The sequence below is a fragment of the Hippocampus guttulatus genome, chromosome 19, assembly GCF_054856545.1.
Source record: "Hippocampus guttulatus isolate MCC_2025c chromosome 19, RoL_Hgut_1.0, whole genome shotgun sequence".
Lineage (NCBI taxonomy): Eukaryota > Metazoa > Chordata > Actinopteri > Syngnathiformes > Syngnathidae > Hippocampus > Hippocampus guttulatus.
Window position 1 is genome coordinate 10,852,315 of NC_141279.1, and position 144,179 is coordinate 10,996,493.

At 44.6% G+C, this 144,179-nt stretch overlaps 2 protein-coding genes, 2 long non-coding RNA genes, 1 other non-coding gene and 1 pseudogene across 6 annotated transcripts; 3 read left to right on the forward strand and 3 right to left on the reverse strand.

Moving 5' to 3' along the window:
• Positions 1 to 14,799: 14,799 nt before the first annotated feature.
• LOC147190286 (uncharacterized) lies at positions 14,800 to 16,231 on the reverse strand. The gene is made up of 2 exons (XR_015104034.1): positions 15,478 to 16,231; positions 14,800 to 15,151 (listed from the first exon to the last, which is right to left on the reverse strand). It is a non-coding gene; the product is annotated as an uncharacterized LOC147190286 (long non-coding RNA).
• Positions 16,232 to 21,500: 5,269 nt separating this feature from the next.
• On the reverse strand, positions 21,501 to 21,573 carry trnaf-gaa (transfer RNA phenylalanine (anticodon GAA)). The gene has a single exon. It is a non-coding gene; the product is annotated as a tRNA-Phe (tRNA).
• Positions 21,574 to 27,194: 5,621 nt separating this feature from the next.
• LOC147190288 (uncharacterized) lies at positions 27,195 to 49,680 on the reverse strand. Of its 2 annotated transcripts, none has more exons than XM_086138417.1 (3): positions 49,254 to 49,680; positions 33,023 to 33,163; positions 27,195 to 32,130 (listed from the first exon to the last, which is right to left on the reverse strand). In XM_086138417.1, the coding sequence occupies exons 1-3, from the start codon at positions 49,414 to 49,416 to the stop codon at positions 30,791 to 30,793; spliced, it is 1,644 nt and encodes a 547-aa protein (XP_085994543.1). In that variant the 5' UTR covers positions 49,417 to 49,680; the 3' UTR covers positions 27,195 to 30,790. The 2 variants fall into 2 exon arrangements, with proteins under 2 accessions (XP_085994543.1, XP_085994542.1); XM_086138416.1 differs by having other exon boundaries at positions 32,978 to 33,163.
• Positions 40,329 to 41,543, forward strand: LOC147190289 (uncharacterized; annotated as a pseudogene).
• A 3,586-nt stretch (positions 49,681 to 53,266) lies between the features above and the next one.
• Positions 53,267 to 59,146, forward strand: LOC147190290 (uncharacterized). The gene is made up of 4 exons (XR_015104032.1): positions 53,267 to 53,580; positions 53,659 to 58,563; positions 58,642 to 58,741; positions 58,869 to 59,146. It is a non-coding gene; the product is annotated as an uncharacterized LOC147190290 (long non-coding RNA).
• A 13,080-nt stretch (positions 59,147 to 72,226) lies between these two features.
• On the forward strand, positions 72,227 to 97,652 carry LOC147190291 (uncharacterized). Its single transcript, XM_086138415.1, has 3 exons — positions 72,227 to 72,468; positions 72,560 to 72,691; positions 95,390 to 97,652. The coding sequence occupies exons 2-3, from the start codon at positions 72,661 to 72,663 to the stop codon at positions 97,279 to 97,281; spliced, it is 1,923 nt and encodes a 640-aa protein (XP_085994541.1). The 5' UTR covers positions 72,227 to 72,468; positions 72,560 to 72,660; the 3' UTR covers positions 97,282 to 97,652.
• Positions 97,653 to 144,179: the final 46,527 nt, after the last annotated feature.

Here is a 144,179-nt window from a genome sequence, read left to right on the forward strand (position 1 = left end):
ATTTTGCAATAGATCAGGAAACTGCTAACACCAAACAGAAGCATACCTGTTATCGGAAGGCCGATAATGTAGATGTCATCCACATCCTCAACGGACAGTGTTGATAGGCACACCATTCTCCGCTTCCTCCAAGGATCTAGGGTGTACCCAGCAGCAAAAGTCCCAGAGGGGCAAGTAGGCTCCCCACTGCCTGCTCTTCTCATCGAGAAAATTTTGTCGATGGCATCGAGAGACCAGCCAACCAATTCCATGTTTGTTTTTAGGATGAAAATACGACAGGAGGCTAGGAAAAGTCAGACAAAGACAGCACACGGACTGAGTGGCGAGCAGGGAAGGGCAGGGGTGGGGGTGGGGGGACAGTAGCAGAAAGCAAAAGCGTCCGCCTTCGTCGAGAGCCAAGCAAGAAGAGGAGCCAAGCACAGATCCCTGAGGAACTCCATGAGTGATCTTCAGTTGATTTAATTTTTTATTGTTGAATTGCACATACTGATATGTGTTTTCTAAATAACTTTCAATCCATTTATATGCTATGCCTCTAATGCCATATCTCTGTAATTTATTCAATAATATACTATGATCTATTGTATCAAAAGCTTTTTTTAGATCTAGAAAAATCCCAACATTAAATTCTTTGTTATCTGTAAAAGTGGCTATTGCTTCCACAAGCTCCATAACTGCCATTGAGGTGGTCCATTTATCTCTAAAGCCGTATTGATTTTCACTTAATAGCACATGTTTATGTATGAGGTTATCAAGTCTATATGAGAATAGTTTTTCCAATATTTTTGAGAATTGTGGTAACAGTGATATTGGTCTATAATTTGTAAATAAATGTCTTTCTCCACTTTTATAAATTGGAATGACTTTTGCAGTCTTCATTTTTGATGGAAATATACCAGCTTTGAATGACAGGTTGAATGAATGAATGAATGAATACTTTATTGTCATTGCACACTTGTTACAACGAGATTTTGCAGGATCCTCCACCCCAAGTGTATCGTGAAATATAAAAATATAAAGAAGTATATAAATACATTGCACTCCCCTAGACTTACACACAATCACATGCACACGTTTAAAAATTGATATTCAACGTTATGGAATGGATTTTTAAAAAATTGTGACACGAATATGTAAAATATTCACCACTAATTAAGGTACAGTCAAAGTTGTCTTACAAAATTATTTGAATCAGGCATTAACATGACAGTATGTGGACTATTTCGGACTAATTGAAAATACAGTCGGTGATATCATGAGGTATATAGTAAAATTGCACTCCTGTAGGCCTACACATTGACATGCACACGATTTGAAGAATTGAGATTCAACAGCCTGACTGCCCAGGGATAGAAGTGTTTCTGTGTCTGTTGGTCCAGCTGCCCGAGGGCAGGAGGTTGAAGAGGCACCTACCAGGGTGGGATGGATCAGTCAGGATTTTCTTTACCCTTTGTAGCCCCCTTGAGTTCACGATGTCATCCAGGGATGGCAGGGGGCAGCCGATGATTTTTTGTGCCGCCTTTATGACCCCTTGCCGTACAGCTGGCATACTACGCTGTGATGCCGTACGCCAATACGGGTATGATGGTGGCTGCTTTCAGGCATGACGGGCCAGGGAGGAGTTGAAAATCTGTGTTAGGATCCCTGTCAGTTGGTCCGCACAGGCCTTCAGCCCTTTCCCCTGTGGCCGGTCCTGTGGCTTTATGCGGGTTCACAGCTTTCAGGACTGCTCTCACCTCATGCTCCTTCAACTGTAGCGACTGCATGCTGGATTGATGTGTAGTCAGAGGGGCAGAGTGAGATCTCTTTGCGTAAAAGCGGGTGAAGAAGACGTTTAATTCCTCTGCTAGCGAGGCATCTACGCTTACTTCTGGTGGACTGCCCTTGTAATTTGTTATGTTTTAAAAGCCCCGCCATCCTTGCCTTGCATTTTTGTCCACCAGTTGTTGCTTTACCTTTCCTTAAAAGCTCCTTTTGGCTTGTTTGATACCTCTTTTCAGGTTTGCCCTGGCCACGGCATACAGAACCCGGTCTCCGGCCCTGAATGCAGAATCTCGGGCCCTGAGCAGCGTCTGCACTTCCCCCGTCATCCATGGTTTTATATTTTTGAACACTTTGATCTGTTTATCCACTGTGACATTGTCAGTGCAGGTCTTAATGTAAAATAAAACAGTCTCAGTGCATTCATTTAAGTCCAAGTGATCAAAAATAGTCCAGTCCGTATTTTCAAAACAGCCCTGGAGCTGGTTGAGTGCATCTACGGGCCAGGTTTTGACAGCTTTCCTGACTGGTTTGGTTCTTATTCTGATGGGTCTGTACGCTGGCACACTGAATAGTGAGATGTGATCAGACATTCCCAGATGAGGAAGGGGTATTGTCCTGTATGCACTCTTTAGGTTGGAATAGATCCTGTCCAGTGTGTTACTGCCCCTTGTGGAGCCCTTTATATATTGTGCAAACTTTGGGAAAACAGTTTTTAAACAAGTCTGATTAAAGTCCCCAACCACAATAATGGCACTCTCGGGGTACTGCATCTGCTGTCCGGATATTGTGTCGTGAAGTTTGGAAAGAGCTGTTTACGTTAGCAGTGGGGGGTATATACCAGTGTTGTGTCCAAGGACCGGCAACCCGAGGCCAAGGCCAAGGACTTGACTCCGAGGCCAAGGCCAAGGACCAAGGACTTGCCTCCGAGGCCAAGGCCAAGGACCAAGGACTGATTTTGAAACTGAGGCCTAGCCGAGTACATGTATAAAACAATGCTATCATACCACTTGGCAGGTCTTCATGATTTGCAACACCCCTCCATCATAACCCTTTCCACTCCCTAACGCTTGAATGAAGTGTTTTTATTCAAAGATTAGAACAGTCAGGGTACGTGTTATTTATACTGAGAAAAAAAAATAAAATCATATGGTATACATTTATGAATTAATGTTTTAGAGCAGTAGTTTCTTAATATGAAGTAAATCAACACTCAACAGGCATGACATGGCACGGAACATAAGTTGAGAAATGACTTTGCATAGAAGTCAATCACTGACTGCAGAAAAAGCGGTAATCTCTCAGTGAAAATTTTACAGTTTACCGGCAGCGAGTCCCAGGGACTCGCTGATCAGAAAAGTATGAGTGCCATTATGGATTGAGAGAGTCCCAAATTTCGAATTCTGAAAGGGTCTACTTATTCAATTGCATATGATAATAACACAAACAACAACATACGCATACTGTACATACAATGATAAACAAATGTTACAAAAATTTAAATAATTCAGGAGCAGGCCTGAGGATTTCGGAAATTCATGGTAACCGTTTTTCGGTTCCGTCGGATTACCCAATGGGAAACCACGATAACAAATGTTGGGTTTCGTAAACGTTCATCATGGGAACCCATTTTTCTATTTTGACTGATATTGATAATCAAGAATTCCGAAACTCAAAAGTATAATGTTTCAAGGGTCAATGTTTGAAAACGATGCATTAACAATGAACATTACATCAGCAGCTGTGTACTCCAGGTTTATTCCAAAAAATCATGAAAAAGTGTGATGGTGGCGTGCCAATCATTTATCTTTTGAATTGGATTTTTGTTTTTTGCTTTTCGTTGTATTTGGGTTTAGTTTCAAGCACAGCTCATGTTCACACAATGCACATTTTATCTTATTATTTTTAGAGGGTCACAGGAAATCATATGGAATGCTGCAATGGCCAACTCTCACCAGCAAAGGCTATCGTAAAGTGCTGGCCGTGCATGGACAAATAGGGATCTCGCATTTCAGAAAGCACAAGAGTGACACAACGTGGCATCAGCTCTGAGCAGCAAATGTCAATTCATTGTCAAATTTTTCCGTCCCAATAACCCCCCAAAAAAGTCAAAAGAGCCAAGATTTTTTTAAAACGTTCACATCAGACGGATTTTGAGGCGTGTCGATGCAAAAAAAAAAAAAGAAAGAAAAAAGAAAATTAAAAAGTGTGATGCGGACACGTTTGTTTGAATTCTAAATTGAAATATTTCGATTTTTTTTTTTTGCTTTCATGTGTATTTGGTATTAGATTCGATTGCAGCTCATGTTCACAGAACGGACATTTTATGTTGTTGCTTATTTTTAGAGAGTCATAAACAAAATAACATACTTGACTTCTTCGTTTACAGTTGACTGAATAGGGATGGTTGTTTTATTTGGGAGCAGAGAGATGTTGACTTAAATTCGTGGAGTTTATGATGCCACGGATAACGTGTCTCAATACGATTCAGTATTCGTTCGCGGAACGTCGCGCGACTGGAAGCCGACGTTTTCTGCCCTTTGCGTTCGAAACCATTGTGTGTCCACGGTGCCGCCCCCTCCCTTTTTTTGTGTCTTTTTCAGTGTGGCCTGGGCGCCTCTCGAATCAGTGCACCTGCCTCCCCTACACACGTGCGAGTCTTCATCTCATCTGCCACTTGCACCATAAAAGACAGCGTGAACAGCCACCCGTTGCCAGTTCGTCTGCGATCCTTCCTGCCGAACTAGCTGCTGCCATGCCGTTACGCTCCAGCATTTCTGCACTCCTCAACGTGATAATTTTGACTAGCTTTCAGTTGTTTACCCCTCGACCTGACCAACATTCTGGCAATAAAACCCCTCTTCGTTTTTGGTGTCTGTGTGTGGTTCTTGTGCTGATCTCTCACAAAACCTAACACTTTAATTCACATTCGACCCAAACTCCTCGTTTGGAGCGTCCCTCGCGCCGAAACGGTGCAGCATCGGCGGTGCCGTGGGCATGAACAACTCGGTACGACATTTCGCGCGGGTGGGCGTGAGATGTTCCTCCGCTTCACTGGTAACCCTGGATACTCTCCGCCGTACGGGTGCCGTGCTCCCCGAACCCGAAGCAATGAGGGACATTTTAGGGCGGTCGGGTTCGGGTAGGGCTCGGGCTCGGGCTCGGGCTCGGGCCGCCCGATCTTACCTCTGCTCCGGCGGGGCCAAGCGGGTGGCATACGTTCGGTCCCGGACCTTCGTGCTGTTTGATTACCAAGTTTTTCTTCCCTTTGATCGCACACCGCGACCCCCTGGTCCTCAAAGCGATTTCTGGCGGGGACGTCGGCAGCTCCTGTTCGAAACCAAGTTTTCTGGGTGTGATTTTTGTACATCATATAGCCACTGAGACCAATACACAACCAGTGGCCAAAAAAAACTTTACCAGTGTAGGCAACTTAATCTGACATGTCTGTCATTTTTTAGTGAGAATTTATTTTTTTCCAGAACAACACTCACAAAATTAGATATAGGTCTACATGACTTCCAACATTGTGATGTGCACTCACAGCAGCAATACCAGTTTTCGGCCTCTCAATTCATGCAAATTCTTCTCAAGACACTGCTCATGGTATCACCTTTCGCACTGGGTCTCGTCAAAAGGGGGACGGGGGGAGAGAACCCTAACATCGCAAGATTATATGTTAGGAAATTTCAATCAGGATAACTCTAAGTTGCTTTTAAAATTCAATTTTTTTTCTTACTTGAACCAACCCAATTTCAATGATGCATGCAAAGCATCATGAAGACAATGTCGATGCAAGATAAATTGTGTGTTCTTCCATTGTAAAAATCACTCGTTTTGTCAGAGGACATTTTCCAGGTGGTTTTGCCATTGAGAGCATGCCACAGTGCATGGCGAGAACAAATACTACAACATGACGGAATATCAGTGAACATTAAACTTAAAATTCACAGTGTGTAAATATGGGATTGAAATTTTATCTTGACATTTTATTTTCATCAGAGCAGTGAATAACACGAGATTTTTCATTGTGGTACAAATCATAAAAAATGATTTTCTAAAAGCTTTCAGATTCATCCCTGGTATCAACACTTCATTTTCATGAAGTAGTTTGAAACAAAATATTTCTTTGTCATCATTTCTGGATGCCACAATGAAATATTTTTTGCATGGGTGATCATCATCCAATAAACCTGCTGTGATCAGTATTTCTGAAGATTGTCTTGTTCTCTTATTTTCCATCGCCACATAATGTTCTAAAATTGATGCACGGAATGTCTGGGGAAGGCCTTCATCAGTTCCACTGCCATCTGAAAAAAATAGCTTGTTTGTCTTGTGGGAGTGACAAAACTGTTTCGGGCGAACAATTTGAAAACACAATTTGTACAAGGCTGCATAAAGCCGGACGATCGCTTGGTTGTGCGTTGAAGTTTTGGACCCTGAGTTGTCAACCTGCGCCACTTTCGGCCTGCCTGGCTTGGAGGAGCTCCGGAGGGGACAAACTGGCAGCATCGCTTCTATACCGGCCCGTCGTGGGCGTATTCGACGAGCTTTATTAGCCCGTTGCTTGATACCCGCGCCCCTCCCGGCTTCCCGCAAGATCCCCCTGATCAGAGCTGCATTGCGATCCGCTAGGAGCAGCCGCGCCCGGGCCGTGTTTTGCAGCGGGATTGTACGACATTTCGCGAGGATGGGCGTGAGCTTTTCACCCACTTCACTTGCAACCCGGGCCACGTTCGACCGACGGGTGCGGCGAAACTCCGGCGAGTGGCATATTTTAGTTCACAGAATGTCGCGCGGGTGTGCGTCGAAGTTTTCTGCCCTTCGTGTTAGTGTCCATTGTTTGTCCACGGTGTCGACCCTCACTTTCGATTTTGCGCCCGGGACCTAACCGATGCTGTCGCTTGGCCCCGCCAGAGCTGCGCCGTGCCTGGCGGGCCGGCAAAGGCGAGTGTTGCAAGCGAAGAGGTGGAAGACCTCGCGCACACCAACACGACCTGCCGGGACCAAAGCTACTGTCCGCTCGGCTCCGCCAGAGATGCACCTCGCTTTGAGAGACAGGGGGCGCGGCAAGATTACCCAAACATAAGCACGTGTTCTGAAAGCAGTAAATGCTTCTTGTTGGGGTATTTCTAGTGACTCTCCAGACTACGCTTGTTCCTAGTTTTCAACGCAATGCCTTGACCTCAGCCAAGCTAAATAGGCCAATGCATCATTACGATTACTCAAGACTAAGCACTCACTTGTGTTATGAAAGCTGTAAGTGCTTCTTGTTGGGGTAGTTTTGGTGATCCTCCAGACTACGCTTGTTCCTAGTTCTCGATGCAATGCCTTGACTTCAGCCAAGCTAAATAGGCCAATGCATCATTAAGAATATTCGAACCTAAGCACTCACTCGTGTTCAGAAAGCAGTAAGTGCTTCTTGTTGGGGTATTTCTGGTGACTCTCGAGACTATGCTTGTTCCTCGTTTTCAACGCAATGCCATGACCTCAACCAAGCTAAATTGGCCAATGCATCACTCAGATTACTCACACCTAAGCACTCACTTGTGTTCAGAAAGCTGTAAGTGCTTCTTGTTGGGGTAATTCTGGTGATCCTCCAGATTACGCTCGTTCCTAGTTTTTCAACGCAATGCCCTAACCTCAGCCAAGCTAAATAGGCCAATACATCATTAAGAATATTCGAACCTAAGCACTCACTCGTGTTCAGAACGCAGTAAGTGCTTCTTGTTGGGGTAGTTCTGGTGACTCTCGAGACTATGCTTGTTCCTCGTTTTCAACGCAATGCCCTGACCTCAGCCAAGCTAAATTGGCCAATGCATCACTCAAACCTGAGCCCTCACTTGTATTCTGAAAGCAGTAAGTGCTTCTTGTTTGGGTAGTTCTGGTGATCCTCCACACTATGCTTGTTCCTTGTTTTCAACGCAATGCCTTGAACTCAGCCAAGCTAAATAGGCCCATGCATCACGAAGATTACTCAAACTTAAGCACTCACTTGTGTTCAGAAAGCAGTAAGTGCTTTTTGTTGGGGTAATTCTGGTGATTCCATGCTGCATTTGCCTCATTTTATATTGCTGACACATTTGAAATATGTTCATTTCAATTACCTTAAATGGGAAGGCAAATGTTTTTCTTTTCAAATTGCGTCCTTTACTGTTGGTCTCGCTTGTGACGTTTTCAGCAGACAGCTGTTCCCGCTGATCAGGATCTCATGAATTGACAACCAATGTAGCCTATTCATTACAAGGGGGCGGGGGTTGCAATACATTCCTGTTGGCCAAATTACCCATTGAAAAAGTATTCATGAGGGTGGAGTTGAGCTTCAATTGCAAATATCTATTTAAAGTTGTTGTCACTGCATTTGCGCAACTTCTCCACCGTAAGAATAGGGAGGCCGTTTGCTAAGGTGAAAATGATCCATTCACAGGTAAGCAAAGTTCACAAAACTAAAGTCTTTCCCGACCAAGTCAGTTTCATTGACCCAACTTGAGCACTGGCTTGTATTTGACAATAGAAAGTGCGACTTGCTGGGGCAGTCAGACAGACAACATCAACCTGATATGTGAACATAGAGACGTTCTTGCTGTTCCCGAGATAAGCTAAATCAACAGACCGTCTTTTTAAACGTATCTCCGTTCATCAATTGTTTCTTCAATTCAATGTCCTGACCTCAACCGTGCGCAGTATGCTAATGTGTCAGCAAGATTACCCAAACATCAGCACAGACGTGTTCTGAAAGCAGTAAGTGCTTCTTGTTGGGGTAGTTCTGGTGACTCTCAAGTCTACGCTTGTTCCTAGTATTCAACGCAATGCCTTGACCTCAGCCAAGCTTAATAGGCCAATGCATCACGAAGATTACTCGAACCTTAGCACTCACTTGTGTTCAGAAATAAGTAAGTGCTTCTTGTTACGGTAGTTCTGGTGACTCTCGAGACTGTGCTTGCTCCTGGTTTTCAACGCAATTCCCTAACCTCAGCCAAGCTAAATAGGCCAATGCATCACTAAGATTACTCACACCTAAGCACTCACTTGTGTTCAGAAAGCTGTAAGTGCTTCTTGTTAGGGTAGTTCTGGTGACTCTCGAGACTATGCTTGTTCCTCGTTTTCAACGCAATGCCCTAACCTCAGCCAAGCTAAATTGGCCAATGCATCACTAAGATTACTCAAACCTAAGCACTCACTTGTATTCTGAAAGTAGGAAGTGCTTCTTGTTGGGGTAGTTTTGGTGATCCTCCAGACTACGCTTGTTCCTAGTTTTCAACGCAATGCCTTGACTTCAGCCAAGCTAAATAGGCCAATGCATCAGTAAGATTACTCAAACCTAAGCACTCACTAGTATTCTGAAAGCACTACGTTCTTCTTGTTGGGGTAGTTCTGGTGGCTCTCGAGACTATGCTTGTTCCTAATTTTAAAAGCAATGCCCTAACCTCAGCCAAGCTAAATAGGCCAATGCATCACTAAGATTACTCAAACCTACGCACTCACTTGTATTCTGAAAGCAGTAAGTGCTTCTTGTTGGGGTAGTTCTGGTGACTCTCGAGACTATGCTTGTTCCTAATTTTCAAAGCAATGCCCTAACCTCAGCCAAGCTAAATAGGCCAATGCATCACTAAGATTACTTAAATCTAAGCACTCACTTGTATTCTGAAAGCAGTAAGTGCTTCTTGTTGGGGTAGTTCTGGTGACTCTCGAGACTATGCTTGTTCCTGGTTTTCAACGCAATGCCCTAACCTAAGCCAAGCTAAATAGGCCAATGCATCACTAAGATTACTCAAACCTAAGCACTCACTTGTTTTCTGGTAGCGGTAAGTGCTTCTTGTTGGGGTAGTTCTGGTGACTCTCGAGACTGCGTGTTCCTCGTTTTCAACGCAATGCCCTAAGCTCAGCCAAGCTAAATTGGCCAATGCATCAGTAAGATTACTCAAACCTAGGCACTCACTAGTATTCTGAAAGCACTAAGTTCTTCTTGTTGGGGTAGTTCTGGTGATCTTCCTTGTTCCTAGTTTTCAACGCAATGCCTTGTCCTCAGCCAAGCTAAATAGGCCAATTCATCACGAAGATTACTCAAACCTAAGCATTCACTCGTGTTCAGAAAGCTGTAAGTGCTTCTTGTTGGGGTCGTTTTGGTGATCCTCCAGACTACGCTTGTTCCAAGTTTTCGACGCAATGCCTTGACTTCAGCCAAGCGAAGTAGGCCAATGCATCACTAAGATTACTCACACCTAAGCACTCACTTGTGTTCAGAAAGCTGTAAGTGCTTCTTGTTGCGGTAGTTCTGGTGATCCTCCAGATTACGCTCGTTCCTCGTTCCATGTTCAATAAACAAACAAACACACTTTGTGGTGCCCCTCCCCCTGCCCAAACACACACACCACCTGTCCCACCCCTGACAAAAATAAAAAATATCTGAGTATTTGTCAGTTTTGCTTGATTTGACAAAATAACTGGTCAATATTGTTTTAAAAACTTTCACAGAAGTAAGAGATAAATAATAATATTTAAGTCTTTATAAAACACAAAGAATGGCAACAAATACTCAAATAAATACAAATAAATAATAATAATAATAAATGCCTCTACGATTAACAGTGAATATAGTTTTGAACCATGGTACAAACATTTCAAAAATTAATTATGTTATCATGGAGGCCTGTATTTAAAACACAGGTATTTCAATACTCTACCTTGATTGGCAAGCTTTCAGATAGATTTTTTTTCTAAATTTCAGTTTCACCAATGGATGTCGTTCTTGGCCTATGAACCTCTGTGTGAAAATGTCGGCGTAGTCGTTGCATATAAAACAACTTTGTCTCGCAAAATTCAATTTCATTTTCAAAGCGTAAACAATGTGCAGGTCACAAATTTTAAACAACAGCATTTTGTGTTGTTTTTGGCAAGATTGTATAACCCAATTGCCACCATCATCTCAGTTTTCCCTCTTTTCCGCCCCCGAATCTTGATGCCTTTTCCAAGACATGTCCAGATATCCAAAAATAATCTGCCAAATTTGTGATTGAAGCATAATGGAACAAACTACGAGACAATGAAACAGAAGGGCCTGGGGGACACCAAAGTGAGACTGACAAGAGATCCGCGCAGGAGATTTTTTTTTCCACGTGAATAAGCCTATTTTTGTATTAGATCTATTTATTAACGTAATTTACAAACCTTGATTATAAATATTATACACTGTCATAATTATAATTCCTATTATTATGATTTTTTACGAGCTTGATTTTTTTTGTTGCTGACCTACACGCAGTGCGTGATCAGCGTATGCTGAGCACCGTGCCTGACCGTGTTGTTAGCCACTTGCACAAACGCGACCAGATGAAGTTCATTCACTGAAAAAAGATGGGTGGAAAATTGGTCGCAGTCGCGAGCTCTGGAAAGACAAGCTTTGCATGTAGGGGAGGATCTTAGATTAGCCTAGTTTTATTTGTTGAAAAAAATGCAAATTATCAATTCACCAGTCGATTACCTAAAATAAATAAATAAATCGAGAATACATAAAATAATTTTCCTACAAATGCATTTCAATGGCCATCTGTTAAACATGGAATTTTGCTATTCATGGGTCGGTCTTTTTTTTTTTTTTTTTTTTTTTGCCCAAATGGGTGTGATCTAACCACAAATCATTTGGCACCAGCAGTTGCGATCATTTGGAATGTTCCAAATTTTTCATCCCTAATCTGTGATGCGTCCCAGATGCGGATGCAGGTTTCAGTCTAGATGCAAGAAGTAACTTTTCTTTCTAAAAAGAAATAATTATTTAGTTGTACGACTACAATCAAAACTCATTCGCTCCCAAAGACATATTTGTATGTCTTTTCAGACTCCACACATTCAATCCCAGGCACTTTTTTTTTCAAGAGTTTAGGTAAAACATTTTTTTAAAAAGTCAGAAAATTGCAGGTACTGAATTTAAAATGGGACACATGGAAAAGAATCATCACAAGTGACATCAGTTACACCAGTGGTCAACCCCCAACCCCCGGCCCGTGGACCGGTACCAGTCCATTGTTCATTTGGTACCGGGCCACACAGAACGGACTTACATTACTGTCGTTCCGTTTGATTGATTTCGGAATCTCCAATGATGTTTTATTTTGAAAAGTTACCGGATTCTCCGTTACATCCGACTACAGCAGAGGTGTCAAACAGAAGGCCGGGGGCCAGATCTGGCCTGCCACATCATTTTATTTGGCTGGCGAAAGCAGTTCAAACGTCCACTTCCATGATCCTTTCTAAAACATCTGCCAAACCTTTTAATTCTCCTACGTATGTAATAAATAAGAGATCTATTCCAAGCATATTCTTTGTTACCAAACCCCTCATGATAGTCACTGAAACAATAATTGAATCAACCGTTATTCTTGACTTCTTTATATGGTTTCAGTCATAACGGCCCTCCAAGTGAATCGTAACTAAAATGTGGCCCATGCCAAAAATGAGTTTGACACCCCTGGTCTACAGTATGTCATTCTTGACGCAGGTGAAGGCGGCGCTTCTCTGTCACATGTCATTTTCGATGTACCCCTTGCTTGGTTGTAGCAAGGGGTACGTTGATAGGTCTGGTTGTACAGCCACATGTTCTCCATCACCAGCTCTACTCCATCAGCATCGTTCTTCTTCTCACTCAATTCCAGCCCCATGACGGACGCCAATCTGGACAGCAAGACGGGAATCTGCTGCAGCTGCTGACGAGCGTGATCAACACGATATGTCCACCAGGAAGCGTGGTCCACCAGGAAAATACTGTAGACACCAAACATGTTTTCATCAAGAGCTCATTAAAAACCAAAACGTTCCTGACAAACAATAAAAATAAAAAATAAAAAACGACAACAACAAGGAAATGGCCTGGACATAAACGATTTTGCCCCTAAAAAACAACAACACAATTTTAGGGATAGGACTACACAATCTTGAGGGGAAAAAAACAGGCATAGAAGATGCTGCCATATTGTTAAAAAAAATCATCTGCAAATTTGACCATGTTTGCCAATATTTGTTTCCCTTCTTGTACCCTCGGTTTTTTTTTAATATAATTTCAATCGTGATATGTAATGAATTGAAAATTGGTTTGAATGAAAATCACAACATAGACAGGTGGTGAACTTGTAAGAAACAGTGTGTTCTGTATTGGAGTTTTAGTCGTTTTTTAATTAGATTGAGGTTTTTTTTGTATCCAGGAATTTGTCGAGCACGAGATAAAAAAGAAAAGGTTGCAATAAGTATTCTGTGGTACAAACTCAACAAAATACAGACTTATACGCCGAAGCGATTTATGGGTGAAATTATTAACACGTTCTTATATCATTTCACGTTACTTTCACATTAAACCACAAGAGGCCGCTCTAGACCTGTGTTGATAAAACCACGATGAGTCTGACGTAAGCGACGTAGAAGAGGAAGCGCTGCCATCTTCTACTTCCGGAGTTGGTGGAGTTAATTTAAAGGAGGGGTGCCCAAACTTTTTGGACCGAAGATCGACTTTTCGATCAACCAACCTCCCGGAATCGCTCCTGACTGCACACGCGCACAGACAGACACACGCACGCACACACACACACGCATGCACACTATGATGAGAAACAGGAGGCATGTGATGCACTTTTGCAGCCTGCTCACATGTACCATTTTAAAGTGCTTCCCTGGGCCTTCTAGATTTCTATTCTTTGCCCGTGCCCTCAGTGAATTGTACACGAAGCAAACTCTGAATGAGAATCATGACGATAAAAGATAGCGCAACAGCTCTGATCACAAGCTACAATTGCAGACTGCTGAGCGCTAACAACCTCCGGTGACGTAGGTCGCGCCACCGTAGGTTACAGATTTACCTGCTTTATTTAATTTTTTAAATATTTTTTTGTGAAAATGAGACTGATACGATGATTAGGGTACAGTGTACACTAACATAAAAAATATATTACTAACATGTACAAAAACACACAAATGGTTGTTTTTTTTCCTCCTCTACACCACTCTGATCTACTTGGGGACCAGGCCTAGATCTACCGGTCGATCAGGATCGACGTAATGGGCACCCCTGCTTTAATGTGACACAGAGGATGAAGATTTCATTGGATTTAGTGATTTGGAGTGACATTGATGGTTTGGTGAACTTCTTAGCATGTTCTTTATGCTATAGTTATCTGAATAACTCTTGAATATGTTACTTGAACATACCAGGCACGTCGTTGCTTATGCGTCATGTAACGTTTGCATATCGTACACTTATTCAGCGTGGTGTTTTCTATTTTATTTTTATTTTAAATTGCCTTTCAAGATGGCATGTATGTTTTTGCTGTTGGATTTTATCAAATAAATTTCCCCCAAAAATGCGACTTATACTCACTCCAGTGCAACTTACATATGTTTTTTCCTTCTTAATTATGCATTTTTTGGCTGGTGCGATTTATAATCCGGAGCGTCGTATAATCTGAAAAATACGGTATCTGTTGATCATTTTGTTGATCAACTGATGAACCGTTTCATGCACCTGTAACCAGATAAGACGTCCACTGTGGTAACCGCTGTTAAAAAAGTTTTCATTTCCATCCCTTAAAAAAAAAGCGACATGATTTAAAATGGAAAATTTACCAATAACGACAAACAAATCCACTCTGAGAATTGATTTAAATTAACTGAATTTTTTAAAAAAAGAACATTGAAATGAAAACTAACCAAAATGAAAAAAAATCTATAATTATTTTAACGCTCATCTCACCGCATAGTAATTTGGGGCGTGGTGTACAGTATGTAAACTAACAAGACTTCTCGGCCATACCTAGTTTGCTGTGAAGCTTGCAGTCCAATTTGGCAGGAAACAACCACTTTGGAGTGCATATGTAGCCACCCTAGGTGCAGCTACTAGTGGCACCCTTCTATTAAGTTGTCAGTCAAGGGGAAGTGTGTCAATCTATCAAATCTATTTGAGTTAGGGTGCACTACTTAAGGTCACAGCGAGATTGGCAACAGCAGACTCTAGTTAGAGTCAAGGGGAAACCTCCAACAGGAAGAAGACACACTGACTGAGGTTTTTATAAAAAAAATATATTGGGTGAATATTTACAATAGGAGTAGATGGGAAACTGAACCAGAATGCATAAAGATGAACAAGGAAAAAAAACATACAGTAAGTTAAATTGTTATCAGTTCTTATCAATTGTTTTTTTGGTATCAGATCTGACCCATAAAAAAAACGACTGAGATCTCAGATTCAACAAAAAAAGAGGGAAATCCTTTCAACTGTCCTACCACCCTCCAGCGGACGGGTGGCTTTGAAGTCCAAGATGTCCTTCACCAACGTCCCACGTGGCATCCAATCTCCAGACTACGTAGTCCAATCTTCTGATGGTCTATGAGTCCCAAAAAAAAAAACAGCCTGCACAAAGTGCGCAAGGCATTCACTAAACGTGGCAATAATCGGCTAGGGAAAATAACGATTTTCTAAAATTGGCTCGAACGAAGGCCACAGCGCTATTCGCCGTGAGCACGTTAGCTTAGCTCGATGCTAATACACTTGCTATGGAGCGCACGTGTCGGTACAATGGTTTATCCCTTTTTCTTTCTTTTATAACGGCACAGTTATATCTTATATCAACAGAACAACAATCTCCATTTTCACCAACTTCATTCCTGACTGTTTTTTTATGTTACAAATCGAATGCTAGAAATGCTAATCGGACATATTCAACAAAAAACACTCACCAGGAACGTTATCTCTTCTAAACCCTTCTCTTGCCTTGAGAAGAAAAAAAAAGAAAGATTGCCACAGGATTTAACTTACTATCTTGTACAGGTAGAGGTTCAAGGACTAGTTTTCATTTATCGTTCTTTCGTTTCGACCCGCCTGGGAAAAGTGCGAGAATGTTTCTGTCTCTCTCGCTAACGGGTCCTCGCTCCGAGCGCTGCGGTGCGTTCATTGTCCCTCGGAAACAGCAGTATCACAAACAAATATCACCCTCCAGAACAAACAATAAAATAACAGCCTTATCAAGGCTGGGTTACACATAGTTCCAGGCTTGCCCTTGTCCATGCATTCACCAGTCTTTCCACCATCATCATAATTTTCTTGTATTTAAATGATTGCAAACACCTCCCCAGCATCATAAATCTCTCAGGAAAAGAAATGCTGGTATTACTGGAAAGTAAAAACAAAAACTTGAGACCTCCTATTTATTCGAACACGCAAACCAAATTCCACATTTCTTCCCTTTGAGCTGGTTTTTTTCCCCTTTGAGCTGTTGCCAGACGCCTACAGCGGTGCCGGTAATTATTGATTGGTGACGTTGCCACGTGTGGTCCAGCGAAAAAAATTGTCACTGACCTCATTGGTGAGTTCATGATGGAGGCTCCTCCAGTAGGTTTCCGGTATTCCCGACCCTTGCAATGCGTTGCGGTATGAAATTACGAATTTCTTAATTCTTCTTCTTCGTCCATTTGTAAGGATTCTCCTGCAATAGTTGACATTTTAGATCGATGGATTGTTTCCCTTTACGAAAATCCAGAAGTGGGTAGAATTAATTACCCTCATGGCTATAGCTAACAGATGATAGCGCGCTCAAGATACATGCCGACAGTGACACGAAGCAAGAAGGGACAAGCGTCAGCGAATCAAGGATGAGAACAAGGATCTCGGCTCATCGTGCTGCATACGCTTGTGTACAATGTTTTAGAGCTTTTATAAAAACGCTTGAAAACACACAAAACAAGTAAATAACCATAATAATAAATACAACAATAATAATAATACATTTTGTCATATATATATATATATATATATATATATATATATATATATATATATATATATATATATATATGGCGGCCCGGTAGTCCAGTGGTTAGCACGTCGGCTTCACAGTGCAGAGGTTAGATTCCAGCTCCGGCCTCCCTGTGTGGAGTTTGCATGTTCTCCCCGGGCCTGCGTGGGTTTCCTCCGGGTGCTCCGGTTTCCTCCCACATTCCAAAAACATGCATGGCAGGCTGATTGGACGCGCTAAATTGTCCCTAGGTGTGAGTGTGGGCGTGGATGGTTGTTCGTCTCTGTGTGCCCTGTGATTGGCTGGCAACTGATTCAGGGTGTCCCCCGCCTACTGCCCGAAGACGGCTGGGATAGGCTCCAGCACCCCCCGCGACCCTAGTGAGGATCAAGCGGTTCGGAAAATGGATGGATGGATGGATCTATCTATCTATCTATCTATCTATCTATCTATCTATCTATCTATATATATATATATATGTAGAGCGGCTGGATAGCTCAGTTGGTAAGGCATCAGTTTGGGAGACGGGGTTCGAATCCTGCTTGGGGCAAAAAAATGAGCACATACCACCATCCAGTGTGGATCCTTGGGCAAGACCCTTCACGCTAATGCCTACCTCATACAATGATGAGTGACAATAAAACGAATGACATGCCGGCTCAGACGTCGCCCGGCCAAACAAGGTCTGCGTCAGGTGATGGGGAGCCAGAGCACCCTGATGAAAAATGGGCTACTGGAACAAAGCGGAGATGGGCGAGATGCGATAACATGGCTCTGTTGGAATGCTACTACTCAAGCAACCCTAGTTAGAGGGGTTACATGCAGAGAATGTGGGCTAAACGGTTACTTCGAAACCCACAGTCACGGTTGACCACGAAACAACTAGTAGCTCAGTGTTCCAACATCCACAAACGGCAATCGCTGTCACAATTTGAGATTGGTGAGATACAACGCAGGTTCCATGGTGAAGGGCCCCAGGCTGCCAGATCAGAGAAGGAGGTCATACCAGAGATTGAGAGGCAAGCCCCAATGAATGCAGATGATGAGATTGGGAGGCCAGCCCCAATGAATGAAATGCTGAGCGAGGCAGCAACTGCCCTGAAAGCTAAGATCATGGCGAGAATGAAAGCTGGGCAACCTAGAAACCGATTACAACGGCTATGTGAAGTACCACCTGAAAGTCTCATGGAAAGTGTGAATGCAGCACTGAGAGCGATCCCTACCGTAACGATCACGGAAACCAATGAGCTGATATACGCTTCAGCATCAGTGATCCTAGAGATGCTTGGCTATAAGAGCAACCATGGGAGCCATGAGATACGTTACCCACCATGAAAAAGACGGTTGGAGGCTAAGATCAAGGCGGCTCGGAAAGATGTGAGTCAATTGACGGAGGCCCAGAGAGGTGTGATGAAAAGGCCGACACCCGAGAGGTACATCCAGATGACCATACCTGAAGCACTCGAAACTGCCAAACAAAGGCTCCAAGCCTTGTCCAGCCGCCTAAAGCGGTACACGAAAGAGAATGAGGCCAGACGAATAAACAGGCTGTTTGCAACACAACCTGCGAAAGTGTACGCTCAGTGGCAGGGTCCTAACAACAGAGCTAACCCACCAAGACTGGAAACTGAAAGGTACTGGAAAGGCATATGGGAGAAGGAGGTTGCACATAACAGCAGTGCACAATGTCTGGTGACCCTGAGAGAGGAGCACAGCAACCTCCCTGAACAGAATCCAGTTACCATAACAGTGGCAGACATACAGGAAAGAGTCTCAGATATGAAGAACTGGACAGCACCATGGTCCACACCTACTGGCTAAAGAAACACAGCACTCCGTGAGTGCCTAGCAGCACAAATGAACCAGCTGCTGAGGGATGGGACTCACCCAGGATGACTAACTGAAGGGCGAATGATCCTGATCAGGAAGGATCCCTCAAAGGGTGCAGCCCCATCCAGCTATCGGCCAATAACCTGTCTCTCCACGACATGGAAGCTCATGTCAGGCATCATTGCGGCTAAGATAAGTGGACACATGGATCAATACATGAGCGAAGCACAGAAGGGCATTGGTAGAGATACCAGAGGAGCCAAACATCAGCTCCTGGTTGATAGAACAGTCGCACAATAGTCCCACATACATGGATCACTGAATGTTTGGAGTTGTATAAGGTGAACAGGACCTTAAGAGCCTTCGTTGCGAACTCGATGAGAATGTGAAAAACCACACTTGAAGCCAATGGCAAGCCACTTACCCAAGTGTCCATCAAATGTGGCATATACCAAAGTGATGCACTCTCCCCACTGCTGTTCTGCATAGGACTGAACCCCCTAAGCTAAGTAATCGCCAAGACAGGCTATGGATACCGCCTCAGAAATGGAGCTACGATCAGTCACCTCCTCTACATGGATGACATAAAGCTGTATGCTAAGAGCGAAAGGGGCATCGACTCCCTGATCCACATAACCACGATCTATGGCAGCGACATCGGGATGTCATTCGGGCTTGAGAAATGTAGTCGGATGGTGACTAAGAGAGGAAAGGTAGTCTGTACTGAAGGGGTCTCACTCCCTGAAGGAACAATAGCAGACATTGAGGACAGCTACAAGTACCTCGGTATACCACAAGCCAATGGCAACCTCGAACTGGCAACAAGGAAAGCGGCTATGGCCAAATACCTCCAGCGAGTGAGGCAAGTCCTAAGAAGCCAGCTCATTGGCAAGAATAAGACCCGGGCAATAAACAGCAATGCCCCGCCAGTGATCAGATGCCCTGCAGGAATAATAAGGTGGCCAAAGGATGAGATTCAGACCACGGACGTTAAGACCCAAAAGCTCCTAACCATGCATGGAGGGTTCCATCCCAAATCCAGCACCCTGAGACTGTACGCAAGCCGAAAGGAAGGAGGCCGGGGACTAGTGAGTGTGAGAGCCACTGTCCAGGATGAAACATCCAAGCTCCATGAATACATCAAGGAGAAGGCTCCAACGGATGACGTACTCAGAGAATGTCTCAGACAATGGGGAACAGAGGATGAGGCGCTGGAAGAGGGACCATCATGGGAGGATAAGCCCCTACACGGGATGTACCACCGGACCATAACTGAAGTGGCTGATCTCAAGAAGTCCTATCAGTGGCTAGAGAGGGCTGGCCTGAAGGACAGCACAGAGGCACTCATCCTGGCTGCTCAGAAGCAGGCCCTGAGCACCTGAGCCATTGAGGCCCAGATATACCACACCAGACAAGACCCAAGGTGTAGGTTGTGCAAAGAGGCACCTGAGACGATCCAACACATAACTGCAGGGTGTAACTGCAGGGTGTAAGATGCTGGCAGGGAAAGCCGACATGGAACGCCATAACCAGGTGGCTGGCATAGTCTACCGAAACATCTGTGCGGAGTATGGACTGGAAACCCCAAGGTCAAAATGGGAAACACCTCCGAAGGTGGTGGAGAATGACAGAGCGAAGATCCTGTGGGACTTCCAGATCAAGACTGACAAGATGGTAATGGCGAACCAACCAGATATCGTGATCATAGATAAAGGGCAGCGGAAAGCTGTTGTAGTGGATGTAGCGGTCCCAAGTGATGGAAGCATCAGAAAGAAGGAACACGAGAAACGCGAGAAATACCAAGGGCTCAGAGAGGAGCTGGAGCGAGCCTGTAAAGTAAAGGTGACAGTCGTGCCTGTGGTGGTCGCAGCACTCGGGGCAATGACCCCCAAACTAGATGAGTGATTGCAACAGATCCCGGGAACAACATCGGACATCTCAGTCCAGAAATGTGCAGTGCTGGGAACAGCAAGGATACTGCGCAGAACCCTCAAGCTTCCTGGACTCTGGTAGAGGACCCGAGCTGAATGAGGGACGGACAGCACCTGAGGGGTGAGACGAGGATTTTTTGTTTTTACACATGAAACTCCTCTACAACGAAATAATGTTTGCAGCAAGAGATTTTTCACAACACGGGGTTTTTCACTGTAGCAAATTTGATCTCAGATGTAAACACACACACACACACACACACACACACACACACACACACACAAACATATGTGTACATGCACACACAATTGTATGTGTACTCTTTATTTTTATTTCAATAGTTCATAAGTATGAGCACACAATGTTTAAGTACTTTCATTGTGACCCTATTTGTCATTTCATGAAATTACTTCACACTTGGCCTTTAAGTATTCTCAATGCTCATTGACTGCCACACAGCATGAGATTAACCCCAAAACACAATTTTGTTGTAAAAATTTTATGTTAATGAAGGCCTTTTTACCAGTCAATCAATGAGATCTTTGCGGCCAGAGTCCCATTGTCGTCCAGTAATCACAACAAAAACAATTCCTGTGCCTCACATGCCGAAACACGGGAAGTTTAGATGTTCAGTCTAACGCTCTCCCAACTAAGCTATTTCAGCCTCATGTGGAGTTTCCTTAGGCCTTTTCACTAGTCTATTAATGGGATCTTATTGGCCAAAATCACAAAAGTGAGTCAAAGGACACATTGAAGTCCAGTAATTGCATGAAAGAAAAAGTTTCTGTGCTTTACATGCCGAAAACCAGGGGTGAACCAGAAACCTTAAGATCTTGAGATGGACGGTCTCCCAACTGAGCTATTTCAGCCTCTTGTGCGGCTTCTTCAGCCCTTTTCACCAGTCAATTAATGGTATCTTATCGGCCAAACTCACAACTGTGAGTCAATGGACACAGCGTCATACAGTAATCGCAACATAGAAATGAATTCTGTGCCTCACATGCCGAAACCCGGGTTTGAATCAGGGACCTTTAGATCTTCAGTCTAACGCTCTCCCAACTGAGCTATTTCAGCCTCTTGTGCAGCTTCTTCAGCCCGTTTCACCAGTCAATTAATGGTATCTTATCGGCCAAATACACAACAGTGAGTCAAAGGACACAGCGTCAAACAGTAATCGCAACAAAAAAATGAATTCTGTGCCTCACATGCCGAAACCCGGGTTTGAACCAGGGACCTTTAGATCTTCAGTCTCACGCTCTCCCAACTGAGCTATTTCGGCCTCTTGTGGAGCTTCTTCAGCCCTTTTCACCAGTCAATTAATGGGATCTTATCGGCCAAAATCACAACAGCAAGTCAGAGGACACATCGTGGTCCAGTAATCGCAACAAAGAAATGAATTCTGTGCCTTACATGCCGAAACCTGGAAAAAACTACAGAAATAGCAACTGAATTTAATGAGTATTTTGTCAACATTGGCAGTAACCTAGCAAAGCAAATTCCTGATCCAACAAACTTGTTTGAAATAGATCGATACTGTACGTAGAAAAAAACTCCTCCATGATGTTCCTCACTGCTGCAAAACAAGAAGTATCAAATATTGTAAGAACTTTTAAAAATAAGAAGTCAACTGATTGCTTTAATATTGATTTGACAATAATAAAACAGATTATAGAATTTGTAGTGTGACCTTTCACGCACATATGCAACCTGTCATTCAAAGCTGATATCTTTCCATCAAAAATGAAAATTGCTAAAGTTATTCCAATTTATAAAAGTGGAGAAAGACATCTGTTTACAAATTATAGACCAATATCACCACTACCACAATTTTCAAAAATATTAGAAAAACTACAGTATTTTCTCGCAGACTTGATAGCTTTTTACAAAAACATGCGCTGTTAAGTGAGAATCAATATGGCTTCAGGGAAAAACGGACCACCTCAATGGCAGTTATTGAGTTTGTGGAAGCAATAGCCACTAATATATACCACAAAGAATTTACTGTTGGGGTTTTCCTACATCTAAAAAAGCTTTTGACACAATAAATCACAGTATATTATTGAAAAAACTAGAAAGATATGGCATTAGAGGTGTACCTTATAAATGGATAAAAAGTTATTTAGAAAACAGATATCAGTACGTGCAGCTCAGCAATAAAAAAACAAATCAACTGAAAATCACTCATGGAGTTCCTCAAGGGTCAGTGCTTGGTCCAAAACTATTCATCTTATATGTAAATGATATCTGCAAGGTCTCAAAACAATTTAAATGTGTCCTATTTGCTGATGATTCAACTTTCTACTGTTCTGGAATAAATCTGAAACAGCTCCTGACAACCATAGAAAACGAATTAAACAAATTAAAAAACTGGTTTGACAGAAATAAATTGTCACTTAACCTGAAAAAATCGAAGTTAGTTGTTTTTGGCACAAGACCAATCAAACACCAAGCTAAAATTATGGTAAACTCAATTGAGATAGATTAGATTAATTAGATTAATTTCAAAATCAGTCCTTGGTCCTTGGCCTTGGCCTCGGAGGCAAGTCCTTGGTCCTTGGCCTTGGCCTCGGAAAATTTCTCAAGTCCTTGGCCTTGGCCTTGCCTTGGACAATTTTCCAAGTCCTTGGCCTTGGCCTCAGAGTCAAGTCCTCTGCCTTGGCCTCGGGTTGCCGGTCCTTGGACACAACACTGCCCCACAGAGATGTGTCCTCTCTCCACTGCTCTTCTCCCACTCCACAAACGATTGCACCTCAACAGCTGTCAAACTCATAAAGTTCACAGATGACACCACGGTCATCGGTCTCATCAAAGACGGCGACGAGTCTGCGTACCGACAACAAGTGGAGCAGCTGGAGCTCTGGTGCAACCGACACAACCTCGGGCTGAACATGCTCAAGACTGTAGAGATGATCGTGGACTTCAGGAAACATCTTTCACCACAGTTGCCCCTCACACTATCCAACTGCCCTGTGTCAACCGTCGAGACCTTCAAGTTCCTAGGAATCACAGTCTCCCAGAACATGAAGTGGGAAGTCAACACCATCTCCATCCTGAAAAGGGCCCAGCAGAGGATGTACTTCCTGAGGCTGCTGAGGAAGCATGGCCTGCCACAGGAGGTGCTACATCAGTTCTACATGTCATCGAATCAATCCTGTGTTCTTCCATCACGGTTTGGTTTAGGGCTGCCACAAAAAAGGACAAAATCCGACTTCAACGGACAGTTAGGACGGCGGAAAAAAATCATTGGCACCGCTCTACCCACTCTTGAGGACTTGCATACTGCAAGAATCAAGACAAGGGCACGGAAAATCCTCCTGCATCCCCCGCACCCTGCCCACCACCTTTTCCAGCTACTCCCCTCAGGCAGGTGCTACAGATCCATGCGCACCAAATCCCGCAGACACTTAAACAGCTTCTTCCCTCTAGCCATTAACTCCCTAAACAGTCACTGACGTAGTCACTCTTCTTGTACAACAAATACTGCTACTGGTCACTCTAAAATGGTTCAATGTTTTTCTGCACCAACTGTACAACTGTCATAATATTGTATTCTACCACTGGTCACTTTAGCTCTGCTTAATACTTTGCACATTGTCTCACAGTTGTCACTGGGTGGTACCAGCGCACGACGGTTCACTTACATTATGAAATGTCCTTCCATACCTATTTGTCATGTCCTTGTTTATGATGATACCAATGCAGCATGTTATACCGGAGACAAATTCCTTGTGTGTTCTACATACTTGGCCAATATAGATGATTCTGATTCTGATTCCGTCATACAGTAATCGCAACAAAGATATGAATTTTGTGCCTTACATGCCGAAACACAGGGTTGCATCAGTGACTTTGACATCTTTAGTCTAACCCTCTCCCAACTGAGCTATTTCAGCTTCGTTTGAGGTTTCCTCAGGCCTTTTCACCAATCAATTAATGGGATCTTATCGGCCAAAATCACGAGACACAGGACACATCGTCGTTCAAAAATCACAACAAAGAAATTAATTCAAGAAATTTCATCTGTGCTGCATATGCGACAATAAAATTGTACTTGATTTGACTTCTGTGCCTTACATGCCAAAACCCGGGGTTGAACCAGTGACCTTTAGATCTTCAGTCAAATGCTCTCCCAAATGAGCTATTTCAGCCTCTCATGGTTTTAAATAAGCACTTCTCACCAGTCAATTAATGGGATCTTATTGGCCAAAATAGCGAGTCACATGAGACATCGTAGTACAGTTGAGTAATCGCAACAAAGAAATGAATTCTGTGCCTTCCATTCTGAAAGTTTCATGCTCTGCCAAATGAGCTATTTTGGCCTCTTGTGTCTTTAACTCAGCCCTTTTCAACAGTCAATTCATGGGATCTTGTCGGCCAAAAAAGCGAGTCACAGGACACATTGTTGTACAGTCATTGCAACAAAGAAATGAATTTGGTGCCTTCCATGACAAAACCATGTTGAACCCGGGACCTTTAGATTTTCAGTCTAACGCTCTCCCAACTGAGTTATTTCGGCCTCATTTGAGGTTTGCTAAGGCCTTTTCACCCATCAATTAATGGGATCTTGTCAACCAAAATGACAACAGCAAGTCAAAGGACACATCATAGTACAGTAATTGCATTAAAGAAACAATTTCTGTGCCTTACATGCCAAAACCCAGGGGTTGCACCAGTGACCTTTAGATCTTGAGTGTAACGCTCTGCCAAATGAGCTATTTCAGCCTGTTGCTTGTTGGATGTAGGCCTTTTCACCAGTCAATTATTGGGAAGTTATCGGTAAAATGACGACAGTGACTCACAAGACACATCGTCGTGCAGTCATCATAACAACAAAATAATCTCTGTGCCTTACATGCCAAAATGCAGGGTTGAACCACAGACCTTAACAGCTTGAGTGTGACACTCTTCTCTCTGAGCTATTTCTGTCTGTTGGTGGGCAAAAGACACAGTTAAAAGTCCACAATGGACCCCTCACAGATCCCTGAGGATCCCGTAACTCTTACATGGAAGCTGAGCTTGCAGCGCCTCCTCTGAGTGAGCTGGGTAAGATACGCCAGTATGACAGAGAAAGTGGACGAAGAAGATGAGGAGTTCGATGAAGGATCCAACCATGCTTACGTGGAGAAGCTGATCCACAATCTGCTGAAGGAGACCAAAGACAAAAGCAAAGTGTGGATGTGTCGACCGGCAGGAGACCATATGGAACTGGCCTACAAAAAGGTTCTCACTCCATCATGGCGCACACTAGACTAGAAAGAGTGCTGTGATGCAAATGAATCAAAGGCACTCAACGAAAAATGATCATCAATAGACAAAGGACTTGTGTGGAGGAAACACACATAGGTGTGTGTTTAATACTGAAACCCAGGAGCAAACCAAGGACCCTGATGTCCTCAGTCTCATGCTTTCCCATGCTGATTTCCCAGCTGAGCCAGGTTCTGTGGTCACGGTGATGCTTCCCGTCATGTCCTGGCATTCTGACCCAATTAAAGGCTGGTGTGCACTGGTGTGTGTGTCGGTGGTTCACGACGACGGACGGCGGTGCAGGGCGAGAATCAGTACAGGGTCCAACATTGACGGTGGACCAATGGGCCTGGACCATGATGCATTGTGTTGGGCCACCCTGGGCATTCCAGATGTTGGCTTGGTAGGTCCAGTACAAATTTTATTCATAAATATGTTGAAACTGCAGAATTCTTGCTTTTAAACAAAATATTGTATGATCTGAAAATTGTTGTGGAGTTGTGAGCAGTTAGGTGAGGCAAGAAAACAGTGTCAAAAACAAATTGCCTTGTTTTTGACACGGCAACAAGGCAATTTGTTTTTGACACTGACCCTGAACTATTTCACAGTACCCAGGACTATTACTTACGGCCAGCTGGTAACACCAAGTTAAATGTGAATATTGTTAGGTTTATGCTGGTAATCTGACGCAAAGAATACAGCAGGAACAGGAAGACTCAGGAGGCAGACATGGTTGTCTTCCTTGCAAGAGAGAGTGCGCTAAAACATGTCTCGGTTCACAATCTCGGAGCAGCTCTCCATCTGGCTCTGCCATGTAAACCATGACAGGTTCTGGGGCAACTCTGAACAGACCGCGTTTGTCTCCCTGCATTTATTGAAAGGATGTCCCTGATACACGATCTTCTCATGGGTGTGGGGAGTATTTGCACAATTCACAACAGTTTCAGGAGAGGAGACTTTCAATGAGAACACTCAGTTCATTCCTGTGGTCTCAGGTGGCTCCAGCTGGAGTTCGGTGATCCGCGAACACAGCTGTGGATGTCCCTCACATGGTGTCCTGGGGTTGATGTTATCTCCTCACAAGCAATAGTTAATTTGATCAGAAGCCGCAAAACTGAACAAAAGGATGTTAACTTCAGAGCCAAAACAGGAGCCGGCTGAGCTCTCCCAGGCCGACAAGTCGCCCATAATAAACCTACCCTATTGCAAAGGAGGCAATTGCGAAGTCAAACTCTGGAACAAAGGTTTTGAAGTAATACTGGGAGTAAATATGGGACAACAGAATTATATTCAACAATAGGCTCCAGCACACCCGCGACCCTTGTGAGGATGAAGCAGATCAGAAAAAAGATGGTTGGAGGATGTTTTGTCATTCACAGTCTTCGTCTCCATTGGGATCCTCTCTTTTGAGTGAATTTGGGAACTTTTTTTTGCCGACTTCACGGCTCGGACATCCTGGCCCCAAGGGCGTTCAGGAATTCCATTCTGACCCTATTTGAGACATGTTACAATAATGGTCAAGATTTAAATACAGGCAACCTTCTGTTTTTGGGCTCCTATTTTTATATTTCACTCAAGGAAAATAGTGCCTCACCAATCATGAATCTCTCCGATATTGAGGTAGGGATATTGAAGAAGACGTGGCTGATCCAAGCCTTTTGAGCAAAGAAAACTTTATTCACCAGCAAATAACTCACAGTATCAAATTCATACGGCTCCATCACACATTTCATGACAAAATGGAAAATGTCCATTTTATTCAGGATCGCATCCAATAAAAGCCGATTAAACACGTATCACAACATGTGGGGTGCTAGAAAAAAGAAAACAAAACACGAAGAACGAAATCAACCAACCAAACCTCTGAAAATGAGTTAAAACAAATTACATTTAAAAAACACAACTCAGTGCCAAATATATATCAGAGCTGTCAAACGATTAAAATATTTAATCTAATTAAAAACGCAACTGTCATAATTAACTCAAATGAACTAAAAATCCATCGTCATTCCTCACGCATTTTTTATCATTTCTGAATTTCCTTTTGTATTTTTTTGTCCTATTTCCCCCCCCCCATTTTAATGCTCTCATCAACATGGAATCATGAATCCGTTTTCTATGTGCAAAATGCAAGTATTTACTGAAATAACAATTTCGATTTTCAATTTTACATGAACATCTCTCACACAATATTACTGTCCATCAACAACAGTGAAAAGAATATTTTGTCACACAACAGCTGCTTTAACAGCTCTTTTTATGGAATCAAAACAGAGCAATATAACATTATAAAGTGCACATCTAAGGTAAACTAGTACTCAGCCTATAGTGGAATTAAGACATGGTATACTTCGTTTTTCTTTGCTTTGAGTTCAAAGTTTGCTTTGAGTTCAAAGTTTGCTTTGAACACAGCAGTCAGGCTATGTTGATTCTGTTGGTCCTTCTTTCGCGCAAGTCTCTCTACGGTTTTGTGTAGACATCATTTCGGATAGCAACACTTGGTTCGATGACAACACTGGAGACGTTTGATTTTCAGTGTGTTCGCTAGGTCGCTACCACTGCACCGCTGAACTCTCGACGTGCCTCAGCGCACCGTCGCTGTCAGACAAACACAGAGAAGCTTCACCCCCATTATTTATATGGACACGGAACACGGTAACCTTCCAAACAAAATAGTACCAAACAAGTAACAATCGCGTCAGTGGCATACATCGAACTCAACAGAATGCATCCATCCATCCATCTTCTACCGCTTATCCGGGGCCGGGTTGCGGGGGCAACAGCTTTAGCAGGGAAGCCCAGACTTCCCTCTCCCTAGCTACTTCTTCCAGCTCTCCCCGGGGGATCCCGAGACGTTCCCAGGCCAGCTGGGTGACATAGTCTCTCCAGCGTGTCCTGGGTCTTCCTCTGGGTCTCCTCCCGGTGGGACATGCCCGGAACACCTCACCAGGGAGGCGTTCAGGAGGCATCCGAATCAGATGCCCAAGCCACCTCATCTGGCTCCTCTCGATGTGGAGGAGAAGGGGCTCGACTCTGAGCTCCTCCCGGATGACCGAGCTTCTCACCTTATCTCTAAGGGAGAGCCCGGACACCCTGCGGAGAAAACTCATTTCGGCCGCTTGTATCCGGGATCTCGTTCTTTCGGTCACGACCCATAGCTCGTGACCATAGATGAGGGTTGGAACGTAGATCAACCGGTAAATTGAGAGCTTCGCCCTTTGGCTCAGCTCCTTCACCACGACAGACCGATACAACGTCCGCATCACAGCAGACGCCGCACCGATCCGCCTGTCAATCTCTCGCTGCCTCCTGCCCCCACCTTTGGCTGCCGCCCAGCTCGCATTGCACCCTACCCCTTTGACCCCTCCCACGGGTGGTGAGACCATGAGAAGGGGGACCCACGTTGCCTCTTCGGGCTGAGTCCGGCCGGGCCCCATGGGTGCAGGCCCGGCCACCAGGCGCTCGCCAACGAGCCCCACCTCCAGGCCTGGCTCCAGAGGGGGGGCCCCGGTGACCCCCGTCCGGGCAAGGGAAACTGAGTGCCATTGATTTTATTTATCATAAGGGGTTTTATGAGTCGTGCTTTGTCTGGTCCCTCACCTAGGACCTGTTTGCCATGGGTGACCCTGCCAGGGGCATAAAGCCCCAGACAACTTAGCTCCTAGGATCATTAGGACACACAAACCCCTCCACCACGGTAAGGTGACGACTGACGGAGGGGTCAACAGAATGCCGGCATTGACACAGAATGCCTGCTCTTTATTCACCTGAGGCTCATCAACCAAAGGAGTGTTCACACGGCAACATTTGCTCCGGTGCTGCGCCAGTGGAGCGGTCACATGTGCAAATTTGCTCCGGGGTAGCCCCTGAAAACAGTAAAAGTTTTTAAAAGAACCAACACGACAGCTCATTTGTTTTCTGTCGTTTTGCTCGGCTGCAGAAACTGCCTTGTGACCGCAAGTGGAGCTGCACCGACGCTGCGCCGGTGCTAACACACTCAGCGGCTTTGTACATGTGACCACTCCATGTGACCGAGCGAAGATCCTGTGGGACTTCCAGACAAGATGGTAATGGCGAACCAACCAGATATCGTGATCGTAGATAAAGGGCAGAGGAAAGCCGTTGTAGTGGATGGAGCGGTCCCAAGTGATGGAAACATCAGAAAGAAGGAACACGAGAAACTCGAGAAATACCAAGGGCTCAGAGAGGAGCTGGAGAGAGCCCGGAAGGTAAAGGTGACAGTCGTGCCTGTGTTGGTCGGAGCACTCGGGGCAGTGACCCCCAAACTAGATGAGTGGTTGCAACAGATCCCGGGAACAACATCGGACATCTCAGTCCAGAAATGTGCAGTGCTGGGAACAGCAAGGATACTGCGCAGAGCCCTAAAGCTTCCTGGCCTCTGGGAGAGGACCCGAGCTGAATGGGGGACGGACACCACCCGAGGGGTGAGACGAGGATTTTGTATTTATATGTAATGAAGAATCCAAAAGTATTATAAAATTATTAACAATGCAATTTTACAAATTCTTTACAACAAGTAAAAAAAACAAAAAATAAAAAAAAAAACACTTCAATGCACTCAAGGAAAACTTCAGCATCTAAATAAGAAGGTAGATGTAATACGATTTGCTTGATGAAACCTGATTAGATGGGAGTGGATAATTTCATTGATAACTGTTGATCTCGTCGTCACACTTGTGATTCTTAATCTGAGACTCCCACGAGAATATTTGGCCACAGTATGAGCAGGAAAAATGTTTCTCACAATTGTGGGTTTCTGTGTGTCCTCTTCAGTGTGCCTTCTCACAGAATCTTTTGCCACAATGTGAACAGGCAACAGATTTGGTTTGGTTTGTTTATTGAACATAAAACATATACAGTAATAATTTGACAGAAAATAAGGTAGATAAAATAGTAAAAAGAAAGAAATCAGTCTTCATTCAACACAGTTATGTTCAAGGGAGTAGGAAGAAGTAAAAAACGTATCTAGTCCGACCCCGTTATGTGTTTATATCTAATAAATCATTTTTATATCAATCAAAAAAGAAAAAAAGTAAGAAGTCTCCATTAAGGCTCATACTTTACCCTTAACCGTGATATTTTTACAACTTTTGGTTTGTATCTGGATTATATACATCCACGCTGGCACTCTTGTTTCAATTTTCTCTTGTATTCATCATGGATATTTCAATACCTTTCTCTATTTATCAACTTAGTTCTGATTTATCATTATATTTAATGTTTAGAATTTATCATTTTACCTCTGATTGATGTAGGTTGTTTGTTCTCACCAGTGTGTGTTCTGGTGTGTTTTTTAAGTTTCTCTTGTCAGAGGATTTTTGGCCACAAACTGAGCAGCAAAAAGGTTTCTCACCAGCGTGGGTTCTTGTGTGGTTAATTTGGCTTCCCTTAAAAGAGAATCTTTGGCCACAGTATGAACAAGCAAAAGGTTTCTCACCAGTGTGTGTTCTGGAGTGTCTTTTAAAGTTTCTCTTGTCAGAGAATTTTTGGCCACAATGTGAACAGGCAAAAGGCTTCTCACCAGTGTGGGTTCTCGTGTGATTTTTTAAGTGTGCCTTCTGAGAGAATCTTTGGCCACAGTCTGAACAGGCAAAAGGTTTCTCACCAGTGTGTGTTTTGGTGTGTCTTTTTAAGATTCTCTTGTCAGAGAATTTTTGGCCACAATCCAAACAGTCAAAAGGTTTCTCACCAGTGTGGGTTCTTGTGTGTACTTTTAAGTTTCCCTTATGGGGGAATCTTTTACCACAAACTGAGCATGAATAGGGTTTCTCGCCAGAGTGTGTTCTGGTATGTATTTTTAAGGTTCCCGTCTTAGAGAATCTTTGGCCACAAACTAAGCAGGAAAAGGGTTTCTCACCAGTGTGTGTTTTCACATGTATTTTTAAGCTTCCCTTCCTAGAGAATCTTTGGCCACAAACTAAGCAGGCAAAAGGTTTCTCACCAGTGTGTGTTTTTGCGTGTATTTTTAAGTTTTCCTTCCTAGAGAATCTTTGGCCACAAACTAAGCAGGCAAAAGGATTCTCACCAGTGTGTGTTTTCGCGTGTATTTTTAAGCTTCCCTTCCTAGAGAATCTTTGGCCACAAACTAAGCAGGAAAATGGTTTCTCACCAGTGTGTGTTCTGGTGTGTCTTTTTAAGGTTCCCTTCTCAAAGAATCTTTGGCCACAAACTAAGCAGGCAAAAGGCTTCTCACCAGTGTGGATTCTCACATGTCTTTTCAAAGCACTCTGACAAGTAAACATCTTCCCACACTGACAACATTTCCAGGGTTTGTTGTCAGTGTGATAGGTCAGATCACCATTAGACTCTTCATCCTCATCATCATCTACATTTAATGATGTGTTTTCACCATCTTTCATGCAAGGGGAATCTGGCTCCTCCTCTCTTTTAATGTATGGGATCTGCTGTTCTTCCTCTTTGATCTCCTCTTTCTCTTTAATGTGAAAGGGCTCTGCATCCAGCCGCTCCTCCGCTCTTTTAATGTATGGGACCTGCTGTTCTTCCTCTTTCTCCTCTTCAATGTGAAAGGGCTCTGCATCCACCCGCTCAGGAAAAGCATCTTTGCTGATATCTGTAAGACACAAGAAGACAAAAACATCCATGGGATTCTAGTTTATAATTACAATGAAGGTTACTCAGAGAGCTAGATTAGTTCAGATTTCAACTCAAAATGTGACATGCCCAGCATCACATAGGATTTTGCTTTCTTTGATTATTTTTATCCATGGTGGTTTACAACCCCCCCCCCCCCAAATAAAAACACTTTTCAATGCACTCAAGGAAAAGAAAACTTCAGCATCTCAATAAGAAGGTCGATGAAATACAATTTGCCTGATGAAGCCTGATTAGATGGAAGCGGAAAATTTCATTGATAACTGTTTATCTCATCATCACACTTGTGATTCTTAATCTGAGACTCCCACGAGAATATTTGGCCACAATGTGAGCAGGAAAAATGTTTCTCACCATTGTGGGTTCCTGTGTGCCCTCTTAGGTGTGTCTTCTGACGGAATCTTTTGCCACATTCTGAACAGGCAAAAGGTTTCTCACCAGTGTGGGTTCTAGTGTGATTTTTTTTTTTTAGTTTCCCTTCTGAGAGAATCTTTGGCCACATTCTGAACAGGCAAAAGGTTTCTCACCAGTGTGTGTGTTCTGGTGTGTATTTTTAAGGTTCCCTTCCGAGAGAATCTTTGGCCACAAACTCAGCAGGAAAAAGGTTTCGCACCAGTGTGGGTGGGTTCTTTTGTGATCATGTAAATTTTCTTTACAATAGAATCTTTGGCCACAAACTAAGCAGGCAAAAGGCTTCTCGCCAGTGTGGATTCTCACATGTCTTTTCAAAGCACTCTGACAAGGAAACATCTTCCCACACTGACAACATTTCCAGGGTTTGTTGTCAGTGTGACACGTCAGCTCACCATCAGACTCTTCCTCCTCATCATCATTTGATGATGTGTTCTCACCATCTTTCGTGCAAGGGTAATCTGGCTCCTCCTCTCTTTTAATGTATCGGACCTGCTGTTCTTCCTCTTTGTTCTCCTCTTCTTCTTTCATGTGAAAGGGCTCTGCATCCAGCCACTCAGGACAAGCATCTTCGCTGATATCTGCAAGACACAAGAAGACAAAAACACCCATGGAATTCTGGTTTATAATTACAATGAAGGTTACTCAGAGAGCTAGATTAGTTCAGATTACAACTCAAAATGTGACATGACCAGCATCACATATTTGTGATGGATTTTGCTTTCTTTGATGATTTTTATCCATAGTGGTGGTTTATTAATTTTTTTTATCCTTGGGTATTTGTGAAAAAGACTTGCACAGAGCGTGACATTGCACATTTTTGAGTGGTGGCTAAATCCAGAGCGCAAATTCTACTGCGTGATTTTTACTTTTCGTGGGGCGAAAGTGATTACGATACATTGATCCCTCGCTATTTCGCGCTTCATTTATCGCAGCTTCCGTACATCACATTTAAAAAAAATTTCCAAAGTATTGTATTCAGAAAAAAATGCCAAACAATTCAGAGGTTTTGTACATGCCTGTACTATTAGGCAATGGGCACTGCCTCAAGGCGCATGATTGGTTTCCAGTGTGATGTCGACCAATGACAGCACGAGTGGATTTATCCTGTGAGCTGATTGGCTGCGTATCTTCGCAGCCTCGCCCAGCATGACGAGACACTTGAGAAGCCTTGTGTGTGTCACGTCATGCTGTTGATTCTCTGGCATACTGCCTCTTCTGTTTGCTTCATGCGCAGTGGGCAGAGAGAGAAAGAGCGAGAGAGTGTGAGAAAGAGGGGTGGAGAGAGAGAGAGAGAGAGAGAGAGAGAGAGAGAGAGAGAGAGACAGTGCGACCAGTGCGCTTAGAGCAGGGGTGGGCAAACTACGGCCCGCGGGCCGGATCCGGCCCGTTGGTCTTTTTAATCCGGCCCGCCGTAGATTGGTGCACAATTAAGGTTTGATTGCATTCATTTCGTTTGGACTTGTAATGACAGGTATTTCAACACCAGGTGGCGCAGTTACTTCAAGTTGCAGAGCACAGGGAGGGAGGGGAAGTCGAAGAAAGAGGGAGAGAGTAATGACCATGGAAGGGAAAGTGATATGTATCTGATTAAACGAAGCAGGTAACAAAGTACGAAACATTCAGGAGACGCCTGGAGTCGGAAAGACTCAAATCTACGAGACTTTGAAAAACAAGGAAGCGATTCTTACTCAGTCCGATTCTGGCAATTTCCATGCTCAGAGTGAATTGCTTGTGGTTCGAGTAAATGAACATTTCCTAGAATGGTTTGATTGTTATCATGTTAAAAACTTTCCGCAAACTGGACCACTAATAAGAGTCGGAGAGCAGTCAAATGTGTAGAGCGTGAACAACAGGGGGCTCAGTACACATCCTTGAGGAGAACCGGTGCTGAGTGTGATGGTGGAGGAGAATGTTACATTATTACTGGCATACAAAGACATTGTGTTATCTTCTTTATTTTCTATTTCTATTTCTAACTTTTGGCCCGGCCCTCCACAATATTTTCTGCTTTTCATTTGGCCCCCCCGGGAAAATAATTGCCCACCCCTGGCTTAGAGGGAACATTGGTTCTGTTGCATCTCCGGTAAACGTAAATCTTTTTTGAAAGATACCTTTCATTGTATTGCCTCGAATCGGACAATTTGCTTGTCTCGAAGCGTAAGGCAATTTCCTCACTACTGCTGCTTCCTACCGGTATGGAAGAGTACTACATGGTTACTCTTCAAGGCGATCGACCGCACAGGCATACATCCATCCATCCATTTTCCGAACTGCTTAATCCTCACTAGGGTCGCGGGGGGTGCTGGAGCCTATCCCAGCTGTCTTCGGGCAGTAGGCGGGGGACACCCTGTACCGGTTGCCAGCCAATCGCAGGGCACACAGAGACGAACAACCATGCACACTCACACTTCGGGACAATTTAGTGTGCTTAATCAGCCTGCCACGCATGTTTTTGGAACGTGGGAGGAAACCGGAGTACCCGGAGAAAACCCACGCAGGCCCGGGGAGAACATGCAAACTCCACTCAGGGAGGCCGCAGCTGGAATTGAACATCTGCACTGTGAAGTCGACGTGCTCATCACTGGACTACCGGGCCATCGGCATACATACAGTATTGGATAATTTCCCACGGCACACCTGACAATTGCCACGGCACAGAGTTTGAAAAACACTGAATTAGACATTCATAATAAAGACCCAATGAGGAGAGGACACACTGGATTCTGGTCCCAATCACTCAAAGGGGGAAACGAGGAGAAGCGTGAGGTTTCAGTTCTCTGTACGTCACCCCAATGATCTCCCCATTCGCCCTCTAATTTACTTCTCAATGGGAATCTAATACAGGGGTGCGTCCAACCTAAAGGGTGAGGGCTGTTGAAAACACACTGAACTTGTTAGACTATGGGTGTGTATGTGAGTGAAAATTAGGTTCATGTGTGCAATCATGACAAAAACACCAAGTTGCAGCTGGCGTTGGCAGCTCCATCCACGACCGACCTTGCTCTTGTTTTGTCGAAATACTTCTCTTTCCAACCACTTTCTTGGAAAGGTGGTTACGTCACTCATCTATAACACAGTGCATTTAGAATTCTTCATTGTAAATGTGAACATATCTTTATTAAAAGCATAATTACTGTATGTCTTTATTAAAAGCATAAGTGTTCTTCATTGCAGGCATAATCAATTTATAATTGCAGGCATCAGCGTTCTTCATTGCAGGCATAATCAATTTATTATTAATAATATGCAAATGTATGATAACTAAAAACAATCAACCGAACACCGAGCAAAACCTCCTTCATGGGTTTTCACATCGCGGCAAGGGCCTGGTCCCCATGAAGATATCCTTTTTTTTTTTTGCCCCACACAGGGGAAATTTACAGTCTCCAGTAGCAAAATTGGGGGGTAGAAAGAAGAAAAACAAAGTGTTTGCACGCACAAAAATAAATGTCTCAAGATAAGTGAAATATAAATATAGATATTGATATGTAAATAGTCAATATAAATATCGATATATAAAAGCATTAATGCAACTGGTATAAGGTGGCTGTGCAATTTACAATTGTTACTGGTTTTCACATATTGTATTTTTTTTCCGCAGCCTGAAAGCAGTCACAGGTGTAACAATTAATTTATTAAATGTAAATAAAATTAATTAAATTAAAGTAAAAGTAGTTAAATTAAAAAAGTAATTAATTAACCGCGAGAAGTGGGTTATAACAATGCCTATATACACACACACAAAGGTGTTTGTTCTGGACAATCCGTGACAAGCACAGAAGTCCAATCACAAAACAAAAGTCCAATCACAAAACCTCCCAATCACGGTTTCCAATTCCAGGTCTCACTGTCATTGCCCACGTGAGCATTGAAGTCCCCCAACAGAACAAGTGAGTCCCCAGCAGGAGTACTCTCCAGCACGTCCTCCAAAGACTCCAAAAAAGGTGAGTACGCTGAATTGCTGTTGGGTGCGTACACACAAACAACAGTCAGGACCCCCCTGCCCACACCCAAAGGTCGGAGGGAGCAGTGGCGGTCCTGGGGGGCCGGGGGGGGGGCCAACGGGGGCCAGTGCCCCTGTAGCACTGATTCTGGCCCCCCCTCCGAGCGTAGATTACGCAGTCGTGCGAGTCGCCGACGCGAAAGGTGGAACCAAAGTGCGTTAACATTCTAGTCGGACCCTTTAGTGCGCTGCGCCACTTAAAAATGAGCGGGAAAATGAGAAGCAGTCCGCAGAGAAGGAAATTACCATGACACGAGTGCTATGTGTGTGTGTGTGTGCGCGTGTTTGTGTGTGCGAGTGTGTGTGTGTAACTTTTTTTGGTCTCCCTTTTTATTTGAATTTTTATTTAACAGGATCAATATATAAGCCATTGCCTTTTAAAATTTGGATAATTAGATGCATGTAAAACATCTAGCTTCAGTGAATAAAAACAACATTTCAATTTTTCTGCAGTTGGGGCCAATCTAGGAAAAAGTCATACAATTTCAAGTTAAAAAATTATCATTTAGGGGTTTTTTGGGGCGTTTTTAACACAGTGATGGGTCATTTTGACCCGAGGACAACAGGAGGGTTAAGGGGGATTTCTACAGAGCTCTGGACACCATCCTGCAAAAAGCACCGGCGACGGAAAAGCTCATCGTCATGGGAGATTTCAGTGCTTAGGGTGGGCACGGAACAGCTGGTATGGAGTAAAGTTAGTGGCCAGCCTGGAGTAGGAAAAATGAACAACAACGGCCTTCGGCTCCTCTCCCTCTGTGCAGAACATCAGTTGGTCAACACTAACACCATTTTCCAAATGAAGAACAGGTTTAAGACCACCTGACAGCAACCCCGCTCCAAACACTGGCATCTCCTGGACTATGTGATTGTCCGTCAAAAGCACATACGTGATGTCCTCAAGACCCGTGTCATGCGCGGAGCTGAGTGTTGGACTGACCACCTCATGGTCAGATCCAAACTGCTCATGAGCATTCGACAGCTCCCAACAAAAGGCTCAACTGTGCAGCATTGAACAACCCCACCACCAAAGCCAACCCTCGGCGACTCCTTGCTGAAAACCTTGGCAAGATCCTGGAGGAATCAGGTGACTGGCCAGCTCTGCACCAGGCTATCCAGAGTACAGCCTTGGAGGTGCTAGGCCAGTCAAGGAGACGCCACCAGGATTGGTTTGACTGCAACTTAACCGAGATAATTACACTTCTGAAAGCAAAGGATGAGGCCCATAAAGCTCTTCTGTCCTGCCCTACATCTCTCACCCGTAAAGCCACCTTTACTGCAGTTCGAACAGTGACCCAGCGAGCACTCCGTATCATGAAGGACCCCTGATGGGTGCAGAAGGCAAATGAGATCCAAAACCTGGCAGACTGTAACAACACCCAGGGCTTCTACAATGCCATCAAAGCACTGTATGGTCCCAAGAAGCGGGCAATTGCTCCAGTCCGATCGGCTCTGCACTCCTCAAGGACCACCATGAGATCCTTGCCCGTTGGGCAAACCACTTTGAAAATCTTCTCAACCACACCAACCCTGTCAACCCGCACATTCTGGACAATCTTCCAGACCTGCCAACAATCATGAGCCTCGACACCCCAGCATCTTATACTGAAACCCAGCAAGCCATTGCGGGCCTCAAGAAAAGCAAAAGCGCTGGACCTGATGGCATCCCCGCAGAGGTTTTCAAACACAAAGGTCATCTACTCACGCGCCGACTGCACCTCCTGATTCAAAACATCTGGGAACATGGGACCGTCTCGCAGGATTGGAAGGATGCTAACATCGTTATTTATAAGCAGAAAGGGGACCTCAGTGTAGCTACTGGAAGACTAGATCCACCATTGACATAATCTTTGTTTTAAGACAGCTAATGGAGAAAAGCAGAGAGCATCACAAGGACCTGTACATAGCCTTCATCGATCTCAGCTAAGCCTTTGACACCATCAACCGTGAGTTGCTCTGGAAACACCTCTCCAAACTTGGGGTGCCACCCAAGTTTCTCTGCATCCTCCATGCAGCTGCATGAGCGCTTCAAGGTGAACGTTGGGGTGAAGCAGGGCTGTATCTTGGCTCCAGTGCTTTTTAACATCCTCCTCTCTGCCATCACATGCCTCTTCCACCATGGCATGGGACATGATGACGGTGTCCATATGTCCTTGACGGAAGCCTCTTCAACATCAGACGGCTCCAGGCTCACACAAAGACAAAAATCTGTCAGATCTGTGAGCATCAGTATGCTGATGACTGCATTATACTAGCTCACAGCTCAAACTCTATGCAGCACACCCTGGACACCATTTCCAGTCTGTACAAATCCTTTGGTCTTCAGATCAACATTAAAAAAAACTGAGGTCATGTTCCAACTCGCTACCCCAACTTCCACATCCCCCAGCTTTCACATTCATGGCACTTCACTAAACGTAGTGGACCATTTCACCAACCTTGGCTCCACTTTGTCCTCAAACTGCTCCCTTGACACTGAAGTCCACACCCGTATCAATAAAGCATCATCATCCTTTGGTCGCCTACGCAGCAGGGTCTTCGAAAACCGAAACCTGAAGATCTGTACCAAGATTGCCGTGTACAATGCAGTATGTCTCTCCACTCTGCTCTACGGGTCAGAGTCATGGACCCCACACCGCCAGCACATTACTACCCTGGAAGGCTTCCACATCCACTGCCTGCAAAAGATCCTTGGCCTGTCCTGGGAGGATCGAGTTCCCCATATAGACATCCTGAAAAGCACCAATTCCATCTGCATGAAAGCGGCCGTGGCGAAGAAACATCTTCGGTGGATCGGACACACCATTCGCATGCCCGACAACCGCCTGCCCCGCCAGGTCCTCTAGAGCCAACTGAGAGGTCCAAAGCATTCTGCTGGGGGGCAAAAGTGGCGCCTCAAGGATTACAGCATGGACCTCCTAAAGCGAGCCAACATCAACCCCACGCAGTTTGAAACACTTGCACTCAACAGACCAACCTGGCAAATCACTTGTGCCACTGCAGTCTCTCAAATACACCAAACTAACCAAGTCAGACAAACCGAGAGACGCACTCAATGACACCAGCGGGCAGCTGGTATCCCCCTGGTATCCGGTTTCCCTTGCTCCATCTGTGGTCGAGTCTGCGGCTCAAGGATCGGTCTCTATGCCCACGAGAAGTGGCACCTTACCCATCCTCCCCTCCCTTGGAGCAAGCGTCATCATTAGACATGATGGACAGCTATATGTGTGTGTGTGTGTGTAAAAAAACACCTTGTGACACACACACACACACACACACACACACACACACACACACACACACACACACACACACACACACACACACACATGTGTGTGCATCATACCGGATCGGTCGAGGCCCGGGTTAACATCGGCATTGTTGATCTACAGGGTGCCGGTGGAAAATGGACTACTATTGGTCGAAGAAGGACAGGAGGAAGGTGTGTCCGTAGGAAAAGAGAGAAGTGGAACTCCAAGAGTCTAGAATTGAGAGTAGGGATTTTGAATGTTAGAACTATGACAGGAAAAGGAAGAGGGTTGGTTGACATGATGCAAAGGAGGAAGATACACATATTGTGTGTCCAGGAGACCAGGTGGAAAGGTAGCAAGGCTAGAAGCTTAGGCTCAGGGTTCAAATTGTTCTATCAAGGTGTAGACAGGAAGAGAAATGGAGTTGGGGTTCTCTTGAAGGAGGAGTTTATGAGAAATGTCCGAGAAGTAAAGAGCGTGTCAGATAGAGTGATGAGTCTGAAGCTAGAAATTGAAGGTGTGATGTTCAATGCTGTTCGTGGGTATGTCCCACAGGTATGATGCGAGTTGGAGGAGAAGGTGAAATTTGATTGTAGAACATCGCAAGAAGTGAAATAATTGTGATTGGTGCAGACTTCAACGGACATGTTGGCGCAGGAAACAGAGATGATGAGGAGGTGATGGGAGGGTTTGGACTCCAGACGAGGAACGCAGAAGGACAGATGGTGGTGGACTTTGCGAAGAGGATAGAAATGGCTATTGTGAATGCTTTCTTTCAGAAGAGGCAGGAACATAGGGTGACCAATAAGAGTGGAGGCAGGAGTACACAGGTCTACTACATTTTGTGTAGACGGTGCAATCTAAAGGAAATCGGAGACTGCAAAGTAGTGGGGTAGGTGAGAGTGTAGCCAGACAGCAGAGGTTGGTGGTGTGTAGGCTGACTCTTGCGTTGATGAAGAGAGCAAAAGCAGAGCAGAGGACTAAATGGTGGAAGGCTGAAAAAGGAAGAGTGTCGCATGGCTTTTAGGAATGAATTGAGATGAGCACTGGGCGGTCAGTAGGTGCTTCCAGATGACTGCACATGTGATCAGGGAGACAAGTAGGAAAGTACTTGGTGTATCATCTGGAAAACTTGCTGTTGGAACGAGGAGGTGCAGGAATGTATACAGAGAAAGAGGTTAGCTAACAAGTGGGACACTGAAAGGACTGAAGAGAGGAGACATGAGTACAGGGAGATGCAGCGCATGGTGAAAGTGGAGGTGGCGAAGGCCAAACAAGAGGCCTACGATGACTTGTATGCCAGGCTGGACAGCAAGGAGGGAGAGACTGATCTTTACAGGTTGGCGAGACAGAGAGACAGATGGTAAGGACGTGCAGCAGGTTAGGATGATTTAGGATAGAGATGGAAATGTATTGATAGGTGCCAGTAGTGTGATGGGAAGATGGAAAGAGTACTTTGAAGAGTTGATGTATGAGGAAAATGAGAAAGAACAAAGAGTAAAAGGGGTAACTGTTGTGGACCAGGAAGTAGCAAAGATTAGCAAGGATGAAGTGAGGACGGCATTGAAGAGGATGAAGAGTGGAAAGGCAATCTGGCCTGATGATTTACCAATGGTGGTATGGAAGTGTCTAGGAGTGGTGGCAGTGGTGTTCCTGACTGGGTTGTTCAACAAGATCTTAGACGGCGAGATGCCTGAGGAATGGTGAAGTGTGCTGGTGCCCATTTTTAAGAACAAGGGAGATGTGCAGAGTTGTAGTAACGACAGAGGAATAAAGTTGATGAGTCATACAATGAAACTATGGGAAAGAGTAGTTAAAGGTAGACTGAGAGCAGAAGTGAGCATTTGTGACAGGAGTATGGTTTCATGCCAAAAAGAAAAAGAAAAAGTACAACAGATGCAGTATTCGCTTTCAGGATGTTGATAGAGAAGTACAGAGGGAACTGCATTGTGCGTTTGTAGATCTCGAGAAAGCATATGACAGGGTGCCTAGCGAAGAACTGTGGGATTGTATGAGGAAGTCTGGGGTGACAGAAGTACGTTAGAGAGGTGGAGGACATGATGACTGTAAGACAGTGGTGAGGTGTGCTTGTGCTTCCGGTGTGACAGAGGAATTCAAGGTGGAGTTGGAACTTCACCAGGGGTTAGCCCTGAGCCACTTCTTATTCGCGATGGTGATGGAACAGGTGGAGCAGAAACTGGAGAGGTGGAGTTTTTTTCAGGTGTGATATGCGATAGAAGAGTTTCAGCTAAGATGAGAGGAAGGGTGTATCAAACTGTGGTGAGACCAGCCATGCCGTTTGGACTGGAGACAGTGCCACTGAAGAAAAGACAGGAGGAAGAGCTGGAGAGCAGAGAGATGTTGAGGTTCTCTTTGGGAGTGACCAGATTGGACAGGATCAGGAATGAGTACATCAAAGGGACAACTCATGTGAGAGGTTTTGGAGAGAAAGTCAAAGAGGCCATACTGAGATGGTTTGGACATGTCCAGAGGAGAGAGAGTGAATATATTGGGATATGGATGCCGAGTCTTGAACTGCCAGGCAGGAGGCTGAGAGGAAGACCAAGGAGGAGGTTTATGGATGTTGTGAAAGAGGACATGAAGGTAGCTGGTGTGAGAGAAGAGGATGCACAAAACAGGGTTAGATGGAGGCAATGATTGGCAACCCTGGAGTGTCGGCCCCTTCCCGACCCACGCCTCCTCCCGGAGATAAGGGGCACGCGGAGGCGTCTCGCCTTCTCCCGGGGGTCAGCAGAGGGTAGGAGGGCCGACACTGAAGTTTCTTCATTGAGCCGCAGACCAGGGGACGCACCAGATGTTTCTCTGAGTTTGAGGCTGGAGTTGATCAAAAACTAAGTACAAACTTAGTCAAGAGTCCAAGTTGCAGGCTGGTCACAAGCGAGTTTTATTCAATCAAAACCCGGAGAGGGATAGATGTGCACATCAGAGCTCTGAATTCTCCAGAGACAAGACACAGGTTTTATAGAGCTTGGTGGGGCCAACACCTTCCATTTCATTGGCTGATACCAAAGAACGCCCTTCACTCTTTATCAATTCTAATGGTATCATGATGCGTTGTGTAATTCTGATTGGCTGTGACATTCTTTGTCAGCTAGATTTTAATGGTATCTATAAGCGGCTTCATATCTTGGTTCTGATTTATGATGGTATCACAATGGGCTTTGTTGTTAAAATATAATAGAGGCCTCTACTGGGCCGTTGTGTGATTGCATGTGAGTGTAGATTTAACTGCATCCCCGAAGGTTTGGCGACCTGATGATATTTATTGCAAAGCAGACAGCAGTCATCATGTGTATGTACTTTGCCCCGCACAAGCATTTTGCTTGTCTAATTATCGACATTTTTGCTCATCTAAGCGAAACAGACAGCAGTCATTTCGTGTATGTACTTTGCTCCTTCCTGTTCCAAGGTGACTATTGCCGAGCATGTTCATTGCTTTCCCTGAGAACCATATGCCTGTCCTCTACTTGTTACGTTACGATATATTAGGTTATATATTTATCCATAAAACAGACACCACAACCCCTGAAGGGAAAAGCCGAAAGGAAAAAAGAATAAGAGCGCACGTTGACACACACGGCCCTCTTTTGTTCCACAAAGGTCTTCCTCGTACTCTGCTGTCCTTCTTGCGCACATTTTCACACGAAAATTAGAAAAACGCTTACGATCTCTGTGGAGCGATGTGTTGAGCACAAGCGCCTCTATGTTAGCGGCAAGCCGGCTTAGTTAAGCACTGCGGTCAGACCAGCCTCCAATCGCAAAGTTGAAGTTAAGACAGCCGCCACAGCTATTTTTAATCCTGAGCATTACGGTTATCTGTTTCCAGCGAGCGGCGTTGGCCACCTTCAAAATCAAAGCTCTCCAACAAATGCATGCACGTCAGTGGTTTAGTTAGTTAGTTAGTTCCGCCCGCTCCTATTTGGAACATTGGGCGACGAGCCTCCTCCATTTGTTCCGGTCACTGGCGACCTTTCTTGCTCCATGCCAGCTGACACCCATCTCACTGAGGTCTTCTTTGGCAGTCTGTCGCCACGTCTTCTTTGGCCTACCTCTCTTCCTCTTTCCACCCTCTGGCATCCAGTCCATGGCCACACTTGCCGGTCTCTCTCTTGGCAGCCGGAGTACGTGGCCGATCATTTTCCTTCTCCTTTCAGAGACAATGTCTGACAGTTCAGCCACTCCTGCCCTCTTCATCACCTCCTCGTTGGTGATGTGGTCTCTCCATGAGATCCTCAGGATGGATCTCAGGCAACGCCGATGAAAGACATCTAACTTGTTGGTAATGTTGGCTGTCTTCATCCATGTCTCACAGGCGTAAATCGCTGTTGGGATAACCACTGACATATAGAGGCGTAGCTTGGTGGTCGTAGTGATGGCTTTCGATGACCAGATGTTGCGGAGGCGTTGGAACACTCCCGCAGCTTTACCAAGTCTACTGTTGACGTCTTTCTCCACACCACCTGTATTTGAGATGTTACTCCCAAGATATGTGAAGCTGTCAATGTACTCTATGTCATGTTGGTGTAGAGTGAGTGGTTGAAGGTGTTGGTGCTGTCCGACGGCCATGGCCTTTGTCTTTTCCTGGCTAATTCGTAAACCGACCTTAACTCCGTGCTCATGCAGATTGTCGGTCAACTCCTGGAGTGCGGGCTGGGTGTGACTTAACAGAGCCAAATCATCTGCAAATTCCAGGTCAGCTAGTCTGCTCCCTCCCCACTTGATACCAACTTCTTCCCCTGTGATGGACTTCCTCATCACAAAGTCAATTATGATGATGAAGAGTAGGGGTGACAGAATGCAACCCTGTCTTACACCAGTGACAATGTCAAAATCATCAGTTGTGCCACTGTTGGTTTTGACACAACAGGTTGAGTTGTGGTACAATGACCTGAAGATGTTGATGTACTTGAGGGGTACACCATACAGCTGGACGATCTGCCACAGTGACTCCCGGTGGATGCTGTCGAAGGCTTTCTTGAAATCGATATAGTTGATCATGAGTGGTGTCTGAAGTTCTTGGCACTGCTCTATGATGTTTCGAAGGGTAAAGATCTGTTCGGCGCAAGACCTTCCCTTCCTGAAACCGGCTTGCTCTTCCCTCAAGATGTTATCCACTTCATCTTTAAGGCGATGTAGCAGGACACTGCAGAATACCTTGCTGGGGATTGACAGCAGTGTAATGCCCCGCCATTTATTGCAGTCTGCGAGGTTTCCCTTCTTAGGAAGCGTGACAATGACCCCACGTCTCCAGTCGGCAGGAACCTCTTCAGCATGCCAAATCAGGTTGAACAGGTGGGTAAGGCTCTCCACAACAGCGTCTTGGCCGTGTTTCAACATCTCGGCAGCTACCTCATCGAGTCCCGGTGCCTTGTTGTTCTTAAGGCCCTTGATTGCTCTGGCAACCTCAGTCTCGGATATCTCTTTCGATGTAATATTTAGAGCTGGAGCTGGTGTCTCTTGATCGAAATTGAAGAGCACGGGAGGCATTGGTTGGTTGAGAACCTCCCTGAAGTGTTCCAGCCATCTTGCTTCTTGCTCCTCGTCGCATAGAAGTGTCCTGCCATCCTTGCTCCTGATTGGCACGCTAGAGCTGCTCCTGGAGTTGGTTAGCTCCCGCACGATCTTGTATAGGGTCGTCGTGTTGTTGTTCTCGGCTCCTTCCTGTGCCTCTCTTGCTTTCTCTTCTAGCCACTGTCTTTTATCCTTCCTGCAACTCTTCTTCACTGCCCTGTCCAAGCGCCTGTACTCCTCGTCTTCCATCCTCCAGCTCCGGAGCCTCCTCTTTTGTTCTCTTTTTATCTTGGCCACTTTCCTTTCATCAATCAACTTCCAGGTGTTGTCTGTTATCCATCTCTCTTTGTTGGTACCCCTCTTTCTGCCGATAACTGCTTCTGCAGTTTCAGCAATGGCACAAGAGAACATACTCCACTGCGTCAGTGGTTTGGATTTAAAATAATGCAACAAAATAATTTCTTAGCTGTCAGACAACCATTAGTTCACCCAGGGAGTATGAAAACTCTCAGAAGAGCACCGAGAAGCGTTCTGAAGTTTAGATGGAAAAAAGGTCAATGTTAACTTAACATCAATGACAAAATTTTCACCTGATTTATAAAAAATAAAACAAATCATTAAAAAATACATTTTGGTTATCCCGCAACCAGATCAAGTCGAAGGCACACTGGGCCACCCCAGGTATCCAACCAGACTACTGTCATCAAGATCTGATTTTCCATTTCGAAATAAAAGGCTTCTGAAATTACGTATAGACCTTTTTGCCTGATTTCAAAAAAATAATTTAAAAAATGAATTTTAGTGATCGCGCCACCAGACCAGGTCTAACGCATACTGGGCCACCCCAGGTAGACAACCAGACTACTGTCATAAAGATTTGATTTTCCCTTTGGTTCTTAACAGAACCCAACCAGTTCATATGCACATTCACCGAACCCTTCATTGGTGAAAAATAAAACGTTTTTTTTTTTTTTTTTACAAATTCAAGACATAAAAGACATTAATTAAAAAGAGAAAAAACATCTACATAAAATTTCAATATATAAGAATACGTTTTTTGAATTGTGCACTAAATTTCTCCATTGTGAGACAAATAAAGGTTTTCTTGTCTTATCTTAAACCCTGGAGAAGCCACAGGGTCAAATTTGGCCCCTATAAATTCTGATACTCAAATGCTACCCTTAAATCCCAAAGGGTCAAATTCGGCCCGAATCCTAAATTAGGAATATAGCATTGAATATTTTGGTGTTCAGTGAACATACAGCAGTCATTAAATGTATAATTCGTCATTTTCCAAAGAAGAAAAGTTAACATTGAATTTATTTGTTATCTCAACTTTGGAAGGCTTCTTGGTGCGATTCAGGACAATTTTTCATTCTCCCTGTGTTAACTCATCGTTGCTTGACCGCAGAGAAATTATTTTGTTACATTATAGTAAATCCAAACCACTGATGTGCATGCATCAGTTGGAAGGCTTTTATTTTGAATGTGGCCAACGCTGCTCGACGGCCCCACATTACCGTAATGCAGAATGCAAAGTATTAACAATCGCTGTGGCGGCTGGCTGGACCTCAATTTTGCGACTGGAGGCTGGCCTGACCGCATTACGCAGAGGTGCTTCCGAACATAAGGGGTGTTCACACGGCACACATTTGCTCCGGCGCTGCACCGATGTATTTTCTTGCGATATAGTTTACACCGGAGCAAATTTTGTGGAGGGTTCACACGTACAAAGCCGCTGAGCGTGTCAGCACCGGCACAGCGTCGGTGCAGCTCCACTTGCGTTCACACGGCAGTTTCTGCAGCGGAGCAAAACGACAGAAAACAAATGAGCTGTCGTGTTGGTTCTTTTTAAAATGTATACACAACTCAAGCGACTACTGCACAGGCACGTCCTTCTCCTTCTCGGTCTCCGTGCCTTCTGCTCGAGAGTGACCGCCCCCGAAAACGTAAATCAACGATGACTTCAATGACACTCAGAAAAGCAAACATGTAAAGCGCCAAACAGAAAATCAAGAGAGGAAATCACAAAATAAATTCTATGGGGGGCGGGGGGTTGTGAACACACAACAAAGGAACAAACTACACAAAACACCCCGAGAGAGTCCAGTCTCCTACAAAAGGAAAGATGACGTTTGGGGACTATTCCCCCCACAGCCCCGTTCTAGTTGAGATGGTATAACCCAAGAGGTGCTTGCTGCCGTTACCAGCCAAGTCTTGTGTCTTTATTAAACAAACACATGACGGAAGTCCGACAGAGCACGAAAGCAACGCATTCTCGCCGTACGTAATCAACTCTTCACGAGCATTTGCTCTAGAGCAAATTTTTAAACCACCTCCCTGAGGTGGATCAAATTTGCTCCGGTGTAAGATGTTTTCCGGGGCTATGCCGGAGCTAATTTGCACGTGTGAACGCTCTACCGGACCAAATCTTGCCGTGTGAACACCCCTGTAATGGCACTCACACCGGAGTTGCTGAGCTTTTGACAAAATCGCTGTGGACCAGATTTCCTGAAACGCATGGAGCAAGAACGTTTTCGTGTATTCTGACATTGCCCGTGACTGTTTTTCACTCTTTTGTGTTTGCAAGCATGCTGAAGCTATAGCTAGCACAAGTTTGCGTGGAATTCCGGTATAAAATACGAAGTACTTTTAGCATGATCACGCAGGTAGTTTATCTGTTGTCGGCATCTTCGCCTGGGGCGGTCCTTCTGGAATGGTGAGTCAGTCATTCAAAATTGTGTTGCGGGCAACTGGCTGGTAAATCAAAAGGAGTCCTTGATTGACAACTGTGCTGAACAACGCTAGCCAAGAACAACCCTTTGGCGCGGCTTTTACATTAATGGCCAAAAGACGTTTTTCCGTACACAGGTACAGTAATCCCTCGCTTGAATGTGGTTCACCTTCCGCGGCTTCGCTGTTTCACGGATTTTTTGTGTGCAGTTTTTAAATGCTTTTTTTTAAACAGTGAATTGTGTTCTGCATCCTGATTGGCTAAGGGACTGACCAATGTGAACAGTCTCTGCACCTCGTCTCTGGACAGCTTGCCAAATTTGCCTTCGCAAATTTTTGGTCTTTGGATTCATTGTATCAGTGGCGGATGCTGCTCTGTCAAGGAGGGGAAGCTCAATTTCGGCCGACATCATAAAATGTGTCCGTTCATTTGTACGTGACTTCTACTCTCTGTTCCTTTTCAAAAAAATTGAAAAGGATGCCTTCACCATAAGATCGGTGATTAGCTCAGTTCGCTGTCAGTCAAAAAGAGATTCAGCCTCAGACAGATCATCCAATCATCATGCAGAAAAGCTGAGCTTCCGCCCACTGTCCATAGACTCCCAGAGACACCGAGCGTCCAACGGGCGGGAAAAAACCAGCATTTATCCAATGACTCGTCTTGTTTCAATGCATTGGGACAACCTACACTGAACTCTCGACACCCAGCGTCCACACACTTTCAAGCACAGTGAAGCTGCGGGAACGAATGAGAAGAGAGTCGCATCGTAACCAGTAATAAGAAGCTGATTCCGAACAAAAGTTGTGCGCGGTTTTGCGCATGTCCACACAATTGTACGTACACACATATATTTGATCACTAACTTTTTGACATTTTAGGGGAAGCTGAGCTTCCCTTGCAGTCTTAGAGAAATCACCTCTGCATTGTATACATCAGGGGTGGCCAACCAGTCAGAGACGAAGAGACATTTTTTTTACTGTGTTACTGCAAAGAGCCACATCATGCCCTTCCTCCCGCACGCGCGCGCGCGCGCGCGCACACACACACACACACACACACACACACACACACACACACACTGCGGACAAGAAAGCATACGAAGGCTGTTCAGAAAGAGTACGAAACAAGTGAGACGAACAGCGTGACCCAACCTAATCTGTGAAGAACAATTCTTGGCTGCATCCTGCGAATGGCGTCCAGTAGTTGACGTTGTCCCTTGTGGTCCTCTTTTTCTTTACAAAGTTCCTCCTCGTATTCTGATGTCCTTCTTGTGCACATGGTGCGAAAATTGCAACAACTTTTTACGCTTACCATCTCCGTGCACCTATGTTTTGAGCACGAGCGGCTCTTTGTTAGCGGCTAGCAAGCTAACCGAAGCTAAAGTAGGCCGAGAAACACCAATGTCCACCGAGACGACTTGAATCGGACACGAAGCTTCAACGAAAGATGTTTTAGTCCAGCGAGATGATTGTGGACGCCCCGAGTGGAGGTTTGAGCACGTTGAAGACAAATTCAGGAGAATTTTGTCAAGGGTTGTCTGTCCCTCAACGCCACCAATTGTTAATACTCTGCATGACGGAAATCTGCCGACAGCGAGCCCCGTTGACTACCTTCAAAATAAAAGCTTGCAAACCGCCAGCGGTTTGGATTTAAAATAATGTTGGAAAATAATATCTTGGCGGTAAGGCAACGACGAGTTCACCCAGACAGAATGAAAACCACCAAGAAGACCAGGTCTGAGGCAGGGGTAGATTCGTAGATCTGGTTCCTCAAGAGCCACAATATTTGTTATTATGACTAGTAGTCGTCGTGGTTGTCATGTTCCTGTTCTGGGTCTGGCCAGCAGGTGGCAGACTGAGTGAACTTGCTGGCTGCACACCTGCTACCAATCTGTCAATTATGGAACTGTGTATTTAAGCACCCGCAATCTGTCTTCTGGTTGTGGGAGTGTTGTTTATGCCTTGCTATTTCCATGCCCATAGACTATTTCTGGCTTTAGATCTTGTCGTGTTTCGCTTTCGAACTCTCGGTACCAATGGTTTTGTAAGTATTGGATTTTATTTTGTGATTTGGCTTTCGCTTGCGTGTAGTTTGATACATTGTTCTTTGTTTGTCTTCGCGGTCCTTATTTTCCCCCCTTGCCTTTTATGCAAGCGCTTTTTGTTCGTTTTTTGTGCCCTCTGGTCCTTGTTTTGACCAGCGCTTTATGTTATCCCTTAGTCGTGGCGATTTTTGAATTAAAAACATATTTTTGCAACGGAGACCTTGTTGACGTCTACACTTTGGGGTCCCAAAACTCAATTCGGCTTGTCCGAGACGTAACAGTGGTCAAGGTATGATTATTATTTAAACCAGAATTCAACAGCAATTTCTGATTTTCATTCATTTTTTGGACTACTTTTCTTTTTTTTTTTTTTCGACACCTGTAGCTCGTGTGTGGAATTCAGGATAGAAATGGATCATGACAGAACAGGTCACGGTATCGTCTTCAGGTGATAACGTTGTTTCCCTCTCCTGGTCAGTAGGAGGAATGCTGTCGGTGACAACTTCCGGGAATCGAAAAAGAAAACGTTATTTCCATTTGTGTCTTGTGCCAAATTCTATTTTCGTTTAAAGAATGTGTATCAACCTGTTTTTAGACTTTCTTCTTCGTTCCAGTCAAAAATATCGAATATCGAGCTGTATTTCAATGTTGGTGTTTCCAAATTAAAAGAGGTGAAATTACGGCTTGTTTTCTACTTTAAAAAAATACATTGTTTTCTTTGTCTTCCGGAAACGAAATAAAACCCCGTCAAATGTCACAAGATGAAAAAGCCCACGTGAGGTGAATTTTTCGACAAGAGTAAGGCTGGTTTTGAAACCCGTACACTCGGTTTACAAATCCTTGACTGTCAGCTTGTTATATTCTTAATTATCATTTTTTTGTTTGAGCATCATACTATTTCATGTTAAGATTATCAAAATTGCATTATTGTTTAATATTTTTCCTCTTTCAATAAAACTGCATTCAAAGCATCCTTTTGCCGTTCGTAAATTAGAGCCATCCATTAAAAAAAAAACGACGAACCCCTGAGCTTACAACTGAATCTCCTCGGTTAGTCGTGACCAGATACTCGATCGTTTTTTTACAGTATTTGAGGCGAAGGAGGAGTGCATTGCTGACTGCAAAATGACAGCATTTTCATGAAGTTTTACATTTAAACTTGCTTTTTTAAGACAAAATATATATATTCTTGATTTCGGCGTGCATTTATCTTCACAACTGGTTTATTTGAAATTTTATTGTTTCCATCGGTATTTGGTCTTGGTTTCTCGTGCTGCTTGTGTTCACACGGTGGTCTCGATATGTTATTGCTGAAGTGGCGGACCCTCAGGGCCAGCAAGGCCTTCTCTGCTGGCCTAAACATCCATCCATCCATTTTCCGAACCGCTTGATCCTCACTAGGGTCGCGGGGGGTGCTGGAGCCCAGCTTCCTTCGGGCAGTAGGCGGGGGACACCCGGAATTGGTTGCCAGCCAATCGCAGGGCACACAGAGACAAACAACCATGAGCGCTCACACTCACACCTAGGGACAATTCAGTGTTCAATCATCCTGCCACGCATGTTTTTGGAATGTGGGAGGAAACCGGAGGACCCGGAGAAAACCCACGCAGGCCCGGGGAGAACATGGAAACTCCACACAGGGATGCCGGAGCTGGAATCGAACCTGGTGCCCCTGCACTGTGAAGTCGACGTGCTAACCACTGGACTACCGGGCCGCCCTACATAAATTTAATTCATGTTATTTTATTTTCATAAATATGTCAACAGAATTATTCTTTAGGTCATATTATTTCCACTTAGCCGAGTGTTATTTAAAATAACATTGAAAGCCACTCGATGAATAACGTATTTATTATGGTAGAGTTTTTAACCAATCATATTTCAGCTAGCTTGTGTTGCCAAGTAAATTAAACTTGCTCGGGCCTTCAGATTAAACAGAGCAGGCCCCTGTGCGCTGTAAATGAATGGGCACAGTCAGGTTGCAATAGCCAATCAGATCACGAGTCTGCGCACCGGGGCCAGCGAGAAGGGCTTACGTCGAGACTGGCCTGGTTGCAGAACTACTTTCCACACAATTTTCAAGACGGACCTTCCGCGAAAAGCTGGATATTGTGCGAAGATGTCGCCCAACTCCTGCGCTAGCTAGCCTGTCCCAGCAAGGAAAAGGGTTTGTCCGTCATTTTCAGACGAGCAATTATGAACGGTACCCGTGGCTCACAGCCCCTGAGAAACGCTGCAAATTGTACTGCTGGGAATGCCTATTGCTTGCCACGGACCGATTTTGTGTTTGGAGCCACACTGGATTTAAGTTGATTTTCCAAGACAGCAAGGAAACATCAGAGCACGGCTGGGCACTTACAAACTACGGTGCGTTTAAAAACGTTTGGGGACACTCACTATGTGCAGCTCAGCGAACAGACACTACATTGGTTAGTAAATGAATTTTATTTTACATTTCTTCTTGTCATTTTATTTCGTTAGTATTAAATTAATGGTAATGAAATAAAATGACAAAGATACAAAAATGTGTCAAATAAATCTGCTCACCTGCAATTTATAATGCCGCATTGCAGTCACCTTCGTGCACTAAAGTTCGTTAAATCTCAGCTGCTCAACATCGTCAGTTATTTGCTGTTGTATAGCCTATTCTCAAAATGCAAATGATCTGTTAACTTGATTTTCAAAGAATAGTTTGTTTTGTTATTGTTTGGTTGGTGTCTGATATGAAACTTCGACATTGTGCAATTTATTGGACAGACTTGTTTAAGATCACACAGCGTAATTTGGGTGGCATTTTATATCGTATTTTTAAATCATCTTTTTATTTGATGACAATATTTATTATTTGACAATATCTATAAATTTAGTTTCTTGCTCTTAATTGTGAATGCATACTTGATGGTTTTAAATGCTCCTGAAATGAAGTGCTGCTTGACGAGCCTATACTGTATTGTTGTCATGTATGTGACGTCACTGAAGGTCTAAGGTTGAAATGCACGGCCCGCCACTGAGTACCAGTAAACTAATTTACTGCACTGGATTTTTAAAAAAAGCCACTTTAGCATTATGCAGTTTTTAGATTTCATTCTCCATTTTCTTCACATACCACTTGTAACTGGCGCCAAGACTGAGTTGTTGGTTGCCATGACAACGAAAATACAATTTATTTTAGGCTTGTTGTTTTGCAAAGTATTTTGTATTTCTATGTGAACTTTCATATATGTTTTTTCTTTGAATCCTCTGAATAGGTAATTTGGAATGTTTTGTTAAGAATCACTTCCGGGTCACGTGCCGTGGATAGCGAGGAATGAGAGAAAGATCGAGAAGATAACTGGAGAGAGAGAGAGAGAAAGAGAGAGACAGAACTACGATACCGTGTGGTCTATGTGACTTACTGTAATTTGATCTACTTTCGGTTTACCAAGGTGCACACGGTATGTCATTTTGTGTTTATTTATTTAATGTCCTGTTCAAGATATTTAATTTTGATTGTTGTTTGAAATATGTTTTAGTTTTCACGGTGTTCCACGAGTAAACGTTTTTGGACATCAGTACGAGGCGTCATCCTTGACCGGGGTAGATACAGTGAAAACGTGTCCTCATCCATCCTTCTGGAGGCTTCGGCGCGCAGGTGCTTCCCCCCACGGCAAGCTATCGGCTTCGGCGCACATCACGTAGCAAGCTACGAGCTACATCGAGCGTCGTCGCACTCGACCCGCGTGCCACGCAGCTATCCACGAGCTACTTCGAACGTCGTCGCACTCAACCCGCAGCAAGCTACAGGCCTCGGCATGCAGCGTCGCTCCTCAACCGGCAGTAAGGCAAGATTACAACGCGCGACGTTGCTTCTCATTCTGTAGCAACTAAAGTTTTCGGTGGACATTAACCAGAGTTGGCAAAGGCCTATACAGCTTCCAGTAGCTCACAATGTAGATGGATAGAACATATGCGAAGATTATCATAAATGAGAACTAATGAATGTGAGTTCTTGAATGTGTGAAAATATCTGTTGAATGTTTGACAAGCGCATCATTGTTATTATTGCTCTGTAAAACTCAGGTTCTGAAGTTTGAAAGCTCCAAAAATGTCTCAAAATAGCGACAGTCAGTGTGATAAGATGCAAGAGCATGAAAATGTGGAAAAGGAGGCTGAGGCAAAAATAAGAAAATCCTCTCGTTTAAGACATTTGACACCTAAAATGCAGGAACTAAAAGAGAAAGAGTTCATTCAAAAGGAAGGCAAGTTGAATGTAACTTATGAGAAATGGAAAAGTCATGTTAGAGAAACCCGAAGAAAGTTAAAACAATGGTGCCCTGAGCAAGACATGTACGACATGATGGATGAAGTTGAGAAGCTTGAGGGTGAGATAAAAGAAATATACGACAGTGTCCGAAGCCAGACAACACCAAGTCAAGAATTACGCCGAAAAGTTGATGCATGTGTAGCGGCAACAGCAGACTTACTGCAAGTAATGAGAATCCGTCTAACAGAAGATGAAGATGATTTTGATGCTGTGGCAGAAAACGCAAAATTACACATGCTGCTAGATAATGAATATGCCAGGTCCATATATGGTTCCACCGCCTCCATAGTTACAGCACCCAGTGCCAAGCCTTCCGGGCACCCGTCCGAATCACCAATCATTTCGGTTAAGCGGGCCGAAATGGCTGCTCTTCTGGCTGCGAAGGAAGCTGAGATTAACATGGAAGAGGCTATTGAAGCTCAACGTCAGCAGTTGAAAAAACTTGAAAATCAGAGAGACATGGAAGTAATTAAGGCACAGTTAGGTGTATATGAGGAAGAGGAAATTAAGGAAAGGAATGGGACAAGCAGCCCCGTACACACCAAAGAGAATGTTGCATTTCCTTCTTCTCACCATGCCCCACGTCACGAACAGCAAACTGTACAAAATGAGACAACCTTGGTTCAGACATTACAGAAATTATTAGCACTCGGTCGCCTTCCAAACCCAGAGCCTACTGTATTCTCAGGTGATCCTCTAAACTTTATAGAGTGGAGTACAAGCTTCAAAGCTCTGATAGAGAGGCGACTCAAACCCTGCAGATAGATTGTTTTATTTACAAAGGTACATAGCAGGGGAGGCAAAATCTTCTCTTGAAGGCAGTTTTTATAGAAGAGATGAAGAAGCCTATCAGCAAGCATGGGATCGACTCAACACCAGATATGGTAATTCCTTCATTGTGCAGAGGGCTTTCAGAGGAAAACTCAACTGATGGCCAAAGATTGGTGGGAAGGAATATATTAAATTGAGAGAATTCAGCGATTTCCTCCAAACTTGTAGTAATGCTATGCCTCACATAAAGGGTCTGCAAGTTTTGAATGACTGTGAGGAGAACCAGAAAATGCTGGTGAAATTACCAGATTGGGTGACATCCAGGTGGAACCGTCATGTCACAGAGCAGCTAGATGAAGGTAAAGACTATCCAAGTTTCCATAACTTTGCGTCATTTATATCAAAAGAGGCACGCATAGCTTGCAGTCCAGTGTCGTCTCTATACGCCTTAAGACAAGCTACCGAGATGACAGTAAAGGGAGGTAGGCACCCAAAAGCAAACACATTTGCTACAAAGGTGAGGATCCCAGATTCGCAAATCTCTACAGCCGATCAAGACCCCAATGAAAACAATTTACGAGATGCCGAAAATCCAGGCATATGTATATGCTGTGGAGGAGAACACTCTCTACATAAATGTAAGAGGCTTATGGAAATGAGTTTAGAGGAAAAAAGAAAATACATCTATGAAAACAAGCTATGTTTTGCATGCTTGAGAACAGGTCACAATTCTAAGGAATGTAAAAATAGAGCCATGTGTGGAGTATGCCGAAAGAGTCATCCAACCGCATTACATGAAGATCGTTCTCCAACGGAGACAGCCTCAGCACAAAACACCACGGAAGAAAGTACTTGCTCACTATCTTGTTGCGTCAATGGAAGTGATGGTAGGAGTACATCAATGATTGTGCCCGTCTGGATCTCAGCACCTAATGCAACTGATACGGAGGTCCTAGCATATGCGCTCTTGGACACACAAAGCAACCACACGTTTGTCGATCAAGAATTATGTGCAAAGCTTAAGGTAGACATGGACCCAGTTAAACTGAAACTCTCCACGATGATGGGAAAAGACTCAGTGATAAAGAGCGAAAGAGTTTGTGGACTTAAAGTAAGAGGATTTTCCTCAAATATTTCCATTGACCTACCTCCAGCCTACACAAGAGACTTCATTCCCTTTGACCGCAAACATATTCCTACCCGCAAAACAGCCACTTCATGGAAACATCTGGTTGATATAACCCAAGAGATACACCCACCGATGGATTGTAGTGTTGGACTATTGATCGGTTATGACTGCTCCAGAGCCTTGATTCCAAGAGAGGTCATTACTGGAGGTGACTATGAGCCTTATGCTGTCAGAACTGATCTCGGCTGGAGTATTGTAGGAAGAGCAGCACAATGTGTAAATGCAGGAGATGTGACAAGTCTTTGTCTTCGAGTATCTGTCAAAGAGTTACCACCCAAAACACCATCAGCCATCATTGAAGTTCTGAAGTCTGATCCTGCAGACATGAAAGCAGGGAAAATAAGTATAACTCAAGATGACATTCTCTTTCAGCAAGTCTTAAAAGGAGGCCTCCAACAAAATGAGCGCGGCCATTGTTAAATGCCTGTTCCTTTCAAAGCACAACCTCACCTCCCAGACAACAAAGTGCTGGCTTTGGCACGACAGAAACGATTTAAAAGAAAGCTGGACAGAGATGACAAGTTCAGAAGTGACTGTCTGAAGTTTATGGAGAGTGCTTTGAAAGATGATGATGCAGAGAACGTAGACTCCAACTCGAAATTCGTAGAATACCGGAAGGAGGTGCACTTATTTGGAGTGTCAACTTCCCTTGGCTGTGCCAACGATGCCATAGAATGTCTTGCCATCCATAATGAGAAACAGTTCCCCAATGCAGCTAGTTTCATGAATAAGAATTTCTGTGTTGATGACAGACTCATAAGCGTGGAGTCAGTTGCGGAGGTGAAAGATCTTACGAAAGAAGCCCAACCTCCGTGTGCAAAAGGAAACATACAGTTCCACAAATTCCTTTCCAACAATCTAGAAATGCTCAATTCAATCGATGTAGCAGAATGTGCTGAGGACGCAAAGAATGATGATGTCAGGCCTGATGACTTACCAGTGCAAAGAGCGCATGAAAAAAGTTGGAAGATCAAAGGTGACAGTTTCTCCATCAAGAACAAAAGGCCCCCGACACGAAGAGAGACTCTTTCCGTTGTAGCCTCTTCGTACGACCCTCTTGGTTTTCTAGCCCCATTCATCTTTGATGGAAAGTGGATACGACAAGAGATGCGTGAGGGTGGTACAGGATGGGACAATCCACTACCTATGGACTTGAAGTTAAGGTGGGAGACTTGGCGAAAGGATTTGGAGAACCTCGATAAAAGTGAGAGTCCAAGATGTTTTATACCAGACACGATTGGCAAAGCGAGAGTGGTTCTAGAGTATATTAAAAATGAAGCCAAGCGATTCCATGTTTTCGTCGCAAGTCGGACCCAGAGAATTCAAGAAAATAGTGATGCAAATCAGTAGCACTACATTGACACAGAAAACGAAACAAAACAAAATAAACTGAGTCTTCAAGCAAATTTGAAATTCAAGACCCTCCGTTATGACTGTCAAGATGAAGACAGACAAGTGAGAAAAGTAACTTTACATAGGAGAACGAAAGTTAGGAAGAAAGGGAGAAGTTAGGAAGAAGGTAGAGAGCCTCAATAAGCCTTCCGTCGTTCAAAGAGCCGTACAGAAGTTAGTGGTTCTAGTTAAAGGTAACTAGGGAGAAAGCATCAGATGCTGATCAGACATATTTCTAAGTTAAGGTGTCAAATATTCAATCTAGAATAGGCCAATTTTTTAGAATATGTAAATTCCATTGTTTGTTTGAATGACATTAAATTTGTCTCGTTTCTTAAAGACACATCAGAACAAGGGTGAAATTACTGTTGATTATTTTCAAGGGTGTAAAGTAATTTTTCATTTACAAATGTTACTCCAACAGTAATTTGGTGGGAGTGTAACTGGCACCAAGACTGAGTTGTTGGTTGCCATGACAATGAAAATACAATTTATTTTAGGCTTGTTGTTTTGCAAAGTATTTTGTATTTCTATGTGAACTTTCATATATGTTTTTTCTTTGAATCCTCTGAATAGGTTATTTGGAATGTTTTGTTAAGAATCACTTCCGGGTCACGTGCCGTGGATAGTGAGGAATGAGAGAAAGATCGAGAAGACAACTGGAGAGAGAGAGAGAGAAAGAGAGAGACAGAACTACGATACCGTGTGGTCTATGTGATTTACTGTAATTTGATCTACTTTCGGTTTACCAAGGTGCACACGGTATGTCATTTTGTGTTTATTTATTTAATGTCCTGTTCAAGATATCTAATTTTGATTGTTGTTTGAAATATGTTTTAGTTTTCACGGTGTTCCACGAGTAAACGTTTTTGGACATCAGTACGAGGCGTCATCCTTGACCGGGGTAGATACACCACTAGAGGGAAAACACGCACCAGCAGTGAGACTCATACCACACATTTTGGCAGTCCCTGTTTGACACATCAATTGGGTCTTTGATAAGTTCCCACCTGTTCTAAAATTGAGTCTCTGTAACATGCTAATTTACATCACAAATGCTTCCTAAGCCAGCCAAAGCGGGGGGCGGACTCCTCATGCGTGTGGTGTGGGCCCGCGTGATCCTGGACGAGGGGCACAACATTAAGAACCACAAGGGGGAAGCGGTCCGTGGCCGCTTGCCAGCTGAGGACGGCCGCCCGCTGGGCCGTGACCGGCCTGCCCATCCAGAACAACCTGATGGACATGTACTCTCTGCTCAAGTAAGAATCACCTTCATTATTACCTTCTCCAAACACATTATCAAGACCCTCCAAAATGGTCACGTTTCATCCGGGTGCGAACAAGACTGTGCATTCAGCAGCAAACCTGGCAAGTCTCACTTACCATGTTTTATCCGGTATATATCGCAAGAAAAATGAAATGCAATATCTGGATTGGATTGGCTCAGTAATTCATATTATATTTTGTTTACATAGGACAGCAAGCTTTAATCCGGATCGAATCAAATTTTTTCAAGAATTTGAATTTTTAACAGATAATTCACATGAGAGAGAGAGCCAGAGACAGTCAAAGCAAGAGACAATCAAACATCCTCGGTGGTACCAGGGTTGTTCAAATATCGGATCAGATCTTAAATGCACAATTTGGATCAAATCTGGATTCAACTTGGCTCAGTCTATTTTATATTTTGTTCACATTGGACAAGATTTGACAATCTAATCTAATCTAATTTGAACAAAATTTGCTCTTTTTTTTCTTGATCCAAAGCCAATGTCAAGAAATGTGATCCAGCTAGGGTCTGGTGTTATTTCTGGGCTGCCGGACTTACTTGTCGTCGGCAGACTCGGGACGCGTAATGTTTCCAAATAAAGTTTGCAAGCATCCATTTTGAATATCATTTTTTTTCTCGCAAAGCGTTAGTTTGTCGTTACTTCGAATATGGCAGTGGTGCCAAACTCATTTCACAAGTGGGCCGGGCCATTAAAGTTATACCATACTCTGCTAAAAATAACCAAAATAATAGGTCTTTCCTTTGTTTTTGTCTCAAGAGCACAAGAACATGAGGAAAATGTTGAAAGTTAATGAACATATCTTTTGCAAAACATTTCATGAAGCACCGTGGATTTCATGAGACAAATGTGCAATTTACTTTCATCATTCACATCTCTGCATTGCAACTAATCGCAGTGATTGTACAAAGGCACAAAACTAACAATTGGGAGTGAAAAATAGAGTTACGCATTTTAAGATGAAACGAGATTTATAAAGAAAGGAATTTTTAAAACATTTACACATGTGCATATAAAATCTAAACGTCATCCCTGCCTACACCTTACAAACTAAGGAGAGTGCTATTAAATGTGAAAAGAAGTATTCACACGTCCTTGTCCTGCTGTGTTGGGTCCGTCTCAGCTCTTTGTCTTCTCTGCTGTTGTCTTCTTCTCTGAACAAAACAATATTGTCTTCTACTCTGATCAAAACAGTCTGTCGCCTAGCGGATACCCCACAAATTGCACCTTATTAAAAATATCAATTCCGTGTCTTTTATGCAGTTTTTTTCACTTTTAAATGATCCCGCAGGCCTGATCGAACCTCCTTGGGGCCCGATTCTGGCCCGCGGGCCGTATTTTTGACACCCCTGGTATATGGGCTAAAACCAATGTCTTACTTGATGTGATCGGTCGCTATATCAGCAAATTCAGAATCACAATCAATCCGTGTTCGCCTTCCTAAATCCCTTTCTCGCGAATGCCGAATGTTATGGAGACTCGTGACGAAGCTAAAGTCTGTCAAATAGATGCGGATCTGAGAAACAAGTTTCGATGGGACTGGTTGGATAGAAAGCTGACGGTGTCCCCAGGAAGAACCAGTAAAGAGGAACCACTGTCTGTGCGTGTGCTGGATTTGTGTTGGATAAAAAGAGAGTGAAAAAGACGGAGAGGACCAACAAGCTTTTAGCTCTTGCTAAAAAGCTTAAAAATGAAGAGAAAATAAACATTCTACATCATGAAACTGTACTTAGTTGTATGGACTGTAAATAGACATCCACTTTATAGGATAAAATGCATTCATAAACCAGGGGTGGGCAATTATTTTCCCGGGGGGGGGCCAAATAAGAAGCAGAAAATATTGTGGAGGGCCGGGCCAAAAGTTAGAAATAGGACTATTTGCTACAAAATGAGACGAGTAAGAGACCTTGTGGCTTTTCTTTCACTCACTGTCTCTAACTTTACCTTGTCTCGATCACCACACATGACAGCATTGCTCAGCTGATGTCGCACAACGAACTTTTGAAGCCAGCCTCGGGACGCTTAGAAGTCTTTGATGCTCATGGTTAGCGCTATGGAACTCGCCTCCTCTCTTATTAGCGGTCCAGTTTGCGAAACGTTTTTAACATGATAACAATTAAACCATTCTAGGAAATGTTCATTTACTCGAGCCACAAGCAATTCACTCTGAGCATGGAAATTGCCAGAATCTGTCACGTTCCGTATTTAAACCCAACCCAGGCCACATATTAAGCTTTGAACTACGACAACAGCTAAGCTAGCCTAGCCGAATGTAATGATGGTCAGCAGACAAGGTTTACGTTTTATGTGACTTTTAAGAACAACGTGGCAGAGTCATCAAACATGCGGTGTACTCACTCGCAGTCACTTTCTGGAACTCCCCCTTATAGGCGGGACCTCTCAATCAACTGGAGTATGACATACAGTACAAACGTTCATAAAGCACTTCTCATATAATAATAGTCTGTGCAGTTCACGTGTCAATCACGTGATGTAATGAAGCAGCACATGCACCGACACGTGGATTGCTCTGTGAGCCTGACGCATGCGTCAACGCATCGGTGTCCTGGACCCATCACTAATTGCCACTTCCACGCTCGTTGACCTGTTGTTTGCTATCGTTCTCGTTGTGTTTCTCGTTCTAGTTTCTCGGTACTATTTTCTCTGCTCGGCAGACCTTTATTTTACACATTGGATTTTTCTCGCCTGTTTTCCGATACATTGTTTTTCTTTCGCATACTTGGTTCTTGCCTTTTGGATGCAAGCGTTTTTTGTTAGCCATTCTTATTGTAAATATTAAACTATTTTGTTTTTCACAGATATTTTGTTGACATCTGCGATTATTGGGATCCAAAACCTGCTTTGGCTCGCAGGCAAACGTGACAATATCTTCACATAAACAAAATCACAGGAGCTGACCAAGGGTGTGGTGACAGCAGTTTATTCCCTTTATGCTGACAGCAAAATGGGAAAAAGTAATGGATGATGTAAAACAAATACTCACTCAGAGATTCAAAATGAAGGACTTGGGGACATTGAAACATTTCCTAGGAATCGATTTTGAACAAATAGATGGACAAATTAAAATGTCACAGGAAAGATATGTGAAAAAGATTCTAGAAAGGTTTGAAATGCAAAACTGTAAACCAAGACAGACCCCTTGTGAACCAAAACTAGAATACACTGTGTCACGGTTTTGTTTTCGGTCTGGCCAGCAGGTGGCATGAGCGGACTTCTGTGCACACCTGCTGTCGATCTGTGATTAGTAGACTCAGTATTTAAGGACTCCTGTTGTTGGAGTATTGTTTATTGCATTGCTGTTTCTCTGCTCATTGACTAGTTGTTCTCTCCTTATCGGTGCGATTTGTACATTCAACTTTATTTTTTCCTACGGAGACCTTGTTTTCGTCTACGCTTTAGGATCCACCCTAAACTCGGTTTGTCCGAGACATAACAGAATACTCCGACCATATGGATCCTGTAGACATGAACAAGATCATGACCGCCTTGACCAGCCAGGGGCAACTAGTGGGCCAGCAAAGACAAGAGCTCGCGGAGCTCCGGGAGGCAGTCACCGTCCTGGCTCAGCGGCTTGAAATTTTGAGTTCCCGGATGGAACAAACGAGCCACCGAGAAACGCCACCCTCAAGATCCCCTACGGTTACAACCGAGACACCATCTTCCCCGATCGTAGGGCGAGAGCCTAATTTCCCTCACCCCTCTCGTTATGGTGGGGAACCGGGACTCTGCAAAGAATTTTTGTACCAATGCTCTCTATTATTCGACCAGCAACCTTCTGCTTACGAGAAGGATAGCACCAAGGTGGCTCATTATGAGGCTGTTGACTGGTCAGGTGGCGTCTTGGGCAGTGGAAATAAGCAATGCTCAACCCGGGCTTCGGTCTTCCTTCCCTGAGTTTGTTGCCGAGTTTCGTCGCGTGTTTCAACATCCGGTTATGGGAAGGGAGGCCGAAGGACGGCTTTTAGGTATTCGGCAAGGAAGACAATCCGTTGCCGAATATTCCATCTCATTTCGTATTCTGGCCGCCCGTAGCGGTTACGGGGACCGCGCCCCGTGTGGTTTGTTTTGCCGCGGGTTGAGTGTAGCTTTGAAGGACGAACTGGCTACCCGCGATGATAGCACCAACTTGGAGGAAGTCATTAATCTGGCCCTTGTCATGGACAACCGCATGCGGGAGCGCGAGCGGGAACGCGGGCGTGGACGAACGGGGAAATACCCGTTTTCAGTCCCGACGTGCGGGTAGTCGGCCGGCTGACCACGAGTCCTGGCGACCGTCCGGACCCGAGCGTCATCCTTGTTCCGGCCCAGCCGACGCAGAGGGGGAGCCCATGCAGCTGGGAGGCGGACGCTTGGGACCAGAGGAGAGAGAGCATCGGATTCGGGACCGGGCCTGCTTCTACTGCGGTCAACCCGGACATCGTGTTGCCGACTGTTCCGTGACACCGGCCCGCCCGTCCAGGCGCTCCGAGAACTGTGAGTTTGCACCCGGTATTGAGTCGCGGGAGTCGAGACGGGAGGGGTCCCGTCCGGGACATCCTAATAGACTGGAGCTGGACGGAACTCTCTATGGTCCCTCACGGGCCATTACGATTCGGGCATTGGTGGACTCAGGGGCGGACAATTGTTTTTTAGACCCCAGGTTGGCTAAGGAACTGGGTTGCCCGGTGGAGGAATTAAAAGAAATAAAGCGGGTTCACGATCTGGACGGGTGGCTCTTGGCGGAAGTGAGAGAAATCACCGGGCCAGTAAGACTAAGATTATCGAACAATCACATTGAATACCGAAAGTTCTATCTAATGCGGTCTCGATCCGTACCCTTAGTTTTGGGGTTGCCGTGGCTGATTTCCTGGGAACGTCCCGCGATCGAGAATTGGAGCTCGTTCTGCTATACCCACTGTTTGCACTCGGCGGCGGAAAATAGAGGGCCGACCCGTAGCGAGCCACCAGAAGTCATTTGTTTGGATAATGTTCCGAGTATTTACCACGATATGCACAAGTATTTAGTAAAGACCGTGCTCAGTCCTTGCCGCCTCACCGGCCCTATGACTGCGCAATTGACTTGATTGATAAACCCCCCCCCCCCCCTCCCGAATTCCCGACTATATCAGGTTTCACAGCCGGAACAAGAGGCTCTGAGGGAATACATCGACAGCTCACTCTCGGCTGGCCTCATTCGGCCGTCTAAATCCCCATTGGGAGCCGGGTTCTTTTTTATCGAAAAGAAAGACAAGTCGTTGCGCCCTTGTGTCGATTATCGGGGCCTTAATGAAATGAAATCACCATCAAAAACAAATACCCACTCCCATTGTTAGATTCGGCGTTCGCCCCCCTCCAATCTGCCACCATATTTTCCAAACTCGATTTACAAAGTGCGTACCATCTGGTCCGTATTCGGGAGGGGGATGAATGGAAGACGGCATTCAAGACGCCGTTGGGGCACTTTGAGTATTTGGTCATGCCATTTGGGTTAACCAACGCGCCCGCGGTGTTTCAGAGTCTCATCAATGACGTGTTAAGAGATTTTCTGAACATATTTTGTTTTGTCTATTTGGATGACATATTGATTTTTTCCCAGACTCTTGAAGAACACCGACACCATGTCAGGCTGGTTTTGCAGCGCCTGTTAGAGAACCGGTTATTCGTCAAGGCGGAGAAGTGTGAGTTTCACGTCGAGTCCATTCCGTTCCTAGGTTTTGTCATCGAGAAGGGTCGGCTGAGAGCTGACGTTGCCAAGGTTAAGGCAGTAGTAGACTGGCCCACACAATCCACTAGAAAACAGCTCCAACGTTTCTTGGGTTTCGCAAATTTTTATCGCCGTTTCATCCGTAACTACAGCCATAGAGCCCTGCCTTTGACCCGGTTAACCTCTTTCAAGGTCCCCTTTAGGTGGGACACCGACAACGCGTTTTTAGAATTGAAAAAGGCCTTCACGAACCCTCCGGTTTTGCAACATCCTAACCCATCCTTTCCTTTCATTGTAGAGGTGGACGCTTCGGAATCAGGGGTCGGGGCGGTATTATCGCAGCGATCCCCAGTCGACCAAAAACTCCACCCTGGCGCCTTCTTCTCTCGTCGTCTCAGTCCAGCCGAAGCCAACTACGACGTAGGAAACCGGGAACTGCTAGCAGTCGTTTTGGCACTACAAGAATGGCGACATTGGCTTGAGGGGACTGAAGAGCCCTTCACTGTGTACACCGATCACAAGAACCGAGCATACATCCGCTCTGCCAAGAGACTAAACTCACGCCAAGCAAGGTGGGCGCTCCTCCTTACTCGTTTCAACTTCACACTTACCTACTGCCCTGGCTCCAAGAACATTCGACCCGATGCTCTCTCCCGTATCCATGACCCCGCGGAAAGGAGCAGCGAACCACAGTGTATTCTTCCCGATCATTGTATTTTGGGGGCCCTGAGGTGGGCAATCGAATGTAGGGTCCAGGAGGCCCAGAACGGAATCCAAATCCCTGCTGGCTGTCCTGCAGGGAGGCTTTTTGTACCCCCACCTCTGCGCGCGGAGGTGTTACAGTGGGGGCACACATCTAAGGTGGCGTGCCATCCCGGGGTGAACCGGACCTTGGAGCTTGTCTCTCAGCGGTTTTGGTGGCCGGAGCTACGGAAAGATACGCTGGACTATATCAAGGCCTGCTCCACCTGCGCTTGCAGTAAGGCATCCCACCAACCACCGGCGGGGTTGCTGCAGCCATTACCTGTTCCGTCTCGACCATGGTCCCACATTTCCATGGATTTTGTCACAGGCCTGCCTCCTTCCCGGGGGAAGTCAGTCGTTCTCACCGTGGTCGATCGCTTCTCTAAATCTGTTCATTTTGTTGCCCTATCCAAGCTGCCCTCTGCCCTGGAGACCGCCGACCTTCTCGTCAAACACGTCTTCCGTCTTCATGGGATTCCGGTAGACACCGTGTCGGACCGGGGTCCTCAATTCGTTTCCAGAGTGTGGAAACGTTTCTGTCATGCCATGGGGGCCACTGCTAGTCTGTCCTCTGGTTACCACCCACAGTCCAACGGCCAAACTGAATGCACGAATCAAGACTTGGAGGCAGCCCTGCGCTGCGTTTGTCTCCTTCGCCCCTCCTCGTGGTCGACTCACCTGCCTTGGGTGGAGTACGCCCACAACACCCTCGTCTCATCGGCAACCGGTCGGTCTCCGTTCATGTCTGCTTATGGTTATCAACCTCCTCTATTTCCTTCCCAGGAGGGTCAGGTGGAACTCCCGTCCATTCAGCTCCACTTGCGACGGGCCCATCGCGTATGGAGGGAGACCAGAGCTGCGCTATCACGCACTGCAACGAGGAACCGGCAGATCGCTGACCGCCGCCGGCGCCCAGCACCGAGCTATCAGGTGGGGCAGAAGGTGTGGCTGTCGACTAAGGATCTGCGAATGGCTGGTACTTCTCACAAGTTGGGGCCTCGCTTCACGGGACCATTCGTGGTGGAATCGGTCATCAGCCCCGTCTCCGTCAAGCTCCGACTGCCGCCCACCATGAAGGTTCACCCCGTCTTCCACGTTTCCCTGTTGAAGCCAGTGGCCACCAGTCCCCTGGCTCCTCCTCCCACGTCGCCTCCTCCTCCACGGATTGTCGACGGCGACCCGGTGTACACAGTGCGAGAGATTTTGGACTCTCGGCGCAGGGGTAAGGGGTTCCAATATTTGGTCGACTGGGAGGGCTACGGCCCGGAGGATCGGCAGTGGATTCCCCGCTCCTGGATCTTGGACCCGTCCCTGCTCCGTGCTCTCCACGCTGCGCACCCATCGAAGCTGGGTGGTCCGCCGGGAGGCGTCCGTTGAGGGGGGGTACTGTCACGGTTTTGTTTTCGGTCTGGCCAGCAGGTGGCATGAGCGGACTTCTGTGCACACCTGCTGCCGATCTGTGATTAGTAGACTCAGTATTTAAGGACTCCTCCACTGTGCACCTGTTGTCGGAGTATTGTTTATTGCATTGCTGTTTCTCTGCTCATTGACTAGTTGGCTTTAGACCTCGTCGTGTTTTCGCTTTGTATTCTCGGTACCCATGGTATAGTAAGTACTGGTTTTGTTTTGTGATTTGTCTTTCTTGCGTGTATTTGTGATACATTGTTTTTTGTTTGTATTTGCGGTCTTTATTTTTCTCCCTTGCCTTTTGTGCAAGCGCTTTTTGTTATTCGTTTTATTTGCCCTCTGGTCCTTATTGTTGAGCAGCGCTTTATGTTCTCTCCTTATTGGTGCGATGTGTACATTAAACTTTATTTTTTCCTACGGAGACCTTGTTTTCGTCTACGCTTTAGGATGCACCCTAAACTCTGTTTGTCCGAGACATAACACACTGAAAATGCAGAAAAGCTAAAACAGCCGAGACAGTACAGGGAAGCAGTGGGAAGTTTCATATACTTATCTACATGTACAAGACCTGAAATCAATTATGTTGTCAGCAAACTATCTCAGCATTTCAGTGAACCAACTGTGGAGCATTGGAATACAGTAAAACACGTATTCAGATATTTGAAAGAACAACAAAACCAGCGACAAAACAAGGGTTGAGGGAATTTGCGATGCGGATCTTTGGAGGATGTTGAAATGTGAATGTGCTGTGTTATGCAATTTGGTTGTTTTGCCCAGTGAGCTAACAGCGTTGGGGGTGTTGGAGATTCATGTTATGTGTAGCGCTCTTGCTCACTGCATTTGTTGTGGAGAGGCATGCCGAATGTACATATGAACAAAACCTCCGCTTTCAGTTAGCAGACGCTATGCTCATGGCCACGGTTCGTGTTAATAATTATAATACATTTTATTTATAAGCACCTTTCTGGACAACCAAGGACACTTTACAATAACAAAAAACACAAAACAATACGGGTTGAGCAGCGGCAGCCAAAACGCGCCTGCGTTCACTCAACCCAGAAGTCAGAAAGAAACCACAAGGGAGGGAGAGGGGAGAAAAAAAACCACGCTCGAACTATCCTCATTTTGAGGATAATTTGAGTTAGGCAAAAAACTCCTGCACAAGCATATGACAGTTACAACAGGTCACAAGACATAAACAATGAAGACGGTGAAACAAGGGAATGTATGAAGGAGGGGGTGATGGTCGGGGACTAGCTTCCGTGCATACTTTCATCAGGGGAAGGTCGAGATAGCAGATGTTGTTTTGGTCGCAGGCTGCCCAAGAATTTAAGACAGCCTTGAGTCCGTGGCTTATGTCTCTTGAGTGGCATCGATCAGCCAAATCCGTGATTTCAGTCAATATTTGAGCACAGATTCCAGTTTCTCCAAATTCTTGACCATCTTGGAGAGACGCTCCAAAACCGCAACAGTTTGTGGTTGAGCACAGTCTGAGTCTGAGTGTTGGACATCCGCACTATGCCATCCTTAGACCGGTAGCCTCTTCACTTCCAATAGAGCCGCTCCCATCGGTTGTGTTACACCGTACTGCCAAGTTGTTTTGGCAATAGAATAAATATGCCTGAACTGATCATCTAAACGTGTCTTATTATTACACGAGTTTACCGGCCATTCGTCGTGATTCGCACCTCCTTAACAGAACACATAGAAGCGCCCGACTCATGTCCGCACTCGCCGTCTGCATGAACGCTGACTTGTCGCTGAGGGGGTGGGGGGGGGGACGTTCTGAAGCAGTGACATCGCACACGCACAATGAAAGTCGTGCATTGCTCTGAGATTGACGCCCTGCGTTGCAGCACCGCACTGTGGTTCGTCATTATCTTGATTTGAATCCAACCAATTGACATAGAATAAAGTAAATACGTATTTAATCAGTACAACATTGTTGAACGCAATTTTATTGACATTTGTGTGGAATAAATAAACTGAATTTAAAAGTAACATTTGAGTCCACACCGTTTAATTGAAGAACTCAAGCTGAAATAACTGCTTTGGAATACAATAAAACAAAATCACCGCACATTTAAGGTTAACTCAACAAACAAAACTGTTAATTTCACCCAAATAAAACAGCCGTCCATCCATCCATTTCCGATTCGCTTTTTCTCACAAGGGCCACATTTTTTATTACTTTTTTTGAAACAAGCGCAAAGGTAAAAATTCTGATTTTAGAGGCCTTTTATTTTGAAATACAATACAAAACAATACATGCTGATTCATATAGCGCTTTCACATCAGTGGCAGCTGTAACAAAGCGCTTAACAAAACAGTTAACATCAAGTAAAATAATAAACACAACACACAACATAAAACAGGGACAGTCGTGCAGTCCTAACCACTTTTCTGTCACACGCTTTGTTGTTTGAAGCAGCTTGAGATGAAAGAGGAGAGAATCAAAGTGTCCTTTAACCAGTGGATCAGAGACGTCATGCTCAAAATGTGCACACGTCGGCTACAAGCTAAGTTTCAAAGTCAACAAGAAGCTTTAGCATCCATTGACGAAAAAAGAGATTGGTTCACTTCTCCTGTCCCATGGAAATCCATTTCAATTCCAAGCGGCGACTCTCGGTTCCAAATACGCATCGGCGCTCTGCGCCGACGCTCCTCATCCTCAACTTCAGCAGCCATCCATCCATCCGCACCAACGCAGACTGTCCAACAGCGCCGACATCTCCACTGAACAAAACGGGGTTGTGAAAAATGCTGCCCATTACAGGCGCAAAAAACACATGCGCCCCAGGTCTGTTCAGCACCGACAGTCAATGGCGCCGACATTCCTCCCAATCAAAATCTGCGCTGGTACAGGCGTGCTGCCGAGAAGGTGCAACCACCAAGCACAGATACTTCACCTTTGACGAATGTCGTGGCCAAAAAACGCTGAAAACAGTCCATATCCGGTCCACACGATGAAACAACAAACAACATGTGACAAAACAAAATGACAAAAAACAAACAAAAAAGCAAGGCTCTTGAAGAGCACTTGCCAAAGGCTGCCTACTCGGGCGCCATCTTGGAAAAAAAAAAGTAACATCAGATCATCATGAAAGTACTGTACTGGGTGACATAGTGTGCCCTAAATGTGGTCTGGCTGCGGGAAAACAAAATTAATTAATTCGTCAATTTGTTTATTTATTTTGAATGAGGTGACATTTTAGTGATTGATGGAGAGTTCACATTGACTTTATTTTCTGTTTCAACGTTAGAACACTTCTTGGTGCTATTCTGAGAGAGCTTTCATACTCTCATGGTGAACTCATCGTTACCTGAAGAAATGATTTTAAACATTTTTATTTTACAAGACTGTATATATTAAAACTCGCCAAATCGTGTAGCCACCCTAGGTGCAGCTACTAGTGGCACCCTTCTATTAAGTTGTCAAGGGAAAGTGTGTCAATTTATCAAATCTATTTGAGTTAGGGTGCACTACTTCAGGTCACAGTGAGATTGGCAACAGCAGACACTAGTTAGAGTCAAGGGGAAACCTCCAACAGGAAGAAAACACACTGACTGAGTTTTTTACAAAAAATATATATTGAGTAAATATTTACAATAGGAGTAGATGGGAAACTGAACTAAATACCGTACACTCCTCTGAACCAGAATACAAAAAGATGAACAAGGAAAAAAAAACATACCGTATTTTCACGACCATTCTGCACACCGTATGGTTGGGCGCAGTCTCATTAATGGGTGCTATTTCTGTATTTTACACATAGACAAAACGCACTGTATTATTGGGCGCAATTTTAAAGTGGTAAAACATACGCCAGCTTAAACATGCGCGCACGCTAAAAACACGTTAGCTTGAAGCATACGGTAGCATGCCAAGACATACAGATACAAGCTAAAAACACGTTTTTAAAAAGGCAACGGAAGCAAAACTGAGTTCCGTTGTATTTTATTTAGCCATCGTACAATGTACTCACGTTTTTCGATCAATCATCACCCCCAGAAATCCATCAAAGTCCTCATCCTCTGTATCAGAATTGAACAATTGTGCAAGTACCGGCAATCCATCAAAAACGCCGTGTTCCCTCTCGTTGTCAGTCACTCTCATTGCCACGTGGCTCCACAGAAATGATGCCGGCTTTGCCAAAAACTCGAACAACAGTGCAAGCAGACACGTTCGTCCAAGCAGCCACAATCCATTCGCAAATTGTGGCGTAACTCGCCCGGCGCTGCCTCTCACTCTTTGTAAAGTTGTGTTTGCCATCGATCATTCATTGTTCCCATGCCGTTCGCAACTTTACTTTGAACGCCCGGTTGATGCCGATGTCCAGCGGTTGGAGTTCTTTAGTCAAGCCTCCGGGAATAACGGCAAGCTCAGAGTTCATTTGCTTGACTTGGTTTTTCACCGCTGCTGTGAGATGGGCACGCATGCCAAAAGCATAACCGATGGCTTGAAGTTTGAACTGAGCTTTGTAGGCGTGTCTCTTTGTAGAATTTATTTTCGGGGGTTCTTAGAAACCAAAACCGAAGTTGTTTTGCAACAATGCACATAGCCACACTCTATACAGGTGTTGGTACCTGCTTGTAGCGTCCCTTTAGCGTCCACTTACACGCCCACCCTTCACTCATTGGCGGACTTCTTCCCCACATGCCTGTCACTCACGTCTGCCTTTTCTCTCTTTCTCTTTTTCTCTCTCTCTCTCTCTCTCTCTCTCTCTCTCTCTCTCTCTCTCTCTCCATATATGTATATATACACGCCCACCCTTCACTGATTGGCCGACTTCTTTGCCGCATGCCTGTCCACAGTCACTTCCGCCTTTTCTCTATATAAACAGCGTGTGGGCTGTCAGTCAAGGTTTGGAACTCAGCGCATACACAAGACGCTCTGCATCATAAGGCGTCCTGTCCATTTTGGAGAGAATTTAAGACTTTTAATGGCGCCTTATAGTCGTGAAAATACTGTAAGTTAAATTGTTATCAGTTCTTATCCGTTGTTTTTGGTATCAGATCTGACAAATGAAAAAAACGACTGAGATCTCAGATTCAAAAAAAAATGCTGGTTTCGTCAGAAAAAATAAGGAAATCCTATCAACTGTCCTACCACCCTCCAGGGGACGGGTGGCTTTGAAGTCCAAGATTTAAAACGACTTTCAAGCTCATAAACGGACTGGTTTCTTCATATCAAAACTACAGTATTTGAAATCCAAACCACTCACGTGCATGCATAAATTTTGCGTCTTTTATTTTGAAGGTGGTCAACGGTGCTCTCTGTTGGCAGCTTTCCGTGTTGCAGAGTGTTCACAATCGCTGTCTTGTCCGCAGTCCAGGATTGGTGAGCGAGGAGGGATCGACACTCTTGACTAAATTCTCCTGAATTTGTTGTTAACATGTTCAAACCTCCACTCGGGGCGTCCACCGTCATCTCGCTGGACCAAAACATCTTTCGTTGAAGCTTCGTGTCCGATTAAAGTCGTCTCGGTGTTCGTTGGTGTATCTCGGCCTACTTTAGCTTCGGTTAGCTTGCTCGCCGCAAACAAAGAGGCGCTCGTGCTCAACACATCACTCTGCAGAGATCGTAAACGTAAAATTGTTGTTGTAATTTCAGTGTGAACAGTGTGCGCAAGGACATCAGAATACGAGGAGGAACTTTGTGGAGAAAAGGAGGACCACAAGGGACAACGTCAACTGCTGGACGCCATTCGCAGGATGCAGCGAAGAGTTGTTCTTCACAGATTAGGTTGGGTCACAACGTTCGTTTCACTTGTCTCATACTCTTTTTAAAAGCCTTCAAATGCTGTCTTTCTTGTACGCAGTGAGTGTGTGTGCGTATATATGTATGTGCATATATATATATATTAGAGCTGTCAAACGATTAAAATATTGAATCTAATTAAAAATGCAACTGTCATAATTAACTCAAATGAACTAAAGAATTAATCGTGATCACTCACGCATTATTTATCGTTTCTGAATTTCCTTTTATATTTTTTTGTCCTATTTTTCTCCATTTTAATGCTCTCATCAACACAGAATCATGAATCAGTTTTTTTATGTGCAAAATGCAAATATTTACTGAAATAATTTCAATTTTCAATTTTACATGAACATTTTTCACTTGGAGCAGTTATTCACACATAATCTCTCACACAATATTACTGTCCATCAACAACAGTGAAAAAAATATTTTCTCACACGACAGCTGCTTTAACAGCTCTTTTTATGGAATCAAAACAGAGCAATATAACATAAAGTGCACATCTAAGGTAAACTAGTACTCAGTCTTTAGTGGATTGAAGCCATGGTTGCATCCTTCGTTTTTGTCAAGTTTGCTTTGAACACAGCAGTCAGGCTATGTTGATTCTGTTGGTCCTTCTTGCGCGCAAGTCTCTCTACGGTTTTGTGTAGACATCATTTCGGATGACTACACTTGGTTCGATGACAATACTGGAGACGTTTTATTTTCAGTGTGGTCGCTACCACTGCACCGCTAAACTCTCGACGTGCATCAGCGCACAGTCGCTGTCAGACGAACACAGAGAAGCTCCACCCGCTTTATTTATATGGACACAGAACACTGTAACCTTCCACACAAAATAGTTCCAAACAAGTAGCAATCGCGTCAGTGGCATACATCGAACTCAACGTAATGCCTGCTCTTTATTCACCAGAGGCTCATCAACCTAGTCTCTTATTTCTCTCCCAAAATAGTGTCTTCTCCCGCTTGGTGTACCTTACTTAGCCTTCTCCACTACGTACAATTTCTGTACACAGCTTGTAATGGAGGCTCTCGCTGGCAATCCGTAGTGGAGTTGTTAGATGCAATGCGAATGATTTCAGCTTGAGTCGAGCTGTGGACAATGTTGACAGCTTGCATGCAGTAGCCATACATTTAGCTATGGCTTCAGCAAATTTGTTCTTTTTTGTCTTATCCATTTTCTTCGCTTTGAAATGATCCATTGCTGTCTGTCTGAGACGAGGGGGCGGAGTACTCACGTCAGCTGTGTGCTTGGCCATTAAGTGGTATTTCAGACTCGACGTGCTATGATGATAGCTCAGTTTACGACTGCAAAACATCAATCTGGCAACTTTTTAAAAGTAAACTTTCCATTCATAAACTCTTGAAGTATCCGTTTTCGGTGCCTCGCGCTGCCGTGAAACAAACGTGCGTGGACCTGTGCGCGCTTGTAGTTTTGTTTCTGGTTTATTTCTAGAGAAACGTAACATCCACTGTGACGTGTGCTGCGTTAATCTCGTGAGAAAAATTTTTATCCCGTTAAAATTCATTTAAATTAATGCCAACAAAAACGCACTAAACTATATATACCATATTTTCACGACCATTCGACGCACCGTATGGTTGGGCGCAGTCTCATTAATGGGTGCTATTTCTGTATTTTACACATAGACAAAACACACTGTATTATTGGGCGCAATTTTAAAGTGGTAAAACATACGCCAGCTTAAACATACGGCATGCATGCGCGCACGCTAAAAACACGTTAGCTTGAAGCATACGGTAGCATGCCAAGACATACAGATACAAGCTAAAAACACGTTTTTAAAAAGGCAACGGAAGCAAAACTGATTTCCGTTGTATTTTATTTAGCCATCGTACAATGTACTCACGTTTTTCGATCAATCATCACCCCCAGAAATCCATCAAAGTCCTCATCCTCTGTATCAGAATTGAACAATTGTGCAAGTACCGGCAATCCATCAAAAACGCCGTGTTCCCTCTCGTTGTCAGTCACTCTCATTGCCATGTGGCTCCACAGAAATGATGCCGGCTTTGCCAAAAACTCGAACAACAGTGCAAGCAGACACGTTCGTCCAAGCAGCCACAATCCATTCGCAAATTGTGGCGTAACTCGCCCGGCGCTGCCTCTCACTCTTTGTAAAGTTGTGTTTGCCATCGATCATTCATTGTTCCCATGCCGTTCGCAACTTTACTTTGAACGCCCGGTTGATGCCGATGTCCAGCGGTTGGAGTTCTTTAGTCAAGCCTCTGGGAATAACGGCAAGCTCAGAGTTCATTTGCTTGACTTGGTTTTTCACCGCTGCTGTGAGATGGGCACGCATGCCAAAAGCATAACCGATGGCTTGAAGTTTGAACTGAGCTTTGTAGGCGTGTCTCTTTGTAGAATTTATTTTCGGGGGTTCTTAGAAACCAAAACCGAAGTTGTTTTGCAACAATGCACATAGCCACACTCTATACAGGTGTTGGTACCTGCTTGTAGCGTCCCTTTAGCGTCCACTTACACGCCCACCCTTCACTCATTGGCGGACTTCTTCCCCGCATGCCTGTCGTCACTCACGTCTCCCTTTTCTCTCTCTTTCTCTCCATATATGTATATACACACGCCCACCCTTCACTGATTGGCCGACTTCTTTGCCGCATGCCTGTCCACAGTCACTTCCGCCTTTTCTCTATATAAACAGCGTGTCGGCTGTCAGTCAGGTTTTGGAACTCAGCGCATAGACAAGACGCTCCGCATCATAAGGCGTCCTGTCCATTTTGGAGAAAATTTTAGACTTTTAATGGCGCCTTATAGTCGTGAAAATACGGTGTGTGTGTATATATATATATATATATATATATACACACACACACACACACACTGTATATCCATCCATCCATCCGTTTTCCGATCCGCTTTATCCTCACAAGGGTGCCAGCTGTCTTCGGGCAGTAGGCGGGGGCACACCCTGAACTGGTTCCCAACCAATCGCAGGGCACTCAAAGATGAACCACCATTCGCGTTCACGGTCACACCTTGGGACAATTTTGAGCAGGGGTCGGGAAACTTTTTGACTGAGAGCCATGAAAGCAAAATATTTAGAAATGTATTTCAGTGAGAGCCATATAATATAGTGTATTTTAAAAATGAATTCAACATAATGCCCGTATAATAAGCCTCTGAATGTATTCTTTGAAATAGTTTTGTTATAATAATCACAATTAATAGAAATGGTTTTCTGTTCCTCACTATTGCTCAAGATACTCCAAAGCTAATGGACTTGTAGTCACCTTGCCGGCGGGTCCATATGCGGAGTTGCTGCTGGCCAGCTTGCATCCTGCTCAGTAGCTTGCACGCTTCCTTTCTGCTGTCTCCCGCAGTGTGTTTTGATTCGAATGTAGCATGGTGTCATAGTGCCGCGCGACATCCGACTGTTTCATCGATGGTATTTTGTCATCGCAAATTAGACACAGCGCAGAACCTGTTCTCTTCACAAAAGTGAATCCTTTGGTCCATTCGTCCTGAAGTGGACCATACTCGTCATCTTTTTTTTTCCTTTTCACCAACTGCTTTGTTGAAGGGTTAGCTTTGAGCGAATGACCATGGCAGACTGATTCAAAAGGGGGCGTTTACCTGTTGACCCAGCAATGGCCAACGTAGTTTCAACAGTATCATCCAATTAAAATTGCTTGTGCAGCCCTAAACAGGACATAAGCAGTGAAAAATCTATGGATGGATTAAACAAGTGAAAATATTTTGTTTTATCTGCAAGCCAGATGCAATCATCCAAAGAGCCGCACCTGGCTGGCGAGCCATAGGTTCCTAACCCCAGATTTTTTTCGCATCGGTGTCCAAGTCGTACTTGATTTTCCCAACCACCTGTAGCACTGCATTCCCCTGAATTTGTATTAAATCCACGAATACAGGACATGTGGTACTGTGTTTCTAGATAAAAACACCTTGTGTGAAATCTTCGTGTCCAGTTACAGTTGTATCGGTACTCGTCAGGACTTCTCGGCCGAGTTTAGTCTGCTCTTAGCTTCCTCGCCTCGAATCGAGAATTGTGAATCGCTTGCTGGGATCAAAAACAGGTTTAAAAGTCAAGTTTAAAAAAAACACGCCCGCCCTTCACTCATTGGCGGACTTCTTCGCCGCATGCCTGTCCTCACTCACGTCCGCCTTTTCTCTCTCTCTCTCTCTCTCTCTCTCTCTCTCTCTCTCTCTCTCTCTCTCTCTCTCTCTCTCTCTCTCTCCATATATGTACAGTATATATACACGCCCACCCTTCACCGATTGGCCGACTTCTTTGCCCCATGGCTGTCCACACTCACTTCCGCCTTTTCTCTATATAAACAGCGTGTCGGCTGTCAGTCAGGTTTTGGAACTTAGCGCATACACTAGACGCTCCGCATTATAAGGCGTCCTGTCCATTTTGGAGAAAATTTAAGACTTTTAATGGCGCCTTAGAGTCGTGAAAATACGGTACTTTTGTACTCTGTTCCCCCATCTGACCTCATACGCTTCACATATTTTATAGGGGGTTACATCTGCAAGAAACTTCTCCGTCGCTTGTACCATGTCACTTTTCTTCTTTAGAAAATAAACAGACATTGCACCCGAGTAATCATCGGTGAATGATACTGCATATTTGTGACCATCAATAGATTCAGTGTTCATAGGACCAGCAAGGTCGGTGTGCACCAGCTCTAGGGGAGCCTTAGCTCTGGTATCAGGGTTCCTGTTCCTACTCTGAGTGAACTTTCCCTGAATACACACCTCACACTCTTGTTCAGGTTTACATGCTTTACCCTTAATCTGCATGCCATCAACCACATTCTGCAATTTAAGGATATCATCAAAATTGCAGTGGCCTAATATCTCGTGCCATTTCTGAATGTCGTGTCATGTATTACATTTGTCATTAGGCTCACTCTCAGTATGCAAATAATACAACTTGCCCTACACATGAACATCATATTTTGTACTTCCTTTAGTAATCAATTTGTCTTTGCCTTCTTTAAATACAACTGTAGCTCCGCTGGTGGTTGCCTTCTTCACGGAGACAATATCTTGGGGATATGAAGGAATGTAGAGAGCATCCCTCAGTGTCGCTTTGTGTCTCAGTCCTTTGCTTTCTATCAGAGAAACCTCAGTATTCCCTCTCCTCTGTGCGACCCCGCTGCATCACGTGCCGTCCGCCAGCTCCACACTGTGTTTGTCCGGCCTGAACGTGCTGTCGAAATCCTTAAAAATGGTCACGTTTGTGATGATGTGAGAAGTGGCCCCTGTGTCCACCATCAGCCCTCTCTCCCGGATGCCGGCGTCCAACCGCTCTCTGCACCCGGTGTCGCTGTTTCTCATCTTGAACACGTTGTCGGTGTCACCATCTTCTGAAACTTTACTGGCGTCATCTCGTCTGTTCTTATTGTCCTTGTCCCTGCGCCTACATGTGTCGTCCTTGTGTGTGTCACTTTTACAACGACTGCACCAAGTTTTCTGTCGACATTCTTTTGCTCTGTGGCCTTTGATTCCACACTTGAAACAAATCATATCGGTGTCATCCTTGATCCATTCACAGGTGTTGGTCTTTGTGGGTCGCCGCCCATTTCGACCCTGGGCCTGTGTCTTCATCACACCGTCACCTGACTCTGTGTTTAATTTCTCAGTTGCTTCATAACTTCGTAGTTTAATCTTGAAATCTGCAAACTTGATTTGGTCATCTGAATGTGCCACATGTATTGCGAATGGTTTAAAATTCTCTGGTAGTCCTTTTAAAACCATGGCAACAAGTAGTCCATCTCCCATACTCTCGCCTGCTTTACGCAGTGCTGTGATGGCGGTTTCAGCTCTGATAATGTAATCTGTAACACTTTCATCGTTCCCTTTTGAAGCGACGTGAGCGTGGTGTACAGATTTATTATCCGTGGTGTTCCTTTCCCGGCATAATACTCTCTTAATATCTTCAGAGACTTTCTTCCATCATCAGGCGCATCTCTCATAATTAGTGAGAGGCTTTTGTCATCTAACATTTGTATTAATTCAGCATAAGCATTGGCATTTTTCTGTACATCAGTCACTCTTCGGGGCTTGTCACCGGCTCTCCTAGCACAGTCTTCTTCAGTCCCAATAAATGAAAATGTCCGAGCATTTTTGTTTCCCATATATCGTACTTAGCTTCATCTCCATCGAATGCCAGTCGGAGTGGCCTGCTTGCTGCTCCTCGTTCTCGATCCATTTTGCTGTAGCGTTACTCCGCTCTTTTAGCCGGTTAGCGATAGCCACGTTAGCTCACCGCTCCTCTACAGTTGGACCCACTGGCTTCTCTTTTATCTCCCAAACATCAGCTGCGTCTCCTGGGCCCATAACCTGTTGAGGTGTGTGCTTCGTTCGGGATGTATTTGGGAGAATAACGACGAGAGATGAATTTACTTGTTTAACTCAAACACGTAACATGTTTTATTTGCCGTCTGCACAGAGAGCAGCCGCTTCTCATCGCCACTGAACAGGGAGAAGGAAAATTTCGCGCCGAGTACAGACCGGATATGGCGTAGTGTCTTGGGTTGCCAGATCCGTTCAAAATAAAGAACACATCACATCATTACAGAAATGAGGATACAAGATGTCGTTTCTTAACAAAATTCAATAAGATCGTGTTTCACGTCGTTCAACCCTGTTATCAATCGAGGACTCCCGTTTGATTGACCAGCCAGTTGTCTGCGACACAATTTTGGTGACTAAACATTACAGAAGGACTGCCCTAGGCGAAGATGCCGACAACAGATAAACTACCTGCTTGATCATGCTAAAAGTACTTCCTACTTTATTCTGAGTTTCCCGCTAACTTGAGTTAGCTATAGCTGAAGCAGGCTTGCTAACACGAAAGAGTGAAAAACGATCACGAGCAATGACTAAATACACAAACATGTTCTGGATCCATTGGGATGTGGAAGTCTTCTGGTACACGGCGATTTTGTAAATAGCTCAGCAACTCCGGGGTGAGTGCCATTACGTTCGGAAGCACCTCTGCGGACTGCGCCTCCACTCGCAAATTTGAAGTCCAGCCAGCCACCACTGCGATTGTTAATACTCTACATTACGGTAATGTGGGGCATGGAGCGACATTGGCCACATTCAAAATAAAAGCCTTCCTACTGATGCATGCACGTTTTTCTTTTGGGTTTAAAAGAATGTAACTAAATAATTTCTTGGCGGTCAACCAACGATGAGTTCACCCAGGGAGAATGAAATCTGCCAGAATAGCACCAAGAAGCGTTCCAAAGTTGAGATAAAAAAATAAAGTCATTGTTAACTCTACTCCAGTCGTTAAAAAAAACTAATTTTAGTTATCCCACAACCAGACCAAGTCTGAGGCAATCCCAAGTATCCAACCACAGTACTTTCATTCAGATCTGATGCCCCATTTCAAAATAAAAGGCCTCGGATATCAGCAATTTTAATGTTTTAGCCTGATTTAAAAACTGAGTTTTAGTTATCCCGCAACCCCACCAGATCTATGGCACAATGAGATACCCCAGGTATCTAATAAGACTACTTTCATTATTATTATCCTCTCTGGTTTAGAGATGATAAAAACTGATGTTGTGAGATAACAAAATTGATTTTGGCGTTTCGTGTGCCCAAGACCTTGTGTGGTTCCAGAATACAGTATCTAAAATTCTTTTTTTAATAACATTTTTTTGAAATCAGGCAAAAAGGTCAAAATGTCAGATTTTATTGCAGTGGTTCTGAACCTGGGTTTGATCAAACCCAAGGGGTTTGGTGAATCGGTCTCGGGGGTTTGATGGAGCCTCTGCCATGGAGTTATGGCATAAAACTAAAAGGCGCACTCTACAATGCGTCCACTAGATGGTGCTACGCTCCTTCCATTCAACTCGAGAGGCGTTCATGACTGCCTCTGAAAAATGTAAATGAACTATTACTGTACTTAATTGAAAATAATGCATCAAAACAGAAAATCAAGCGAGGAAATCACAAATTAAATTCTATATCCCCCCTACAGAACTTATTTTGTGATTTTCTCGCTTGATTTTCTTCGTGGTTTCATTGAATAAGAATTAATTTACGTTTTTCTTAGGTGGCCATGAACGCCTCTCGAGTGGAACGGAAGAAAGCACGGAGACGCACAAAGACGTACAGTACCTGTACTTGCTGAGACTGTGAAAACCATTGATAAAGTCTGCGTTTAAAAAAATAATAAAACCACAACCACAGCTCTCCTTTTTTCAACAAATACAGGTGAGTCTTTGTCTGTCTCTGTGCCTTCTTGTATTCCGTTTAACAGGAGAGGCGTTCATGACCGCCTCCAAAAAACGCATTGGCATTTCCTTTATTGTAGCTCCACCAGTACGACCAGAGAAGATAAGAAAACTTTTAATAGTCTCACAATGGAGAAATTCCCACTTCACAGCAGCAAAGTTATGAGAGGAAGAAGTAGAAAAACAAAATAGGAGCTGCTGGAAAGGCAGCCACTCTCACGGCGCCATCTTGAATTCAAAATAACACAACAAGATGTCAGTTGTAGTTATTTATTCCTTTGTTGTGAATTCACAAATGATGAAATCACAATATAAATTCCTTCGGGGGGGGGGCTGTAGAATTTATTTTGTGATATCCTCACTTGCTTTTCAGTTTTGATGTATTATTTTCAATTTTTGTCATTTCATTGAAGTAATCGTTTGTTTACGTTTTTCGGAGGCGGTCTTGAACATATCTAGAGTCGAATGGAGAGATTCTCGAGTCTTATTCGCACGGAGACGGACAAAGCCGTACCTGTATTTGTTGAGACTGTTTTAAAAAATTAACAACACAGCTCTCCTTTTTTCGAAGCTGCAACACAAATTTATTTAATAAAGCAGCGACACAGTTCACTGAACCAACAGCAAGTTATAACATTGGAAGCATAAGGTGCTTGGTGAGCTTTTAAGAAAATGGGAGACTTTTTGGTGCGCCCTACAGTGAGGAAAATACGGTGTGTGTGTGTGTGTGTGTATATATATATATATATATATATATATATATATAAATCCTCGTCTCAACCCTTGGGTGGTGTCCGTCCTCCATTGAGCTTAGGTCCTCTACCAGAGGCCAGGAAGCTTGAGGGTTCTGCGCAGTATCCTTGCTGTTCCCAGCACTGCGCTTTTCTGGACTGAGATGCCCAATGTTGTTCCCGGGATCTGTTGCAACCACTCATCTAGTTTGGGGGTCACTGCCCCGAGTGCTCCGACCACCACAGGCACGACTGTCACCTTTACCTTCCAGGCTCTCTCCAGCTCCTCTCTGAGCCCTTGGTATTTCTCGAGTTTCTCGTGTTCCTTCTTTCTGATGTTTCCATCACTTGGGACCGCTCCATCCACGACAACAGCTTTCCTCTGCCCTTTATCTATGATCATGATATCTGGTTGGCTCGCTATTACCATCTTGTCAGTCTGGATCTGGAAGTCCTACAGGATCTTCGCTCTGTCATTCTCCACCACCTTCGGAGGTGTTTCCCATTTTGACCTTGGGGTTTCCAGTCCCTACTCCGCACAGATGTTTCGGTAGACTATGCCAGCCACCTGGTTATGGCGTTCCATGTCGGCTTTCCCTGCCAGCATCTTACACCCTGCAGTTATGTGTTGGATCGTCTCAGGTGCCTCCTTGCTCAACCTACACGTTGGGTCTTGTCTGGTGTGGTACTGTATATCTGGGCCTCAATGGCTCTGGTGCTCAGGGCCTGCTCCTGAGCAGCCAGGATGAGTGCCTCGGTGCTGTCCTTCAAGCCAGCCCTCTCGAGCCACTGATAGGACTTCTTGAGATCAGCCACTTCAGTTATGGTCCGGTGGTACATCCCGTGTCGGGGCTTGTCCTCCCATGATGGTCCCTCTTCCAGCACCTCATCCTCTGTTCCCCATTGCCTGAGACATTCTTTGAGTACGTCATCCGTTGGAGCCTTCTCCTTGATGTATTCATGGAGCTTGGATGTTTCATCCTAGAGTCTAGGTGGGCAAACTACGGCCCGCGGGCCGAATCCAGCCCGCCGAAGGTTTATCCACAATTAAGGTTCGATGTGAATGATTGCATTCATTTCAATTGGACTTGTAATGACAGGCATTGACGAAGTTGCAGAACACGGGGGGGGGGGATCTTTTCGTCCACCTAGTACCTCTGTATCACTCTACTTCTACTGGTCTGATCACAACCCATCTGCAGCAATGCACAGGCTAAAGTAGGTCATCAACAACACGTTTGTCATTTAAAAAAAGTATATTAATACAGTACTTTCATGCTTTTGTTCTGTTGATGTTTGATATGGACTGTCAACAAATGCAGTTCTTTTTTTTAATGTACCATAGTTCGTGCTGACCTGGCCCTTCTGTCAAATTTTTTGGCCCCCGAGCCAAAAAGTTTGCCCACCCCTGTCCTAGACAGTGGCTCTCACACTCATTCGTCCCCGGCCTCCTTCCTTTCGGCTTGCGTACAGTCTCAGGGTGCTGGATTTGGGATGGAACCCTCCATGCATGGTTAGGAGCTTTTGGGTCTTAACGTCCGTGGTCAGAATCTCTTCCTTTGGCCACCTTATTATTCCTGCAGGGTATCTGATCACTGGCAGGGCATAGCTGTTTATTGCCCGGGTCTTATTCTTGCCATTGAGCTGGCTTCTTAGGACTTGCCTCACTCGCTGGAGGTATTTGGCCGTAGCCGCTTTCCTTGTTGCCAGTTCGAGGTTGCCATTGGCTTGTGGTATACCGAGGTACTTGTAGCTGTCCTCAATGTCTGCTATTGTTCCTTCAGGGAGTGAGACCCCTTCAGTGCGGACTACCTTTCCTCTCTTAGTCACCATCCGACTACATTTCTCAAGCCCGAATGACATCCCGATGTCGCTGCCAAAGATCGTGGTTATGTGGATCAGGGAGTCGATGCCCCTTTCGCTCTTAGCATACAGCTTTATGTCATCCATGTAGAGGAGGTGACTGACCGTAGCTCCATTTCTGAGGCGGTATCCATAGCCTGTCTTGGTGATTACTTGGCTTAGGGGGTTCAGTCCGATGCAGAACAGCAGTGGGGAGAGTGCATCACCTTGGTATATGCCACATTTGATGGACACTTGGGTAAGTGGCTTCAAGTGTGGTTTTCCACATCCTCATTGAGTTCGCAACGAAGGCTCTTAGGGTCCTGTTCATCTTATACAACTCTGTGCATTCATGTGTGTGGCATCGAGTCATAGGCTTTCTTGTAATCAATCCAGGCTGTGCACAGGTTGGTATGTCGGGACCTGCAGTCTTGTGCAACTGTTCTGTCAACCAGGAGCTGATGTTTGGCTCTTCTGGTATCTCTACCAATGCCCTTCTGTGCTTCGCTCATGTATTGATCCATGTGTCCACTTATCTTAGCCGCAATGATGCCTGACATGAGCTTCCATGTTGTGGAGAGACAGGTTATTGGCCGATAGTTGGATGGGATCCTTCATGATCAGGATCGTACGCCCTTCGGTTAGCCATCCTGGGTGAGTCCCATCCCTCAGCAGCTGGTTCATTTGTGCTGCTTGGCGCTCATGGAGTGCTGTGAGTTTCTTTCACTTACACGTCGTTGTTTCAGATCTGATGATAGAAAAAGGCGAAGTGAAAACGTGTCTTCTTTCGTGTCTTTCCGTCGCATCGGGTGGGCGTTGCGTGTATTTAAGCTGGCCGCGGCCTTCCGTCTCCATCCGAGTTACGGCTCGTGGAGTAAGTTCCCATAACATGTAATATCGTAGTCAAAATTTTCATGCATAGGTTTTTATTCCGGGTGAAGGAAATTCCTTTTCATAGTATTCCAGGGATGGGAATGTTTACTGTACTTTTTATCAAACACAAAATGTGTTTGCCTTGAAATGCTGGTGGCATTTTATTTATAAGACTCTTATTAACACGTTAAATTGTGTGTGCATTGGCATCTGGTGATATATATCTGTGTATGTTGTGGAGGGAGGAGAAGGGTCCTCCTTTTGTGTTGTAAATTTGATGTTTTAATTCGCTTTTTCAGTTGCACTTTTATGTTTGGAAAGTGCTATCCAAATTCACTTTGATTGATTGATCTGGCTCTTCTAATAGCCTTCGTTCTAAATCTAAACCATAATTCTAAGATAAGATAACCTTTATTTGTCCCACACTGGGTAAATTTGCAGTCTGCAGCAGCAAAATTAGGTGGGGGGGGGGGGAACAAAATGTTTCAGAAAAGAACTGTACGCAGTTCAATATAAGTGTTATATAAAATATAGCATTAGCAATATATTTGTAAAATAAATGTAATAAATTAGCAATAGCATAGAAAACACTGCGTAAGGTGGCTGTGCTATTTACAGTGGTTACAGGTTTCCACGTATGTTTATTCAGCAGCCTGACAGCAGTCGGTAGGAATCAGCGGCGGTATCTCTCCTTCTTGCAGCACGGGTGTAACAGTCTCTGGCTGAAGGAGCTACGCAGTGCTGTCAGAGCGGGCTGGAGGGTGTGGGAGGGACTGCCCATCATAGCTTTTAGCTTAGCGAGCATCCTCCTGTTGCCCACCTCCTCCACAGTGTCCAGGGAGCAGCCCAGGACAGAACTGGCTCTCCTGATCAGTTCAGTTTGCTGAGTAGGAAGAGTCGTCTTCTCTCTCGCTGACTTTTTAAAAAATAAATATCACTGTGATGTTGCTTCCCAAACAACAGTGCGCTGAGGCGTTTCGAGGCCGTGAATAGTTTTGGCCACGAGAGACTGTGTTTTGCAAAAAAACAGAAGTCACCTCATCACAACACGTACTGTACTCTTACAGTGGCAATTCAAAGAACTCCTTCCTGTCTCTGTCTATGATCCACCCATCATTATTCTTTTTTGTCTCTCTGCTTCTCTCTCCTAAAAGTGCCGCGCTAGATTCTTAAGGACGTACTGCTGCTGTGGATAATGGCCCAATTTTCAAGCCGTCAAAATGACGGACGGCCTTAAATTTTTCCCATCAACTTAAAAAAAAAATCCGTCAATGATGGAAAATTGTCGGTTAATGTACCCTCTGCAGAAATAGAAATATAAAAGATGGAACTGTTTATACAGTCTTATTTAACTTTGATTTCGTTACAAAAGACAGGCTTTAATTTGTTCTCATGAATCACCCCTCCTCACGAGTCCTCACAAATAAAACGAAAATGAAATTTCGGGTTTGCTTCGGGCTTGGGCCTGCAAATCAAGTTAATTGGTCGGGCTCGGGCCGGGTCGGGCTGGATTCTTTTGGGCCCGATCTTACGTCTAGATGAGCCCCCTGACATCATAGAAGAGGAGGAGGAGGTTATCTGCAAGGTGGCCATTACTGGTGTCCTCCTGAAGAGTGCAAATGAGGCGGACAGAGAGGTGTCGGAAACCACCAGCAAGAACCAAAAGCAGATGGCCTCTGAGCTCCACTGTCAGATCGTGAAAACATGCGCGCGCGCACACACACACACACTGATGACAATATTAAAAAAAGACATGGCAAGGCACAGAGAACTAGTGATGGGCGTCATGAAGCATGTTGACACAATGACACACTCTGTTGATACTGTGTCGCTGACCACTGACACCTGCTGGACTTTCAAAATCTCTGAAGGCAACTATTGGGGGAAGAGTGGCCTCCTCTTCCCCGTGTATTCGTTGAATTTCGGACGAGGTGAATGTTGGTTCTTCAAATAAAGGCTGTTTCACAGTTTCATCGATTCAAAGCTTTTAATGACAGAATATTCCGGGGACCCGCGGTTACAGACAATGGCTGCGATGATCACGAGTACGAAGCAGGAAGAGAATCACATCATTTTTTATATCATCAGAAGGGCGTTACCGGGACGCAAGGTGTGAGATCACAACTTTCGTTTCTCCTAAACCGATTCTCAGCTTGGCGCATTCCAAAGTTTGTGCGTCTTCAGCAGGGAGTATTCCAATTCGAGGTGAGGATTGTTACAAGTACGGCAAGATGCACTGCGGGCATGGGAAAGTTATAAAGCATGGCTAAATATGTGCAGAGTACAGACTAAATATGAACAGAATACAGACTTCACAACCCACTTGACATACTGAACTGACTGATTTGAAAATGAAGAGTATACAACATCATTCACACCTATGCATTCATATTGTATTATTCAATATGTTTGAATAATGTGAAAATTATGTAAATGAGGATGCTTGTGGGCTTTGTCTTCACAAATTTTTACTCAGAAAAAAAATTGCTCCAGTGTTTTGAATTTCAGTCTGTTTTCTTGCATGCTATTTCCCCTGCTGTGGATCGCATGTGTATCGCATCTGCTGTTGCACTTCTTCGCAGTCTCCCTACCTCATCATCCAAATGTTACCACAGGTCATCTAAAAAAACCAAACCTAACAACATTGGCATTTTGAACAGTTTCCAAAAAAACTAACTAACAATGGTGAGTAACATGCCAGATGTAGTTGCAGAGGTGCTTTTGTTGGTATATGATATTTCTGTATGGCAAATTCGACATTTCACCTGCAATAAAATATGTGAATAGTGAACTCAGAGTTACCTTGAAATTCATTTCAATTTCAATTAGGATGGAATAAGACATGTCCAAAATCCGAGAGGCACTTGGTGAGACAAGGAGATTTGAAGAAATACTTGATTCTCCAAAAGGAGATCAAAATGGCTGTACACGGCGGACAATTTGCGTTCCTCCGGGAGCTGCTCCATAATACGCGCGGACTGTAGCAATGCCACTCGAGTGAAGCGCGCCTCAGCAGTCGATAGTCAGCTGCTCTCTGCTGTGCGCGGGTGAGCGCGAGGACATACTCACCTGGTTCAACCAATCAGCGCCGACGCAAACTACGTCACATATCAAAGAAGCTTTGAACCACGACAACAGCTAAGCTAGCCTAGCCGACACGACGCTCGAAGTCAGACGGACACGTTTTTCTGATAAACCTGTATGTTTTCCTTTTTGCCCAAATATATGCAGTATTTTTGTTCGAGCGAGGGTGAGGTCTGGCTTGCTTTGGCAGGCGGCATCGCATCGCTCGATGCACTTCCTTAGAAACACAGTTTGGCGGGCTGGACTGAGTCGACGCAGTTCATGTATTGGTCACGTGATCGTCTTGAAGTAGAACGTGCACTGAAGCAGGGATTGCTCTGTGAGCGCGACCCGTGCGTCGACGCATCCGTGTTGCGGAAGCCATCACTACAAGACGGCCATCATTGCTTTATTGGACTGTAACATCAATATCTCAAGCTTCGGGGCTGAGTTGAGCTTACTTCGCTCAACTTACTTGGCCTCACTTGCTAGCCGCTGCGTTGCAAAACAGATCACGTGTGAATGTAGTGTTGTAATTTTCCCCTAAAAATGTGCACAACAAGAGGAAGGGTGGAGTACGAGGAGCAACTTTGTAGGGCAAAAGAGGACAGCGGGGCTGTTTTCAACAAGTCTTGATCTCGATTTGGCTCACGCAGAGCAGGTTTGGTCATTACTAGTTCTTTAGTAGGTCTTTCACGACCTACTTTTCTTCCTTTCATTATTAACCATTTTACGCGACGTCTCTGATACATTGGTGAAAGGACGCGTTGATTCTTTCCTCTTTCATCTCAACCTGCTTTAAACAAAGCGTGTGAGGGAAAAGTGGTTAGGATTGCACAACTGTCCGTGTTTTATGTGTTGTCTATTATCTTACTTTATGTTAACTGTTTTGTTAAGCGCTTCGTTACAGTTGCAGCTGTTGTGAAAGTGCTATAAAAATCAGCATGTATTGTATTCTGTCAAAAGCATTTAAGAGAGCCAAACGGACTTTTTATTTCTTTTCTCCCAGTTGTCTTTCCTGAACTTGAGGACTGCGTTCTTACTTTTTGGAAACTATTTTATTTTTTTCTGGGAAGGGGCGTCGATTCGACGGACATGTCAGCTAGCTCCCATTGGGTGCTCTTTTCCTCATGGTTCTTGAAGCCATCATTTATCTATTTGCATGTTTAGCTTAAACTACCATATTTTCACGACTATAAGGCGCCATTTAAAGTCTTAAATTTTCTCCAAAATGGACAGGACGCCTTATAATGCGAAGCGTCTATCGTATGAGCTGAGTTTCAAAGCATGACTGAGAGCGCTTCTGGCCGACACGCTGTTTATACAGAGAACAGGCGGAGTGAGTGAGACAGGCATGCGGAAGTCCGCCAATGACTGAAGGGTGGCCGTGTAAGAGGACACTAAAGGCACGTCCCTAGCAGGTACCAGTCGCCAATGAGTGAAGGGTGGGCGTGTAAGAGGACACTAAAGGCACGCCCCTAGCAGGTACCAGTCGCCAATGAGTGAAGGGTGGGCGTGTAAGAGGACACTAAAGGCACGCCCCTAGCAGGTACCAGTCGCCAATGAGTGAAGGGTAGGCATGTAAGAGGACTCTAAAGGCACGCCCCTAGCAGGTACCAGTCGCCAATGAGTGAAGGGTGGGCGTGTAAGAGGACACTAAAGTCACGCCCCTAGCAGGTACCAGTCGCCAATGAGTGAAGGGTGGGCATGTAAGAGGAAGTGGTACAGACCTAGTATTGATTTAACAATCCCGGTCGGGATCGTTCTGATTTGTTTCGTTGCGCTGGAGTAAACTATTTTAATTAACTATTCATTTTTCGAGATGGATCACGCGGCCCGTTGTGAGCGAGCACAAAACCTTTGATTAATCTACGAAGGTTGAATGGTGATATGAATTAAATCATAAAAACAACTGCGGTGGACGATATAATGAATTTTGACACATTTATTAATATGACAATTATTGTGAAACATGCATTCATCAACCATTGTAACCGCAAGACGCGGAATACTATTGCGGAATACAAGAAAAACATTGTTTAAATTATATTTTTTGACTTAATATCAAATGAGAATTATGTAACAACACAGTGATTATAATGAGAATAAAAGGAGAGTAAGGTAAAAAAGATTACAAATGAATACGAGTAAAAATGATAAGAATGAAAATGAATAAATGAAATAAGCACCTGTCTATCATCATTGAGGGAGTCAAGATTGATCAGGTCTTAAACGCCCCGTGATTTTACTTATTAATTTTTATCATAATATTTTAGTTCCATTTCTATACATCCTATTTTCACATTATCCGGACAACAATTTTGGTTGAGAGACATTTAATACATACGGTTGGCTCGTTTCTTCCGACACGCAAGAGTAGTATATTCTCTATGTCTCCTTACAGACACAACGGCTAACTAAGGGTAGTTGGAATAAAATAGAGTGTACGAGAAAAGCCACTCCAAGACCTGTATTCAAGTTCTGCCAGTTGATTGTAATATTGAATTTCTCGATCAGGAGTCATCTTGGTAATCCTATTTCCGTCTGGTCCCGGAAATTGTTGGTCCGGGGGGGGATCAGGGCTTTGCCCTGACTCGTCCACCCGCGCGCCACCGGACTGCGGTTTTTATAGCCCTGAATAGGCTCCTGTGGTTATGTCAACCTACAGCTGGTCCGGTTTCTGCAAATTATGTTTTTTCTGTTCACAGCTGTTTTTCCCTTCAAAGGGTGAGGCGGCTTCTTTCACTTTCTCGCTGATCAGATTTCAATTTCCACTGCTGTGCAGTCAGGTGTCCTATCACACCCTCACAGCTCTTCTATTTGAATTCGATACTTTCCGGTTTATCTTTTTTTTTTTCATTTCGTTTGTTTATTGAACATAAAACATATACAGTAATAATTTGACGGAAGGTAAGTTAAGTAAAACAGTAAAAAGGAAAGAGAAATCAGTCATCATTCAATAGTTATTTTGTTCAAGAGAGTAGGAAGAAGTAAAGAAATCTTTCGCGCTTTAACCCGTAATCTTCCCTCAAATCAATGATAGACATCGTGCACATACTTGAATTAAAATCACATGTCAAAATCACATCTATGCATCTTAAAAAGGATATCATGTTTACACAATTCATATTGATTCATTATCTCCCATGCAATCAACAGGTTTTTGTTCTTCAAAATCAGAATCAGAATCATCTTTATTGGCCAAGTATGTAGAACACACAAGGAATTTGTCTCCGGTACAACACGCTGCATTAGTATCATCGTAAACAACAAAATCATTGAACTATTTTAGAGTAACCAGTAGTTTTGTAGTACCATTTTGTAGTACAAGAAGAGTGACTACGTCAGTGGCTGTTTAAGGAGTTAATGGCTAGAGGGAAGAAGCTGTTTAAGTGTCTACTGGTGCGCATGGATCTGTAGCGTCTGCCTGAGGGGAGTAGCTGGAAAAGGTGGTGGGCAGGGTGCGGGGGATCCAGGAGGATTTTCCGTGCCCTTGTCTTGATTCTTGCAGTGTGCAAGTCCTTAAGAGTGGGTAGGGCGGTGCCAACGATTTTTTCCGCCGTCCTAACTGTCCGTTGAAGTCGGATTTTGTCCTTTTTTGTGGCGGCCCCAAACCAAACCGTGATGGAAGAACACAGGATTGATTCGATGACTGCCGTGTAGAACTGTCGTAGCACCTCCTGTGGCAGGCTATGCCTCCTCAGCAGCCTCAGGAAGTACATCCTCTGCCGGGCCCTTTTCAGGATGGAGATTGTCATGTTCCATTTGTAGTTAGATTCGAGGGGACGTTAATTTTGGCAAAACAAACCGGAAGTACCTAGTGCAGTGAAGACCTCACGGTTTCGTGCTAGCTGTTGTCATCGTTTCTCGTTTTCTTCTTAAGTATATGCCTTGGAAAGCATCGTCTGTAAGTTGAACCCTGTTTAGACTGCACTTTCATGATGTCTACCAAACCGTTGCTTCAGTTCTAGCTTTGGAATTAAGAACGATTTTCCGTCCGTTTTTGCTATGCTACATTAGCGCTTGGGCTATCCATATTAGCATATGGGCTACTGCATGCTAGTTGCGGCTATTTTCAATGCTAACCGCGCATATTTTGGTTATTTCTGTTCCAAGCTTATATTGCGTGTTGACAAGTTAACCTTACAATGTACAGTGATGACACAGAGACATTTAATTTGAACGGTGTGAAATATTCCCCTTTTTGTGTTTCTATTTCTCTGTACAGTTTTACAAAAAAGGAAAAACCTAAGGAAAAAGAAACTAAAGCTCCATCTCAACATTGTGGATCCTTGGTCTTTTTTCGTTGTTCGCTATCTGTCTATTTGTTCACGTCTCGGACACGGGCAAGTAGGACAGAATAGAGATGGTGTTGACTTCCCACTTCATGTCCTGGGAGACTGTGATTCCCAGGAACTTGAAGGTCTCGGCGGTTGACACAGGGCAGTTGGATGGTGTGAGGGGCAACTGTGGAGAAGAATGTTTCCTGAAGTCCACGATCATCTCTACAGTCTTGAGCGTGTTCAGCCCGAGGTTGTGACGGCTGCACCAGAGCTCCAGCTGCTCCACTTGTTGGCGGTACGCAGACTCATCGCCGTCTTTGATGAGACCGATGACCGGTGGTGACGGTTTGACAGCTGGATCTGTTGAGGTGCAATCGTTTGTGTAGAGAGAGAAGAGCAGTGGAGAGAGGACACATCCCTGTGGGGCTCCAGTGCTGGTGGTGCGTATTGTTGATGTTGTTGCTCCCAGTCTCACCTGTTGTGTCCGTCCCGTCAGGAAGCTGAGGATCCACTGGCAGATCGTAGGGGACACACCGAGGTGGAGAAGTTTGGGGGTGAGGAGTTCCGGGATGATGGTGTTGAACGCAGAGCTGAAATCCACAAACAGAATCCTTGCGTAGGTTCCTGTGCTGTCGAGGTGCTCGAGGATGTAGTGCAGACCTATGTTGACTGTGTCTTCCACAGACCTGTTTGCCCGGTAGGCAAACTGGAGAGGGTCCAGCAGGGGTCCGGTGACGTTCTTTAGGTGGTTCAGCACAAGGCGTTCAAAGGACTTCATGACCACAGACGTCAGGGCGACAGGCCTATAATCGTTCAGTTCCGATGTTGCCGATTTCTTGGGAACTGGGATGATGGTAGACTGTTTGAAGCAGGATGGGACCTCACACAGCTCCAGGGATCTGTTGAAGATTTGTGTGAAGATCGGAGCCAGCTGGTCAGCGCAGACTTTCAGGCAGGAGGGGGACACTTTGTTGGGCCCCGCAGCTTTCTTGATCTTCTGCTGCTTGAAGAGCCATCTCACGTCCTGTTCATGGATCTGTAGTGGAGAAAAAGAGGGTGGGTAGGTTGAGTGGTTTCTGGTAGAGGTGTGTGTGTGTGGGAAATGGGGGTGTCCTTTTCAAATCGGCAGAAAAACATGTTTAGTTCCTTAGCAAGCCCCTTATTGTTCACTGTTGGGGGGGGGGGGGGTGGCATTCTATAGTTAGTGATTGCTTTCAGGCCATTCCATACAGATGCAGAGTCGTTAGCAGAGAACTGGTTTTTCAGCCTCTCTGCATAGCTTCTCTTAGCGATGTTAATTTCCTTTGTCAATTGGTTTCGGGCGTGTTTGTACAGTGCCCGATCTCCACTTCTAAATGCGGCCTCTTTCACTTTCCTGAGTTGCCTGAGTTTGGGAGTAAACCATGGCTTGTTATTGTTGAAGGAGCGGAAGGACTTCGTTGGTACACACATGTCCTCACAGAAACTGATGTATGATGTTACAGTGTCTGTGTATTCATCCAGTGTGCCCGTTGAAGTTTCAAAGACGCCCCAATCAGTGCAGTCTAAGCATTCTTGTAGAGCTAGCTTTGCTTCATCTGTCCATTTTTTCACAGTCTTAACAACCGGTTTAACACATTTGAGTTTCTGTCTGTATGTAGGTATTAAGTGGATTAAATTGTGGTCAGAAAGACCCAATGCTGCACGGGCGACCGATCGGTATGAATTTTTGATTGTTGTGTAGCAGTGGTCTAGAATGTTGCCTTCTCTGGTGAAACAGTCGATGTGCTGCTTATATCTGGGAAGTTCACGGTTAAGATGTGCTCTATTAGAATCGCCCAAAATGATCAGGGGTGACTCTGGGTATTTTAGTTCGAGTTTGTTGACTTGTTCGGCTAGCGTTTGTATCCTCGTGTTAGCGTTAGCTTGTGGCGCAATGTAAACACCGACTAGTAAAAAGGAGGTGAACTCACGTGGCGAGTAGAATGGCTTGCAGTTTAAAGACAGCGACTCCAGGTCCGGGCTGCAGTGTGCGTCGAGCTTCGTGACATCAGTGCACCATTCTTTGTTGATATAGAAGCAAATCCCACCACCTTTCGATTTCCCTGATAGCTCCGTGTCGCGGTCGGCTCGGAGAAGGCGGAGGCTGGGTAGATGTAGCGCGGAATCCGGGTGGCGGTCACGGTTGATCTTGTCTGGTTCCTCATCAGGAGGCACCATTTGGGAGTAAATAACGTTCTCTAGCAATAATGTTTACACCAAGCAGTTTCAAAGTGTTTATCACACACACAACTATTCTAAATTAAATGAATAATACCATGTTGTTATTTCATGACAACACTCAAAAAGAAGAAAGAAAAAGAATAATCATAAAAAAAAACAGTTAACAGTAAATTCTGTAAAACTGTATGATCACATCTTATGTATTGCCATTTGTTAAACATTTGTTTAAGGCGTATTTTAAAGGCATTGACTTTGGGATGTTCGATTTAACCATATTTAATTTATATACCGTACTCTGTAAATGGACCTTTTGCGAGCTGGCGAGAGCTCAGTGGACAATTTGTTCTGATGTTATCTAGTGGTCAAAAATTGGATAATGCATCCTTAGGCTGAATTTGAGTCTAGTTTTTAGGTCAATTTCATATTTAACTTTATCAATCGTACCATCACTCCTACCATGAAATGGCGCGCCTTCCGTCAACGACTGATCGCAGACAGACAGACTTTGACGATAGCATGACCTTACTCTGAACCTTGCAACATGACCACCACTTGAACCTTATGATGTGACCTTGACTTAAACTGTTTTAGCAACGAAAAATAATATTAACACCTTTTGCAGGCATAGACCAGACGACGCTGTCAGTGCAACATTTGGCTAGATTGCGGTTTCCTGCTTGCAGCTGTGTTCCAACCAAAAGTAGAGGGCCTACGAGCAATGAGGGTTTTCGTGGAAGCCAGCATAAGATGACTTCTAAAAAAATGTTGTAACATTAGAGCACCTGTCATCATGTTATATGAAAACAAATGTCTTTCGAAAACAAAAGCATTGGATTAAGAAGAAAGATTAAGAAATGAAAAGAAGCCGAAAACATAAGAATGATAGAACGGTCATCCAGAAACAGACAGGATGATGTCCATTACAGAAAGGATGTTATCCATTAGGAGTTATACCCCGCTTAGCATATATAAGACTTGCAAAGAGATGTTGCCTTTGCGCATTTGTGCCTTGACCACAACGATTGCTTGTATCACACTTGTGTCCTGAATGTTCAGTAAAGCCTCTTGCAAGAACTTCTCCATTTCCAGCCTCTGATTTCGCACCTCACCTCAGCCTGAATCAAACGAACACGCGGAGGACCTGGGGGGAGCGGAGGACGGTGAAAGGATCCCGCCGTGTCCACAACAACCTCTCCCTCCCCTGCCTCCACCATTCTCTGTGCCTTGCCGTGTCTTTTTTATGTAGTTCATCAGGGTGTTCGTGTGTGTTTGTGTGTGTTTGTGCGCGCGCACGTGCAGCACGTGCTCATAGGTATCTTGGGATATGTGATATGTATCTGTATCTGTGTTGATTGGGCTCTTCTAATAACCGTCATTATAAATCTAAACCATAATTCCACACGTGTTTGTCTTCTTGTGTCTTTCAGACATCAGCAAAGATGTTTGTCCTGAGCGGCTGGATGCAGAGTCTTCTCACATTAAAGAGGAAGAGGAGAAAAAAGAGATCTCCCACTTGAAAGAGGAAGTGGAGCAGCAGGTCCAATATATTAAAGAGCAGGAGCTACAGCACCGTTGCACAAAAGTGGAGGTGGATGAGCCCCCTGACATCAAAGAAGAGGAGGAGGAGGAGGAGGTTATCTACAAGGTGCCATTTACCGGTGTCCTTCAGAAGAGTATAAATGAGGCGGACAGAGAGGCTCCAAGCACCAGCTCATGTCAACACATGACAACAAAAGGTGTTGGAAACCACCAGGAAGAATCAAAAGTAAATGGCATCTTAACTCCACAATCAGAAAGTGACAACATGTCATTAAATGCAGATGAGGATGAGGAGGATGAAGATGACTCTGAAGTTGATCTGACATGTAACACAGACAACAAACCCTGGAAATGTTCTCACTGTGGGAAAATGTATGCTTGTAAAAGTGCTTTGGAATTCCACATCAGAACACACACTGGTGCAAAACCGTTCACCTGTTCAAACTGTGGCCGGAAATTCTCTTGTAAGGCAAGCTTAAAAATACACACAAGAACCCACACTGGTGAAAAACCGTTTAACTGCGCAGTTTGTGGCCAAAGATTCTCTCATAAGGGAAGCTTAAAAATACACACAAGAACCCACACTGGTGAGAAACCTTTTGCTTGCACAGTTTGTGGGCGAAGATTTTCTGAGAAGAGACACTTAACAAACCACGTAAGAACCCACACTGGTGAGAAACCTTTTGCCTGCGCAGTTTGTGGCCAAAGATTTTCCGAGAAGGGAAGCTTAAAAATACACACAAGAAAACACACTGGTGAGAAACCTTTTGCCTGCGCAGTTTGTGGCCAAAGATTCTCTCGTAAAGGATACCTAAAAAATCACACAAGAACCCACACTGGTGAGAAACCTTTTGCCTGCGCAATTTGTGGACAAGCATTCTCTAATAAGGTAAGCTTCAAATGTCACACAAGAAGCCACTCTGGTGAGAAACCTTTTGCATGCACCGACTGTGGGCAAAGATTCTCTCAGAAGGGAATCTTAAGAATACACACAAGAACCCACGCTGCTGAGAAACCGTTTGCCTGCGCAGTTTGTGGCCAAATATTCTCTCGTAAGGGAAACTTAAAAATACACACAAGAACTCACACTGGTGAGAAACCTTTTGCTTGCACAGTTTGTGGGCAAAGATTTTCTGAGAAGAGACAGTTAACAAACCACGCAAGAACCCACACTGGTGAGAAACCTTTTGCCTGCACAGTTTGTGCCCAAAGATTTTCTGAGAAGGCAAGCTTAAGAATACACACAAGAATCCACACTGGTGAGAAACCTTTTGCCTGCGCAGTTTGTGGCCAAAGATTCTCTCGTAAGGGATGCTTAAAAATTCACACAAGAACCCACACTGGTGAGAAACCTTTTGCATGCACCGACTGTGGGCAAAGATTCTCTCAGAAGGGAATCTTAAGAATACACACAAGAACCCACACTGGTGAGAAACCTTTTGCCTGCGCAGTTTGTGGCCAAAGATTCTCCCGTAAGGGATGCTTAAAAATTCACACAAGAACCCACACTGGTGAGAAACCTTTTGCCTGCCCAGTTTGTGGCCAAAGATTCTCTCGGAAGGGACACTTAAAAACACACACAAGAACCCACACTGGTGAGAAACCTTTTACCTGCGCAGTTTGTGGCCTAAGATTTTCTGTTAAGTCATACTTAACAAACCACATAAGAACCCACACTGGTGAGAAACCTTTTGCCTGCGCAGTTTGTGGCCATAGATTCTCAAGGAAGTATCAGATTAAGAATCACAAGTGTGATGATGAGACAAGCAGTCATCATTGAATTTTTCACCTCTCACCTGAGAAGGTTTCAGGTTTACATGCGCCAAGGCTGGTTGTATTTTATAAACCTATTACTGGGATGCTGAAGTTTTCCTTGAGTGCACTGAAAAGGTTTTTTTTTTTTTTGGTTGTTGTAATGAATTAGAAAATTTAGCATTTTCATCAGGGTTATACTTTTGAAATCTTCATGGGAGTTAGTTTACATTTGGTTAGAGTTGTGATTTTTAGTTTTTTTTAGAGTTTTTTTTAATGAGCAACGAACCAATATGAGGCTAATCTGTGCACAACATGCTAATTTGTGTTTGTTTGATGTAAATGTTAGTGTCTCTATCCTGTATCATTTGGGCCATGAATAAAATATTACAAATGTCAGTGTCACTACTTTTTACATGTTATGCTTTTTGAAAAATAACATACAATTGAATATTCACTCACTTTGTGTCAGTTTGAACTTTCCTGGGTGGTATTTAATTGTCTTTTGTCCACACCGCTTCCTGGAAAACCCCTGGATTTCTTCTGATCCAGTCTGTGCCACAGTACACAGGAATGAAAATACCTCTGAGCTCAAGGTTCCTTAGCTCCTCTTTCAGAGGCCTCATCATGGTGCGCAGATCACTTTGCCTTGGTCATTGCCACAAGTTTCACACTTTCATCCACTTGCATTTTGTATTCTCCAGCCAAACAACCATCTCCTGTGAAAAAATCTGCAAAGTCTGTTTTTATCTGTTTCATTGTCCTTCAGTGTTGCTCTCAGCCCGTTGTTGGCCCGTTGTTAGCCCGTTTGCCCGACGTGTAATTACGAGTGACACGGTTTAAAATCAGCCATTTTGGTGCCCTCAGCATAAATGCTTTGTCGTGCCCCCCTCCCGGCTCTCACAACTACCTATCACAAATGAATAATATCTGGGTATTTGGCAGTTTTGCTTTATTTTACAACATATTTAGCAAAAATATCTTACAAAATGGGGCAGTCCTGTGACCCAGTGGTTAGCTCATCGGCCTCACAGTGCAGAGATCGTGGGTTCGATCCTGGCCCCGACCTCCCTGTGTGGAGCTTGCATGTACTCCCCAGGCCTGCGTAGGTTTTCTCCGGGTACTCCGGTTTCCCCCCCACATTCCAAAAACATGCATGGCTGGCTGATTTCACACTCAAAATGTCTCCCTATGTGTGAGTGTGAGCTTTGATGGTTGTTTGAAACAGAAAAAAAGTTATACTGGAGATCTAATTCATTTGCAGTGCGTTCTCTGCGCTGGATAGATTTTCTTGTGCGCTGAGAGTGTGCGACCAGTGTGCAGTTGCACATCTTAGAGGGAACATTGGTGCCGTTGCATCTCTGGTAAAAGTAAATCTAAATGAAAGATACCATTCATTGTATTGCCTCACGGCGGAAACTTCGATTGCCTTATGCTTCGAGACAATTAACTCGCTGGTGCTGCCTTTGGGAGGAGTTTTGTTTCTTGGGTGCACACAATGTCTACTTTTTCTTCACTCAGCAAGTCCTCTCGTAGTGGCAGTTCCTGGTTGATACCGTTTGCATTCCATTGAAGGATACGGGTCTTCGACTGTTTGATCCCGGTGGTCTTGGGGTCAAGTCGTGGCTGAGTTGTTTGGGCGGTGTTGCTTGACGGTTGGGGACTTACGCAGTGGGGGCATCTCCACCGCTGTAACTGTACAGCATCTCGAGCCTGGCAACATGCAGTTGAAATGGAATTTGCTTTTGCAACTTGAGCAGACCAGTCTATGGGCCCCCTGCCGAACTCGTCTCTGGCACTCAGCACATCGTGCTCCTTCAAGTATAATGTCTGCATTTGGCTGGGGTGCTGCGTCAGAAGTTGATGGAATAGCGGATGTGGGTGGAGGCAGTGTGGTAGTGTCCTTGGTGGGGACACCGTTACAGCAAAACCTGTACAGTATTATACCTATATTTCGATTTGTGCCTCGTTTTATATGGGATTCTTCTTTCATTAAAAAAATGAAAATATATATATTTTTAGCTGTATTTCAATGTTGGTGTTACTGAAACAGTGTTCCTTGCCAATGGCAAGGAAGGCACGAACACGAAGTCTGCAGTGACATGAAGTCTGTACCACGAACTTCAACAAGCGAGCGTGAGTGAGGTCTGGCTTGTTTCGGCAGGTGGCATTGTGTCGCCAGACGCACTTCCTTATAAACACTGTGCGGCGGGCTTTTGCTGCGTCAACGCCCTCTGCACTGAGTCGACACCCCCTGGACTAAGTGGCGCAGCCGGGACTGTGCCAAGCAGCCGATGCAGTCTAAACTGCACCGGTGCAGTTCACGTGTCAATTAGCAGCCCGGACTGTGTCGACGCAGCCGATGCAGTCTAAACTGCGCCGGTGCAATTCACGTGTCAATCACGTGACGTAATGAAACAGCACATGCACCGACACGTGGTTTGCTCTGTGAGCCCGGCGCATGCGTCAACGCATCGGTGTCGCTGGACCCATCACTAGTACTAACCTATACAAAAAAAATCCAAAACACGAACAAACATCAAGCAAAGGAGTGTATCTGTAATAGGTGTAAATCTGTGGAATAATTCTGAAACGGACCTGAAAATGAGTAACTCTCTTGCTGAGTTCAAAAATGAATTCGAGAGTAGTACAAGAAAACTACACAAATCAGAATTAAGCTGATAAATTAGATACACCCATTTCCCACCTGCGACGCCGTAACCTGAACGAGACACTAAGGAGGCACCAGAGCTACGAGGAGGCCACAGAGCTACGAGGAAGTGTGAGTTGCTACGCATTGCAGAGCGGAAAGAAGGAGCAGCAACAGCAAAGTCAACATTTCTCTCGTGTGAAGCTTTCCCACATTTGAAAGTAAAGAACAGAGCGAAACATGGTGGCAGCGCGTGTGTAGAAATTGGCGACGTGAAGAGGGGGTTGAACGAAACGCTAGCTCGTTAGCACGGAAGCTAACCGCGGACGTTAGCACGGAAGCTAATTGCGAAAAGTCGCTACGCAGCTGGAACCCATCACCAGAGACCAACCAGCCGAACGCCAGCGAGCGTGAGGGAGCCGGCAACCCCACTTGCCACGTTAGAAACACCCAGCAGCAAGCCCACTGGACACGTCACAAACTAGCATACAACTGGCTAGCAACGAGACCCGACAAAATGCCACCCAAACAGAAGCAAGACACAAAGCAGGATGAGGATTTCCTGACCCTCACTCAAGTAAACGAATTACTCCAGCAACAAAAAGAGCTTTTTACGGCGCTCTTGCAACAACAACAGGAAAATTTCAAAGGATTTGTCAAGATGATAATAGACTCAACAAACTCACGACTTGACACTTTTACCAGGGAAGTCCAAGAAATAAAAACCAGCATCAACTTTACCCAAAAAGAGGTAGACGACATTAAAAAAAATCTAATCTGTCAAACTGGCCATTCCAAAGACATGCAAACAGAATTCTACAAAATATGTGACGGCATGCTTGTATTAACAGACAAGATGGACTACTTGGAAGGACAGTCAAGAAGAAACAACTTGGTAATTGATGGAATTGAGGAAAAACCGGGAGAAACGTGGACTGAAACAGAGGAAAAAGTTCAAAAAATCCTCAAGGAGAAGCTGCTGATACAGGGGCAAATTGAGGTGGAGAGAGCTCACCGCACAGGAAGACAAGAACCTGGAAGACCTCGTCCGAGGCCAGTTGTGGTGAAATTTCTCAAATACAAGGACAGATCAAGGATCCTACAAAAAGCAAAATACTTAAAAGGCTCCAACATCTACATCAACGAAGACTTTACAGATGCCGTACGACAAAAAAGAAAAGAGCTCCTCCCAAAATTAAAAGCTGCACGTGACAGAGGGGAAACTGCCTACTTAAGACATGACAAACTCATCGTCCACCCCCGCACCAGTACTCCAACACAACAGGCTCGAGTTCAACACCATCAAGCAGCATACTGAGAATTATTCACCACCCGAAGATATAAACTCTGACCCAGGAAATTCAGGAAATTCACATACCAAAAACATGGACTTCGAACCCTTTGATGACCCTTCCAACCCTTTGATGACTTCCAACCCTACTGACCACAAGATATTTGACCCTGAGAACAACTTGGACCCGGACAATAACTTTTTCAAGACCGACCGACCGCGAGGGAGCCAGCGACGACCGACCGTGAGGGAGCCAGTGATGACCGCGAGGAAGCCAGCGACGACTGCAGGGAAGCAAGCGACCGCGAGGAAGCCGGGAGACAACCAGCCAGCGACCACCGCGAGGGAGCCAGCGACGACCGCAAGGGAGCCAGAGACGACCGAGAGGAAACCAGCGACGACTGCAGGGGAGCCAGTGACCGCGAGGGAGCCGGGAGACAGCGAGCCTGAGGGAGCCGGGAGACAACCAGCCAGCGCGTGTGAGAGAGCCGGGAGGCAGCCAGCCAGCGAGCGTGAGGGAGTCGGCGACGACCGCAAGGGAGCCAGCGACCACGAGGGACCCAGAAGACGTCCAGCCAGCAACCGCGAGGGAGCCAGTGATGACGGCGAGAGAGCGAGCGACGACAGCGAGGGAACCAACGACGACCGCGAGGGAGCCAGCGACGACCGCGTGGGAGCGGGAAATTCACATCCCAAAAACATGGACTTCCAACCCTTTGAAGATATTGACTATAAGCCATTCGATCCCGAGAACAATTTGGACCCAGACAACAACTTCTTCCAGAACAAACAAAGGGTAACAAACTCTGACTATTACCTGGATGAACAATTCAACACTAATATAAAATTGGAAAATGCACTTTCAGTAATACACTTAAACAGTAGAAGTCTCTATAAAAACTTCACAAAAATCAAAGAATACCTGACTAAATTCAATACATTTAAAATAATTGCCGTATCAGAAACTTGGCTTGATGAAGATAAAACAACTGAAATGGAAATAGAAGGTTATGAAATGTTTGCAACTAATAGGGAAAACAAAAAAGGAGGGGGGGTTGCAATATATGTAGACAAAGCACTTAAATGCAGTAAAATCGAGAGATTGACAAACACAATAGAAAACCTAATGGAATGTCTAACCATTGAAATACATAATAAAAAGGCATCAAATATCATCATAAGTTGCATCTATAGGACACCAGGATCATGTATTGACACATTCAATAAAAAACTAACAGATATGCTCAGTTACAACAACGATAAGAAAACACGAATAATATGTGGTGACTTTAACATTGACTTATTAAACCCAAATGGACACAAAAAAACAACCGACTTCATAAATACTATGTTCAGCAACAGCTTTTTCCCAGTAATCCTGAAACCTAGCAGAATAACAGTTGACACGGCCACATTAATAGATAACATATTTATAAATAAGATTGACCATAAAATGGAAAGTGGACTTCTCATTAATGACATAAGTGACCACCTACCTGTTTTTGCAGTTTTTCATAATTATTTTGATAGAAAAGCTAAGTCAACAACTCACATAACAGAAATAAGACTAAGAACCCAACGCTCCACCGACGCCTTTAAGCAAGACCTAGAAAAACAAAACTGGACCGAGGTCTACTCAAACGAAGACCCAAATACAGCGTTTGAAGTATTTCAGTCTACCATAATCTCTTTATATGATAAACATTTTCCATTAACTAAAGTCTCCAAAAAGTATAAAGACCCAAGTAAGCCATGGATAACGAAAGGCATAGAAAACGCATGTAAAAAGAAAAACAATTTATATAAATTGTTTTTAAAATTGAGAACTGAAGAAGCAGAAAAAAAATATAAGACCTATAAAAATAAACTAGTAAATATTATAAGAACCAGTAAAAGAGATCATTATCATGCACTATTAGAGCAGAATAAAAGTAACACACAAGAAATATGGAAGATACTTAACCAAGTAATCAGAAATAGTCCTAAAAAAATTTATTATCCAGAGTATTTTATCAAAGGCAAAAATACTATTTTGGAAAAAACTGCAGAAATAGCAACTGAATTTAATGAGTATTTTGTCAACATCGGCAGTAACCTAGCAAAACAAATTCCTGATCCAACAAACTTGTTTGAAATAGATAGATATGTAGAAAAAAACTCCTCCACGATGTTCCTTACTGCTGTAAAACAAGAAGAAGTATCAAATATTATAAAAACTTTTAAAAATAAAAAGTCAACTGATTGCTTTAATATTGACATGACAATAATAAAGCAGATTATAGAATATGTAGTGCGACCTTTCACGCACATATGCAACCTGTCATTCAAAGCTGGTATCTTTCCATCAAAAATGAAAATTGCTAAAGTTATTCCAATCTATAAAAGTGGAGAAAGACATCGGTTTACAAATTATAGACCAATATCACTACTACCACAATTTTCAAAAATATTAGAAAAACTATTTTCTCGCAGACTTGATAGCTTTATACAAAAGCATGCGCTGTTAAGTGAGAATCAATATGGCTTCAGGGAAAAACGGACCACCTCAATGGCAGTTATGGAGTTTGTGGAAGCATTAGCCACTAATATAGACAACAAAGAATTTACTGTTGGGGTTTTCCTAGATCTAAAAAAAGCTTTTGACACAATAGATCACAGTATATTATTGAAAAAACTAGAAAGATATGGCATTAGAGGTGTAGCTTATAAATGGATAAAAAGTTATTTAGAAAACAGATATCAGTACGTGCAACTCAACAATAAAAAAACGAATCAACTAAAAATCACTCACGGAGTTCCTCAGGGGTCAGTGCTTGGTCCAAAACTATTCATCTTATATATAAATGATATCTGCAAGGTCTCAAAACAATTTAAATGTGTCCTATTTGCTGATGATACAACTTTCTACTGTTCTGGAATAAATCTGAAACAGCTCCTGACAACCGTAGAAAACGAATTAAACAAATTAAAAAACTGGTTCGACAGAAATAAATTGTCACTTAACCTGAAAAAATCGAAGTTAATTGTTTTTGGCACAAGACCAATCAAACACCAAGCTAAAATTATGGTAAACTCAATTGAGATAGAAAGAGCGTATGAAACCAAGTTTCTCGGATTAGTAATAGACTCAAAACTATGTTGGAAGCCACATATCGATAACGTAAAAAGAAAAATAGCCAAAACCGTAGGGATCCTCTACAAAACCAAGGAAGTGCTAAATAAGAGATCTTTGTACACATTATACACTTCATTATTATTACCATATATGACCTACTGTGTGGAAATATGGGGAAATGCCTGCAAAACAAACACACTCCCTATTCTCAACCTACAAAAAAAGCAATTCGAATTATTAATAGATCAAAATATACGGAACCCACAAATCCACTATTTATCAAATTAAATACGATGAAATTTTATGACCTGGTTGACTTTAAAATCGCCCAATTAATGTACAAAGCACACAATAACCTGCTCTGCCAAAACATTCAGAAGTTTTTCGAAATTCGAGAAAGCAGCTATGATTTAAGAGGTACCAACTTATTCAAAAAACTCAAAACAAGAACAAACATCAAGCAAAGAAGTGTATCTATCAAAGGTGTTAATCTGTGGAATAATCTCGAAACGGACCTGAAAATGAGTAAATCGCTTGCTGAGTTCAAAAACAAATTCAAAAAAATAGTACAAACAACCTACATCAATCAGAGTTAAAATGATAAATTCAAAACATTAAATATAATGATAAATCAGAACTAAGTTGATAAATAGAGAAAGGTATATAAATATCCATTATGAATACAAGAGAAAATTGACACAAGAGTGTCAGGGTGTGGAAGTATATAATCCCGATACAAACCAAAAGTTGTAAAAATATCACGGTTAAGGGTAAAGTATGAGCCTTAATGGAGACTTCTTTCTTCTTACTTTTTTCTTTTCTGATTGATATAAAAATGATTTATTAGATACAATCACATAACGGGGTAGGACTAGATAAGTTTTTTACTTCTTCCTACTCCCTTGAACATAATAACTGTGTTGTATGAAGATTGATTTCTTTTTTTATCTACCTTATTTTCTGTCAAATTATTACTGTATATATGTTTTATGTTCAATAAACAAACAAACAAACAAACAAAAAAATATAGCAATACATCAGAAATACATTGATGAGATTATTTAATATATTAATGAAATGGAGCATCCATTATTAATATGAGAAAATCGACATATAAATATGCTCCAATGAGTATGTACTGTATATACAAACCGAAAGTTGTAAAAATAGATAAGTACAGCATACATAAGGGTAAAAGCATTTGTTGATATGTAGACTCTCTTTTCTATTTTGAAAAATGATCAATTCATATATAAGAAGGGGTAGGACTCGATAGTTTTTTTTACTTCTTTCTACTCCTTTGAACACATATTTGTGATGATGACTATTTTCTTTTCCTTTTTTATATCTTACCTTCACTTTTTGCCAATTTATTACCGAATTGTATATTTTATATGTTCAATAAACAAACAAATTTATCAGTCAGTTCAGTCTGTTAAGTGGGTTGGCTGCAGGGATCTTGAAGGTCCAGCAGGTGGCAGTGGTCAGCGACACAGTATCAACACAGTGTGTCGACACACCTCATGAGGCCTCGTGGACCCATCACTAGTTAGTACCCCTTAAATTACGACAACTTTCTCGAATTTCAAAAAGCTTCTGGATGTTTTGGCAAAGGAGGTTATTGTGTGCTTTGTACATTATTGGGCGAATTTGAAGTCAACCAGGTCATGAGATTTCATTGTTTAATTTGATAAACAGTGGATTCGTGGGTTCCGTCTATTTGGAGCCAGTGATTGTTCTGATTGCTTTGTATTGTAGTTTTAAAACAGAGTGTGTTTTACTGGCATTTCCCCATATTTCCACACAATAGGTCAAATATGGAAGTTATAAAAGTATAATGTGTACAAGGATCTCTTATTCAGCACATGCTTAGTTTTCTGGAGGATCCTATGGTTTGGGATATTTTTCTTTTAACGTTATCTATATGTGGCTTCCAGCATGGTTTTGCATCTATTACTGTTCCAAGATCATTCATCGATTTGATTTGATGATGAAGTGTATACAATATCATTCACATCCATGCATTCATATTGCAACATTCAATGTGTTCCAATAATGTGAAAATCATTTGAATGAGGATGCTTGTGGGCTTTGACTTCACACAGTGTTGGTTGGCTGGTCTCTTGATGCAATCGACAAAATTTTCTCAACGAGAAGAGCAGGCAGTGGGGAGCCTGCTTGCCCTTGGGACATTTGCTGCCGGGTACACCCTAGATCCATGGAGGAAGCGGAGAATGCTGTGCCTGTCAATACTGTCCGTTGAGGAGGAGGAAGACATCTACATTATTGGCCTTCTGATAGCAGGTATGCTGCAGTTTGTGTCATGTTTCGGTTTTTGGTCTGGCCAGCAGGTGGCATGAGCGGACTTCGGTGCGCACCTGCTGTCAATCTGTAATTTGCAGACTCGGTATTTAAGGTCTCTTCTGCGGTGCACCTGTGTCGGAGTATTGTTTCTGGTATTTGCTATCTTCTCTGCTCATAGACTATTTGACTATTGACCTCGTGTTTTGCGTTTTGTACTCTCGGTATCCCTGCTTTTTGTAAGTACGCTTTTGGTTTTGTAATTTGGCTTTTCGCTTGCGTGTATTTTGATACATTGTTTTCGTTTGTATTCGCGATCTTTATTTTTCTCCCTTGCCTTTGATGCAAGCGCTTTTTGTTATTCGTTTATCTTCTCTCTGGTCCTTGTTTTGACCAGCGCTTTATGTTACCTCATTATCGGTGCGATTATTAGCATTAAAACATATTTTTATTACGAAGACCTTGTTTACGTCTACGTTTTTGGGATCCAGACTTAGCTCGGCTTGTCGGAGACGTGACAGAATACTCCGACCATAATGGATCCTGTAGACCTAAATAAGATCCTGACCGCCTTGACCAGCCAGGGGCAACTAGTGGGCCAGCAGAGGCAAGAGCTCGCGGAGCTCCGGGAGACCGTCACCGTTCTGGCTCAGCGACTTGACGTCTTGAGTTCCAGGATGGAACAGTCTAGCAGAGCAACGCCACCCTCGGGAGCAACTCAGGTTATCCCTGCACCACTACCCCCAATCATGGCACGGGAACCTAATTTTCCTCATCCCGCACGTTATGGTGGCGAACCAGGGCTATGTAGCCAATTTTTGCACCAATGCTCGCTTATATTTGACCAGCAGCCTTTAGCCTATGGGAGTGACTCTACCAAGGTGGCGTTTGTTATGAGCCTTTTGACTGGTCAGGCGGCGTCATGGGCAGTGGAGGTGAGCAATACTAAACCCGTGCTTCGGTCTTCCTTCCCGGAGTTTGTCGCCGAGTTTCGTCGGGTGCTCCACCATCCGGTGATGGGAAGAGAGGCCAAAGGGCGGCTATTGAGTATTCGGCAAGGGAAACAATCCGTTGCCGAATACTCAATTTCTTTTCGGATCCTGGCCGCCCAGAGTGGTTACGATGACCGCGCGCTTTGTGGCTTGTTCCGGCGTGGACTAAACACGTCCGTGAAGGATGAACTGGCAACCCGTGATGACTGCACCACTGTGGAGGACCTTATTAGCCTGGCCCTCGTTGTGGACAATGGTTTGCGGGAACGCGAGCGGGAACGTGGAGAAGCACGGGAGGACGCCCGTTCCCTGCCCCGTCGGGCTGGTGATCGGCCAACTTTCCGCGAGTCCTGGCGTCCATCCAGACCAGAGCAGCCCTCCGGTACCCGGACCACCAATACCGAGGAGGAGCCTATGCAGCTGGGAGGTGGATGTGTGGGACTGGAGGAGAGATGGCGCCGGATTCAGGAACAAGCCTGCTTCTACTGCGGCCAACAAGGACATCGAGTGGCCGACTGTCCCGCGACCCCGACTCACCGTGCGACGCGCACCGATAAATGTAAGTTCGCATCCCGCACCGTCTCGCTGGAGCCGAGCAGGGAGATGTCCGGTGGGGGACTTCAGAAGAGACTGGAATTGGACGGTACTATTTACGGTCCGTCGCGGGCTCTTCCTATTCGGGCACTGGTGGACTCGGGGGCGGATGATTGTTTTTTGGACCCTATGTTGGCGAACGAACTGGGTTGTCAGGTTGAGGAGTTAACGGACATTAAAAGGGTTTACAATTTGGACGGACGACTTCTGGCGGAGGTGAAAGGGATCACCTGCCCATTTAAGTTCAGGGTTTCGGGTAACCACATGGAATACCGGAGGTTTTACTTGATGAGATCCCGTTCCGTTCCGTTAGTGCTGGGGTTGCCATGGTTACGGACCCATAATCCCGTCATCTCCTGGGAACGTCCCGCTATCGAGAATTGGAGTCCGTTTTGTTATGCTCACTGTTTGCAGTCGGCCGCCGACCACCGAAGGCCGGCACGTAACAAACCCCAGGAAACGATTTGTTTGGATAACGTTCCAAGCATCTATCATGATTTATGCCAAGTGTTTAGTAAAGATCATGCTCAATCCCTGCCTCCACACCGACCTTACGACTGTGCCATCGACTTGCTGACTCACGTCCCTCTACCGAGTTCTCGACTTTATCAGGTTTCTCAGCCAGAACAAGAGGCTTTAAGGGAATACATTGACAGCTCACTCTCGGCTGGCCTCATTAGGCCATCTAAGTCCCCATTGAGGGCCGGGTTCTTCTTTATTGAAAAGAAAGACAAGTCATTACGACCATGTGTAGACAACCGGGGACTAAATGAAATCACCATAAAGAACAAATATCCTCTTCCACTACTAGATTCTGCGTTCGCCCCCCTCCAATCAGCAACCGTTTTCTCAAAACTAGATCTACGCAGTGCTTACCATTTGGTCTGTATTAGGGAGGGGGACGAATGGAAGACTGCATTCAAGACACCATTGGGCCATTTTGAATACCTAGTCATGCCTTTTGGGTTAACCAACGCTCCTGCCGTGTTTCAAGGTTTAATCAACGACGTGTTGAGAGATGTTTTGAACGTGTTTTGTTTTGTTTACCTGGATGACATATTGATATTTTCAAGGACAATCAAGGAACATCAACACCACGTCAGGCTAATTTTGCAACGTCTAATGGAGAATCGTCTCTTTGTCAAAGCCGAGAAATGTGAGTTTCACGTCGATTCTATTTCATTCCTTGGGTTTATCGTGGAGAAGGGCCAGCTGAGAGCCGATCCTGCCAAGATTAAGGCGGTGGTGGAATGGCCGACACCCACCACAAGGAAGCAGTTACAACGTTTCTTGGGGTTCGCTAATTTCTACCATCGTTTTATTCGCAATTACAGCCAGAGAGCACTTCCGTTAACCCGATTGACATCCGTCAAAGTTCCGTTTAGGTGGGATTCGGAGGCCGACAGAGCGTTTGCCGAATTAAAGAAATCATTCACAGAGCCACCCGTGTTGCAACATCCTAACCCTGATTTTGCTTTTATTGTAGAGGTGGACGCTTCAGATTCAGGTGTGGGGGCGGTGCTGTCGCAGAGATCTCCAGTTGACTAAAGACTCCACCCTTGCGCCTTCTTCTCACGCCGTCTCAGTCCAGCCGAAGCCAACTATGACGTGGGGAACCGGGAACTGCTAGCTGTCGTTATGGCTCTGCAGGAGTGGCGGCACTGGCTCGAGGGGACTGAGGAACCGTTTACTGTGTATACCGACCACAAGAATCTCTCATACATTCGATCGGCCAAAAGACTCAACTCACGTCAAGCCCGGTGGGCGCTTCTTCTGACCCGGTTCAACTTTACTCTCACTTATCGCCCTGGTTCCAAAAACATACGTCCGGATGCTCTCTCCCGGATTCATGACCCCGCGGAAAGAAGCCACGAACCGCAGAACATTCTTCCCGCCCATCGTATTTTGGGGGTTCTACGAACGGAGAGTCCGGGAAGCCCAGAGCGGAACTCCAGTCCCGGCTGGTTGTCCCGCCGGGCAACTTTTTGTGCCCCCACCCCTACGCTCGGACGTCTTGCAGTGGGGGCACTCGTCTAAGGTTGCGTGCCATCCTGGGGTGAACCGGATTTACCACTTCGTCTCCCAGCAGTTTTGGTGGCCGGATTTGCGGAAGGACTTACGGGATTTCGTCATGGCCTGCCCCGACTGCGCAGGCAGTAAATCATCCCATCAGCCGCCGGCCGGGTTGCTGCGGCCTCTACCCGTCCCGCCTCGGCCGTGGTCCCACATCTCCATGGACTTTGTCACGGGCCTGCCTTTGTCTCGGGGCAAGTCCGTCATACTCACCGTTGTGGACAGATTCTCCAAACTGGCCCATTTTGTAGCCTTGTCCAAGCTGCCGTCCACACTGGAGACCGCCGACATCCTCATCAAGCACGTTTTCCGTCTTCATGGGATTCCGGTGGACATTGTGTCTGACCGGGGCCCTCAGTTCGTTTCCCGGGTGTGGAAGCGGTTCTGTCGGGCCTTGGGGGCCACTGCAAGCTTGTCTTCGGGTTACCACCCGCAGACTAACGGACAGACTGAACGTGCCAATCAGGACTTGGAAGCAGCGCTGCGCTGCGTGTGTCTTCATCGCCCTTCATCTTGGTCGACTCAACTGCCGTGGGTAGAATACGCCCACAACACCCTCGTCTCGTCTGCCACCGGTCGGTCTCCGTTTATGTCGGCCTATGGTTACCAGCCTCCTCTGTTTCCTTCGCAGGAGGGTCAGGTGGAGCTCCCGTCCATACAGCTCCACCTGAAACGGGCACATCGGGTGTGGAGAGAAACCAGGGCTGCGCTGTCGCGCACGGCCGCAAGGAACCGCCAGATTGCGGATCGCCGCCATCGCCCTGCGCCAAGCTATAAGGTGGGGCAGAAGGTATGGCTGTCCACGAGGGATCTGCGACTGGCAGGGACTTCGCGCAAGTTGGGGGCCACGTTCGAGGTGGAGTCCATCAACGGCCCCGTCTCCGTCAGGCTCCGGCTGCCTCCCTCCATGAAGGTGCTTCCACGTTTCCCTGATCAAGCCTGTGACCGACAGCCCCCTGGCTCCTCCACCCACGTCACCTCCTCCTCCGCGGATTATTGATGGCGACCCGGTGTACACAGTACGGGAAATCTTGGACTCACGCCGCAGGGGTAAGGGGTTCCAGTACCTGGTCGACTGGGAGGGCTACTGCCCAGAGGATCGGCAGTGGGTCCCCCGCTCCTGGATCTTGGACCCGTTCCCTCTCGGCGCTTTCCATGCAGCACACCCGTCGAAGCCGGGTGGTCCGCCAGGAGGCGTCCGTTGAGGGGGGGTACTGTCATGTTTCGGTTTTCGGTCTGGCCAGCAGGTGGCATGAGCGGACTTCGGTACGCACCTGCTGTAAATCTGTAATTTGCAGACTCGGTATTTAAGGTCTCTTCTGCGGTGCACCTGTGTCGGAGTATTGTTTCTGGTATTTGCTATCTTCTCTGCTCATAGACTATTTGACTATTGACCTCGTCGTGTTTTGCGTTTTGTACTCTCGGTATCCCTGCTTTTTGTAAGTACGCTTTTGGTTTTGTAATTTGGCTTTTCGCTCGCGTGTATTTTGATACATTGTTTTCGTTTGTATTCGCGATCTTTATTTTTCTCCCTTGCCTTTGATACAAGCGCTTTTTGTTATTCGTTTATCTTCTCTCTGGTCTTTGTTTTGACCAGCGCTTTATGTTACCTCATTATCGGTGCGATTATTAGCATTAAAACATATTTTTATTATGAAGACCTTGTTTACGTCTGTTTGGGATCCAGACTTAGCTCGGCTTGTCCGAGACGTGGCAGTTTGGTGTTAGCAGTTTCCTGTTCTATCTCAAAATCCAACCGACGGGAGCAGCTTTATTGGAAGTGAAGAAGCTGCCGGTCATTCTTGATGGTCTAGCGCAAATGTCCAACACTCAGACTCAAGCGGTGACTGAGCTCAACCGCAATTGCGGTTCTGGAGCGTCTCCGTACGATCGACAACAACATGGAGAAGTTGTTCTCCATGTTGTTGTCGCTTCGAAAAGGAATTCTTCTCGCTTCGAAAAGGAATTGAGGATTTGGCTGATCGCCGCCAGTGAAGGTATACAGCCACGGACTCAAGGCCACCTGAAATTGTTGGTGGCCGTCCCTCCAAAACAAACAACGCTATTTGGACCCCTTGCCCCTGGATGGAAGGTATGCACAGAAGCTAGTGCCCCCACCATCACCCCCTCCTTCTCGGCCATGGACTGATAAGCCAGGACTGTCTTCATGAGCAGACTTTGATGAAGCAGTGCGGCCTGTTCACGCATACACAACCAGACAATCACACGTGCATACACATCCTTATCATCACCGTCTTCATCGTTCCTATTCTTTTCCCCCTCGACGTGGAATGATCTGCAGAGCGCTCGGTGGACCGTGCAGCTGGCAGGGATGGCAATGGCTGGTGATGAAAAAAGCGGAAAGGGGCGTGGCCTGGACAGGGCGACCAATCATAACAAGAACATTCAATCACAGGGCTATTTACAATCGGAAGATGGAAAGACTGATCGGGAGAACTCGTGAAAACTCGACGATAAGGTACCTGACCCCCCCTAAAATTTTCTCAAAGGATTTAGACGATTCACAAAAATGACCAATTTAAGAAATAAAATGGCGGATTTGCGCGTAGCCGCGGAAAATTGCCATCCCTGAGCTGGTCGGACAGGCCGCGTCACGTTCGCCCCTCCCTCACCCCTTCCCATTCATCCGCCCCCTCATTACATGTTATGTCTTGTGACTTGTTGTGTCAAATGCTTATTTATGTGCTGGGGTCTTAAATAAAGGATATCTTATTGTATATTTTATTTGTTCAATAAACAAACAAATATATCAGTCAGTTCAATCTGTCAAGTGGGTTAGCTGCAAGGATCTTGAAGGTCCAGCAGGTGGCAGTGGTCAGCGACACAGTATCAACACAATATCAATACAGTGTGTCAGTGTATCAACACACCTCATGAGGCCTCATGTACCCATCACTACTAATCTCTCTCTGTCTCTTTCTCTCGCTCTCTCATCTTAACAAGAAAATGCTTGAAAAAACAATCAAGATTCTCTATCAAGTTCTGACATCACTGAGGATGAATACATTCCTAAACCTGCAGAAAACATAAGTAACAGCTCGTCAGAAGATGCAATGCAGCACAAGGGCACAAAGGCACTAAAAGTACCTTCAACCAACTCACGAAAAGTACATGTAAAATCTGAGAAAAGAAGACGTGCCACCTTCATGTTCCCCGGACACGGGTAAACCTCAAGAATCTTCATCTAAAACTTCACCCCTTGCCAATTCCTGTAAAGTAGATGTCCAACCACAGAAGAGAAGACGTGTGACGTTTGCTGATGACTGGGACACAGATTACCCGCAAACATCTTTATCCGGTGGTTCTGCTGTGACGACAATGACTTTAAAGAAGAGAACAGATGGTCGCTGGCTACATAACAAATCTTACTTCTATGTGTTTTGTTCCAAGCCCTACAGAAAAATCGGACGCCATTTGGAAACAAAACACAAATATTGACCTCTAGTGGCAAGATTGCTTCAATTTCTAACTGGGTCCAAAGAGCGTAGAAGACTCGATTTACTCAAAAACAAAGGGAATCGTGCCCATAACAATGATGTTCTTCGAGAAGGTAAAGGAATGGTGATACCTCGTCAGAGGAAGATTTTTATCGCTCCGGAAAAACAGGAAAGCTGTCGCAGTTTAAGCGCAAGAATCAGGATGAAATTAACATTGATCCCCAAGGTAAGAACACATCTGCATATTTTGGGAAATAATTGCACCCATTTTTTTCTCTGCCAACAAGAGTTTTGTTGATATTTTTTTAAATAAAAATGTTTGCATTTTGGTGTTCATATAATCTCAGTTTTATCTATGTGGTTGCTCTGTTCCTCAGAGAATCTATGTGTTGCCAGTGATGCATCAGACACAGATGAGGATGACGAGGCTATGATGACTACTCCTTCTATGTCCTCGCATGGTGGGATGCCTCCAAGTGGCGCGAGCGGGGACGCCGGGGATCTCGAGCCCCTGCTGCGGCTGAGTGCCCACCAGCCAACGGGGAAGGAGGAGGGACCTCACCAGAAAGAGAGACACCCAATGCTCGCCCCGCCGGAATGGAGGGAAGTGGGAGTAGCCGCCCCACAACCCTCCTTAAACAAAAGTCAGGCGAGGGCCCTTTCAGGGCCCACATGTGGCGCGACGAGGTGGGACTGAGAAGGTTCCCCAGGGGGTGGGATAGGGATGGTGAGAAGGAAGCGCAAGCAAGTCGGGATGGACAAAAGACATGTGGGAGGATAGGTGAAAGACAGCCTGGTGTCTTTCCCACCCCCATGCAGGCCCCAGCATTAGGAGGGGAGCAAGGAGCAGAAACGAAAAAATAAGGGAGAGGAATGAAACAAGGGGAGACAGGAGGAAAGGAAGGGCGGGACGGGAAGGGGGAAACAGAACTGAAGCTCGGGGTAAGAATGGAGAACGAGTGATAGTTAACTTGGAATGTGAGGAGATTGAGTGTGAGAGAAACGTTTAGAAAGAGGTTGAGGAGAGTAGCAGAAAGAGTCAACAAAGAAAAATGGGAAGTGGTGCTGATGACGGAACTAAAGGCACAAGAAGCCGGAGTGGTGTGGTTGGGTGAGGAGGAGGAACAGGTAGTGCTTTCATGGGAGGAAAGCCGGAGTGATGTTGAGGGGAGCGGCGTTGAGGACGTGGATAGAGGAAGGACAACAGAAGAGGCTGGGAGAGAGAGTGGTGGCGGTGGTGCTGGGAGGGCTCAGGCTGGTATCAGTCTACCAACCGAGCTGGGGAACGGATGAGCGAGAAATGGAGAGATGCCGACGATATATGGGGAGTCAGGTGGCGATGGGAAGGAGTGAAAGACTGGTAATTGGAGGAGACTTCAATGCAAGTGTGGGAACGAATGTGCAGATAGGAAGTGTGCGTGGGAGGCATGGATTGGGGAGGATGAATGAAGCTGGATGGGACTGAATAGAATGGTGTCAGGAGCACGATCTGGCATATGTTAACAGCAATAGGAGGTTTAGAAGGAGGGGGACGTGTCAACATACAGCTAGTGGAAAATGGTATGAGTTGGACGGATTTCGGGTGAAAGGGAATGAGAGGCACCGCATGGTGAAGAGGATGTGGACGATGAGTGAGTACGAATTGTCAGACCATAGGCCAGTGTGCATGATGGTGAATGGGAAGTGGAAGAGATGGAGGACAAAAGAGAGGATCCAGAGGAGAGTGGTGCAAGCGAAGTGGGAGGTGTTGAAAGAGGAGGAGGAGAAAATAGAATATGAGGAGAGGACAAGAGAGAAACTGGAGGAGTTGAACAAGGAAGGACTGGTAAAGGAGAGCGGGTGGACGGAGTTGGCGAACATAATGGTGGAGACAGCAGTGGAGGTATGTGGAAGGTAGAGAAAAGAAATATCTAACCCATGGACGGTAGGGAAAGAGTAGGAGACAGAAGAGATGAAGAAGAGGATATGGGAGAGGATAGATAGAAGGAACAAGAAAATGGAGACACTGAATGCGAGGAGAAGGTTGAGAGTGAGGGGAGGAGGGAGAGGAGTGGGGGAGATGGAAGAAGAGCTCACCAGACGAAAAGCGGAAGTGAAGGAAGCGCGGAAGGAATTGAAGAAGTTGCTGAGGAGGTTGGAAAGAGACTGGTGGGAAGGAGTGATTGAGGACTGTCAGGAAGCATGTTCTAGAGGGAGGCTTGGCGAAATGTACAAATGTTTGAGGAAGTTAGGAAAGAGGGATAAACCGGCCGCTCGGAGCACGACTGTGACAGCAGATGAGTTCAAGGAGCATTTTGAAAGCGTGTCGAGGGAGAGGTACGAGGAAGAACCGAGAGTGATCGAAGAGGCGGTTCAAGGAGCCGTAGATCTAAGGGACGATAGAAGAGCGAGCGAAGCAAACAAGATTATGAATGAGGTGCCTGAGAGGGAGGAAATCATGGAGGCTATGAGTGAGATACGAGAGTCGGCACCGGGAGAAGATGGGGTGAGAATAGGATATATACGGATTGCGTGTGAGGAATTGATAGAAAGAGTGATCAAGATAGTGAGGAAGATGTTTGAGCAGAGAGACCAGTGGGATGGAAGCGTAAATGTGGGACTGATGGTACCATTACATAAGAAGGGGGACAGGAACGATAGAAATAATTGCAGAGGAGTGTGCCTGCTGAGTATGTGCAGCAGAGTGTTAGGAAGAATGTTTGCGAAGCAACTGAGTCGGTGGGCCGAACACCTGGGGCTCCTTGATGAAAACCAAGCGGGCTTTAGGAAAGGGAGGTCCACAGCGGATGTGACGCAAATGATGGTACGAATACAGGAGGATGTAGAAGATTGTAAGAAGAGAGTTAATCAGGAAGGGGTGAAGAATATGAATGATGATGACTGGCCATGTGCAAGACTTCTAGATTTGCGAAAGGCGTATCCAAGAGTGAACAAACCAGCGTTGTGGATGTTGCTTGAACGGTATGGGCTGAAAGGCAGATGTCTGGATACCATTATGGACCTGCATGAGATGACAGAGTATAAGGTGGGGGGAAGGGAGGGAGTGAGTGGAGGATGAATGCCAGCAAGAGGGCTGCGAGAAGGATGCTCTACATCGCCGATCCTCTTTAATATCTACCATCAGGCAGTAAGGAGGCAGGCGCTGGCGGCGAGGAACCGAGAGATAACAGGGAGGAGAAAATGGTGGTGTGGAGGTGGATACCAGGAGGGTCGTTCGCAGGTGAACATGGCTAGGAGAGAGGGAGCTCGGAAACAAAAGAAGTGAGTGTGTCGAGTGCCTTGTTTGCAGACGGCACTACTATAGTGGGAACGAAAGGAGAGATACATGAGAGTGTAAGGAGAGTGAAAAGTGTGATGACTCAGTGGGAAGAGAGGAACAATGAGGAGAAGGAGGAGGTGCTGGAGTTTGGAACACAAGAGGGGGAGGAGATCAGAGTGTTAGGAAGCTGGATTGGTACTCAGGCAGATGTGAAAAACAGTATCAAAAGGGCAGGAAAGCTATGGGGGAGTGTGAAAGGGTGGCTGAAAGGGACACGACTGTCAAGGAGGTGGCAAGGGAGAGTAGTAGAGGCGTGTGTTGAGAGCAGCTTGCTGTATGACTGTCAGGTAGCTCGACGCACACTGCAGCCCGGACCTGGAGTGGCTGTCTTTAAACTGCAAGCCATTCTACTCGCCACGTGAGTTCACCTCCTTTTTACTAGTCAGTGTTTACATTGCGCCACAAGCTAACGCTAACACGGCGATACAAACGCTAGCCGAACAAGTCAACAAACTCGAACTAAAATACCCAGAGTCACCCCTGATCATTTTGGGCGATTCTAATAGAGCACATCTTAACCGTGAACTTCCCAGATATAAGCAGCACATCGACTGTTTCACCAGAGAAGGCAACATTCTAGACCACTGCTACACAACAATCAAAAATTCATACCGATCGGTCGCCCGTGCAGCATTGGGTCTTTCTGACCACAATTTAATCCACTTAATACCTACATACAGACAGAAACTCAAATATGTTAAACCGGTTGTTAAGACTGTGAAAAAATGGACAGATGAAGCAAAGCTAGGTCTACAAGAATGCTTAGACTGCACTGATTGGGGCGTCTTTGAAACTTCAACGGGCACACTGGATGAATACACAGACACTGTAACATCATACATCAGTTTCTGTGAGGACATGTGTGTACCAACGAAGTCCTTCCGCTCCTTCAACAATAACAAGCCATGGTTTACTCCCAAACTCAGGCAACTCAGGAAAGAGAAAGAGGCCGCATTTAGAAGTGGAGATCGGGCACTGTACAAACACGCCCGAAACCAATTGACAAAGGAAATTAACATCGCTAAGAGAAGCTATGCAGAGAGGCTGAAAAACCAGTTCTCTGCTAACGACTCTGCATCTGTATGGAATGGCCTGAAAGCAATCACTAACTATAGAATGCCACCCCCCCCCCCCCCCAAACAGTGAACAATAAGGGGCTTGCTAATGAACTAAACATGTTTTTCTGCCGATTTGAAAAGGACACCCCCATTTCCCACACACACCCACCTCTACCAGAAACCACTCTACCTACCCACCCTCTTTTTCTCCACTACAGATCCATGAACAGGACGTGAGACGGCTCTTCAAGCAGCAGAAGATCAAGAAAGCTGCAGGGCCCGACAAAGTGTCCCCCTCCTGCCTGAAAGTCTGCGCTGACCAGCTGGCTCCGGTCTTCACACAAATCTTCAACAGATCCCTGGAGCTGTGTGAGGTCCCATCCTGCTTCAAACAGTCGACCATCATCCCAGTTCCCAAGAAATCTGCAACATCGGAACTGAACGACTATAGGCCTGTCGCCCTGACGTCTGTGGTCATGAAGTCCTTTGAACGCCTTGTGCTGAACCACCTAAAGAACGTCACCGGACCCCTGCTGGACCCTCTCCAGTTTGCCTACCGGGCAAACAGGTCTGTGGAAGACGCAGTCAACATAGGTCTGCACTACATCCTCGAGCACCTCGACAGCACAGGGACCTATGCAAGGATTCTGTTTGTGGATTTCAGCTCTGCGTTCAACACCATCATCCCGGAACTCCTCACCCCCAAACTTCTCCACCTCGGTGTGTCCCCTACGATCTGCCAGTGGATCCTCAGCTTCCTGACGGGACGGACACAACAGGTGAGACTGGGAGCAACAACATCATCAATACGCACCACCAGCACTGGAGCCCCACAGGGATGTGTCCTCTCTCCACTGCTCTTCTCTCTCTACACAAACGATTGCACCTCAACAGATCCAGCTGTCAAACTCATAAAGTTCGCAGACGACACCACGGTCATCGGTCTCATCAAAGACGGCGACGAGTCTGCGTACTGCCAACAAGTGGAGCAGCTGGAGCTCTGGTGCAGCCGACACAACCTCGGGCTGAACACGCTCAAGACTGTAGAGATGATCGTGGACCTCAGGAAACATTCTTCTCCACAGTTGCCCCTCACACTATCCAACTGCTCTGTGTCAACCGTCGAGACCTTCAAGTTCCTGGGAATCACAGTCTCCCAGGACATGAAGTGGGAAGTCAACACCATCTCCATCCTGAAAAGGGCCCGGCAGAGGATGTACTTCCTGAGGCTGCTGAGGAAGCATGGCCTGCCACAGGAGGTGCTATGACAGTTCTACACGGCAGTCATCGAATCAATCCTGTGTTCTTCCATCACGGTTTGGTTTGGTTTCAACGGACAGTTAGGACGGCGGAAAAAATCATTGGCACCGCCCTACCCACTCTTGAGGACTTGCACACGGCAAGAATCAAAGACAAGGGCACGGAAAATCCTCCTGGATCCCCCGCACCCTGCCCACCACCTTTTCCAGCTACTCCCCTCAGGCAGACGCTACAGATCCATGCGCACCAAATCCAGTAGACACTTAAACAGCTTCTTCCCTCTAGCCATTAACTCCTTAAACAATCACTGACATAGTCACTCTTCTTGTACTACAAATACTGCTACTGGTTACTCTAAAATGGTTCAATGATTTTGTTGTTTACGATGATACTAATGCAGCGTGTTATACTGGAGACAAATTCCTTGTGTGTTCTACATACTTGGCCAATAGAGATGATTCTGATTCTGAGGTAAGAACGTGGTTTAAGAAGGATGTGGGAAAACTACAAAAGTGGATGGATAGGTGCTCTATGAATGTGTGGAGTGATAGGAATGGAGAACCGCTGAGGCAAATGCAAGAAAGAGGAGTGAATATGTATGACGTGAGGAAAATGCTGACAGTAAAATCCATTGTGTGGAAAATCGAGAGGCGAGTGTTGCAGAGAATCGGACATGTGATGCGTATGGGAAATGAAAGACTAACAAAAGCTATGGTATTGGGATGGTGGGAGGAACTGGAAGGAAGAGGGAAGAAGATGGGGCGCAAAAGGAAGACGGTGTTATACTGGAAGAGAGTGATGAGGAATGCAGGAATGGACTGGACGGAGGTGGAGAGATTAACGAGCGACAGAGAAGGATGGAAGCGGAGAGTGAGTGAGTGTATGGATCATCTGTATAAATGCGAAAATCAGAAGGGTCACAGATGTGAGGTGGGAAGGAACGAGGAAAAAATGGAGAAGAATGCTAGGAGGGTGAATGATGGGTTGGAATGTAGGTACGAGAGGTGCAGAAAAGTGTGCAGGACTAGAGCAGGTCTAACTATGCACGGATGCACCACAGGAACGAGGAACAGGTGAAGTTTGAGTGTGGGAAATGTGGGAGGATGTTTGGGTCGAAAGGGAATAAGATAAGTGTCAGAGATTTTCTCGGACAAAGTTAAAGAAATGACTCGGCACACAGGAAAATTGTCTTCAATATCGGCGGGAGCGGATCTCTGAGAGCGAACGACGGTTAGTTGCTCCGCGATCACACTCTCAGTCCCGTCACCGCGAGTTCGACATTTTATTGTAACATATGCAAAATACAAGAAAAACCCTGTTTTTCCAACTTGAACCACCAGTACATTGGCGCCTTTTCTGGCTGGTCTACATCGAATTAGCATGTTGTAGACTTTGCGGATGGTCAATGTCGTCTGGGCGCGACGGGTGTTCTCAACTTGTCTTTTGTTGCTCAACCGCTGTTCCCGAATTATTCATTCCCCTTTTGTGACCGAGTGTCGCCTTCTCCCCTGTGGTTGTCCACCTGTATTGACGTGCTAATTGTGGACTTCAACAGTCCCCCGGCCAGATGGCCGGCGCCTTTGTGTGCAGGCATTTGGGGGTGCTGGATACGCACCCAAACGCTTCGATGTGCCCAAATTAAATGAAACTTTAAACATGATACAATTTTGCTCATAGATTCCTCTAACAATAAGTCATGAAAGGAGTTGCACGGGAGGAGCGTATGAGGAGAAGGGAGAAAGGAGACAGTGTGGAGGGTGGGTGACGAAAGCAAACTATGCCAGACACGTGAGAGGGTGTGAAAGAGTGGAAAGAGAGAATGAGGAGGAGAGGGGAGGAGGGAGAAGGGACGAAGCGGGCGTGATGGTGGGGGAAGCTGGGGGAGGACGAAGAGCAATTGGGGAGTGGGGTCGCGGAGGGAGAAGGGTGGTTTGCGGGAGGTGTGGGAAGGAATTGTTGGCGGGGAACCTCGCGAGGCACCAACGGGACTCGTGCCGGGTGTGGGGGCAAGTCCCTGACGGGGGCCGACTGCCCAGGATCGGATCGGACGAGCAACCTAACAAGTGGCCATCCAAGAACCACAAGTTTTTGTGGACGCCAAGCCACGGGGTTGCCTCGCATTGTGTCCCGTCTTCCATCCCTTCGCCGGGCGCAACAGTGTTCGCCACAGCCAGGATTAGAAGCCCCGAGACGGCGTTCTCTCTTTTTTTCCAGGAAGAATTCCTGAACCTTATCATCGAAAACACCAACCTACAGGGACGCCGGACCGTAACAGGTTGGTCATATCCTGTCTAAGAGTGAATTCCGGGCTTACTTGGGGCTGCTAATTTTGGCTGGGGTGCATCGCTCCCATAATGAGGCGACGATGAGCCTCTGGAACGCGAAAATGGGGCGTCCGAGGTTTGCTCAAACCATGACGCACGGCCGGTTTTGTCAAATCAACCGCGCCGTGCGTTTTGACGACAAATTACGCAGGCCTCGGCGTCACCATAACGACAAATTGTCACCAATTGCCGAGCTGTGGGGCAAATGGAGCAGGCTGCTCCAAAAATGCTTCAACCCGGGAGGGATGTCTGCGTAGATGAGCAGCTGGTCGCCTTTAGGGGCCGCTGCTCCTTCAAGCAGTACATCCCCTCCGAGCCGGCAAAATATGGATTGAAAATATGGGCGGTGTGCGATGTTGACACGTCGTACGCCTGGAAGCTGGAGGTGTATGTTGGAAAGCCTCCAGGAGGAGAGCGCTCAAAAAATGTTGGCATGCACAACGTCCTCAGACTGTGCGACTCTCTGGAGGGACACACCATCACTATGGACACTTTTTTTTGTTCAGTCCCACTAGCTCTTGAGCTGCTGAAAAAAAATGCACTAGTTGGGACAATAAGAAAAAACAAGCCAGAGCCCCCCCCCACAAGTCCTCCAGTTTCGTCACCGAAAAGTGAAGTCCAGCGTGTTTGCCTTCACCAAGACCATGGTCCTGGTCTCCCATGTACCCAAGAAGGGGAAGAATGTTGTGCTCCTCAGCACAAAACACCGGGAACCACAGCTGGAGGAGGGTCCACAAAAGAAACCACAAATCATCCTGGCATACAACAAGGGCAAAGGCGCAGTGGATCACCTGGACCAAGTAAGTACAAGTTTTGTCTGGGATAGTCTCCAGCATGTGTTCTATCAAGCTGTCTTGTCATCTGATGTTTTGCTTTGTTTTGTTTTGCAGGCCTGCGCCACCTACACTACCCGGAGGCGAACCCAAAGGTGGCCCATGTGCCTCTTTTATCACATGCTGGACGTTTCGTTGTTCAATGCTTTTGTTTTGTTTGTTTCTATCAATCGCAAATGGAATGAAAAAAAACTATTCAAAAAGGAGGCTTTTCCTGAGCGAGGTGGGAGTCGCCCTCACCGAGCCCGAATGCCTGAGGAGGGCAAAGAGGGCTCCTGGTGCAGCTGCACAGCAGGTCGGGGCAGCAGCTAAGGGAAGAGACTCAAGAAGGAGAAAGCAATGCAGCTATTGTGAGAAACCACTTTGCGCTTCAAATTATTGTCGCAGATCTGGAAAGGCCATCTGCCACAAACACACGACAACCATTTGTCAAGAGTGTTAAAAATAAAAGTTAAGTGTTGTGTTTGTTCTTTGTTTATGTTGTCAAGTTTGTATATTAGTTGCTGGTTGTTTTGTTTTGTTTGTTTGTTATAAAGTATGTTACTTCAACATTTTTCATGGTTTTTGTGACTCTTACTTTTTCACGGTTCTAATTACCATGTACAACATTTTTTCACTCTGATATCTAGATACACGCAATACACAATAATGGACATATAGAGTTAGAGTGACTTATATAGAGTCATAACACATAATCATTTTGTTATTCATACAGAAGAAAAAAGCAATACAAACTATATATGTATGGCTAGGTCTGATGCCACTGAACATTTTGGGGGTTGAAAGTGAAAAAAAAATCTAAAATGACTTAGTTATCACACCTCAAAGCACAGTCAAATATGGGACAAATATACATTATGTCACATTGTTTTGAAATGGCCATTGTAGAAAAAAGCAGGCATGAAGAACAATTCTGTTCCTGCAATTTGGTGACATATTGAAGGCTCTATTTATGTCATATGCAATATTTGGACTGGGTGTTTTTTTATTTACAAATGCAGCATAGTTACTGTGTTTTTGACACACTCCTGCTGCTGTGGCTCATAGAGGGCGCCAAATATATATAAATAAGTAAACAAACATATGTATGTCTTGGCATTAGCCACTGAACATTTTGAAAGTTGAAAGTGAAAAAAAATTCAAAAGTGAAAAAAGTTGTCACACCTCAAAGCGCAGTCAAATATGGGACAAATATGCATTATGTCACATTATTTTGAAATGGCCATTGCAGAAAAAAGCCGGCATGAAGAACAATTCTGGTCCTGCGGTTTGGTGACATATTCAAGGCTCTATTTATGTCAAATGCAATATTTGGACTGGGTGTTTTTTTATTTACATATGCAGCATAGTTACTGTGTTTTTGACACACTCCTGCTGCTGTGGCTCATAGAGGGCGGCAAATATAAATAAATAAATAAATAAACATATATATGTCTTGGCCTTAGCCACTGAACATTTTGAAAGTTGAAAGTGAAAAAAAATTCTAAAGTGAAAAAGGCTGTCGTATTTTGGAAAAGTGCCATATTTGGGAAAAAATACCGAGACCCGAGCTGTGATTAATCACCGCACGAGCGTTTTAATAATAATCACAGCATTTCAAACTTTGAGTCTGACATGGACGTACAATTCAACACAAATGTACTTTAAGTGATACACAGTAGAAGTCTCTCGAAAAACTTAACCAAAATCAAAGAATACTTGAATAAATTCACTAAACTTAAAATAATTGCCAGATCAGAAACTTGGCTCGACGATGAAAAAACAAGTGAAATGGAAATGGAACGATATGAAATGTTTACAATAAATATTGAAAACAAAAAAGGAGTGGGGGTGCAATAGATGTAGACAAAGCTCTTCGATGCAGTAAAATCGAGAGACTGACAAACACAATAGAGAATCTCATGGAATGTCTGACTATTGAAATACATATTAAAAAGGAAAATGTCATCATAAACTGCATGTTTAGGACACCAGGATCATGTCAACACATTCAATAAAAAACTAGCAGAAATGCTCCAACGATAAGAACGCGAATAATGTGTGGTGACTTTAACATTGACTTAATACGACAGCCGTCAAACAATTAAAATATTTAATCTAATTAAAAATGCAACTGTCATAATTAACTCAAATTCACGAAAAATTAATCGTGATTACTCACTCATTTTTTTAACGTTTCTGAATTTCCTTTTATATTTTTTTGTCCTATTTTTCCCCATTTTAATGCTCTCATCAACATGGAATCAAGGATCAGTTTTCTATGTGCAAAATGCAAATATTTACTGAAAGAATTTCAATTTTCAATTTTACATGAACATTTTTGACTTGGAGCAGTTATTCACACATAATCTTTCACACAATATTACTGTCCATCAACAACAGTGAAAAAAATATTTTGTCACACAACAGCTGCTTCAACAGCTCTTTTTATGGAATCAAAACAGAGCAATATAAAATTATAAAGTGCACATCTAAGGTAAACTAGTACTCAGCCTATGGTGGATTTAAGCCATGGTGGCATACTTCGTTTTTCTCAAGTTTGCTTTGAACACAGCAGTCAAGCTATGTTGATTCTGTTGGTCCTTCTTGCACGGAGGTCTCTCTACGGCAGGGGTGCCCAAAGTTTTTGGACCGAAGATCTACTTTTCGATCAACTCACCTCCCGGGATCTACCCTTACCGGCACGCGCATACGCGCGTGCCACACACACACACACACACACACACGCACACACACACACACACGCACACACACACACACACACACACACACACACACACTCTGAATGAGAATAATGACGATAAAAGACAGAGCGCAATAGCTCAGATCACAAGCTGCAATTGCAGACTGCTAACAACTTCCGGTGACGTAATCACGCGCCACCGTAAATTCAAGATTTACCTGCTTTGTTTTATTTTTTAAATTTTTTTTGGGTGAAAATGAGACTGATAGGATGATTAGGGTGCAGCGTACATTAACACAAAAAAATATATTACTAACATGTACAAAGACACACAAATGGTTTGTTTTTTTTTCTCCTCGACACTCCTCGGATCTACTTGGGACCTGTCTTAGATCTACCGGTAGATCAGGATCGACGTAATGGGCACCCCTGCTCTACGGTTTTGTGTAGACATCATTTCAGATGACTACACTTGGTTCGATGACAACACTGGAGACGTTTTATTTTCGCTAAGTCGCTACCACTGCACCGCTGAACTTTCGTTGTCATGTCACCGCCTCAGCGCACCGTCACTGTCAGACGAACACAGAGAAGCTCCACCCGCTCTATTTATATGGACACGGAACACTGTAACCTTCCACACAAAATAGTTCCAAACAAGTAACAATCGCATCAGTGGCATACATTGTATACCTGTATGATACAGGTAACTTTGGTCTTGTCAGTGGAGTAATCTGGCAATTTTTTAAAAGTAAACTTTCCATTCATAAACTCTTTAAGTGTCCATTTTTGGTGTCTCGCGCTGGCGTGGCTGGCAAAACAAACGTGCGTGGACCTATGCAGCGCGCTTGTGGTTTTGTTTCTGGTTTATTTGTAGAGCAACGTAACATCCGCTGTGACGTGTGCCGCGTTAATCTCGCGAGAAAAAATTCAATCCCGTTAAAATTCATTTAAATTAATGCCAATAAAAACAGCTGACAGCTTTACTTAATACCCAAATAGACATTTAAAAAAACTACTGACTTTATAAATACTATGTATAGCAGCAGTCTTTTCCCAGTAATCCTGAAACCGAGTAGAATAACAGTTGATACTGTTCGTGAGGTTCTGTTTGTGACCAAAAGGTGGCACTGCAGGACTCCTCCTGCAGTGGCACATCTGCTGGTCATTGTGTCATTCGTTCGTGTTGTGTTGAAAGGACTCCCTGCCGGACCAGTTGGTATCGGATCATTGTTGCGATTGTATGTGTCTCTGTGCATGTGTCATGTTTTGTTTTTGGATTTGTTTGCTACTTTGGTTCCTGAGATTTTATGGACTTTGAGTGACTTTTTGAGTTTGTTTCTCCAATGTACTTCTGTATGCATTTTTGTGATATACATCTCCGTCAGCCACTCTGCTCCTCCCTGCCTCCCTGTTTTTTGGGGTCCTCCCAACAACGACCACCACGCAAACGGTAACAGATACAGCCACATTAATAGATGACAGTTATAAATTGACCATAAAACGGAAAGTGGACCTCTCATTTCTGAAAAAGTGACCATCTACCTATCTTTGCAGTTTTTCATAATTATTTTGATCCAAAAACAAAGCTACCAGCTCACATATATGAAATAAGACGAAGAACACAATGCTCCATTGCTGCCTTTCAGCTCGGCCGAGAAAAACAAAACTGGTCCGAGGTCTACTCAAACGAAGACCCAAATACTGCGTATGATGCATTTCAGTCTATTATTATCTCTTAACCTCAGAATCATAATCTCCTGACATGAAAAAACATTTTCCATTAACTAAAGTCTCCAGAAAGTACAAAGACTGAAGTCAGCCATGGATAACGAAAGGTACAGAAAACGCATGTAATAAGAAAAATAATTTATATAAATCGTTGATAAAATTGAGAACTAAAGATGCTGGAATAAAGTATAAGACCTATAAAAATAAGTGAGTAAATATTCTAAGAAGTAGTGAGAAAGATCATTTCCATGCATTATTAGAGCAGAAAAAAAGCAACACACAAGAAATATAGAAAACACTCAATCACGTAATCAAAAATCGTCCTTAAAAGGTAGATGATACAGAGTACTTCAAATAAAGACCAAAATACTATGTTTGAGAAAACTGCAGAAATAGCGAATTAATTTAATGAGTATTTTCTTTATATCGGCAGTAACATAGCAAAACAAGGTCCTGCGCCAATAAACTGGTTTGAAATAGATACAAGGGAAAAAAAACTCTTCCACAATGTTCCTTAGTGCTGTAAATATTATATATAATATATGGAGTATTAAATATTGTAAAAACATTTAAAAATAAAAAGTCCACTGATTGCTTTAATATTGATTGAACAATCGTAAAATCGATTAGAGTTTGTAGTGTGACCTTTCACATGCATATGAAACCTGTCATTCAAAGCTGGCATCTTTCCATCAAAAATGAAAATTGCTGAAGTCATTCCAATTTAGAAAAGTGGAGAAAGACATTTGTTTCCAAATTACAGACCAACATCACTCTTACCACAATCCCCAAAAATATTAGAAAAACAATTTTCATGCAGACTTGATAACTTCATGCAGAAACATGCTATTAAGTGAAAATCAAGATGGCTTCAGAGAAAAACAGACCACCTCAGCAGTGATAACTTTACAGTTTGAGCTCTGCGAGTCCCAGGGACTCGCTGATCAGAAAAGTATTTCGAATTCTGAAATGGTCTACTTATTCAATTGCATATGATAACACAAACAACAACAATATACATTGATAATAGGTTTATTTCTCACAAACAAATGCTGCAAATTTTTAAATAATTCAGGCAGACAAGATTTGCTGAGCAATAGGTTCTTATTTTATCCCATGGTTCAGTCTTTGAGTTCATAAATTCTCCGCTCTTTACTCTGCTTCCAATGATGCAAGGCTTTCTCAAAAGTCAACGTATTATCGCAAAAAATTGTCAAGTTCCGTATTTGGCAGCAGGTGGCAGGCGTTCATTCTGCTTCCTGCACACCTGCTGCCTATTTGTCTGTGATTACCAGTGATGTGTTCCTCGAGCCGGTCCTTGGCCTCGAGGACCGAAAGGCGGTCCTTGGTCCTCGGCCTTGGAGTCAAGTCCTTGGTCCTTGGCCTTGGCCTCAGAGTCAAGTCCTTGGCCTTGGGTTGCCGGTCCTCCGACACAACGAGGGATTAGAGCCTCTAATCCTTCGTCCACAAGTATAAAGTGGGCCAGAGGACTGCAAAAATCATAAAGAAATCAAACAAAATCCATCCAGGGAAACTCACGTTGATGGCTTTATCTGGCGCTTTAAGAGGGGCGGGGCTGCCACTGACAGGTAACAGTTAGCGCAACGTATAAAGAGTGGCATCACAGTTAGTTTCAATCACGGTTCGTTCCGTTCGCGATCGGCAGTTTAAATAGCGTGTAAAGCCTTTCTGGAACAGTGGTCTTTTATTTAGTTATTTTTGCACAGTCGTCACATTTGTGCGGTCGCACGAGAATGTTTGTTTGAACCAAGTAATTTGCGTTACAGCTGGCATCAATAATGTCGGCACTTCACTTCCGGGTTTGGCCGTTGGGACTTGGAGTCCTTTTGCTCGATTCCAGTTATGTTTGCTGAATGCTTTCTCATGTTTGGAATAATGAATATTGATAATACATTGTTGAAAATCATGGCTGATTTAATTATTTATTATTATTGTGAAGTTGAAAATATTAATTAATGTAGTATTAGTGGGAATAATAGTCGTACTCAGAGAATGTTGAGAGATTCAGCCATCTCGTTACCTCTGCGTCCCGCGTCCGCGACGCATAATTTGCCCACAGAATGCACAGTTCCAAATAATGTGCATTTTTGGGACGCAAGGAAATTTCTCAGTCAAAACAAATAAACAAACCAAAAAAAATACGTCTAGCCTGAGGATTTCACGGTAACACGGTAGCGTGTCGTTTCCGTGGCGTCATTTTAATGGTACGAAAAATAGTTTAACCATAAAAGTCACCGCACACGAGTTGACTGTGTGATCAACGCGATTTCACTGTGCCTGTATGTGTGTTTGTGGTGTGGTGTGGTGTGTGAGTCTCTTTCTTCTAATTTACTTTCGTTTTGTTTTCAGTGTATGGGGAGGGGGGGCAGTGTACCTGTCCGCATGCGCACAGATAATGTTATGTGCGCATGCAGGTTGCTATTTTAGTCCGCAAACTGAGGAATCGTGTGGATGAAAAAAAAACTCACAAAGGTCTACTAATTACGACATTTAAAAAATGGGAATGCCAGTCTGATTTTTCGTATGAATCGTCCAAAATCACGAAACTCACCTGGAATGTATGCACAGAACACGAGAGCGAGATACGGGAGAGGCACATTTCCGAGGCAAATTGGTCATTAGATTTGTAGGCTAATTGTAATGAAAAATATTATGAAACAGTATTGGTTATTCTATAATTTACTGGTTGTAGCATGGTCACTTTATGAATAAAACATTCATCACAAGGTGTAGTAATAATAATAATAATAATAATACATTTTATTTATAAGTGCCTTTCAAGACACCCAAGGACACTTTACAATAACAAAAAACACAAAACAATTTGGGTTGAGCAGCGGCAGCCAAAACGCGCCAGCGTTCACTCAACCCGAAGGTCAGAAAGAAACCACAGGGGAGGGAGAGAGGGAGAAAAAAACCCCACGCTCGAACTACCCTCATTTTGAGGATAATTTGAGTGAGGCAAAAAAAACTCCTGCACAAGCATATGACAGTTACAACAGGTCACAAGACATAAACAATGAAGACGGTGAATCAAGGGAATGTATGAGGGAGGGGGTGATGGTGGGGGACTAGCTTCCGTGCATATTTTCATCAGGGGAAGGTCGAGATAGCAGATGTTGTTTTGGTAGCAGGCTGCCCAAGAATTTAAGACAGCCTTGAGTCCGTGGCTTATGTCTCTTTAGTGGCGTCGATCAGCCAAATCCATGATTTCAGTCAGTAATTGAACACGGATTCCAGTTTTCTCCAAGTTGTTGCCCATCCTGCTGTGACGCTCCAAACCCGCAACAGTTTGTGGTTGAGCACAGTCTGAGTCTGAGTGTTGGACATCCGCGTTATGCCATCCTTAGACCGGCAGCCTCGTCCAATAGAGCCGCTCCCGTCGGTTGAATTTTCGATAGATCAGGAAACTGCTAACACCAGACAGCAGCATACCTGTTATCGGAAGGCCGAAAATGTAGATGTCGTCCAAATCCTCAACGGACAGTGTTGACAGGCACACCATTCTCCGCTTCCTCCAAGGATCTAGGGTGTACCCAGCAGGAAAAGTCCCCGAGGGGCAAGTAGGCTCCCCACTGCCTGCTCTTCTCATCGAGAAAATGTTGTCGATGGCATCGAGAGACCAGCCAACCAATTCCATGTTTGTTTTTAGGATGAAAATACGACAGGAGGCTAGGAAAAGTCAGACAAAGACAGCACAAGGACTGAGTGGCAAGCAGGGAAGGATCGGGGTGGGGTGGGGGACAGGAGCAGAAAGCAAAAGCGTCCGCCTTCGTCGAGAGCCAAGCAAGAAGTAATGCTAATGTTAACTGTTGGTAGAACTCATGATGACGTGTGTTAAATTCTTTCGTCAAATTGATAGTAGATTACACATGCATCGTCTTGGGAAGAGGATGTCAAGCCACATCAATACTTACCTGTATTAATGATTACCAGTCAATTAATCTTTGCAGTGTGAGATTGGAAAAAATACTCTGATGATGCCACATGAGTACACCAGTTTTTGATCCATTTATTTTTTGGAATAAACCTGGAGTACACAGCTACTGATGTAATGTTCATTGTTAATGCATCGTTTTCAAACATTTACCCTTGAAACATTATACTTTTGAGTATCAGAATTCTTGATTATGAATATCAGTCAAAATAGAAAAATGGGTTCTCATGATGAACGTTTACGGAACCCAACATTAGTTCCCGTGGTTTCCCATTGGGTAATACGACGGAACCGAAAAACGGTGACCATGAATTTCCGAAATCCTCAAGCCTGCTACTGAATTATTTAATTTTTTGCAGCATTTGTTTATACTTGTATGTATATGTTGTCGTTTGTATTATTATCATATGCAATTGAATCAGTAGACAATTTCAGAATTCGAAATTTGGGACTCTCTCAATGCATAATGGGACTCATACTTTTCTGATCAGCGAGTCCCTGGGACTCGCTGCCGGTAAACTGTAAAATTATCACTGAGAGATTAGCGCTTTTTCTGCACTCAGTGATTGACTTCTATGCAAAGTCATTTCTCAACTTGTCTTCTGTGCCACATCATGCCTGTTGAGTGTTGATTTACTTCATATTAAGAAACTACTGCACTAAAACATTAATTCATAAATGTATATCATGTGCTTTTATTTTTTTTTCTCAGTATAAATAACACGTACCCTGACTGTTCTACTCTTTGAATAAAAACACTTCATTCAAGCGTTAGGGAGTGCAAGGGGTTATGATGGAGGGGCGTCGCAAATCATGAAGACCTGCCAAGTGGTATGATAGCATTGTTTTATACATGTCCTTGGCTAGGCCTCAGCTTCAAAATCAGTCCTTGGTCCTTGGCCTTGGCCTCGGAAAATTTCTCAAGCCCTTGGCCTTGGCCTCGGAGTCAAGTCCTTGGCCTTGGCCTTGGCCTCGGGTTGCCGGTCCTTGGACACAAAACTACAAGTAATAACATATAAACATTGATTCAGTTCCCCTGTCTACCGGCCAGCCGAAGGGAGATGTAACCCCAAAGTGGCCCGTAACAAAAATGAGATTGACACCCATGGTTCAGATCAATTAGCAAAGTGTAGAACAAAAACCTTTGTGTGCTCAAGGAGAACACGAATACCAGAAAAAGTGGAAGATCAGTGCAGTTGTCAGTGTGGCCATATAACAAGAAATGGGGACACGTAACCATCGACAGAAACACACTCTAAATGAGGTCGGTGCCTTGAAACATTTTCCGCCGGCCGTTTGATGTTCCCAGTTACTAAAATACTGCGCTCATTACGTCACTAGACCTGTGCTCACCTTGCTCGGTGGATGTTTCTATTGAGATGACCTTTTTACAATGCGAAAGGTGTGTCCAAATCCCTCCTTCCGCTATCTTCACGGCAACCGGTGTCATCAGCAACACCTCGGAGAGTTCCAATGGTTCTTTTTCATGCTTCGAATCAGAACCCGGTCTGTGAAGAAGCACAATTGTTCTCCGGCAAACTCAATTCATTTCTTTTTTCTAAACTTTCCCCCAGACGTGTTTATGATTAGTCAATTAAGGTTGTTTCGACAATTAAGGATGGAGAGACCTGCTTTTGTTCTTATAAGTCTCTCTCTCTCTCTCTCGCTCTCTCTCTCTCTCTCTCTCTCTCTCTCTCTCTCTCCCACACACACACACACACACACACACACACACACACACACACACACACACACAGGCCAGCGATCCAGCTCGTGCAGCAGACATGTTTATGATTAGTCAATTAAGACAATTAAGGATGAAAGAGACCTGCTTTTGTTCTTATAAGCCTCCTCTCTCTCTCTCTTTCTCTCAGCAACACACATACACTCACCTGCGAGCCCATGCGTGTGCACGCGTGCGCGCACACACGTGCCCCACGTGGACTTTCCGCGCTTGAGCAGAGTGCGCACACACTAGCACGCATTGTAAACAACACTTAGACACTGTTGTTTGCAGACTTCAAACTTTGAAAAAATCCGCGATGCACCGAATCCGCGATAAACGAACCGTGAAATAGCGAGGGATCACTGTAATCCCTCACTTTTTTGTGTTTAATAGGTACCCATAAATAATGGAATACTGTATCTTCCATATTCATTTGACAAAATAAATTAATGCATGGAGAGAATGGCAATGAGCGCATATCACGTTGTGCTACGTTATGTCAAATAAATTAATGTCATGAGAATTAAAGACATCAAAATTTTCACTCATTATTTTTTTGTTTTACGGCAGCACGGTAGTGTAATGGGAATTTCACATTCCAACAGGGCAAAAATATATATAAGTAACTGTTCGTACCTTTGAATGCTCACCAGTTATTTTACAGATAAGCGAACTTGCCTCCTAATGCACCAGTGTGCAGTCTGTGTAGCTGCTCAAAATGCTGATTGTGCCCACTTCCCAACAAGATAAAACGAGAGCACAAGACGCAGGGGGATGCTCCCTTGACAGATGTGTGAACAGTGTCCCTCCACATTTTTTTTCTTTCTTAAATAAATCTCATCATTTTTTATAAATACTTTCGTTGTCTTGGTTTGCCTGGACAAGACAGTGGGTGACTGGTTAGCGTGTCAGCCTCACAGTGCGGGGGTGAAAGGTTCGATTCCGGCCCAATCCTTCCTGTGTAGAGTTTGCATGTTCTCCCCCTGCCTGCGTGGGTTTTCTCTGGGTGCTCCAGTTTCCCCCCCACATTCCCAAAACATGCGGTGTACTGTAGGTTAATGAAGCACTCTAAATCAGAGTTGGGCAAACTTTTTGGCTCGGGGCCACATTGATTCCTAAAGTTTGACAGGTGGGCCGGGTCAGCGCAAGATACGGTATATATAAAAAACTGCACATGTTGACATTCCATACTAAACACCAACAGAACAAAAGCATTGAAGTTTTAACATACTTTTTTTCAAATGTCCTGCATATATGTTCTGCATGAACGTCCAAGTATGTTCACAGCATACATGTATGACAACACAAGCAACAAAGTGCAGCAATATATTGCCCAAAAACTGTTTAGAACACAAAAACTGCAGCATACAGTACAGGTATATAAAAAAATATAGAAAATATAACAAAGTTAGAACTATTTGCTACAAAATGAGACAAGTATGAGACCTGGTGGCTTTTGTTTCCACTCACTCACTATCTTTAACTTAAAAAGGGTTTCTCACCAGTGTGGATTCTTTTGTGATAATTTAAGGTTTGCTTCTGAGAGAATCTTTGGCCACAATCTGAACAGGCAAAAGGTTTCTCACCAGTGTGGGTTCTTACGTGCTTTGTTAAGGTTGCCTTCACAGAGAATTTTTGACCACAAACTGTGCAGGAAAAAGGTTTCTCGCCAGTGTGTGTACAGTAAATATTCTCTAGTACGGACTCGTGTTTGCACTGTCCAATTTGTCCTGATAACAGGAATTCCTCATTTGGGAAATTTTTGTTTGCCATTTGCATTGCTTCCTTGCTGGATGGTGGCTTGTCATCAGGAGTTGACTCAATGCCTTGTTTTTTAAAGTTTCATAGATTTGCTTCTTTCCGACTCCAAGTCTCTGCTGGATCTTTTTAACTTTGTGTCCAGCCTCGCTCAAACGGATGCATTTCACTTGCCCCGCTCCAGTCATTACAGTTCTTCTACATTTCGATGCGATGATCTACACGACGTAAGTGAATAAAGTTAAAATCTTTCGCAATTACAGTAAAACACACGCCAATAAAAAGTAACTTACACGTCTTCCTTTCGAATCTGATGAATGAAAACGGCGAAGCGAACACGTTTCTTCGGTCGTGTCGAGTGGGTGCTGCTTTTAAGCTAGTGCCACGTTCTACAGGACGTAAGTGAATAAAGTTAAAATCATTCACAATTACAGTAAAACGCACACCAATAAAAACTCACTTAACATCTTCGTTTCAAATCTGATGATCGAAAAACGCAAAGTGAAAACTTGTCTCAGCGTCGTGTCTTTTCCGTCGCATCGGGTGGGCGTTGCATGTATTTAAGATCCCGCGGCATTACGCCTCCATCCGGGTTACGGCTAGTGGAATTTCCGCTTACATAAGTTCCGGTGACATGTAATATCGTAGTCAAAATGTTAATGCATAGGTTTTTATTACGGGTGAAGGATATTCCTTTTCATAGAATTCCGGGGATGGGAATATTTACTGTACTTGTGTGCCTTTTTAAGTGTCCCTTCCTTGAGAATCTTTGGCCACAATCTGAACAGGAAAAAGGTTTCTCGCCAGTGTGTGTGCTTGTGTGCCTTTTTAAATATTCCTTACTTGAGAATCTTTGGCCACAATCTGAACAGGTAAAAGGTTTATCACCAGTGTGGGTTCTTACGTGCTTTGTTAAGGTTGCCTTCACAGAGAATTTTTGACCACAAACTGCAGGAAAAAGGTTTCTCGCCAGTGTGTGTACTTGTGTGCCTTTTTAAGTGTCCCTTCCTTGAGAATCTTTGGCCACAATTTGAACAGGAAAAAGCTTTCTCGCCAGTGTGTGTTCTTGTGTGCCTTTTTTAATGTTCCTTACTTGAGAATCTTTGGCCACAATCTGAACAGGCAAAAGGTTTCTCACCAGAGTGTGTTCTGGTGTGTGTTTTTAAGCTTTTCTTCCTAGAGAATGTTTCGCCACAAACTAGGCAAGAAAAAGGTTTCTCACCAGTGTGGATTCTTTTGTGATAAATTAAGGTTTGCTTCTGAGAGAATCTTTGGCCACAATCTGAACAGGCAAAAGGTTTCTCACCAGTGTGGGTTCTTACGTGCTTTGTTAAGGTTGCCTTCACAGAGAATTTTTGACCACAAACTGTGCAGGAAAAAGGTTTCTCGCCAGTGTGTGTACTTGTGTGCCTTTTTAAGTTTCCTTTCTGAGAGAATCGTTGGCGACAATCTGAGCAGGCAAAAGAGTTCTCACCAGTGTGGGTTCTCACATGTCTTTTCAAATCACTCTGAGACGAAAACATCTTCCCACACCGAGAACAGTTCCAGGGTTTGTTGTCAGTGTGACATGTCAGATCCGATCCGATCCTGGGCAGTCGGCCCCTGTCAGGGACTTCCCCCCCTCCCGGGTCCCACACCCGGCACGAATCCCATTGGTGTCTCGCGAGGTTCCCCGCCAACATTTCCTTCCCACACCTCCCGCAAGCCACCCTTCTCCCTCCGCGACCCCACTCCCCATTTGCTCTTCGTCCTCCCCCAGGCCCCCCACCACGTGTCACGCCCGCTCCCTCCCTTCTCCCACATCCCCTCCGCATTCTCTCTTTCCACTCTTTCACACCCTCTCACGTGTCTGGCATAGTTTGCTTTCGTCACCCACCTTTCACACCCTCCGCACTGTCTCCTTTCTCCCTTCTCCTCATACGCTCCTCCCGTGCAGCTCCTTTTGTGACTTATTTTATTCCCTTTCGACCCAAACATCCTCCCACATTTCCCACACTCAAACTTCACCTGTTCCTCGTTCCTGTGGTGCATCCGTGCATAGTTAGACCTGCTCTAGTCCTGCACACTTTTCTGCACCTCTCGTACCTACATTCCAACCCATCATTCACCCTCCTAGCATTCTTCTCCATTTTTTCCTCGTTCCTTCCCACCTCACATCTGTGACCCTTCTGATTTTCGCATTTATACAGATGATCCATACACTCACTCACTCTCCGCTTCCATCCTTCCCTATCACTCGTCAATCTCTCCACCTCCGTCCAGTCCATTCCTGCATTCCTCATCACTCTCTTCCAGTATAACACCGTCTTCCTTTTGCGCCCCATCTTCTTCCCTCTTCCTTCCAGTTCCTCCCACCATCCCAATACCATAGCTTTTGTTAGTCTTTCATTTCCCATACACATCACATGTCCGATTCTCTGCAACACTCTCCTCTCAATTTTCCACTCAACGGATTTTACTCCCAACATTTTCCTCACGTCATACATATTCACTCCCCTTTCTTGCATTTGCCTCAGTGGTTCTCCATTCCTATCACTCCACACATACCTATAGCACCATCCATCCACTTCTGTAGTTTTCCCACATCCCTCTTCAACCACGTTCTTACCTGACAGTCATACAACAAGCTGCTCTCCACACACGCCTCTACTACTCTCCCTTGCCACCTCTTTGATATTCGTGTCCCTTTCAGCCACCCTTTCACACTCCCCCATAGCTGTCCTGCCCTTTTGATCCTGTTCTTCACGTCTGCCTGAGTACAAATCCAGCTTCCTAACACTCTAATCTCCTCCCCCTCTTGCGTTCCAAACTCCAGCACCTCCTCCTTCTCCTCATTGTTCCTCTCTTCCCATTGAGTCATCACACTTTTCACCCTCCTTACACTCTCGTGTATCTCTCCTTTCGTTCCCACTATAGTAGTGTCGTCTGCAAACAAGGCGCTCGATACCCGCACTTCTTTTGTTTCCGAGCTCCCTCTCTCCCAGCCATGTTCACCTGCGAATGACCCTCCTGGTATCCACCTCCACACCACCATTTTCTCCTCCCTGCTATCTCGGTTCCTCGCCGCCAGTGCCTGCTTCATCACCGCCTGATGGTAGATATTAAAGAGGATCGGCGATGTAGAGCATCCTTCTCGCAGCCCTCTTGCTGGCATCCATCCTCCACTCACTCCCTCCCTTCCCCTCACCTTATACTCTGTCGTCTCATGCAGGTCCATAATGGTATCCAGACATTTGCCCTTTAGCCCATACCGTTCAAGCAACATCCACAACGCTGGTTTACTCACTCTCGGATATGCCTTTTTCAAATCTAACAGTCTTGCACATGGCCAGTCGTCATCCTTCATATCCTTCACCCCTTCCTGCGTCACTCTCTTTCTACAATCTTCTACATCCTCCTGTATGCGTACCATCATTTGCGTTACATCCGCTGTGGACCTCCCTTTCCTAAAGCCTGCTTGGTTTTCGTCAAGGAGCCTCAGGTGTTCGGCCCACCAACTCAGTCGCTTCGCTAACATTCTTCCTAACACCCTGCTGCACATACTCAGCAGGCACACTCCCCTGTAATTGTTTCTGTCATTCCTGTCCCCCTTCTTATGTAACGGTACCATCAGTCCCACTTTTACACTTCTATCCCACTGGTCCGCCCTCTGCTCAAACATCTCCCTCACTATCTTAATCCCTCTTTCTAACACTTCCTCACACGCATTCCGTAAATATCCTATTCTCACCCCATCCTCTCCCGGTGCCGACTCTCGTATCTCCCACACAGCCTCCATGATTTCCTCCCTCTCAGGCACCTCATTCATGATCTTATTTGCTTCGCTCGCTCTACTATCGTCCCTGAGATGTACGGCTCCTCAAACTGCCTCTTCAATCACTCTTGGTTCTTCCTCGTACCTCTCTCTCGACACACTTTCAAAATGCTCCCTGAACTCATCTGCTGTCACAGTCTTGCTCCGAGCGGCCGGTTTATCCCTCTTTCCTATCTTCCTCAAACATTTGTACATTTCACCAATCCTCCCTCTAGAACATGCTTCCTGACAGTCCATAATCACTCCTTCCCACCAGTCTCTTTCCAGCCTCCTCAGCAACTTCTTCAATTCCTTTCGCGCTTCCTTCACTTCCGCTTTTAGTCTGGTGAGCTCTTCTTCCATCTCCCCCACTCCTCTCCCTCCTCCCCTCACTCTTAGCCTTCTCCTTGCATTCAGTGTCTCCATTGTCTTATTCCTTCTGTCTACCCTCTCCCATACCCTCTTCTTTATCTCTTCTATCTCCTCCTCTCTCCCTACCGTCCAAGGGTTGGATATTTCTCTTCTCTCCCTTCCACATACCTCCACTGCTGTTTCCACCATTATTTTCGCCAGCTCCGTCCACCCGCTCTCCTTTACCAGTCTTTCCTTGTTCAACTCCCTCAATTTCTCTCTTGTCCTCTCCTCATATTCTCTTTTCTTCTCCTCCACTTTCAACACCTCCCACTTCGCTTGCACCACTCTCCTCTGGATCCTCTTTTCTAGCCTCCATCTCTTCCACTTCCCATTCACCTGCATACACACCGGCCTATGATCTGACAATTCATACTCACTCATAGTCCACATCCTTTTCACCATGCGGTGTCTCTCATTCCCTTTCACCAGAAATCCATCCAACTCATACCATTTTCCACTCGCCATGTGTCGCCACGTCCCCCTCCTTCTAAACCTCCTATAGCTATTCACATATGCCAGATCGTGCTCCTGACACCATTCTATTAGGTCCCTTCCGGCTTCATTCATCCTCCCCAACCCATGCCCCCCACACACTCCTCCTATCTTCACATTCGTTCCCACACTTGCATTGAAGTCTCCTCCAATCACCAGTCTTTCACTCCCTCCCATCGCCACCTGACTCCCCATATCTCGTCGGCATCTCTCCATTTCCCGTTCATCCGTTCCCCAGCTCGGTTGGTAGACTGATACCAGCCTGAGCCCTCCCAGCACCACCGCCACCACTCTCTCTCCCAGCCACTTCTGTTGTCCTTCCTCTATCCACATCCTCAATGCCGTTCCCCTCAACATCACTATGGCTTTCCTCCCATGAACAAGCACTACCTGTTCCTCCTCCTCACCCAACCACACCACCTCGGCTTCTTCTGCCTTTAGTTCCGTCATCAATACCACTTCCCATTTTTCTTTGTTGACTCTTTCTGCTACTCTCCTCAACCTCTTTCTAAATGTCTCTCTCACACTCAATCGCCTCACATTCCATGTGACTATCACTCGTTCTTCATTCTTACCCCGAGCTTCAATTCTGTTTCCCCTTTCCCGTCCCGCCCTTCCTTTCCTCCTGTCTCCCCTTCTTTCATTCCTCTCTCTTCTTTTATCGTTCCTACTCCTCGCTCCTCTCTTCCTGCCAGGGCCTGGATGGGGGTGAATCCCCACCAATCTGTCTTTCACCCATCCTCCCACATGTCTTTTGTCCATCCCGCCCTGCTTACGCTTCCTTCTCACCATCCCCATCTCACCCCCTGGGGAACCTTTTTCCCCCCTCGTCGCGCCACGTGCGGGTCCTGAAAGGGCCCTCGCCTGACTTTTGTTTAAGGAGGGTTGTGGGGCGGCTGCTCCCACTTCCCTCCGTTCCGGCGGGGCGAGCATCGGGTGTCTCTCCTTCCGGTGAGGTCCGTTCTCCTTCCCCGTCAGCTGGTAGGTCTTTAGCCGCAGCAGGGGCTCGAGACCCCCGGCGTTCCCCCTCGCGCCACGTGGAGGCATCCCACCAAGCGAGGGCCATGTCAGATCACCATCAGACTCTTCATCCTCCTCCTAATCATTATTAACATCATTCTCAACATTTGATGACATGTCACTGTCTTTTGTGCAAGGGTGCTCTGGCTCCTCCTCTTTTTTAATGTGTAGGAGCTGCTCCTCCTCTTTAAGGGGGAGACTTCTTTGTTCTCTTCCTCTTTCAAGTGAGAGGGCTCTGCAACCAGCCGCTCAGGACAAGCATCTTTGCTGATGTCTGCAAGACACAAGGAGACAAACACACTTGGAATTCTGCAACTCAGAGAGCAAGATGAGTTCAGATTTACTCAATATGTGATATTAAAAGCATCACATGTGAGTGGTGAATTTTATATTTTAATATATTTATATTTTAATTATTTTTAATCTACAGTGGTGGTTTGTTAAATATTTTTTTTATCCTTGGTTATTTGTGAAAAGAGTGTGACATTGCACATTTTTGAGTGGTGGAAAAGTCCAGAGCGCAAATTCTACCTCGTGCTTTTCATCTTTCGCGCGGCGTTTCTGAACCGCGAAAAAAGCGATTATTCCGTGATCCCTCGCAATAGGCTTCAGTACATCATGTTTTTTTTCCCCAAAGTACTGTATTCAGAAAAAAAAAGGCTGAACGACTGAGTTTTTGTCCACGCTTGGACTGTATCAGCAATGAGCACTGATTCAAGGTGCATGATTGGTTTCCGGTGCAATGCCAGATCAATGACAGCACGAGTGGATTTATCCCGTGAGCTGATTGGTTGCGCATCCTCACAGCCCCACCCAGCGTGATGAGAATTTTGGGAAGTCTTGTGTCACGTCACATCACGCTGTTGATTCTCTCGCATATTGTCTCTTCTTCTTTGATCCGTGCGCAGCCGTGTGTGTGTGTGTGTGTGTGTGTGTGTGTGTGCGCGCGCGTGTGTATATATATCCACATATCACACACACGCACACACAGTGATCCCTCGTTTATCGAGGTTAATCGGGACCAGAACCCCCTGCGAAAGAGGAAAATCCGCGATGAATGTATGTAACCCCCCATGGATGTACAGTATGTACATGTGTCTGTGCATATATAATATTTATAACACCATATTTAATGGTATACATGTTTGTGGTAATTAATATTACTTAATGCTGTATACTGATATATACATACATGTATAAGATTTACTGTGTAAGTTAGTGTTACTGAGCAATGTACAAAAGCTCTGAGTCATTCGGCATTTTTTTTCTGAATATAGTACTTTGGAAACAAAAAGATGTGATGCAACGAGGCCATGATAATCGAAGTGCGAAATAGCAAGGATCACTGTACTTGGATCACAGAGTTGCAGAGCAGAAACTCTTCGGTGCTCGAGGATGCTCTTGTCTCGTTTTTTGTTTTCTTTTCTTTACTCAGCTCTGTCGTGGCCTCATGGGCCTCATACCTTGTTTTCTCTTGAGTTCATTTAATCCAACACTACATGTAGATTTTGCTCGCCATTTCTCTGAAGTTATGTTGGCAGTGCAGCTCAGATATGAATTAGGAGGCTGATGTTGGGCAAGCTGCTTGGCAAATGTGGCAGGCTAAGGTACAATAAAATGATGAAAGTAGCTAAATAATAATAATAATAATAATAATAATAATAAACCACACATGTACAATGTAATATAGTAGTTCCTGCACTTTAAGGCACTTTTGATTATAAGGCACATGTTCAATAAATGGCTGCATATTCATGCGAGAAGATTCATATCCTGTGCGGACCTCTTGTCAGTCTACCATTGGTGCCCACCACTAACCCTTTCTTCATTCCCAAATAGTTTGTTCCATTCTCCTTCAATCGCAAATTTGGCAGAACTTTCTTTTTGGATATAAGGGCATGTCGTCAAAAAGGCATACAAAATTGGAAAAGAGGAAAGGGGAAGAAAAAAAACAGTGAATAATGCGCGCGTCAATGTTTGAAATAATGTTTTTTATTTTGTGAGAACCATGTTGAGAGGACCACAATCACCACAGCCATGTTTAGATGATGCGTTTACAAATACTTCAGTTATGCGATAATCAGAAATGACGTAAAACACCAGTCTGAAAAAAACCCCTGCTGAAATGGTGATTGCATTTTCAGCCATCTCGTTACCTCTGCGTCCGCATCCTAGACACATAATTTTCCCGCCAGATGCACAGTTCTAAACAGTGGCGGCCGTGCATTTCAAACTTAGGCCTTCAGTGACCTCACATACTGTACATTAACACAATATAGGCTCGTCAAGCAGCCCTTAATTTCAGGAGCATTTAAAACCATCAAGTATGCATTCACAATTAAGAGCAGGAAACTAAATTTACAAATATTGTCAAAAATAAAAAGATGATTTAAAAATACTGAATAAAATGCCACCCAAATTACGCTGTGTGATCTTAAACAAGTCTGTCCAATAAATTGCGCAATGTCGCAGTTTCATATAAGACACCAACCAAACAATAACAAAACAAACTATTCTTTGAAAATAAAGTAAACAGATCATTTGCATTTTGAGAATCGGCGATGCAACACCAAATAACTGAAAATGTTGATCAGCTGAGATTGAACGAACTTTCGTGCACGAAGGTGACTACAATGCGCCGTTATAAATTGCAGGTGAGCAAATTTATTTGGTACATTTTTGTATCTTTGTCATTTTATTTCATTACCATTAATTTAATACTAACGAAATAAAACGACAAGAAGAAATGTAAAATAAAATTCATTTACTCACCAATGGAGTGCCTGTTCACTGAGCTGCAGATCTACGCGAGTGTCTCCAAACGTTTTTAAATGCACCGTAGCTTGTAAGTGCCCAGCCGTGCTCTGATGTTTCCTTGCTGCCTTGGTAAAACAACTTAAATTGGTAAATCCAGTGTGGCTCCAAACACCAAATCGGTCAGTTGCAAGCAATAGGCATTCCCAGCAGTACAATTTGCAGCGTTTCTCAGAGGCTGTGAGCCACGGGTACCGTTCATAATTGCTCGTCTGAAAATGACGGACAACCCGTTGCTGGGCCAGGCTAGCTAGCGCAGGAGTTGGGCGACCTCTTCGCACAATATCCAGCTTTTCGTGGAAGGCCCGTCTTGAAAATTGTGTGGAAAGTAGTTCTGCAACCAGATCAATGTCTTCTCCTTCGGCCATTTTGGGTTAAAATACAGTGATAGCTCTAGCGGGCGCTAATCCAATCACCGAACGCGCACGGCCAGTCTCCACGTAAGTCCTTCTAGCTGGCCCTAGTACGCAGACAACTCAGATCACGAGACTCAGATCTGATTGGCTATTGCAACCTGACTGTGCCCGTTCACTTACAACGCACAGGGACCTGCTCTGTTTAATCTGAAGGCCCTGAGCAAGTTTAATTAACTGGCAACACAAGCTAGCTCAAATATAATTGGTTAAAAACTCTACCATTGTAAATAAGTAATTTATCGAGTGGCTTTCAATGTTATTTAAAATAACATTGAAAGCCACTCGACTAAGTGGAAATAATATGACGTAAAGAATACAGAGAATAATTTTGTTTACATATTTATGAAAATAAAATAACACAAATTAAATTTATGTTATTCTCAGAAAAGTCGAGATTGGCCTTCACCGAGTGGACAGCAGACGATTGCCAAGTCGTGTAACGTTAAAACAGGTGTTGCGAACAAGTGTTGCAAATGTTTATTGCGGAGATATCACAGACGAAGCAGCTAAAGTTGGATCGTTTTTTGCAATAATAATCTTATATGCCTGAATTATTTAAATTTTTGCAGCATTTGTTTATAAGAAATAAACCAGTTATCAATGTTTATTTGATAGGTTGATTATTTTTAGTTTTCATACATTCGCTTATTATTAATGTTATTATTAATGTTATATTAATATTGATTGATTGATTATGCTCGCAAACAAGAACGCTTATGCCTGCAATTAAGAACACTTATGCTTTTAATAAAGATATAATGTTTTTAATCATGATATGCTCACGTTCATAATCAAGAATCCTTAGTGCACTGTGTGGCAGTTTAAGGACGCAACCACCTTTTCGAGGACGTGG

Bases quoted from the DNA above. Each gene is read 5' to 3' on its own strand.
- LOC147190291 (XM_086138415.1), top strand. From the start codon at position 72,661: ATGCAGCGAAGAGTTGTTCTTCACAGATTAG. The intron at 72,692-95,389 runs GTTGGGTCACAA...TGTGTCTTTCAG, and splicing joins AGTTGTTCTTCACAGATTAG to ACATCAGCAAAGATGTTTGT.
- LOC147190288 (XM_086138416.1), bottom strand. From the start codon at position 49,416: ATGGTAAGCGTAAAAAGTTGTTGCAATTTTCGCACCATGTGCACAAGA. The intron at 33,164-49,253 runs GTTGGGTCACGC...TGTGTCTTGCAG, and splicing joins AATTGTTCTTCACAGATTAG to ATATCAGCGAAGATGCTTGT. The intron at 32,131-32,977 runs GTGAGCTGACGT...TGTGTCTTACAG, and splicing joins TGAGGAGGAAGAGTCTGATG to ATATCAGCAAAGATGCTTTT.